This window comes from Ammospiza nelsoni, chromosome 7, assembly GCF_027579445.1.
Source record: "Ammospiza nelsoni isolate bAmmNel1 chromosome 7, bAmmNel1.pri, whole genome shotgun sequence".
NCBI classification, from domain to species: domain Eukaryota; kingdom Metazoa; phylum Chordata; class Aves; order Passeriformes; family Passerellidae; genus Ammospiza; species Ammospiza nelsoni.
In genome coordinates, this window is record NC_080639.1 from 14,616,039 (window position 1) to 14,737,934 (window position 121,896).

General features: G+C 48.4%; 1 protein-coding gene across 7 annotated transcripts; it reads right to left on the bottom strand.

Moving 5' to 3' along the window:
• Nucleotides 1-32,364: 32,364 nt before the first annotated feature.
• NRP2 (neuropilin 2) lies at nt 32,365-120,927 on the bottom strand. Of its 7 annotated transcripts, none has more exons than XR_009418768.1 (18): nt 120,578-120,926; nt 108,877-109,054; nt 92,239-92,420; nt 87,819-88,049; nt 87,131-87,286; nt 85,095-85,264; nt 83,905-84,060; nt 75,426-75,570; nt 74,783-75,132; nt 73,526-73,670; nt 69,747-69,863; nt 67,047-67,199; nt 57,414-57,676; nt 55,222-55,318; nt 52,748-52,789; nt 46,192-46,755; nt 36,416-36,484; nt 35,631-35,730 (listed from the first exon to the last, which is right to left on the bottom strand). XR_009418768.1 is itself a non-coding variant. In XM_059475697.1 (17 exons), the coding sequence occupies exons 1-17, from the start codon at nt 120,648-120,650 to the stop codon at nt 35,477-35,479; spliced, it is 2,832 nt and encodes a 943-aa protein (XP_059331680.1). In that variant the 5' UTR covers nt 120,651-120,927; the 3' UTR covers nt 32,365-35,476. The 7 variants fall into 7 exon arrangements, 5 of the variants coding, with proteins under 5 accessions (XP_059331680.1, XP_059331681.1, XP_059331682.1 ...); XR_009418769.1 differs by having other exon boundaries at nt 35,653-35,781; XM_059475697.1 differs by lacking the exon at nt 46,192-46,755 and having other exon boundaries at nt 32,365-35,781; nt 120,578-120,927.
• Nucleotides 120,928-121,896: the final 969 nt, after the last annotated feature.

Sequence of the window (121,896 nt, forward strand, 5' to 3'; positions counted from 1 at the left end):
GATCCTTCAAACTGCTCCATCTCAAGTAGCACTCAAGAGGGCAAGAGGAAGAATAGACAGTTATGGAGAAAATACTTGTTTAAAGTCTGCTTTTAAGAAAACAGCAACAGTGAGTTGCTGTTTGGTGTAAGATTTGAGGCTGTAATGAGGACTAAGAAGGTGGAAGTTAGGAAAATGGGGGCTCTTCCCTGGGGATGACTCCCTGGCAGAAGCAAATGTGTCCACTCTGGTCCTGAGCAGGACATTCCCCAGTGTGATGAGAGACTTGATGGGAGATGGATTGAGACTCCTCTGCTGACTAAGGCAGAGACTGACTGACCTGTGGCTTTTTTCCCCCCACTATTTTCATGAACAACACAGAAATGCTGCTGTTAGAAAATGATTGCATGACTCTCAGTCTGAAATACAAAAGCAACTGGTCATTGTTCTAGTGCCACATTTCAAAACAAAAATAGGTTTTGTTTGAAGTATCAATTCAGGAAGAATGTGGTACATTTCTCTTTGTATTTTAATAGTCCTCTCAAGCTCCAACAGTAGCTTTTTAATAGCTGGCAATTATTTTCTCAGGAAAGCTCATGTAGTTTGTTCTTGAAAAGCAAGTGACATTTTGTTACAAGAGCAAGTGTTGCTCTGGTATTCGGTGAAGCAATTGGAAGGAGAAACCTTGATTAAATTTGGGAGCTGGCTTACTACAGAGGTGAAGACAACCTGTCTCCCACCGTAGTTACAGGCAGGAAAGAATGGGGGCCATCTTCCACAGTATCCCCTGGACCCTACACCTCAAGCACGGGGTTGGTACTCTGCAGCTTTCAGGTCTGAACTAGAGATACAGGATGCTTTTTTAAGGGGCTAAGAGATCAGTATCATATTTGCTGGCATGAGGTTCAGCCCAGGAATGGCTGCCTTGTTTTATTGTTATTGCTAATTTATAAATTGTGGAAAGTGCCAGTGAATCTAAGGAAAAAATGGTACCACTGAATCTAAGGAAAAAATTAAAGTATTGTGCTAGACATGTCCCTGAAGGCAAAGTATCTTTGATATTGAGGTGAATTCTTGTATTTCTGTGGGGGAACAGTGGCACACGAGTTTTGTATCTACATCCAATACCTCCCTTGACAGATGTCATTAGGACCAAGAGTCTCAGGCCTTGTTCACTGCCCACATCTCATTTGTGACTTCTCCATGGTGTAGAGGAGAGGCAAACTTCTCCATGGTGTAGAGGAGAGGCAAACTTCTCCATGGTGTAGAGGAGAGTCCTGCAATGTAACTCAGTCTGGCTCTGTTTCTGCTCAGCTTGTGCACCAGTTTCAGGTTCCTGCCTGTTCAAAGTGTTTACTTTCATACTGTGCAACTCTGGCGGAAAAACCCCCTTGTAATCAGCCAGCCCCAGGGCACTCCTGCAAATCTGATTTGTGGGGCCCTGCTGTGGTGCCTGCCAGGCAGCTGATGCTGGCTGGGCAGCTGGTGCGGCCCTAAATGCTGCCACATTCAGCAGTGCCTCTCACAGCTCCCATGTGTTCAGCCAGCCCATGTTTCCTGGGAGGGTGTCGTGGGCTCCAAACACTTCCAGCTTCCCCATTGCAGCTGTGCTGGATGTGGTGCTGGCCTTTTGCAGCAGTAGAGAAAGAAAGTGCTCTGGTGACTGGGAGGGAAGGGTCTTCCCAGCTGCTGACCAGTGCCATGAGCCTGTGCTGTGAGCCAGGGAGGGCAAAGGCTTGTGTCAGGAGCACAGCTGGTATTTGATAGGGCACCCTCCTGTCTGTCTAGTCCTGTGTCAGAGCATCTACAACATAACAGCATACAGCTCATGCTAAAAAGAACTTCACAGATGAAAAAAATCCTGATTTTGAGTGTGTTGAAACCTTTCTTCTCAAGCTGCAGCTTTCTTGCACCAAGACTTTGCATGTGCTGAGAGTGGCAGCACTCAGGAAGGAATGCATTGGGTCCAAATTCCAGCTAAGGGGTAGCAACAACTCTTCCTCAGCCACCTTGTGCCAAAGCAGCAGCAAGAACTGAGAGGCTGATTTATGTCAGATCTGGGCCAGTACTCTGCCAAGGTTTGATTTCAAGCTGTGAGTCTCAGTTATAATACTGCCACTTTGGCAGAGCTGGCCCACATTTGTGCCAGTGGAAATTGTGCAGAACCAGACCCTGGAATTGTTCACAGAATTTCCCAAAGTGACTGTTGTTGCCATTTCCACGTGGGACATGTGGTACATGGTTACAGCTTCCCTGTATCTCTCCATGGTGGTGCCAGTCCCTTTCAGGGTTAGGAGAGCTGCCTGAGTTCCAGGGGTACTAAAAGTTCTTTCAACCAGTTTTGGGCAGGTGTTAAAAATAACCTTTGTTGGATTTTATTTGCTATTTGCCAGGGGAAAATGTTCTTTGCCATCATCTCATTAGGAAGAACCCAGCTGGATGGCCAGAGAAGTTTAAGGGGTGATTCTTTAAGTGCCCAGATGATGGTGAAATCCAAGACATATGGGGTTCTTCTCTGCATGTTCCTGTTGCCTGTGGCTGCAGACATTTAAACTTGCTGCCTGAATCAAGAGACAACTATTGGCATCAGGAGAGGATACCTCCTTAAATGTGCATTTTTCTGTAATGTGTGCTCTTAGCAATAGGCATACATTTGCTATGGTTGCTTTAGTAAAAGAGCTTTTTTAGTCCAGTTGAGTGTTTAAGTCAGTAAAACCACTTGACTTATTTCTGAGAGCATGTGATTATTGGGGTTTTGTTGGGTTTGGTTGGTTTTTCTTTTTTTTTCCCGACCAGTTTAATGCCTTGTTTAATCCTGCAGAATTTAATTTTTCTGTTTACCAATGTTTGCTCAGTGGAGCCAGCCAGCTTCCTCTGTTAATAATCTCATTTTTTTTCTGTTCTCCCTTGGGTCCTACTGTTTAATATAGCTTTTAGGTTGTTTTTTCTCCTACTTTTTTCCCCCAGTGTTTTTCTCATTCCGTACAATGTTTCTGTCTTGTCCTCTCCATCTCCTTTCCCCTCAGACTGCAACTAAAATTGTTGCTGAAGAGATTCTGGTAAGCAAAATTAGATTCCTAGAACTCAGAATTGTTCCCTGTCAAACCTTATCCTCATCACTCATTTCTTTTATCTCTACCATCTCTGCCCAGGTATGAGACCTTACTTGGCAGAGCTATTCCTAATATCCCTAATTACGAAATTAGAATCAGGCAAGGTCTCAGCTGGCCCTTTCAAAGGTGATGGGGATGAGGATGTTGACAAACAATCTTAGAAAAATTCAGTAAAGCTTCTGTGATATTTTGCTTGTCCTGGTAAGCTGGCTGCCTGTAGCAAATTTTCTGTGATGCCATGCCAAAAAGATGATGTCTTTATCAGACACCATTTCCCATTAGGAATGCTTTAAAGGCTACCAGTCCTGCTCATCCTGTGATGTCTGCTGTGATGTTGGCTGCTTTCACACAGCCCTGTGCTATGGGGAGCAAAGTGTTTCACCGAGGTCATGCTGTGTATCTTTGAGTATGTCCCTGGCTTTGGGCACACTTTGCCCACAGGCAGCACTGATGCCATCTGCCTTTGCTAGGTGACAGAGAACAAGGCTGCTGGGTGGCATCTTAAATCTCAATTAATTGAATACTTGCAGGCACTCTTTTCCTTTATTTCACCCCAGTAACACAGGATATTTATCCACATGCTTTCTATCTGTCTCTTCCTGCTTCTTGCTGGATTTTATGCTCTTAACCAATGCCAAAATCCCCATCAGGCTGGTCTAAGCTGAGTATGAATGAAACAAACAATGCATAGATGTTCTCATGACTCTAAATATAATCTAAACTACGCAGAAAATGATGGAGGATATAAGCAGAAAAGAGCCAGTGACTCAATGTAACTCAATCTGTTCAGAATCAGTGAGTGACACAAAAAGCCTCTCTTTCAGCTATCTTTCCATTCTGGTGTCTCCATGCACTTTGGAAGTCCATCTCAGAGGCTGCCTGTTGTCCCATGCACCTCAGCATCCCTGTGACACCCGGCAGCACAGCTGGCTTCACCATCACCTTGTGTACTCTCTGCTCCACATCTGCCTCCTTGTCTTTGTTCTGTCTTTGTGCTGCTCAGTGTCTGTCTCTGGTGGACACACTGCAGATTTTGCTGCCTTAGATCCCAACTTATCCCAGTGGATCCAGCCCTTGCTTGCAGATCTTTCTTGTCTAAAGCTCCAGTTTGCAGTCCATGCAGCTGTGACAGTTATTTTTAATTCTCTTGCTGCCTTATTAGACCCCAGCCCACATCACTTACCCTGTCCTATATGGGTGGCCATCCTGTTGTGAGACTTCCTGTCTGGAAAACTGAGGGGTTTTAAGCATCATATCCCATCTGCTGTTACACTCTGGTCCTGTAATTGAAATGTAGTCTGTGGTGCAAAATTCTTAAAATACATCAGAACTGCAAAAGAAACTCCTCTTTTTACTTTGTTCATCTCTAATGCCATAAGAAAAAGAAAAATCATCCATATACTTCACAATTCAGCTTTGTTTTCCTTCTGCCTCTTGTTTTTCCATCAACTGTTAGGGACTTGATTTGCAGTGGGAGATTGTGTTCAATAGAAGGGATACACAAATGACGGCAAACAGCTTCAACCTCTTGTACTTGGAGTATTAAGTTTTATGGCTTTTCCAATGCTGTAAAACCAACACAGGCCATTTTATTTTTCATTTTGGACATAATTCTGTTTATTTTTCTTGCAAGGTTTTATACTAAGATAAGCGTTCTCAGAGGTTTTTGTTTACTCTGGGAAAATGGCTTGGCAAAGGAAAATATTACTGTGCAAGGCCCACATGTGAAATTGCTTATTGGCTGTAATTGTAATGTGAAAGATGCCAGACTGTTAACAATCAAGAATTAAGTTTTCTCCATTTGTTTTCAAACAGGTAATTTGCTAATTATTTACCTAGGGATTGTTCCTTGCTAATGGCCTATCTGAGTGCATGGCATCCTTCTAATAATCCTACTGTCATGATCTGTGCAGGAGAGAAATGCTGTTCTTCAGGGTGGAGGTGCAGAATGAAGGCAGGGGCGCTCTCCTCTGCAGTCACCCCAGCAGTGTGTGATGGAGCAGGGCCCTGGTGTCCCACAGGATGTAATCTGATGTTAGCAGTGTTATCTGCAGAGGTGTTTGCCCCAGCTGCAGGGCAGGGCCTGGGCATCAGTGCCTGCTGAATTGCTCTCCAGGTGGGAGCAGCCTGCTTGTGCCCACAGAGAAGGGGCAGTGGTGGGAGAGTGCAGAGTGCTGCCAGCACAGACTCAGTACAGCTGAGGCAGGGCTGTAGGATATTCTTGTTTGAGATTCAGGCTGAATGAGCCTTGCTGGCAGGGGCTCTCCTGCTTAGTCCTTCCATGCCCTGAACTGCACCCAAATGGAGCTGTGTCGTCCAGACCAGACCTGTGCCAGCCCGACAGGGCTGTTTGAAGGGGCCTCAGAAGGGTAGTCCCAGCAAGTGTGTGGGTAGTGCTGCCCATGATGGTGGGCCCTGGAAGAAGCAAATAATGAGAACCCAGGAGGATGGCCATGGGCTGGGCCACAGAGGGGTACTAGACCTGCTTGGTCCATCATCTTGAGTTTTGCATTCCTGATTTCATTTCATTGCCCTAACTCTGTAAGGAGCATTGTAAGAGGTTTTTATAAATATAAGTATAGCCTGAGTTTTTAATAATCAACCCAAGGTAGATGCTGTCCTGTGCTGGGTTTATTCCAGAGTGGCCACGACAGAGCTGTCAGGAAGCACCTGGTGGCAATGACAGTGACAGTGTGTGTGTGACCTGTAGAGCTGGGGATGCTGACAAGCACGACAGTTCCAATTGTTCTTTTCAAACCAAGAAATTACATCCTGCAGTGTGTGGCATAGTGTGTGCAGAAGCTCACATGTGAGCAGAATCAATGCTCCCCAATGGTGTGAGATAAGGGAGAGCACAGGGAAGTAGAATATCTTTATTACTTTTTTCAAGGGGAGATTCTTTTTCACTTTTCATTTCCTCTTGCATTTCCTTTCTGTATTTGAGCTTTAACATTAGGTTTGATTCTGTCTTTATAGCATTCAGGTGAAGACAAACATATTTTGTTGGGATTGTCTCTCTGGTTTTCAGGACTGAAAGTCCCAAACAATATGAAGCAGTCACAGCCATGTACACATCTGGAGTCTTTGCATCTGCTCCAAAGAGGCACTTTCCTTTATTCCTATTCACTCTCATTACTTAATTTCCTAAAGAGGCTGCAGCTCTTCAATGCCTGCGTATGTATGTCAAAATGTCTCACTAGGCTCTTCCACTATGTGGAACAGTATATCCCCTTGCCAGAGCTGAGGAAATACATTTCCTTTATTTTAGCTCATTACTCTTTATGAACTTGTTTTTCTTCAATTATCCTGACAACCTGGATTTTGACAGCTCCAGAATCACTGAATGAAACTCATGCATCTCTGCAAACACCTTTTTTCCTTGAGACATCTCTATCATCTCTCATGTCCTTCCTAGGGAGGAATTTTATTTGGGACTTATGTCTGCCACTGGAGGCTGGGTGTCAGCACACAATTTACAACACCAATTGTGACGTTTTAAAATACACCTGGTTTACAGGCCCCTTTCTGAAAGGTAATGTGTGGCTTTGCAGGCTTATGGCAATCTCCACAGGTGAGCTTGTAGTACCTGTCCTGTGTTAATGTAACTTCTATGGCCAAGTTTTATAAAAGAAGTCATCACTTGCATTGTCTGGAATAGCATCTTAAAGGAAGCATTAGCCCTTTGCTGGTGACACTGGGTAAGATGCATTAATTTGCTGGAAATTTGCAGGCAATGTTGATGCTACTCCTTTCCTAACCACTGCTCTGAACATGTATCTCATTTTCAGGTGTAATGAACCTCTCTAAGCTTTTCCTTGTCTCATCTTCCAGTATGAACATTTTTGGCAGTTACCCATGACAGTCTGATGGGAAAGAAGAGTGTATCACTTGCTGATTATTTTTTTCCTCTTTTGTGGTGAAAAAGCACCTGTTGGGTATTTATCACCTCGTCTCTTCTTCAAGAAAGAGAACAGACTGGCTGCAGCAGCTTCAGCACTAACAGGCTGTCAGGTAAGTGGGTCTCATGGTACTTTTTAGGGACCTGCTTGGCTCCACAGGTGACAACAGCTGCCCTGTCCTGCTGGGAAGGCTCTTCTGCAGGTTTCATCAGCTTGCCTGAGTTTGATTCTGGGTTTAGTAGCTGTTTTGTCACTGATTTTAAGGCAGCCTCAAAACTGCAGGTGCGCTCTCCTGTTGACAACTCTCTTGCCTCCAGTTAACACCAGACACCAAACTGTGGGGAAAATTAATGGCACCTGCAAATTCTGTGCACTTAAATACTGAGATGCTTCATTTGCAAGTACAATGAGGTATTTTGGTGTCTGAGGCCTGTGCCTCATGTATCTGCATATCTTAAGCATGTAAACAGCTGGAATGTGCTCTGCAGAGCTGCTGGGCGGGCAGGCAGGCTGGTGTGGCTGTGCACAGCGTGGTGGGGATGGCTCCTCAGCATGTCCAGTGGTGTGCATGTGATATTGGTGATCCCTGCCAAAACAGCAGCCCCTGCTCTCCCCCTGTCCTCCAGTGCCTTTGGGAACAGCTCTCTATGGTTCTCTTCAGCTGAGGACTCAGAATCACCTTGAACCTCGCTTCAGGGTATCCTAGCCCAGTTCAGACCCTGTACCAGAGCCAGAAGGGGAACTTTAGGCCCAGGGGACCTGCCAGGCCCTTGCTGAGTCCAGAACAGCCTTGGTCACTTATGAAGAGGATCCATGTGCCCTCAGCCAAGGGTGCAATTTTCCAGAGCCCACAAGGCTGGGCTTTGGGCTGGGCTTGGCAGAAGGGCAGTGTGTGCGTGGTGTGCAAGCAGTTAAATCAAGCAGGGATGTGCTTTGCACTCCCTTTCTGTTGTTTCCTTCCAGCTAATCTCAAGTCATTTTGAAAGCTCATATTTTGGTCTCAGTGTATATAGAAAACATAGCAGCTTCAAACCCTCATCCCGACAGCACAAGGAAGGCCATTGCTGTGCTCTGTCAGCACACATGGCTTTCTGTCATGTCCTGGGGCTCGGGTCAGCAGGAGAGCTCTCCTACAATGCTCCCAGGCTGGCAGGAGCTCAGGCAACCCCAACGCCCTCACAGCCCACCCAGTGGGATGTCACACTGGGGGAATATGGATGGAGTTTGCTCCCTGGACCTTTGTGCCCCTCAGAGACAGGCAGTGACAACAGGAGCCTCAGCAGTGGGCTGGCCAAGGCAGTAGATTGCTGAAGCCTTGCCCACGGCATCCCCGAGATATTGTCAGTGGGGCTGCTGGGGTGAGGCCCAGGGAACCTTCCTGGGGAAATAGAAACTTTGTTCTTAGGAAACAAAAGTATATTGTAGGCACCTCAGCTGCCAGGTTGGTTTGTGGGTGGGTGGCGAGGCTCATGGTACTGGCCTGTCTCTTGGGCTCTCTGCTGCCCAGCCAGGAGCCAGAAGCCCCAGGGACACATGGAGTACAACACATGGCAAATCCTAATTTTAATTCTAACATCCTGTAGCAGGAGCAGCTGCCTGATCCCCAAGCTCCTCTGCCCTCCATACCACAGGCGTACAGCCGAAGAAGTGCCTGCAGTTCCTCCTGCATTGGAGGCTGGCTGGCCCCTGAGCAGATCAGCCCTGTGCCTGGCCAGGGATGCCAGCTGCCCTCACCTCCCAGAGAGGGCTGAGGCTGCCACCTCCTCACGGTCCAGCTGTGGGCAGTGCTGTGCAAGGCTGGCATGCACAGCTTCAGCTCGTCCCTTGCACTGCATGAGAAGGAAATGTGTTCTCAAAGCTGAGTTGCTGAGGAAACACCAGGCTGAGCACACAGGTGGGACAGGCAGAGCTGCCGAGGAGGCGGTTGCTCTGCAGGACAGATGGACGATGTGAAGACATTGGACAGGCAGGTGAGCTGTGTTAAATAGAGCAGAACTGCCTGCAAATGCAAAAAAACAAGGTTGTCAGGGAAAGCAGGAATACAGAAGGGATAAAGAATTTGGCATTAACCTCCTCTTGGGAAGAGTGTCAGGGCAATAATCACTTGCCAGGGCTTTGATTTCTGGTGAATGCCTATGATGTAAGTGATTTTTTCACTGCTGGTGGAAGATTTTGCTGGGGGTAAAGAGACCAGAGGAAGCAGCCCACACTCATTGGCTCTCTCCAGATAAGGAATTGTTTGATAATGTGGCATCTCTGCTTTCTGAGCGAGGAGTGCTCATGGACACTGCACAGGCAATTCAGTCCAGCTGGCAGCATGCAGGGTTCTTTATTACTGTTTCTTATGATTATTGTAATTTTTGTTATTATGATTACTGTTATTTGTTATGACAGACACCTGCCAAGACACACATGCCATTTTTTCTGCCTTCCTAAACCAGTACCTAGGTTGTTAGCTGTGAATCTGTGGGCACATATTTGAGCAAGCCACAGTTTCCCTGCCAGGGTGCCAGAGTGGGGCCTTCAGAGGGGATTTCTCAGAATGAACTGAGCCAGCTGTGTTGTGGGGTGTGTGTGTGCACATCCATAAATCAGACTGTCATTTTTTACCTGTCTTGCCCTTTCCTCCATAAGACAACGTCCAGACCACATAAAATTAAGCTTCAATACATGGAGAAATGTGTTTCTCCATACATTTTTATATGTCCAAGGCTTGGTGTCTCACTGGGCTGCAGGCTGTGTTCTTTTGAGTCAAGTTCTTGACACGTCCTGGGAAAGCCACAACACAAAAGACTTTAAACTGGTGATGTTTCCAGGTGCAGAAAAGCTGACTAAGACAATTTGGCGTCCTCTGTATGGACCTCTGCCCTGGAGTGCCGAATGCAATTTGGGAATCAGGTGCCCAATGTTATTCCTAGAGAGAGTCAGAGCCAACCCTGCTGCAACAGGTGGGCAGCCAGGGCACAGGCAGGAGCATTGCTGGCCAAACTTTCACAGCCCCTGATTTACAATTTATTCTGTTTTTTCTGGCAGAAGAGGTGGGTGATGTCTGGACTCATTTGGTTGGCCAGGTGGAAGGAGCCAGCCATGGTGTCGGCAGTGCCTGTGGTCTGTGTGCCAGCACAGCACAGCACAGCACAGCACAGCACAGCACAGCACCCTGCTGGCCTGGCCATCTGCCCTCCCTGATCCTTTCCAGGTGCAGGTGGCACCAGCTCTGAAACACAGCAGCACGAAGGCAGGGACACTGCGAGATCACGAAAGCCTGGGTCGTTGATGAGGCTGTTAGCACTCTTTCAGTCCTTTAACGTCCAAGTCCTAACGAGAAGACACTGGCTCAATCTCAGCTCAACTGGAAAAATGCCGATGACTGGAAATGTCATCAGCTGCCTGTGGGCCAGGCTGGCCCTGAGCTGTTAAGGAGCAACACAAAATAAAAATGTCAACACAAAACTGGAGAAACACAGAGGCTGGTTGCAGCTCTTCTCCATCCTGTAGGAAGTAGGGTCCCTCTGTTACCAGTCCTTCTAGGAGCTGAACTTTCCCTAAAGCCTCAGTGACCAACTCTGCTCTTCCTTACAAAAGGGAAAGGTGGCTGCTCTCAATGCTGCAGAGAAAAATTGAACTCTTGCCCCATTGACTTAAATAAAGAGGGTAAGTTAACTTCTGTTGCTTTCTTTATTATTTTTAGGGCAAATGTCACGATGTTCTGTGCTGCAAACTTATTTTCTTTAAGCACTGGTAAATGGTGGGGGAAGGAGACCCAGCCAAAAGGAGGGTTGATTCCCATCCCTCTCATCTGGAGTATGAGCTTCAACACCACCTGGACACTAGGTTTGGGCAGCAGCTTCTCTCACCCCATGCCAAGTGTGCTCTCAGGACTCCACAGGAACACTAAATACTGCAACCTTTGGGCAAAAGTAAAGCTAGAAGTGACTATCTAGCCCTCTTTCTTTGGTGGGAGGGACGTGGTAATTCCCTATGGAGAATGGGATGCAAAAGCTCAGACCTTGTGATTTCTGGAGCAGAGCAGTGTCTGAAAATGTCACCCAGGCCTTGAATCTGTCTGCATCCCTTCTCTAAGCTTACAGAGAAAATAAAATCTAAAAAGTCTAGGGGACTATACATGAACAGCCAGCAGATTATAAATAACTTACTCATAAAAGCAACCTGTGAACATTTCCGTGAGTGTTTTAGTGAGAAATCTTTGAGAGAAAGAGCCAGAGAGAAGAGCGATTTAGAAAGCCTGCAGCTGGTATCAGTGCTGGCTTTATGTCACTCAAGCACTGAGGTTTAGAAAGAAGGAGAAGATGCAAACATTCCTCACCCCACTGAACTCCTTGGCTAAACTCTGACCCTGGGATGTGCTTGCCCTGCAGCAGGTACAGCAGCCATCGGGGGTGATGTTATCACACCTCGCAACAGCAGCCCCGGTGCCAGCTCTGCCCGAAGGCCCAGGGGATGCAGTGTTGCATCATGTGCGTGTGCCCGGGGTGATGTTTGTGGATGGTCCTTTAGGAGCCATTCCTTCTGGGGCCGCCTGTGCGGGGACAGCCCCTTGCCACCGCAAACCACTCTGCCCAGCCAGCTGCCCGCTCATTCGGCACCACGGGCTCTCTTCTCCTGTCATTACGGGCTCATCTTAGAGAGTAACCCCCCGAAACATCTGCTGGCGCTGGTCTCCTCTGCACGGACACGGGCTCTGTGGGCAGCCGAGCGGCGGCGGGGGCTCTGGGCGAGGGCTGGCAGCCCCCGGGGGCAGCGGCGTCCCCGGCAGCGCGGGGCTCTACAGACGGGCCCGGCCCGGCCCTGCCGGCCCCGCTAGATGGAGCTCGGGGCTCACGCACCGAACGGGCCCCGCGCTGGGCCCGCCGTGCCCGGCCGTGCCAGCCCCAAAGCCCTCGGGGCCCCGCCGGTGGCAGCCCCAGAGCCCTCGGGGCCCCGCCGGTGGCAGCCCCAGAGCCCGAGGGGCCCTGCCGATGCCGGCCCCAGAGGCCGCCGGGCCCCCCCAGCCCCGCGGCCCGGCCGGAGCCGGGGCTGCGCCCTGCGCTCTCCGGCTGAGGCCGGACAGTCCCTGCGCTGGCGAGCTGGAAATGTCAGTGTGGGGCTCGGGGGAGGCAGCCATGGAGGCGTGGGCAGAAGACGGGTGTTGGGACAGCAGGGGGAAGGATGCGGCGCTGAAGGTCAGCGTGACAAATGTCATGCTCGCTGTCAGGCACCGCCACGTGCCTTTGAAGCGCTGTGGCTGTGATGGCTTTAAGCAGAGACGCGTCGGCGCAGGGAAAGGTGGCCTGGCAGGCACTGAGCTCCTGATGTGCAGATGTAGGAGAGAAGAAAAAAGCTTTGCTGAAAAGCTTGCTTTTTGAATGGATAATTTAATCAGTGACACTAAGTCCTTCCAATTATTTCTTTCCATGGGTACTTCCTATTTATTAATTTACTTCATATAAATCCATCAGGCAGTTGCCACACAGCAAGTAAACAAAAGCACCCCAGAGTTTTGCTGGGAAGGCATAAAAGTAATCGAAGAGGTTAATTACCACCGTTAATTAATTGCTTAACAGATTTGGCTGTGCACAGCATCTCTCGGTGCCCTCGGGAAGCCAGGGCCATGTGGCTGGGATGATGGCAGCAGCAGGGGCACCAGGCAGGGTGCCACCGGCAGGGCACTCATGGAGGGATGGTGGTTGGTATCAGCATATCCAGTCTGGGACAAGGAGGCTTTGTGGAAGCCTCAGGACTCCAAGGGTGTGTCCATCAGCATATTTCCTTACCTTCCAGAGTGATTTGCTTAATCAGCTTTGGCTTCCTGCTCAATTAAGCAGCTCCTTTGGTGGGGCAATGGGAATGGAGCGGTTGCCAGGGGTTGCCTTGGGAGAGAAGAAGGTTCAGAGGTTGGAAATCTCTTTCTGTAGGGAGCTATGAAGGAAGTTTAAAGTAATTTAGCATAACAAAGGAAAGGTTAAGAGGTGACTGGATCATCATCTCTAAGTACTTATTTAGAAATAAGCCTTCTGGGAGCAGAGTGCCTTTAATTTGGAGGACAAAAGCATAACAATATACAATGCCTGAAAGATAAAGACAGATGAAAACGGGGTGTCTCACTTTTTAATTCTTAAGATTCCCTACTAATGTATTTGGAAGGATGGAAGAATTTTCATCTTTCAATATCTTCAAATCCAGACTGAAGATCTCTCTAAGAGACAAGCCTGGGGTCAGACAGAAATTATGGGCTTGTGTTTCTGTGGCCTGTGTCTTGCAGGAGTTCACATGAAATGATTTTATCTGATCCTTTAGCCTTCAGATCTATATATCTCCCTGCAATAACTAACACAGCCACAAATGTGCTAATTCCATCTGGTTGTTTGCAGATGACCATAACGTGACACATTTTGTGTCTGCCTTTCCCCAATGTGGTTCTGATGGACATCCAGGCCCTCTGTGCCACTGCAGACTGCAAAGCCCCCTGTGAGCCCCCTTTCCCTGAAATGAATTTCAGTGATGCAGCATTTTGCTGTGCTGGTTTTCTGTCCAGGGATGGCTGAAAACTTGTTGCTGCACAGTCTGGTTAAAACATGTTTTGTTGTCCAGGCTCTGCTGTCTTCTGAGGACTACTGAGGTATGCAGTATCCCATCATCTGCAGAGGCCGTATGACTTCATTTCTGCTGAGCTCTGGCTACTCTGGAAAGTGACTGTCACTGAAATAGTGGCAACAAATACCTGCTTTTACAGAAAATGTTACAGCTGGGGAGGAGGAGCCCTCTTCCCCCGGAAAAGTTCAGGTTTCTGCTGCTTAAGTCTGAATTTGCCTGATGAGGACATGAAAAAGCTCTTGGCTTCCAAATCCACCTGATTTAAGACAGCTGGCTGCATGGTTTGAATTTCTTCTCCTCGGAGTCCTTGAGTTGCTCAGCTGAGCGTTGTGTTAATGCTGGGCTTTGAATTTGCTATTGCTCCCTGAGTGGCTATGCTCTGCTGCCCAACCGAGCGGTTGTTCCTCGGCTGATGTAAATCAGTTTAGCTCCACTGCCTTTGCACTCTGCCACATAGCCCAGCCTACAGCGTCTCCCACAGCCTGGCGCCCAAGGCAGCCACCGCAGCAACCTCACTTGCCTTGCCCCCTGGGGCCGTGCAAAGCAAGGTGAGGTTTAGCTGGAGCTCCAGTTAAAGCCCAGTTGGCTGAGGCAGAATTTCAGTGAAGCGGTGCTGTTGTAATCTTGGTCCCACTCTTTGGAACGAGCAGGTGCAGTGCTGCTCTCCGTGAGCCCCCCACCCGGTGCTGTGAGCAATACAAAGGAAGGCAGCGTCCCTGCACTAGGACCTTGACTTCAGCAGGCTTCCTGGTGGATTCAAACTTCCAGCATGACTCAGGGTATTGCAGTGAATCTTTAAGATAACATCTTTTGCTTGCCAACATGTAGGCTGGCTGCCAAAGGTGGGGGAGGAGATCTGTTATGAGTCTTTTGTATGTGCTCATAGTAAATAGATACATGCCAAATTGATTACACTTGCCTTTCTATTTCTCCACTAGGAATTGGAGGAAAGGAAGAAGTAGTCCCCTGTGGTCTGCCCCAAACCACTGCCTCACACACTTGGTTTCTCAGGTGCCTGTAGCTGCCCACTGCTGCTGCTGCACACACCCCAGAAACAATGACACTGGGATCCAGATTTTGCAGCATGGGTTGAGATCCCTGACCTGCTGGGCAGGATGCTCTCCCACTCCATGTTGGGATGCTCTCCCACTCCCCAGCGTGCTGCCAGGTAAGAGTGTGCTGGTGTCCCTGGTGACAGATGAGGGGAACCAGGACTCAGCAAGGCCAAGTGACACAGGGTGCTGCTGGCTGGGGTCTGAGCTGCCCATGGCAGGGACACCCTACCTGGCTCAGCCCCCATTCTGCAGAGCTGAGCAGCATGCTGGGCCAGCTCAGCCTCACCTCGTGCCCTTGGTCTTTGCCTACTTGCAAAACCCCAGGACAGCATCAGTTTTTGATCTAGTCCCTCACTGCCAAACCATTAATTTTTCCAGTTTAAATGCTTAATACAATGGCCCTGTTTTGAAGTCTGCCAGCTGAGCTGCCTCTGAGCTGCTTAGGACTATCATTTCCAACTGTTCCCTGGCAAGATGATTTCTCAAATGATTTAAAAAAAATAATCAAAGTTCTAAGCACATCTGTGGCTGCCTATATCTCTGGGAGCGGGGAAGATTAGCTCAGAGGCCATCAGGTGCTCTCTGAAATGGAAGTCTTCTCCTGCAGACGACACAGCTCCTGGCGGTGGAAAGACCAGACACTAATGTGGCTCTTCTGAGATTTCTGACACCAGTGTTTTGTGGCTGAGTGAAAAGAGCAGCCTAAAACCACCTGATTTGGGCTGCTATCCTAAATCAGCTGTGGGTTCTCTTCACACATACCATCCAGCTGTGCTGATGCATTGGCAGGCTGACCTGGTGAGGAGAGATCTATAGTGTGAGTGGTTTTACTTAAATGCTTCTCTATTCCTATTAGTTCTTCCTAGACTTCAATATTAGTCCTTCACCCTTCCCTAGCACAGCTGGCAGAGGAGGCAGCAACACAAACTTTTGCTTCCATGGCAGAGACCAGCTAAGACAGAGAGCACATTTGGAGACTTCTCTGTGGCATACCAATGAGGTTCTACTTGTGTACTGAAGCTGAAGCTCTGTTTCCATCATCTCTAGGAAAAGTTGATTAGGTCCAGTGGATTGCTGACTTCTTTTATGAAGAAGCTGTAAAAAGTTTTTTCTTCTGCTAGTGCTGTTCTCCAGGGAGTTGTTGGCAGAGAGAGAGAGGCGAGTGTCTCAGCAATAATACATTTCAAAGTTATTATGCCAGCAGAAAAGAAACACAAGGGTTTGAACTTGGTAATATATATTTTTTTATGACAGGACAGAACTCTGAAGGGGCCCTCCTGCTGTGCAGACCTCCCTGGGTTTGCAGGGCTCCTGGCTGGCTGCGCTGCAGGGTGACAGCGGCTGCAACTGGAATCCCATTTCAGGCCAAATCCTGGGGGAGGCTTCTGCCACTGAGCTGGCTCACACGCTGGCTGGGGAAGATGGGGATTTGGATGGAACTTGTCTGTCCCTTGGGCATGTCCCTTCTTCTGGCTGTGGACAGACAGGAGCCCTCCTACCTACACCCACCAGTCATGATGGCACATTCAGGTAGTGTGCAGTGCCACCGAGCCCAAACCTTTGTGCTGCTGTGCTAATGGTAGTGCTTTCACATAGGAAATGAGTGTTTTGTCATCTGAGACCTCTTCTTCTTGTAATGATTAACCTTTTGCTAATGATTTGATATAATATTGGGCGGCATTGAGTGCTGCGATATTGATGTTTAATGTGTTCCAAAGCAAGGGCTCAGGAAGCAATAAAGATTTACTGCAGCTAATGTGTGAGGGCTGGGTTCTCCCTGGGCCCTGCGCTCACTGATGGCCTGATATGTTTGCCGTGGTGTGGCAGCATCGTCTAACAGAAGATGAGTTTCTGGCTAATAATTTAATGAAGGCTTTGTTGTATTTCCAATTACTGGAAAAAGCCATATTCTATTCTGATATGTGTTATAAAATCAGCCCTTTGTACTGGAAGGAGCCAGGGGAGAGCGCCTAATTTCTCTCTTTTGGCTCTGATCAGTCCTACAACAAAGCCTGCCTGCCCCATAACAACCTGTTGGGCCATACAGAGGTGCTGCCCATGAGTCTGGGAGGCAGGTCCTAAATGGAGGAAAGTAGCAGAGGCAGACCACCTAACTGGGGCACCCACCCAGCCCCAGGACCCTCCATGCCCCACACATGGCTGAGATAGATGGAGCTGGCACAGGCTGACACCACAAATAAGATGGTGTGGGAGGAAAACTTGGAAGGACAAATTACTGTGAGTATTGATTCCCCTGACTGCTTGCAGAGGGATTTCATTTAGCAACACTGCCAATGACATTATGTGCAGCATCTTGTCCATGGCTGGTTCAGTGGCATTAAGAGAATTACTTTGGCCTAATGAATAGGAATAGGAATATTTCAACCTTCTCCCTGGAAAGTAATGGTGGATCATCAAGTGTGCAGCCAAGTTCAGGTCTAGTCACTTGCCAAGTGAATGCAAATGACAGGTTGTTTTACTTAATGGATGCCATGGTGTGTTGGCCAAAACCGTTGTCTCTTTTCTTTGTAGATTGGTTTTCCCCCTTCTCTTCCAAATCAGACTTTGTCTCTGCTCCTGATTGGCTTTTTTTTGTTCCAAGCAGAAGACATTTTTGCTGACTCTTGCACTGAAATCTGTCTGTAGATTGCACCAAAACTCCTCTATCAGCTGTATTTTATGCTGTGCTAAGGGAAGAGGCAGAAGCTGGTGTGCTGGTAGTGGTCACTGCCAGCCTACAGTGGGCCACAACTCCCTGTCTCCTTTCAGCTCAGAACCAGTAAGATGCTCCAATGTCACTGCTGCTGTCCCATCACTGGGACCACGGGGACATTGTGGAGTCCCACACTGTGGCATTGGGCCATTTGCTGGCATGGTAGCCTGGGAGTAGCTGGGCTGGGCGGCTGTTGGGTTTGTGCTGAGCACTTGCTCGTGCAGTGCTCCAGCACCTCTGCTGCCGGCTGCCATTCAGCCAGTGCCCCACAGCCACTCCCTTCCAAGGCCTTCCTCCTCTGGCATGGCTCATGGAAATGCTCCTGGCCTCAGCTGCTGTTGTTGGCAAGAGGTTTGCAGGGGTTAAAGTAGCTGTGAACGGCCAGCCTCTCATCTGCTGCAGGCTCACTCAGCCCAAGAGCAAGGTGGTTGCTCTGGGCTGCAGGATCTGGGTGGTGCTAAAGCACGGCTGCATCCTCAGCACAGAGTCCAGCCAAGGCCAGGGATCTGCAGATGGGGAGTCCCATTCCATCAGGGCCTGGATTTAGTCCTACACATACAGTGACTTTTTGAACAGGATGTGCCTCACCACAGCTCAGAAATTAGATCAGCATGAGACAAAATATCATCACAAACTAATATTTTCAGATGGGACGTAGTGTTTTGCTTCATACAACAGTGAGGATTTGCAATGGCCAAGGGTGTACCTACCGTGTAGGCACACAGTTTGTGGTAATTGGGAGTGGGGCTGTGCCCTCATCCCCAATGTGCTGCAGCTGTGAGCAGCAGGTGAACAGCATTGAAGGTAATGAGCCATGGAGTGCCCAGGTGCACTGACCAATCACCAAAGGGAACAGAGGGCACACACAATGCATCACCATGAGGGTATAAAAGGTTGGGCTAAAGAATAAGAAGGGCAGACACTTGCAGCCTTCTGAAGTGGTATGATGTTGCTCTCTATGAGCAGATGCCTGAAGCCTTCTGATGGGGTATGGTGTTACCCTGTATGGGCAAATGCTTAAAGCCTTCTGAAATTGTATGGTGATACTCTGTGTATTGTGGCAGTCTCAACTGTGACATATGCTGTGACAGGTGGGCTTTTCACCTCTTCTTTTGTAAAAAAAAAAAAAAAAACCAAAACAACAAAAAACCAGAAAAGTGTTTGTGAAGTAAACTCTGACATTTCAGCTACAGACTAGTCACCTTTCAAGTGAAATGGCTGTTACTGCTCACTGGCAGTTAATCCCTGCATGGAGATTTTTGTTTAAAGAGCTGGAGGGAGGTGGGGTTTTTACTTATTTGTTCAGAATCAGGGTTCTATCCTAATTAATTTTTTAGTTGACAGGTTTCTGCTTTGTTTCTCCAAGTGTTTTGATGTATGAGCAGAGATGTCACACGGGATGTGTGTTTGCAAAAGAGGCTGATGGGAAAGATCAAAACTGATTTGTTTTGTTTGCAGAGAAAGAGGCTCCAGGTCTGTGAAACAGAGCAGGGAGTGTCTGAAGGCCTTAGACACCAGCATTTTCAAGCTGAAAACGTGGCTGTAAGCTGGTGACCAAAGCCCTGCTGACCTTGCAGAAGCCACAATTTCATGTCAGATGTCTGTCACATCCTGCTGCCCCCTCCCAACCTGCTCTGGACAAAGTAACTCAGCACAGACTTGGGGATGAGCCCAAGGGCTTCTCCATCTCCAAGACTGAGCACAGCAGGGGCTGCTGAGCAGTTTAGGAATGATCTGGGCTGGGAGAAATGCTCAACAGGTCTCTGACCGTTTGCAAATAAGCTGCAAAATCGTGCTCACAATAGGGCTGCAGAGCTGCCTTTTGGCTGGAACCATGCCTGGAAAATGTATTTCCCAAGTGGGGACTTCAGCCATTACAAATCCCTGACTGATGTGGTTGAGGAACATGGCAAACACATGACCCATTACCATGATCCGCCAGGCTGTATCCTGCTAATGCGCTTGTTTAACCCTCTGCAGCACTACCCAGGAGCTTCTGCCTCTGAGTGTCTCCAGTGTCAGCCCTTCCTGGTGCAGACCCCCATCCCCACAGGCACAGATGGGAGCTCTCTGGAGGAGAGCTGGCCTGGCTGCTGGGAAAGCAGAGTGGAGAGCATGGGAACAGGCAGGGAGCTGGCTGCACTGCTCCCACGGAGCCTGGGAGTGAGCGCTTGCTGTGAGGGCTCACCACGGCAGTGGTTTCAATGCTGGGTGGGGTGGGTCAGGGGATTGTCACCTCTTTCCTGGTGCCTGACTTCTGAAAACTCAGTCTCCCTGGTGCTCTTTCTTCTTCCTGGTTTGCTTGCAGCCTTTGTCCTTCATGGCAAGCTGTTGCCAGGGTGGATGGCTGCACTGTGGGGTCTATGATGGGATGGATGGAGGTAGGATGGTAGTCCTGTTTGGGCTCCATAGCCAAACCATAAAGCATAGCGTTATGGACATGGTGTCATGCATTTGGGGATCCGTAAGGGCATGGGCACTATGTGAGGAGCTCCCTGTCCCACCCTGAGTTTTGCTAAGCATGTTCACCTACACAGGCAGACAGTGAGCTGCCATTGTCCTTCACAAGCTGTTCTAACTTGTCTCTAGCAGGGCTCCAGGAGCACAGTTTGCCTGGAATGATTGTCATCCACAGCAGCATTGTGGCTGGGCCTGAAGTTGGAGCCAGCTGAGGTGCTTGGCTGAGATGCACAGATGTGGAGCTGAGTGCTGTCACCTTTCCAAGGAGCTGTGGCACTGTGTCCTGATGTGGGCATAGGCGGGCATTATGCTTGGTGAATTCAGAGGATGTTTTTATACAGTGGTGTTTGGGAAGGACTGAAGAGGGTTTCTTCATCTTTTTAAACAATAGGTAACGGCAAAATCCATCCCCTGCCTCTTAAAGACAGCTCCTTTTCCTGATGGGTAGATAGATATAATGAGATTCTCAAACTCGTAAATCTGCTCTGACTTTATTGCCTGCATCTCTTGGAGATGATGTGAAGAGAACTTCATACAGAGAGGACTCTTGAAAGGTTACAAAGGGAACCAGCAGTCTTCAGAAAATCTTCATCTAGAGAAAACAGCCAAGAAAATCAATGTAGAAGAAAGCACTTGAGCTGGATGAATAGGTGTCAGGGATGAATGCAAGTGACACTGGCAATGAGGCACCTTGTTGTGAAAGCAATCTGAAGCTAGTCCCCCATGTGGGGCAGCTCTGGTACAGGAGCCAGTCTGTGGCTGCTGTGCCCAGCCCCCAGCCCAGCAAGGGGCTGGCCTACCCTACCCTCACACCTGACACCCCTGTGCTGACAAGGGGGGCATGAGTGGGGCAAAGTGGAAATGTGTTGTGGCTTTTTTTTTGTGCTCTGGTGAATGTTGCCCCCATTTCAGCCTCTACTCTGAGGCACTGATGAGAGGCATCCCTGTCACTTAGACCCTTCTCCAGGCTGCTGGGTCTGCCACAGTGGACAGCCCCATGGGTGGGGTGATGGCACACCATGGCCTCACCACATCCCAGTGCTGCTCCACCTTTCCTCTGGGCTCTCACAGGGTCACCCATGGGGCCAGGGATGTGGGAAGGGAAAGGGGTGCAGGAAATGGCCGTAGATATTAACTGCATGGTTAAACTGGTTGGTAGATCGGTGGGCATCTGATCAGCACCCAGGAGAGCTGGGGGCAGCTCTGTGTTTTTGAGGAGCCCTGGTCGAAGGACTGGCAAAACCCTGGAAAGATTCCAGTAGTTCCTATGCAGGTTGGCTATTTCTCAGCTGGGACAGCTTGCTCAGTGTGGCCATGGCCAAGAGAGTGGAAGGAAAATGAGATGTCCCAGCCTGTGCCTTGCCCCAGGACCAGTGGTCAGGGAGGTGTGATTGCCAGGCAGGGCACTGCACATAGTGAGAATGGGCTGGAGATGGTACCAGATGGTGTAGCCTGCTCCCAGAGCACAAGCTGTCGTGCAAGGTCATGTCTGTAGTGTGGTGCAGTGATGTCCTCATGATGTCATAATGCAAGCTGGCAGCTACTTTAGTGGTAGAGAGTTAGACTTAAACCTTCCTCCTCCCATTGCAAGGGGCAAGATGTGTTTTCTGGATTTCCTGCCCCAGGTAGCCTCTGCTCCTGCACCCTTGCTGAGACAGGAAAGCAATCCCGAAAGCAGAGCTGCAAGTGGGGAGAGAGCAGATGACATCTGTGATCATTGAAGAATATTAACTGCTCTTGGGCTTTCTGACTGCCAAAAAGTGATGCTTGAGCAATGTGGCGCCAGGAATCCTGAAGTCACTTTTGTAGCCTTGGAAAATGCAGCTGCTTTGGGATTTCAGCCCAAGACGGCTGTTATTATCCACTGTGCAGAATGAAGCTTCTGTTGGGAGCTTTTACAAAGGCCATCAGTCTTCCCAAATAGTGGTTGTTTTTATCACCTGGCAGTAATGATACTCTCTAGTCCCTTTAATATCTGAGTGTGCTCCCAAAGTGAGACCAGGAAGCTCATTTAGGGCTCGCCCCCTCCAAGGGAAACCGCTTACAATTTTCTGCCAGGTAGCCCTGCTGTTGTGAGAACGGGCACGACTCACCTAATAAAAACCTTGCTGACAGACACGACCTCCTGGAGGTTTATCTGAGTCGTTTGTTGCGGAGCACAGCAACATATATCAGGGCTGAAATAGGTGCCAAGCAGCAATCCTAATGCACGCCGTGGCTGCTGTAATTGATTCGCAGGCAGGACAAATACCCGGTGGAAAGCGCGAGGGGCCCTGCCTGCTCTCCCAGCTAAAATGTTATAACGCTGTGTGAAATCGTATTGCTGAAGCCTGTGGCTAAAATCCATCTTGTGGGCTGGCTGGCTGTAAAGCTGCATCATCCAAAATATCCCCGTCCCTGCACGCACTGGCTGGGGCACTTGGGCTCCAGTTCAGAAGGAAACATATTAAAAAATGGATCAAAAGTTATGACTGTTGCCAATAATGTGTGTGCAGCGTTGTGTGTGCGTTGGCTTCCATTTTTTGCCTATGCTGTTTTATTGTTCCGGTAAATGTTGAATGAGAAAAGGCTTAAAACTTGAGGAAGCCACTTGAAACCATGGAGAGTTGTGAATTTCAGCCATGGCTAATGTTGATGGGGAAGGCTTGGTGCGGTAGTGGCTCTAGGAACATCACAAATTCCTCACACTAGGAAACAGCCTTAAATTTTGTTGGTTGTCTGGCATCTACTATGTACATGTGGGGCCAGCTGTGGTACTGCCTTCCCATTGCTCAGCTGGGGAACTTGGTGGGAGGTGTCCCTGGAGGGATGTGAAATGTCACTGGACACCCCTAAGCAGTCTCCCCAAAAATATAGGCTGGCTGGGGGAGCAGGCAGCAGAGACAAGCTGCCATCTCCTGCAAGCTGCCTAATTTCATCAGCTGCACAGGGCTGCCTCACCACACATCCCCCCCAGCATGGGATCAGGAAGAATTAGAGATTTGATCCTTAGGAAGGGCTGGGGGAATGTCTTACAGTGCAAAACTGGAGGAGCTCAGCTTGTTTAGCTTATTAAAAAGATTAAGAGGTGACTTAATTGTGCTGTGTGAGGTACCTTCATGGGGAGAGAAAGGCAGGTATTAAAAGGCTGTTTAATCTAGAGGAGAAAGGCATCACACAAGCCCACACCTGGAAGCTGAAGCCAGACAAATTCAAATTGTGAATCAAACAGACCTTTTAAAAAGGGAATGTTAATAAAGATTAAACTACCCAGGAGAGCTGTGCATTCCTTTGCCTTTGATATATTTGGATGCAGACAGGACATGTTTCTGCCCCACACACTCAAGCCAAGCAGGAGTTACCAGGCTTGGTAAGAAGTAATTGAATGCCAGACCCAGCCCTGCATCAGGGAAGGTCAGGTGAGATGATCTAATGGTCCCTGCTGGTCATCAGTGCTCCCATGCCTGCAGGCTGTGATTTGTGTGCTTGTGTCCAGGCAGCTGGCAGGGACACGGCTCTACCAAGAAAAATCAGTGGAGAAACACGAGGAACGTGGCACTGTGTCAGAAGGGACAGGATGACAAGTGAAGACTGATGTGTATGTGCAGAGTTAGAATACTAGAAAGGAAAGGCTTTTAGCCAGAAAAAGACTTTTCATGAAAAAAAACCATATTATTTCTGGACAGTAGCAGGCATGTAAATTTTTTGTGCTTGGCTACCCCTAATTTTCCTCACAATTCATTCCAAATAAAACCAATCCTCAAGTTTTATGTTGACCAGGAAATCAAGGATTTGATATGAAAGCCTCATTTGGGGAAAGACAAAGACAAGTCATATCCAAATTTTATGTAAGTACACAAAATGATGTACAGTGAAACAATACCTGAAAACCTCAGAGAGGCCCAGGGGTGGCTCAGGAACCACTGCTCGCTTGGCAATGCTGGAATATGTTGTGAATTAATTTTTGTCTTTATTTTATGAGCCTCAGGGATGGCAGTTGAGTATGGATGCAGAAAGGAGCTGCTGTGGACTATCCCTCATAATTTTTAATAATACTGGGATTCAGAAGAGCTTATCTCCTACTCTGTGCCCTGAGTCCCTGTGCTGGCCCTGGGGATGGCCTGCCCAGAACAGGATTCTGAGATGCAGCACAGAAGTGTGGAGGGATGCACTGAGTCTCAGCTCCTCCCAGGCTGAGTGATGGGCTCCTGCAGCAAAGGATGGAGCCCAAGAGAGGATCTTGCTGAGAAGTTGTTGTTCAAGGTGCTTTTCATAATATTTAAAAAATGTGTTTGCTTCCTCTTGCAAATGTTCAGACATCTTTAAAGTGTCTGTGGTGCCAAGCTGCTTCTCGCCCTGTTTGAAGAGAAATAAGCTTTCTTTAAAGAAAGGGAGCCACAAAAAGCGCAGCGAGCCCGAAGTTAACAGTGAGCAGACCGAAACTAAATTAACACCAGCAAGATTTCAGCTGCCCCTCCGAAATATTGTGTCTCACGGCAAAGGGCCTGCGAAAAGATGGGAGAACAGATTGCTTTAGCGCATCTTCTTGGTGTCTCTGCGGCACAGATGAAGCTCAGGCTGGGTCCCCTTCCCCTTGCCAAGCCTGCAGTGGGGACTCACAGCCCCCAAAAGTGGACATTGGGAGGCGCAGGCTCCGCAGTGCCATGAGCACCCATGGGTCCAGCACCAAGAGGGGATGTGACTCGGGACACTGCAGGCAGAGAGCTTAGAGAAGCATCACCTGCAAAACCAGAGTGTGAGCCCAAAAAAGAAGCAGTGGAGAGAAGGCAAGGGACAGGGAAGGAGAGCCTGGCCCTTCTCCACCGCCATAAATTGGAGGAGAGAGAATGGGAGCATTGGTTGTTGGCCATGGTGTCTCAGCTCCGTGTGGATTACATTGGCCAGCTTCAGTGATGAAAATAGGCAGCCAGCAGTGAGTTCCTCTTTGTAACAGAAAATAGTCAAAACAGCTTGAAAACTATTCATAATGAGAGCTCTGAGAACAGCCAATGCTACACACACAGAGTGAATACTGTCATTAAGCACTCTTTGGATGACAGTCCCAGCAGTTCATTATCCCCCATCACTGCTTGGGGAGGGTGGTGGAGGAGAGAGAGGGGTGAGCTTTTTTTTAAATGATCCTTTTTTTCTTTTTTCTAAATTAATCTCCACTGTAAAGCAGAGCACCAAAGGAGCAGTACAAAGGCAGCATCCTGCCTTGCCAGTGACCTCTGAGGCTGGAGCGTGGGGCTCTTGCAAAAGCCAGTGCTACCAAAACACAATCCCAGCCTTGATTTTATTTAATTTGCTAATGGATTGTATTTATCTTTCTTTTTCTTTCTTTTTTTCTTTTTTTCCTTTTTTTTTTTTTTTTTTTAAGATACAACCAGAAATTGTATCTTCTTCCTCTGAAAGTGCAAACAAAAGTTTACTCTTAAGAGCCTAGCTAGCATTTCTGACTCAGATATTAGGCAGTGTGTCCAGGAGATGTGAGCTCCAGTCTCACCATCCATTCACCATGAATGATGCAGCAGCTGCTGGAAGCCTCCTTCCCCATGTGAGGATATTCACCTGCAGGCTGTGACTTCTTTGTGTGGATGCAGGTGGGTGTCCTGGGCTGTGTCTGTGGAGCCCCTCCACGTGGGGACTGTGGGGCAGGGGGACAGCCAGGAGGAACAGGTCTCCCTGCCCTTGTCCTGCAGTGGGCCACATCCTGTGGTTCCCTGTGTTTAGGGAAGGGGTGCAGGATGCCAGGCTGGGCACAGGCAAAGGACTGGCAGTGCTGTCCATGTTTGCAGGCCAAGCCAAAGTGTGTCCCCCTGGGCTAAATGGGGATGCCAGCTGGAGGTGGTTTATAATTAGTTTATAATTGGCAGCTTGTTTGAATAAGAAGTGTTTGTTTCTGTCACGATAGTGTCATAATGCACATTGCGTCTCCTAACCAGAGGTTTTTAGGATGTGAATATCCCTGTATGCCCAGAGGAGAACTCTGTGCCCTTGCCTGGTTAGAAGAGCCCAGTACCCTATTACTACCATCCAAATTCATCAGGGCATCCTTTGGTATCAGGAGGAACGCTTGTTAAAACTTGTGCTAATATTTCCCCAAACTGCAAAGTCACCTGGGCAGCTGTGATGAGTCACTGTGGCTGTGTGTGGCTCCCTGCACTTCATCAGCATTATCTTTCCTTCATCTCCAGTATCTGAGGAAAGCATCAAATCTTATTCCCAGAGTCAGAATCTCTTCAATTCCAGCAACATTGCTGTGCTCACAACCTTGTCATCATCCTGAGGCTGATAACCTCAGGCAGAGGTGTTAATTTTTTAAGTCATTGAGCAATGTCCTGTTTGTGATACTGGATATCCAGAAATGCAAGATACAGCAGCCCTTCCCATCCTCCCAAATCACCCACCAAACCCTCCACCATTCCAGCCAGCTTCACTGTCCTCCTTAGCCCTTGAAATAGATCCTGATTTAGAGCTGCTCAGCTGCAGGTCCCATTAGAGCCCCCTGCTCATGTTCCTAGGTCTGGCATCATTGCATAGCAGGGACTGCAGATCACTCTTGGAATTGTTTTATCCCAGAGCAGCACACTGCTGTTCCCAGGCGTGGCACTGTTCTGTTTTAATGAGCTTTGGCCATGGCACTGTCAGCAGAGCCCTGGCTGTTTGAAGATGGCCCCTGGGGATAATTAATCCAGTGTGTGCCCAGAGCCCGGTGCCTGCCTGTGGCCCCGGCTGGGGCAATGCCAGCAGCATGGATGGGCTGTGGCTGACATGTGAAACTGCCTTAAAGGGGCCTCTTACCCATCTCTTCCTCTGAAATTGAGGCTAACATTGTTTCTAAGCTCAGGGTCTAACTTCTTCCTTTGGAAAAAAAGAAAAAAAATATTATTTTTGAAAAACAATTCTAAGTGAGACTCTGTGACTCACTCCATAATGCTACCAGGCCCAGATTAGGATTCTCATTGCTGATACCTGTATCTACACCTGGCCTCCACAGAGCTGGTGAGGACAAGGGTGGGGCTCCTCATCCCAGGGAAGTGGGCTAATGTGCTTTGCACCATCCCCTTCCCTGAATCCCCAAGGCACACAGCTCCATGGAGAAGGGTTAACTGTGCAGCTGCCTTTGCCTTTGGCCACTTCAGCATGTTTCCTACATGTTTGTCCATCCCTTCGGAGTGTGCTGCTGCTGCAGCTGGAAGGAACTGCTTGAATGGCACTGAATACTTGTGTATTTGAAGTAGAGCAAAGCAAGAGTTACTGAGATGGCTTTCACTTTCCAGGAAGAAAGCCAGAACTGGAACTGGCTTTTTCTTCCCTCTTCTTTCCTCTAAACCACAACAAACAGAAGTTTTTAACTGCTTCAGCAGGTAATCACTGCCTGTGTGGGTGCAGGGAGGGACGTGGGGAGCACAGGGATGGGTGCCACATCTCCTTGGCTGGAACTGTGTGTGTCACCCATAGGGAGGGAGTGCCAGGCCTGGTTTTCTATGTGTTTGCAGAATGTCTCCTCATCCAACAAAATAAATAAATGGATAAATAAGAATTGCCGGGTGAGATGTGGTGGCAGGGTGCCAGTCCCAGCACAGCCAATTCATTTTCAGTTCTCATTAATTTGGACTGACCTTTGCTCACATTTCCACCATGAGCACGTTCAAAACAAGGCAGACATTTAACTCTGTTTTGGGCAACGCTACTCTAATGTGGCTTTTTTTTTGCATAGCTCTCTCTTTTATGGTAAGCAAATGTACTGCCAACTTTTCTCTTGCTATGTACACCAGCGAAGGGAACCAGATGCTTTGTGTTTTCCTCCGAAATGTATCTGAATGTTGTTTTTTGTTTAGTGTTTCGGAGGGAGGGCTGGCTTACAGACAGCATTGCATAAATCCAGTCCTCAGTGCACACTGTTTCCCAACTTACAGCGGGTCCTGGCTGCGGCTCCTGGCTGGGTTTGCGGTCTCTCCTCACACAGTGTGGCAGCAGCCCCTGAGGCGCTGAGGGGCTGATTCCCAGCTGTGCCACTCTCAGTGGGGCACGGCTGCCTCGGGGGGAGACCCCCGGGAGGGGTCCCCAGTGAGGTGTGGTGAAGGGTGTGGGGCCGGGCAGGCTCATCCCGCTGCCTGGCTTCTTGCACAATAGACCTTCCACAGCCTGGCCCGTGCAATGGCCGTGGCTCTTGAGATCAGCCTGGAGGCACATCCCAGGGGAAAACATCTCCAGTTCAGGAATGGGGTTTGCTGCTTGCGGGGGGCAGGATGTGGGGATTGGCCTGGTGAGTGCTGCTCTGCCTCTGGAAATGGAGGGGTTTCACTCCCGGAGACACTGGGGCCGCATGGGGCTGCCTGTGCCCACCCCTCTTTGCCGGGGGGCTCAGAGCTGCTGTTCTGCGTGGTGGGGGCTGCTCCTCCTCCTGCTGTCCGAGCAGACCTGAGCTGTTGAAGCCATCCCAAGAAATTCTTGCTGTGCAAGAAAATCATGCAGTATTGGGCAAGATTGTCAAAAATACCTATGCCACCAGGGCACTTCTGACCATTTTAAATAATTTCTCTCCTCTACTTCCCTCAGTACTTCTGCTACTATTTTTATAATCACTCTTCTGCTTTCAACTCCTTATCTTCTTTAGCTTTCCTTCTCCTTTGCACACTTCTTGCCCTAAAATCTTTTCATCACCTTTTTTTTTTTTTTTTGGGTCTGATTGGGCTTTATTTCTTCTCCTCCACCAGATTTATGTGACTTGTCAAGTCCAGCAGCCGTTTGTCTCTGCCTGATGACAGACTTGTGTCCCACCCCCCTCCGAAATCAGATTCATGGCTGTTCTTTAAGGCCCTTTAATATTTTAATGCTTTGACTATAAATTCCATTTTCTCTAAGCTTCAATCCTGGTGCGGGCCTTCCCGCGGAGGTTGGGGCGCCCCCCCGCTCCCGCCGTGATTTGCGGTGTGTCACAGGCGGCGTTTGCCGGGGCTTTGCACCGCGCGCGGCAGAGGAGGCCAGGGGAGGCGAGCAGAGCAGGAATTCGCTTTTCCTTAAGCTCAAACGATTCTTCAAACCTTGACAGGAATTGACTTTTTTTTTTTTTTTCTTTCAAGACATGATTTGTTGTGGGCTTGTTGTGCTTTTTATTAAAATGCTCTCGTGGAGCGCTTAGAAAGGTTGGCTTTGCACAGCCTCAGCTTCCTTCTTTAATAAATGCAGCCTCGGCTTACAGTTTTTCCCTCTGATGTGTCAGCTGGGGGACTCACTCTCCATCTCAAATGCACCCAGACTGCTTAAATCATCCTTATTTCTCTCAGAGGGAAGAGAGACTTTTGCTCTCCAAAACTTTTCACACTCTAAGTTAATGAAACTTCTCTGCTGAAAGGGATGGATGTGACACTGTGCTGAGGATTTCATGGCCGAGTGCTGGATTATTGCTGTGGTGTGAAAGGCTCCCCAGCCTTGGTAAGCACATTGAACGTCTTCTTAAAATATGAGGTTAAAATGCATTTGGCAACAGCTGTGTTGCTCAACACAGCCCATCACCGACGTGTCCTGTGCCTCTGCTGAAGGCACTCTGCTTCCAGGGCTGCACAGAGAGCTGGGCTGGGAGCCAGGACACAGCTACTCTGTATAAACCCCAGAGACCAGGAGGGCAAAAACAGCGCTAGAAATTTGGGCAGTTTTTGTAGAGAAATCAAGTCTGTTATTAAGCATGAGATTGGCAGCTGATCCAAAGGGTGACAAAGCAGCCCTGCACTGCGCCAGGAGGGATCTGATAGGAAATTATCAGCAACATCTGGGACAGCTATTTCCTCCAGGTTTGTAAACATTTAACCAAGGAAATGTTAGCAAAATCTATTGCAGCAAACAGTCGTGAGCCACCAGCATGGGCTGGCTCACCCTGCAGCCCTCCAGCCACTGCTGCAGCACAGGGAAGCAGAGCTGTATTTCTTCCCTTGATTTTTGGCACCCGGGCCGAGGCGGGGGCAGAGCTGCTGAGTGTTTAATGCAGTGCTTTCCATTTTGGATATTAGTAGTGCAGCTGAGTTATGACACAGGAGCGGGGAGAGGAGTCATTCCCTCTCAACACATTCAGGATTAGTTATTTTCCCATTAAACTGCTTTAGACACAGTGAGTTTGTTGCCTCAAATGGGTCACTGCATGTAACAGGAGTTGATAGGAAAGCCTAGTCCTACCTGATCGGTGTGAGCGACAACACAGACCTATTGAATTCAATGCAAATTTTGCTACAGATGCATTCAGAACAAAACTCAGTGTCACCCTCTGTATTTACACCACAGGGCTCTGCTGAGCAGCCACAGTAAGGCTGAAAGGACACAGCAGGGACGCAGCAGGGACGCAGCAGTGGTGGCACTGGGTGCAGTCAGGTTCCCAGTGCTCAGCTCACCAGGAGTCAGCACCTGGGGGTTTACCAATACTTCTCATGGCCAGGTGGGTTTGTTCATTTGGGGTGTAAAGGGGGAAGAAGTGAACTATTATTTCAGTGCAGCTATTGAACAGAGCCATCCAGCTTTCATGGGAAGAGGCCATTGGGAGCTTCCCAATAGAGAGAATGTGCCTTTATGGGTGTTTGTCATCAGGGTTCAGGGGGCCTGGAAATTATGGAGGCAATGGACAGGCTCCCTGTGGTCCCTTCAGGAAGGAGGTGAAGCACCAGTCAGCCTGCCAAAGTCATTGTCCACAGCAAAGCTGGCACCAGGTTTTGCTCAGTCCCGTTGGATGGCTGGTGATAGACAGAGGCGTTCTTCAGTGAGACAGAAGAGAGTGAGGCAACGGGAGGCTCTACTTGCACCTGCCTGCAATTAATTAATTACGAATCCACTCATTAGCTCAGCCCCATGGCTCCCCTTACTGCCAAGCCCCCAGCTGTCCAGAGAGCAAGTCATTATTTGAAAAGATTTCCCATTAAATCCAAAAGAAAAGGAATATTTGAAAGAAGAAGGGGCAAGAGAAACAGCAAGGGTGCACACACGATTGCAATCAGCTGTAGAGGATGTGCAGGAGTGCCTGGATCCCCATCTTGGAGCAGCCCAAGAATGATGGAATAGATTTCATTAGCCTGAATCAGCCCCTGATTACTCCTGTGCCATGTGAAACACCCCCCATGGCACCCCACAGTCTGGCCTCTGCTTGCAGTGGGTACCTTTGTGTGCATGGCAAATGCACCAGGGCGCTCCAGGTCCCACCCCATCCTGCCAGCTCCACAGCAGCCCCATCCACGTGCAATCCCAGCTTGTGCGGAAAAAAAAAACGCCAGAAGATTTAAATTTCCTGAAGTGGGTACCTGGCTCCCTTGGTGCCCAGGCAGCAGCTTCAGCCCAGCTCACAGGCGTCTAACCCCAGCCAGAGCACACATCTGCTTTGTGGGCCGTGTTTCTATTACCTGCTCTCTGCTGCCTGCGTTAGCTCCCCCTCACTGCAGTGATTTACAGGCGGTGTTACGGCAGGACAGCTCTGACACTGATTGAGTCGCTTATCTGCCGTCTCCGTCCTGCTCCCTGACAGCCTCTCCCCCAGGTATCAATCTGCACATCAGTTCTTTATTCCTAGGTGAGAGGAGAGCTGTCAAGGTTACAGCTACACTGTCATCTTCATCTAAGCTGCCAGCCACCCTTCATCGCTTAAAGACCCTCTTTAACACAAACGCTTTGGGAGGGGGTCACCGTCTTTGAGATGGCAGCAAAATTTCATTTGCTCTCAAGGTGCTCAGAGCTTGATGGATTGGCTCTCATTTGTCAGGGTACCCATAAATAAACAAGAGTTTCCAAGCTGTAGGTGCAGCCCCACAGCTTCTATTTTCTGCAGCCCTGCAGTGGCTCCTGGCTGCCTGCTACAGGGTACCAGGACCCCTGTGAGACAAGTTGAGACACGAGGTTCCCCTGGCCTGGGCTGCCACCAGGGCAGTGTGACAGAGCAGAGGGAGGGTGGAGAAGACAAGTATGTGGAGCCAGGCTTGGCACTGGGGTTTGCCAGGAGTCCCCACTGTCTTTGTGATGAACAGGGCTGAACTGCAGAACACCACCCCATCCCAGTCACTGCCCACTTTGGCAGGTTCATAGAATCAGGACAGGGACACGCTGGGATACCAGCACCTGTACCCTGAGATGGATAAACTGTGACAGGCTGGCCCCTACCAGTGCACTTTAGTTCTAAATATTTTTTCTAAATGAATTTTAGCCTAAAACTGCACTGGTGAGAGTGATCCTCTCTGGGATCACTGGCAGCATTAGGCCATGGTACAGGGTGACAGGAAAGGACCTGCATCCACTTTGGGGTTTGCTCTCAGATGCTGCTTTTGGGCCAGAGCAGCTTCCAGCCATCCCCAGCTCTGATAGGAGATGCTGTGTGTGTGCACTGGATCTGTGTTAAAACCGCATGTCACCTTGGTGTGCCACTCAGCCTGGGGTAATCCAAAGGGACAAGCTGTGCACAGCAAAGGAGAGCAGTGGGCATGGCCCTGCGTGCCTCAAGTTGCACCTCATTCTGCTGGGGCTTCTGCTACCCACAGCCCTCTTCAGTTTGGTTTCCTTGTTGCTGCTCTTTCATGAATAAAAAAGCCACTGAAACATAATCTCTACCATAATGTTTATTAAATAGTAATTTTAAAAGGTTTTTATACAAATCATATAAACACAGTTTTATTTTTTGTTTTGTTTTGTTTGTTACACCGAAGAATCACAGTAAAAGCTCTTTAAGTCCGTAAGTCCTGGCTCAGCCAGTAAATGGTCAAATACCTTGAACTGCAAACCTTAGAGAATTTCCATTTCTGCATATAATTTCTTAATGGTTTAATTCCCATGCTCACCTCCAGCACCTTCCCACAAAATGAAGTCACCCAGAACTACAGCCCTCCCATTAGCAACATGTCCTGCCATGGGAAGTGCGTGGAGGCAACAGCCCATTTAAGCAAAGGCATTAATGCCGATTTTCTTTTCCTTTTCTGAAGTTCACAGAGGGAATTGCAATCAGCAAACCTAATCTATTTGCAGAGGAGGATGCAATGAATTGAATGCACCAATGACCTTTCCCCCCCTCCCTGTTGAAGTTACAATCAAACACAGTTTTCCATAGAACAGTAAAGCACCCGGCAGAGGTAAGTGAGGTATTGGCTGTGCAGCATGATCGGCCTTCTCTCGCCTGGCGAGCTCACACGTGGGCCCTGCCCCAGCTGCCAGGGGCCAGCGGGACACACGGGCTGGGCCTGTGCCACCTTAGTGCCAAGGTCAGCAGTACTCCCCTGCCCCAGATCAAGAGATACATTAACACGAGTCAGTCCCACGGAATAAGTCACATACACGATACATACAGAGAATTCACGTGCGTGTGCAAACACACTATTTCTGAATATATCTATATATGAACTCTTCTCTCTGTACGCCTACTAGACACCATAACATCACCTTTTTAATTATATATTTTCACCTATTGTTTGCCTAAGTTGGCTTTTCTACTGTATGGTCCTTTTCCATTCATCCTTCCCCTCTCTGGTGATTTGAAGGGAATGAAATCATTGAGCAGCAGCAATCCAGCTTTGAAATGGTCTGGTACATTTCCTCTCACTGCCTCTGTTTCTTTTGTACAGTAAAATAACACCCCTGTGGAATTTGTCTGTGAAAAAGGCCAAAGGGAAAGGAGAATCAGAGACACATTTACTGCTGTTTTTGTCGGGTGCACAGTGTGAATTAGAGAAATGGAGGCTTTGTGTGCACATCTCTGCGTGTGTACACCGAGCGTGGAGGTGCTGGTGACGCAGCTGCTCTCTCTGCTCCCCCAGCACATGTGCACCTTTCTCACAGCAGAGAAGGGGTTTTTTCCCTAAAATCTTATTGTCTGAGGGAGCTCTTCATGAAACAGCAGTCAAATGTTCCTATTCCCACAGTGCCAAGGAGCAGCTGTGGCACTGCCCATGTGTCCATGCTCATCTCCTCTCCAGATGTTGCTCGTGTCCCCAAACACCTGGGCTCCTGCACGATGTGTTTGTGAGCCTGGGCAAACTGAGCTTCACAGCACATCACATCTTTGTCAATAGCAGTTGGCGAGGAAAATGATGCCATCCCCACCCCAAACTACTTGCCAGGTAAAATGTAAAAACCAGGACATGCCAGGTATTACCAAAGAGCCCCTGGAAAAGCATACCCAGTATGACAGAAAGGTTTCTAATTTATCTATGTGCAAGCTGATAGAGGTGATCCACCTGTACTGAACTGGAAATGAAGGCATTGCTTTGGGGTTCAGCATTTCAACTCTTTTTTTCTCTATTCAGTTATTTTCATAACACTCCTGTCCCACAGCACAGTGGTAAGTGGAGAGGTACCAGCCGCCACACGATGTAGCCAGACCATTTGAAAGTAGAAGGACCAGATTTCTGCTGGGCTCTAACCAGCAGAGAGTGGTGAAGAAGAGCATTCTGTGGGGAAGGATGAAGGCCTCACTTGCTATTTGCTACAGCACTGATCATCAGCTGGAGGAAAAATACTTCTAAGGCACTTGTTCAAAGTAAAAAAAACAAACGGCTCACAGATAGAACTTGGGGGTTTTGCTACTGATCAGGAGCAGCACAGCTGTGCTCCAAAGGGGATGTGGTGGCAGCTGTTTGGTCCAGCAGTGCTGGTGGCACCAGCTCACACCGCCCAGCTCCAGGGACAAGGAGAGCATCAGGAGGGTGAGGGGGTGCCAGTGGGCACCATGGCCAGGCTCCCCAGGGCTGTGGGCATGGCTCCAGCCTCCTTCCCTGTTCATTTTCCCTTCCTGGCACTTTGGAGAGGCCTCAGCACTGTACCTTAAGTCAAACCCCAAGTGAAGCCCCCTTCCCAAAGCCATTGCCTAAGCACCACCAACCCGACAGGCTCTATCTTTCCTTTGCTGCAATTTTCTCATTATAGCAAAAATTAAATGGCAGGCTCAAGAGGGGTGGGAGATTCAAATAAAGGCCTTCCTGATGAAGGCCTCTGCTGTTGCAATCAAAGATATGGATTTAATAAATGGCTCTTATTCACAAATCACTTTAAGGCTCTTCAGCTTTTCTCAAAGAGGTGCTTCTACACATAGGGTTTCCCTACTATTTTCTTCCTTAATGATTTCAGAAAGTGCTGTTGTTACTGTTGACAGTAAAGCCAGTATCCCACCTTTCCCCTGCTACCAGGAGAAGGAAAGTTGAAGGTAACAACACGCTTCCATTTTCAGGACCGCAAACTGCAGCTTCCTGTTCTTAGTGTGAAGTGCACAAATCCCTACAATGATATCTGGACGGAGACTAAAATGGACAGGGGCTCCGTGTGTGTGTGTGTGTGTTATTTCTAAAGAAATCCCTCAGCCTTCTCAGCAACTTACCAGAGAAAGGAGGTGGGAAATAACAATCAACATTTAGTTTCTCACATCCAAAAGGTAAACCAGGCTCCCTTACCACATCCCAGCCATTCACATCAGCAGAAAATGAAGATGAACCAACAAACAAAGGGCTCAGTCCCCCTCGCCTGGCACAGTCTGGTTTGCAGGAAAGCCACTCGGTCCTGGTGGAGTGTGACCCGGCAGCAAGAGCTGGTGGCAGGAGCAGTGCCTCTCCTCACTCCTGCTCCCCTCATTCCCTGTTATGGCATTCAGTTCCCATAGAAAACAGCAAAAAAGTACCCCCCTGCCAGCCCACCTCACCGGGCACAATGCCAAGGGTGATCCCCAGGCACCCATCAGGCCTCCGAGCAGCACTTCTGGTGGTTCATCTTCACCTTGTGCTTGATGCCGTCGTACAGTTCGAAGTTGTAGTTCTCCAGCGTGGTGGAGCTCCGCGAGGACAGCCCGGCGTACGAGCACGTGCAGTAGAGCAGCAGACCCGCGCAGATGGCCCCAAGGAGGACACCCAGGGAGCTCATGGCTATGATGGTCACCAGGATGGGATCCAGGGTGTATAGCCAGCTTTTCTCTTTGTCCAGCTTCCCGGTTCCTGGAGAGTTAGTAGAGAACAGTGTGTCGTTCCTATCCGATCCAAAGTAATCTGCAGTGGAACGGGCACTTATTATCCAGGGATCACTTTTTACTCCCCCCTCACCTTTTCACATTTCTTACTTGGAGTTGTGACGGCTTTACAAGAATTAAAGTATATATAGGGGACTATCTCAGCAGGATTCACTAACCCAGGTCTAGAAATCATGTGAAGCACCAAACTGCCAAGAAAGTTAGGCACCCTGATTCACTTTTAGACATCAGACTATTGACATAGTGTGCAAGCATTCTAACCCACCAAAACTCTGGCCCTTCCAGTGCCACTAGGTTCAAAACTATGGAATCAATCTGTCACAGGTCTCAGACTTAATTTTCTTCATTTACAAGTCAAAATGTCATGCAAGCAGCAATTAATGCTTAAAAGATCAGTTTCACTTGTCCTAACACAAATACAATACATTGACTTCGCAAGGTTGCTGGCTGTTGGAAAACAGCAAAAGAAAACCAATGCCTTTGAATGCTAAGCCATCACTTCAATGTTTGTTCTCAAGTGTGTTTTCTAGCTCCTAACAGCACTAAAGTTGAGATTTGTGAGTAATCTGAGCATTTGATACTGAAATACAAGCTGTCACAGCTGAATTGTCCACGTGTGTATGGACAATGTCCATGTCCATTTGCATACCAACCTAGATCGTCGTTGTCTTCAAAGTCTTGCTCAGAGCTTGGGAAGTCATCCTCCATTCTCGGGAAATTCACTAGAACAACAAAATGGGAAGCACTGTTTGTTAAAAGAGGCCTTCTGGCAGCATCATTGTCACTGGTAGCTGGACTGTGAGACCAGCCAGAAGAAAGTAATTGTTAAACTATTACAAGGCTCTTCCTTGTGAAAGGAGGAGGAACTCATTATCTTCCCTTGGCCAAAGTCAATGAAGACTCTTGCACACTTGAGAGAAGAGGATCTTCACACTATGTCACATTTCATAACCACCAGATCACCAGCTTTTAAGAAGAAAAGAGAGTGAGCAAAAAGCAAAGAAATCAGACACCTTGAATAGCACTAAAATATTGTCATTGGTGTCTCCAGTGGTGAATAATGGCCATAATTCACTATTAACATGCTCATGGGTATTACCCTTACACCTTTGAGTAGGATCTTAGTGCCTGTCATTACTTGCCCCTAATGCTGGATCCATTTAGCACACACTCTACTTTTCATATTTTCCCATATGTCTGACTGGATATAGACCTTCAATGACCCAGTTCCTCTTTGGGTTTCAGTTAAAGTCACAGTAATTTGAGGAATTTATGTGTCTTCATCATATGTTTTAATACAAAAGCTGATTGAAATGGAGAGAGAGGCAAATGGCCATATCTAGGCCCTTATGTTAACATTTCCCTGATCCAAATTCCTTTTAGTGGTGACATCTCTTTCTATTGTTTAGCACAGACCAAGGACTAGAAACCAAATGCACATATTATAATCTGAGCAGAAGTAAGTTATTTTCCTGTGCAGTCTTCCTATCATTTTCTCTGCGTACAGTTACCATGGCTCTTTTCCACTTTTCCAAAAGAAAATGTCTTTTCATTTCAATCTGTGAAGAGTTTTCAAAGCTGACTGTAACTTGGGGTACTCAACTGAGAAGGTGTCTTGAAGTGATCAGGAATGCAAAAAATCAGGGACTAGAAAGCGATAGAAGTCACACCTTGGAAGTAGTTGTGATTGGAACCAAGATTACTTTATGCCTTGTCCCAAAATGGCAAGAAGAGTTTAAAGAGGTTACTTACAAACAACCAAAATTAAAGACTGTAACTTGTACCTAAAAAGCCACATGCAAAGAAATTATTCAAAACCTTATAAAAGAACATTTCTGCATATTTGCATGGATGTTTAAGACTTGAAAAGGCCTCCTGAATTGTCAAATACACTATTTTGCTATCCCAGACAACTGTGTCAGGCAATGCATGCCAGGGACATTTCAAGGTTCGCTTCTAGAGTGGGTCTCTGCTGAAATCCACGCTGCCCCAACACCACCTGACCTCTGCTGGAATAATGACACCTTCTCATTCCTCAGGCAGAATTGTATCTGCACCCAGAGGATGAAGGGATTTCTTTGAATTTGCAAGTGAACCTGGCAACAGGAAGGCTCAGAGCCCAACGCCCGTCCCTCCTGCCGACGAGCTCTGCATCGAGTGAGTCAGTTAAGCTGACTCAAGGCTGCTGGTACCTTGCCGGAGAAACACAGGTGCACACTGCCTTCTGTAAATCCTCACTTTAGCGGTGAGGTCACATGATTTCTCAACAGTTCTCGAACTGACAGGCCCAGATGGCAACATCTTAGGGCTGGGAGAACTGCCTGAGGGCCTCTTGCAAACATTTAGATCCAAACAAGTGGAAAAATAACTTGCAAAGCATTTCACACGTGGAGATGTCTGAGCTGCTAGTCACCCATTGGAAGACAAGCAGTGAGATTTGCCATCCATGTCACCCACACAACCCTACAGAAACTGTATGTTGCTCAAAACTGTATGAGCAGAGGTCAAAATTAGATGACAGTCTGCCCGAGGAGTCCATGTGTGGAGAAAGGCTCTTGGAAGTCATTTGACATTCCATATTGTAGCTGCTCTAAATTTTGTGTGAGAACAAGTTAGCAATTTGATCCTTTTGTAATTTCCCAGGGTAGCCTTGAGGAAAAAGCCAGAAATAAAAAAGTATTGGTTAATCAACACTTTCAAAAGAACACCAGTTCTTCCAGCCTGAAAGGAAGGAGCACTGGGAAAACTTGAAAAGAGAGAACATTTATACAAAAAGCCCAGCCTAGAATCTGTTTACTCTTCTAGTGATTTGCTCAATTCCCCATGCTAATACAACTCTTAAGTCCTGCTTAAATGATATCTTCCTACTTGCCTATTTTCCTTCCTCCTCAGGCCCTCACTTTTCTGTTCCCCACATGCCATTTCATTGCTATTTGATTGTATGTTATCATGCAGGGCTCTACACCCTCCGGAAAGCTTTGGAAAAATGCAATTCAACGTTTCTTTTTCCATACTAGGGCTTCTCGAGTCATTAACTGAATCAGCTCAGGCTGTGTGGGTGTCTGTGGGAATTGAAGCTGGTGGTCTCAGTTCAGTTCCTGGTGGAGATGAGTTAGAATCTAGCCTGTCACAGAATCTAGCCTGCTGTTTGTCATCAGTTAGGCTCCTTTGGGACAAGTCCCAGCAATACATTCACAAGTGGAGCAGGCCACAGAAGGCAACTCCCTTAGAAAGTGGTCCCCAGAAAAGCCCTGCAAGCTGGTGGGCAGAATGGGAGAAACATACATCACTCTGTGTTGTGGAAAGCTGCTTCCTTAAAGGGCAGATTTCAGACACAGCTTACCTTGCATTTTAAAAGGCAAAAAGTATTCTGGAGAAAGGTAGACAAGAAAGTTAAGGGGAAACTGTAATTAAATATGAGGAATGATTTCTCCTGAGTGAAAGGCCATTTTTAAAGCCCGTGTGCCAAATGATAGCTGTGAGCACCTAGCCAGTCCTGGCCAAAAGATGATATTAGCAATGATTTTGGAAACAGCCAGATGCCAAGAAAGGCTGTTATCTGTTGGATCTGAGAGCACTGCCAGCTAAAAGGCTAATTTATGGGACCTGGAAAAAGAAAGATAAAATTCTAATCAGACAAGGGCTGATTTAATACCATGTTTGTATGAACTCACATGGAGGGAGAGCAGGAGAGAATTTGTATTTCCAGAGATTAAAGAGTTTCAGTGTACATCTGTTTGAAAATAGTAGCAGGGGTGGGAGGGATTGTGCCAGGGTGGAGGAGAGGGGCAGGAGAGCAGACAAGGCTCTCTGGTGTCCCACACAGACACACTCATGCCCCTTGCAGGAAAGCTCTCCAAACCTGCCCAAGGCAGCCCACCTCTCCAGAGCTGAGCTCAGCTGTCTCACCACCACGGTGCTCAATGCCACCCTTCCTGCATGGCCTTACCAGCAGCACCCCCACCTCTGGCACAGACCCCCACACCAAGCCAAGAACTATTGCTTTGGAGAGAACACCCAGCCCTGATTGCTGGAACCTGGACACATTCTTCCAAGGCAAATGACAACTGTCAAGAAAAAAATTGCTGTTTCTTTCCAGCCTGACTTTGTCTGGTTTATGTCCAGGCACCAGGTGCTGCCTCCTACCAGGTCTCTGAGGGGAGCTCAATCACCCTGGGGCAGAGCTCTATCACCTGGCATCTCTCTCTACACACAGGCATTTGCAGATTATCTGTGGTGTCTCTTGGAGTCTTTCTGGCTGAACAAAATGAGCCTCTCAGCAGGAGTGCCTTTCCCAAACAATATATCAAACTTGCAGTAATTTCCAGCTCTTTTTATTGCCGGCCTAGAGCCACTCTGGCACAGGATAGCCTGGCCTGGAGAGCACCCAGGATGCATTCCCACCATCCCTGTGCTCCTGCTCCCCACTTTCTGCAGGGGTCCACAAGCTCTGGGGCTGAAAGCTGTGCACCAGGCGATGGGTGCTTTATGTGCTCTGCTCCTTACAGTCTTTCATTCCCAGTAATATCTGTGGCTGTGCCTGCTGGGACAGAAAAAGCAGAGTGTGTAGGAGGAAGAAAAACAAATTGCTGGTTTTGGGGAAATAAGCAGCACATGGTTGTTTCCCCACTGTGGAAAGGACTCGAGGGCAGCCAGCTACATGCTCACCCCTCTCTTGGGCTGCTACAACATCCCTCTTGGCCAGTGCTGTCCTGCCCAGTGAAGGGAGCGTAGAAGGTACACTGTTGCTCTGCTGCCAAACAAGTGCCCGTGAGGGTCTGAAACATGAAATACAGCCAAAGCTAGGAAAACAGGGTCAGAAATTGACATTTCCCAGTCTTGGCATAACGAGACAGAGCCCCGGCTCTGCTCTCATCCTTGCTTTTCTCTCTTTGCTCATTCCCAGTCCTTTTCTCTCCACAGCAGTAGTGTGACTCCAACACACATCACTTTGTTTTGACATGGCGGAGCAGCCGCCGTGGCCTCGCCTTGACACCGCTCTGCTTGGCGCGGCGCAGCGCTGCTCCTCTGGCTGGGAGCCCCGGGCTGGGGGTGGCACCTCCCACCCGCGGCACATGGAGGGGCACTGCTCACAGCAGCAGCAGCACGGGCTCCAAGAAGAAACACTCCCTCTGAATCCCCCACTGCTCTATTTCCAGCTGAAAATCCACCTCACTTCTCTCTTTCCCACTCCTCCAGAAACACAGGACTACTTTAGTTTACAAAAGGGATAAATCCCTGCCAAATTTCAAATTAAAACAGTGCTTTGGCTACAGTTGAGCATTAAAGAAAGCAAACAAGCTGCCACTCCCTGGCCTGGTCTCCCTCTGCAGTGCAGGAACTGCTGGACCTTATTCTCAGATTGCCTTGGGGCTGCTCTGGTGATGGCCAACTGTGCACACCTCAGACCACCACAAAATCATTGTCAAACTAGGGGGCATGGATGACCTCTTGCAATCCTTGAGCTTCCCATATGAAGATAAGGTGGGAAAATATGGCTGGGCAGCTGAAGACCCCCCACCAAAAGCACTTGGAGACATGGAGCCAGGTTGGGTGTTTGGTGTGGAGGTGGCCCATGAGCAGGCAGCTATTTCCAGCCCTGGTGCTGCCCCTCCGTTTGTGGCACCTGGCCCTGCTGCACGCACCCAAAATGAGTACCCTGCCAACCCTCCCTGCAGCAGACACATCCCCCGTTGCAGCCTGACCCCTTCTCCAGCCCTGCTTTTGCACCTCTCCTCAGCAGCAGCACGGGGCCAAGGAAACAGTGGTGGTTGCGTGTGTGTATGGTGTGACTGTGGCATTACACAGTGTAATCCTCTCCCTCTCCCCCTCTCAGCTCTGGAGAGCCCAAGTAAGGAGCTGCCATGCAGGTTCTGCGCTCTGCACTACCCCAAACCAAGCATCTCCTCGGCGAAGGGCGGCACTGGGCCCTGCTGCCAGGGAGCTGGGGGAGAAGCTGGCAGCCCTGTGGCATCCTGGTATGTTTATCACCCTGCCCGTTGTTGCTGTTTGTTTTTACAGTGCAGTGGCTGCCTCAAACTGGCAGTCACGCCTGCAGTCTCTGCTGAGAGCCGCCAAAGCCTCTGATGGAGGAGCTGTGGCGGAAAGCCAAGCGGCTGTCCAAGCTCGCCTCGGGGCCTCGCCTGCTGTCTGCACGCCCCACTCTGCCCCTGACACGGGCTAAGTGGGGGCTGGCCCTGGTAAAGTCAGCAGGTTTTCACAGGGTTTCTAGAGGGACAAAAATCCAAACACAGCCCCACATACAGCCTGGTTTCTACCTTGTTCCCTTGCACGTGGCAGCAGAGGCGTTTCCACCAGGCCAGGAAAAGCCAACCTCACCCCCACAGCCTGGGGACAAGCAGCTCTGGGGTCCCTGTGCCACGTGCCATCCTGCAGGTGCCTGCCCCGACTGTGTGGCTGGTGACTGAGCTCTGCAGCATGCTCCTGCCCGATCAGCCGTCTCAGGCACGCTGACATTGCCAAGGCACAGCACCGCCTTTCCCACGGCACCCTTTGCTTTGCCAGGTCAGTGCTCCCTCTCTCACATCCCCCTTAGGCACTGGCTGTGCCCCAGTGCTTACAGAGAGCGCTCATGCACCCCCTTCTGCTCCTTCAGCACAACACCAACTGCAGAGATAAGATAAAAAGATTGACACCATCACAGCACATACCACCAGGGAGCCATGCCCAAAGCCTCCTATGATGCACAGGACACAATGCTGTCCCCTGAAAAACAGAGCCCCCACTGCTCCCCCAAAAAGTTTTCCTTTTTTTTTTAAGTAGACACTTAAATGCCTGAAGTTACTGGCAGAAGAGTTTGCATCAAAATCACACTAAACTGTATTTATTTCCTTAAACAAAGCATGCTAATTTTAGCTGCTTTCTTCCCTAGGATGTGCTGCAGCCTGAGCAGCACCCAACTCTCCGGCCAATCTGTCTGTGGCGCACATACGGAATAATTAATCCTGAACGATTTCTCCCTTTTCGTCTGTTTACTTAACAGAATTTTTTTCTTCCTTGTTGGGAAGCCATCAGTCAGTCTCTCCCTCCCTGTTTTTCACATGTGCATATTTGTTTTGAATTTTGCTTGAACAGTCGCTGAAGTGTACAAAATGCAAATTACAAGTGTAATTTGCTTTGCTGTACAATTACAGGGAAAAAAAGCCCTCTCCCAAAAAAGCAGCATGGGTACTCAGCTTTGCTTGTGTTTGAATAGCCAGTGTGAGGGATCACATATGAATTATTTTTTTGTTGATGGCCTGAATTCCTAGTAAAGTCAGGAAGTTTCATTGCAAAGCTGAGCTTTATGCCAGGGTAAAGAATATGAGAGAAGGAAAATAAAGAGGGAAGGAAAAAAACCTCTCAAACTTGCAGCAAAATATATTTCACATGAAATGTGATGCTGCTGACTCTGCTGAAGGGGTAAAGGGTGCACATAGGGAAGATGGGAAGCAGAACTGCTGCAGCAGAGGTCCCTGTAACAAGTTGGGAGGACTCAGGTGGAGGGAAAGCAGGGACCTACACCTGTCCAAACACTCGTGTACAGGTCCCCTGCACAGTCTGACACGTAGAAACAGGGACTGCACAGAAGAGGAAAGGAAAGCATTGCTGCTTTCATTATTAATTTTGCTAATGGCTTGCCCATTTTTTGCTGAGCTCAGGGACAGAGCATGTGGCTCAGCTGAGCTGGCAGCCAGGCCAGCCCCAGGGGCCCTGCAAAGTCGGATGTCCTGTCTCCAGGGGCCCCAGCTGGAGAAATTCTGTATAATCACACTGAGCAATTTAGCACTTAGGCAACGCTGGTGAAATCCCCAAACAATCCCAAGAGTCAGTCCAGCCTCCTGAAACTCCCATAAGGCCTGGTACAAATGTAATGGATCTAAAAGCTGCTATTAATGGCCCGATCCTGAGTGCAGCGAGGCAGGGAGCCCACAGCATCTGGGCTGCTGGGAGCTGGGTCTGCATGCAGCAGGAACTGGAGCTCCACTTGGCTGAAAGGAATAGCCCTGATGCTCCAGAGAGTTTTGGAACTCTGCTTTGCTTCAACCCACAGCATTCTCATTAGCAAAGAAAGAAGAAGAAAGAAAAACCCCAGATATTTGTATAAAAATATCATCATTTTATTACATTCCACACAATACATCTTCAAAGAATTTCAAATTTCCACAATATATTTTTCACACACAGGCAACTGGGCAATGCTGGGGATGTCAGGGCTCAAGGAGCAGGGGAGAACTGGAAGTAAAAATCTCGAAGTGACCTTCTGTTTTGTCTTTGGTGATTTTGGTTTAAAAGACAGGGTGCCACATTCTCCTCTCTGACACACCAATGTACACTTGCTAAGTCTGTGGGGGTGAACCTGGTCAAAGTGAAATCATCTGAACTAGGGAGACTGAGCTGATTTTGGAAACGGGACAATATCACCTGCTGACATGGCTTGGGCTGACCTGAAAGTAAGCACATGCCAGTATTTCACATCTGTTTTAATTTGCAGCTGACCAAGGGGGATAGGAATCCACATCCTAAACCAGATGCACTGTGACACCAGTGCTGTGTGATGAGGAGGCTCACACTGAAAGCACCCTTACCCTGGAGCCCCTCTCCAGGGACCTTTCAATGGCACTGCCTTCCAGGTGGCAGGAGCTCCCTGGGTCTGTTCTGGCCCTGTGGGACAGGCATGTCCCTGCTGCTCTCCAAAACCGTGTGGGAGCCAGGCCCAGGTGCCATGAGCACCCACCACGCCTAATGTGCTCACCATGGCACATCACCCTGGGCTTTTCTGCACTCCTTGCTTCAGCCACTTGCTGCTGCAGCTGAGAGGAACCCACTGAAATCTGCTGTGAAACCAGCATGGGGAACTGAAACTGGCTGCACAAAATTAAGGCAAGGATGGGGATAGAGTGACACCCCCATTGACAGAGATCCCCTTGGGATAGGGCTGTGCTGCAACAGGGGCCAATACCACTTCAGCACAGTTTGTATTTTTACTTTTTTTCCCAGACCAAAAGGCAGCTCAAGACTGCAGGGAAGTTAACAGAGCTGCTCATCTTGATTCATTTTATGCAATATTAATAGGAAAAGGAGGGATGGGCACTAGCAAGTTTAGAAGGGGGGAGGGAATCTGATCAGTCATCACAGATGGACACAAACAAGACGGAGAACCTTGCTCACTGGAGGTACTTTTTTTTTGCCTGCAAACAGATTAGGGTTAAAAATTCAAACCACTTTTGCATGTCATCATTCAGTAATTTATATAAGGCATTTCCACTACAATACACTGGGCCATTCAACAGTCAGAGGCGTGTGGAGGCTCCTCCTTGCCTCCCCAGTTAAAGCAGCAGCAATTGCTGGGCCCCCCAGGTGCACTGGCTGGGCTTGGCTTGCTAGATGTTACTGCTGCTCTAAGAAGCAGAACATTAACAAACGCAAAACTGACATTCTAGAAAGTCAACGGGCAATTTTTATGATTCAGCAGCTACGGATTAGGCAGAAGGAAAAAAACCAAACCCAGAAAAGGGAACTGTACTTCTCCCTTGAACATTTCTAGAAGAAAGACAAGGAGGAGCCTTCTCCCCCTTCCCTGTGTAAAAGCAAAACCATCAGCACCCAAAGTGAGGATACTTATTAAATAAATAAACCTTCAGTTCTCAAGAAACTACAGTATTTAGCATCCACTAAGACCTGCTGAAGTCTACGTGTTACCCTAAGGCTGGCTTTAACAGATACAAACAAAACATTCATTATGAGCTTCTCTGATATAAGGCAACTTTAAATAGATTCACTTGCAGGTGGGGGAAGAGGAGGGCTTCCCCTCCCGCTTCCAAACAATGGCTGTGTTTTCATGTTGGCTGCAGAAAGAATAAAATGGAGAGATCTCTTGCTTTTTGAATGTCTATGGACCTCTCTGGATTCTTCTAGCCACCTGAGGCGGACATTCCTACTGTCCAGCCTGGCTTTTCCTCAATTTGCACCCAAGACATTAACACTATCAAACAAGAAACCCAGCCAAAGCTAGATAAGGCAACAAAAAAGCATTGCTCTCTTCCCCAGGTAAACAAATCAGGGCATTCACCATAAACACGTCCCAGACCTTCCAGAGAGGAGGTGGGAAGGAGGGAAAATTAACAACAACAAAAACAAAAATAAAAGCATTCCCTGTGCAAGTAGAAGCAACAACAAGCAAATTAAAAAGGGGCTGTTTCTAAATATACATTCAGTCAGTCAGACACACACAGTCCCATGCACACTCACACACGCAGGTTTAGCACATGCACACGAGCCTCACACACAAGCTTCCAGGCTCACCATCAGGTTCCCTTGCAGGTTGCCTACGGGGAGGAGAAAAAAATCCCAGAACCCAAAGAAGCTGACCAGCAACAAAAAAAAACAACTCCCCAAACAAACACAACAAAACAAAACAAACCCCCACCTGACACCCCAAGTATCTTTGAAAAGTAACAGAAAGGGAGTGTTCACTTTTGAAGTGAAGGGGCGGTGTGTCTCTTCTGGCGATCCAAGATGCAGCATTAGTTTAGAGTTTGTAAAAGATCTGGGGAGGGTTGGGGGACGGAGAAGGGATGGAGATATCTAAGAGTTCACACGTATGCTAGGTAAGGAAAAAAGTGCAAAACTGAGGCAACGTATTTGAAGTCTTAGTTTCTGTCTGTCTGTCTGTTTTGTGTTTTGTTTGCTTTCTTGTTCCTGTTCGGCTCTCAGCAGCGTAAGTTGGGGTCTTGCTCTAGTTTTATGGTTAGAGTGGGCTCCACGGCCACAGGGGCCCCGTTGGCATAGTGGGAGGTTTTGTAGGTGATGGAGTGATCACTCTTCTTGGCCGCATAGCGGAACCGGTGGTAGTGGAGCACAAGGGCCAGCGCGACGGAGACCAGCACCACAACAGCACCTCCGGCGGCAATAACGTAATACCAGTAGGCTGGGATAGGCTGCACTGACACCGTGTCCACTGTGGGCTCGGTCCCTGGCAGGAGGGTTGCCCCTGGGGAGGAGACACAGAACAGGGTTTCTAGGTGGGAGGCATGCAGACGCACAAAAAGAAACACACATGCTTTCAAGAGTACAGCACGGAGCAACACGAGGTCCCACAGCCGCCTCCAGATACAGGGCGTGCTCCTAGGGGAGGGCACAGCCTGGCATTTGCTGAGCCCACATTTCCAAGGGCCTTTCCCTTCCCTTTTAATTAATCAGGCTGACTGGAATGCAATCCAAATTCCATATGGACTATTATTACTGTTAATTTTGGCATCAATTAATGTTTTTTTCCCCTTCTTTATTTTGGCCATCTCCAGATCAGCCACCTGGTTTTGTCTCCACATGGCAGATGTTGTCAAGCAGTGACAAAACACATCATGTTCGTAATTGGAAGTAAAGCATAATCTCAGATGGCCAAGGAAGTTACCACAGGAGATTGGGAAAGAGATTACAAGGAGAAGGATTTGTCATTCTTACTGCAAAGACAGAGAAGAAGTTCTCTGTCTGAAAGTGCTCTGCACACAGGTCTAGTCTCACTAGGTACCCCATTCACAGACCTAAACAGATTACCTTACTATTTCTTGAAGCAGGAAGGGATGGTAATAATTATTAACAGGGCATGGGCTGCAAAATTCAACCCAATATTCAGACAAGAAACTGATGCTCTCTGCAGCTTCAGCAAGCCAGGACTATGGATTCATGCTGATAAAGCACCACACCTCGGGAGGGCTGGAGAAGCACCTGGCTCCTCTGAACTCACGGGCAGGCAGTGCCCACACTCAGCCCAGCCACAGCCAGCCCTTCCTGCTCTTGCAGCTGTGGCGTGTTGCAGGGCAGGGCTGCCGGGCTGCTGTCCCTGGCTGGGTCACTCGGGGACATCCTGCCCTCATCTGTGGCTCAGGGGGCCCACACAGCCTGCGTGCACCGGCAGCGCCCACGGCAGGACCGCTCCGCGCTGCTGCTGCTCACGCTGCTGGCGGGGGCAGGAGCAGCAGTGCAGAGCTCTGCACCTCCCCGGCAGCGCTCCTGGGTGGGGGAGAGCTGCAAATAACTAGGGAGGGATGTATTTTTGCACCTTGTTTGTTTACTGGTTACTTCAAGGGGGCTGCAGTCCCCAGGGAAATTCTCAGGAGGGTTTGCTCTGCTGGCTGGACACACTGAGCCCCCCTTCCTGTGCTCACCCTCTGCTCCTGCCCCTGGCTGGCTAGTGGGGGGCAGCCCCCTGGCTCGGTGCTGGCCTGCAGAACTTTGGGGGCTCCTGGGTTTGGGGTCAGCACATTGTTGAGCTCTGTGCTAACCAAACTCCAGCTTGGTTTCCTGAGCAGGCTTGGAGGACGCCAAGGGGAAAATACAAAACAGTGCAGGATGCGCTCAGCTTTGCCAGCAGCAAGGGCATCTTGCAGCACAGCCTCTGCCCTCCCCTGCAAACACTGCCTAACAGCAGAGTCACTGGCTGGAAATTTGGGATGGTGACGGCTTTGCTGCTAGTGGCGCAAGAGATGAGGCAAAATGATCGTTCCTCTGCCACTCACAAGGCTTTTCTCCTGTCCCCATTCCTCAAAAACTGGACACAGGGACTAAAATCAAGAATGAATAGTGCAGCCAGATGAATAGCTACAACAACAACAACAACAACAAAAAAAACCCACCTCAAAAGCTAGAAAAAACCACACAAGCAAGACAAATCCTGCTTTTATAGAGCAGGAGGCTGGGAACCACCCACATATTTGTCATTGTAGGCAAGGAACTCGGATGTCTCAGGAGAAGCCTCACTGCAGATATGCTGCTCTCAACCTGTCTCACCCCAGCTGCCCCTCACCATCAGGAGTGGGGGTGGCCCTGTCCCTCCTGCCCCCCAATAGTGCCTGCAGAAGGGGCATACAGGCTGGGCTGTGTGTTGAGGATGGCAAAGGTAGGGAGCAGACAGCCCTCTGACCTCCTTCCCTAACTCCATTGGCCATACTGGTTTGGGGAATGAAAGCAGCACATCCCTGTGCCTCCCCAGCAGCTGCTGCCCCTCACCTGTCTGCATGGGGGTGGCAGTGTGGGACATGCCATGGGGGCTGCTGCCAGCTCCCTGGGAGGCTGAGCATGTTCAGTGCTGCCTTGAGCCTCACTGATAACCCCCCATTGTCTCTCTCCACAGATCCAGCTGGCTGAGCTGGCCCAGACCTGAACGTGACCCAGCACCATCCCCAATGGATCAGCAACACCTCTCCTGTGCCTGACAGCATGGGGGTGCTGGGCTGACCCCCAGGGAAACCCCCAGGGGCTGCTTGCTGCAGAGAGGCCACTTGTGTTTACACTTGGTGACAGTCTCTGCTTACATAGCACCTTGTTTCAGTGAGAGATTTACAAACAAACAGCCTCTCACAGCACTGATATGCACCAGGTCCCGCGGTGGGAGCTGGGATGGGGAGAGGGGCAGGTGTCAGGGGTGACAACAGCCCTTGAGTCTCAAGAGAGCGGGAGGAAGGCTTCCTCCTGATGGCTGTACATTGCCCAGTGGAAGGCTGAGTGTGCAAAGGGTGGGTCTGGCCAGAGAGGAGCATGTGCCACAGTGCCCAGCCTGCAGCCCTTGCCCTTCCCTGTGCATCTCTGCCTGCCTGGGGATGGAGGGAAGCAGTATGACGTACTGCAGATGGTCCTGCTTGTGGGAAAGATCCCTTGGGGAACTCAAGCTGGCTGCAGCTTCAGGACAGCCCCTGCTTGGCCCTGACCCACTCCAGATGTCCCAGCCAGGGCTTCAAGCATGAGGGTGGTGCAGAGCCCTTCCTCAACCCCCGTTTCCGCACCGCATGGTCCTGCTGAGGAGATAGCAGAAGTCTGGAGAGTTCATTTAGCAACTGAAGTCATTAAGGAATCACACTCAGTTGTATCTAAGCCCTAATGAAGCCAATTCCCAACATTAATGATTGTTCTTCCTTACATTGCCAGACACTAAATATAGCTGCCCATCCACTCAACACACAGAGCTGATGTTATCTGCTCTGTTTTTACTGGCTCTGCTGCTCTCTGGAAGTTTTCTGTTATATTAGTGGAAAAGTTCACTGCTCAGGGAGATGGAAAAAAAAATCCATCTTCTTAACTTCATAATTTTTCCACTCCCCTTTGCCTTCTGCCACACACACACTTGCCCTTCCTCATTTATTCACTAGTGCTCTCATCTTAATAAAGAACTGCCTCCTGCTGTTGCTGTCAAGTTTGTGGCTGTTGTGTTTATGGCACAGCTTGGAACACCAGTCAGTGGAAACCTGATTTAATCCCTAGAGGGTGGATATTTTATGTGGTTGTGCTGCTGGTCCTCACACCTCCAACCTGGCCAGGTACTGCCCCATTCTCTTTCCAGTAGGGAACACTCTATAGGGACTAGTTTTGGAGTTTTGCACTGACAATCAAAACCCAAAGAAGGAAAAGCAATAGTCATCTGGGAAAGAAAAAGGAGAAAATCCTTTCCAGAAAGCTGCCTGGAGGGCTGCCTGCCTTGCTCTGCCACAGCCGTGTCACAGCTCATATTCCTTCCTGAAGTCACTGACATTAACTGCTGTGGACAAGCAACACAGCTGGACTTTTCGTAGATGACACAGATGAAAACAAGTATTTCACTCATCTATTGTGAATGCCACAAAACCAGTGTCAGTCTCAACCCCATAACTGCTACCTGTCATTGCTCCAGGGAGATATCTCTATCTTGACTTTAGGATACTGGCAGGGAGAGAATCCACCAGTCCCAAAGGCAAATTCTCCCCGTGGTTTTTCTCCATGCATTATTTGGAATATATCTCTTATTTTTCACCTGGTATTTATCTAATTCCTTGCTTCCAGACATTTGTTTACCCTTTCTTTGAGGGTGGAACGCATCAATGCTCAAATGCAGTACAGTTGAAGCACACTTTCCTGGTCCTGTAAGATCCCAACCTAATGGGTGAAACATCTTCCACCTACACAAATTCTCTTATTATTTGCTTCGTGATCCTGGAGCCTGTAAGGTGCATATTTTCAGCTTTGCTCCCAGGCCAGGAGAGGAAGGATTTGCTATTATTTTTAATGGCATCTAACTTTTTCAGCTCATCATGTAATTGCAGGAGTGGGGGCTATAGAACATCTCAGTAATTTTTCTCTCCAGCTCCATTTTCTTCTCCAGCCAGGGACTTCTTTCCCTCATTTTACCCTCCCCTTCTGTTGGGCATGTCTGTCTCTCCCTCATTTTAATTATCATGTAATTGTCTCCAGTCTCCACTTCCCCATCTTTTCCCTCTGCACTTCACTTTTTCCCAGTCAGTCCATCCCTCTGTGCCATCTATTCCTGCCTGTCATCCAGGGGAATATTTTCAACCTTTTGCTGAAATTGCTGCCCTGTTACGACCAATGCTAGGATGTCCTTGAGGGAGCCAGGAATGGGCAGAAGCTGTTGGAACAAGCTGGCAAGTTCCAGGGGGAAGGGGAGGTGTGTTTGTAACAGCATCTGCCTGTAGTGCTCAGGGACCTCACTGTTTCTCCCCAGCCAGTGTGCCCTGGGGAATACGATGGGGAAGCGAAGGCACTCGGGCAGCAGGGCAGGGGCAAAGGGGAAGACAAGCAATACGAATTAGCAGGACTTTAGGATAGACTTTAGAATAGAATGTGAGGATCCAGAGAGGGGTTCACACTCTAACAAGTCTCAAAAGACAAGGATGGTGTTTGCAAAATAGATACCAGACCAGGCCTAGGAGAATACAGAGCAATGGTGGAAGTCATGAATGGTTGTGAGGCTTTAACTGCCACCTGAGAATATCACAGCAGCTTTTCAATAACACCACAAGCCTGAATATCAGATAAACAAGCCTATAAACAAGCAGAACTGAATTCCTAGTTGTTACAGTATGGGTGTGACTGTAAAACATGGTGTTAGACCCTGCACTTGTCCCTCACATTGGTAACACTCCACAGCCTGAATGTCCCTTCAGTCTCGGCACCTACTTTGCCATCTCTCCCAATGCACACACCCAGGAGAGACAGCTCTGCCCACATGGAAATGCAGCTGCTTCTAGGATACAGTCCAGCCACATCTTACAGTTCACCAGCACAGTACAGACATCATGTCCCAGTGAAAGCAAAGGGCATGTTGATTCAATTGACAAAACAACTCTCAAAATTAAGGGGAGCTCCAAGTTTGCTCTTCATCACAACACAACGCCCAGACATATTCCTGAAGAGGTAGGCAGGAAAACAAAATCCAAATTTAAAAAACATGTAAACCCCTCAGACTAAACTGATGTCTGCAAAAGTAGATAGTTTTTCCCACCCCAGAGCAAGACAAACAGCACCTCCCCCCCCCAAAAAGAGAGAGGCAGTTCCTTGGAGTTCCTCACCTTTTCTCCTACCCTGCAGGTTTGATCAGAGAAGTGTTGGTTTCTGTTCTCCAGGCTAGTATTAAGCTGTTAAATGTACCATTTTCACCTTGTTTTCCTTTTATTCACTGTCACCTTCAGAGCTTCTGACGGCAGTTTGCTCTATCACTTATACCTCCCAACTCCCTTCCCCTTCCAAGCAGACTCACCCCACCCTCCTTTGCCAGCACTGAACATGCCACTGCCAGAGCATCTGTGAACTGGAGAACCACCTTCCCTCACAACAATGTGAATTACTGCCACCAGATTTCACTTTTAACTGGCTACTCTTTTTTTTTTTTTTTCCATTTAAGTCAGTTGAAAACTACTCTTTACTCTGCAGCCTTCCCAGGCTTAGCTGCTCTTCAGGAGCTAAGTGCTTCTCATGATGGCAGGTTTCCTAAAGCTACTCAGTCCCAAGACGGGGGACTTGCCTGCTTGCCTGTGTTCTGTCACCTAGCAGAAGTCAGAGGATGCCATCTCCTGCTGCTGTGGTGGGGGAGGTTTAGTACACACTTGCCATTTCAGTGCTCAGAACATTTGCTGTTTGTACAAGCACACACATTGCTTTCCTTCGATGTAAAAGCCCATGCCAGCAGAACAAAACCACCGAGAGGAGTGCAGTTTTACCTGGAAAGTAGGAGTTCTCACCTGGGAAAGCTGTGATGGGTTCTGCAGAGGAAAAACAAAAGCTCGTGTTAGAGAGGGGAGTATTACACACCAAGCCCCCAGTTCACATCCCCATTGATTTGCAGCGGCTGAGTGAAGCAGGCTCCCACAGGAGCCACTCGCTGGGAGCAGCACAGGGAGCCAGCCAACCTCAGCCAGCACCATGAGAAACCTGGCCCCAGCTGGGGACCAAACAGACACAAAAAGCTTTGACTCAAAGACACTTGAGAGGAAAATATGTCTGAGATTGAGGGTCATTTGTATTCAGCCTGGCTGGCCTGAGTCATCCAATGACAAAGCCTCACCTGGCCCAGTGATGAAACCCTGAAACCCCCTAAATTTCCAAAAGTGGTTTTGGTTTCTGGCTCAGCTCTGGCACTGGTTCTCACATGGGAACTGTGTGAATTCTGGGCAGTGATGCCCTGCTCCTCTCTATCTCACAGTGACAAGAAACAAAGGCAAGTGATAGTTTTCCTTCTTTCAAGATACTTTGAAGATGTAATCTATTACAAATTACTGGATCTGAAAAGCAATAATCGGTACTTACTACTGATTACTTTCTTGCAGAAGTAATAGATTTCTGATTATTTTTAGATTACTTCTGCATTATGCCTGTGAGTCACAGAAGCAGACTCTGGCTCTACTGAGTGCTATGAAATCATCATTTGGGTTCAAAATGCAAATGACACATTTGTCAAAGGAAAAAATTATTGTGACTTATTAGCATTCTTTCATGCTAAAAAGGGATCAGATTACTTCCAAGGATTATATTTGCAAAAACAGTAGCCTGTGCTGGAGTCAGCTATTCTCATGGCTCTGAAAGAAAGAGAGCAGCATGGTATTGCTACCATTTCATAATTATTTTGGTGAAACTGGAAATGACCCCTAAGTTATGTTAAAGTTTGCAGTGGGAACCCTTTGCTGGAAATGATCTGAAACAATCCTTATGGGTTTTAAGATCCACATTCAACTTCCTAGACAGGGTAAAAATAATTTTGTGTAGCAGTTAGGTGTGTTTTTTGGGCTGAAAATGCTTGAAGCATCATAATTTATTAATGCTTTTGTTTTTGAAATATTAAGCTTTAGGTTCATGAGGCCCAAGATACAATAAGACTGGAGCTAGGTGAATTGCTGAGTTCCAAAGAAGTTAAATAGGAAATACTATTAGTGTTAATCATGGGTCTTGCTTCTCTTTAATGCCATAGAAGGCAAGAGATTAAAACACCACTGTCAAGCCTTAAATACCGGGAATTTGACATCTGAAGTATTAGCTCCTTTCACAGATGGGAGACCAGCAGAGTTCAAAGCATCAAAGAAACGGGGACTGACGGTGCTTAAGAGCCTCTCTGGGGCACTCCTAGTCCTCTGTTTTATTATCAGTGCTGGTTTCTGCACCATCTTTACCCTCACCTGCCCACATAGTGGGGGGCAAGCAATGTAAGCAGCTCTTCCCAAGCATGGTTTGTCTGGTGCTTCCTCCCCTGAGAAACACCCCTTGGGACAGAGTGTTTGTCCTGTTTGGGTTAGGAGGCACTAGGATCATCCCTTGGTGGGCTGAGGAGAGCAGCTTCACTGAATGGGGCCTTTCAAAGCCCAAAAGGGAGACAGGCTCTTCCCTGCTTTTTCCATTGCTTCAGGATGGGTCAGAGTTCCTAGTGAAACATGCTTCTCCCAGGACATGCACAAGAGCAGGGCCTCGCTGCTCTGGGCAGCTCTCAGCACAGATCCCACTATTTAGATATTGCTGGTCCCATGCTCAGCTGGGATACCTCTAAATACACACCCAAGCAGGATGTGGTGTGTACAGCCAGAGCCATCAGTGTGATTGCATGGATATGCCAGCTAGAGGAAAAGTGCAGGCAATAGCTCCACCTGCAAACTGCTGAAACACACTTTTTTGCTCCTTTTTTTCCCCCCAAGTCCTTTCTGTTTTTACCTGGCTTTTGGCCTGGTTTGGGAAATGGTGAATTCTAGGGCAAAAATTTCTTTTGTTATTCTGTTAACATTGCTGTAAAACCTCTCTGCAGTTTTGTTTTTTTTTTTCTTATTAGAGAAGACTCCTTTTGAACTCGTTGGCCCCTCTAAGTGTGTAATACTGACTGACAGCAGGCTTCTTTTGTTCAGCACTTTCCTTTTAAATTTGGTGTATGTCCTTATCACACAGAATAGTCCTCAGTAACCCTCAGCTGCTCTTTCAGCTTTGCGTGGCAGAGACATGTGCTTCCTTCTCCTCACACCAACGCAGGCAGAGCCCTGTCCCCCAGAGGCTGAGTCGCCCTCCTTTCTTTCATGGGCAATCAAAGTCCCAGCGGAGATCCAGAAGCTGCTGCTAACTCGGCCAGGGGAGGTGCGTCCCACTGACAGCGTGCAAGCCAAGGCTCTGCAGCCTGAGCTGCCCCCTCCCTGCCTGCCCCCGGGCGGGATGCAGCACGTACCCATGCAGTTCTCCAGCGGGATGTCGGTGCCCAGCCGGATGTCATCCAGGGCCAGCTCTCCCGAGTGGCCGTTGCGGATGAATCCCTCAAACACGATCTGTGGGAAATCACAACAGAAATGTCAGTGCTAAGTTGGGCGCTTCCCAGCTTAGAGCCACCTACGGAGAGTGGCTGCCGCTCCCAGAGGAAAGGGTGGGAAATTGCTCCAGGCTTTCCCCACAGACCTGTGGATCACCTGACACTAGTCCTGCTTTCTTGCCCTGCCTCTGCCAGCCTTTTCCCAGGGAAAGCTGCTGTGCCTGGACAGGTTCAACAGAGACATCTTTGCCTGGCCTGGCAGCTCTTGGCTTGCAATTTTTTCAGTTAAATGCCTCTCATAAGGAATAAAGACTCAGTGAACCCCCCTAGCCCTTGCACAGTGGCATAACTCTGAGTTACTGCAGCAGCAGCTTTGGCCCATGGTATTAACTGAGCTGAGATCACAAAAAGGAAGGGAAGGACACAATATGCACAGCTACATTAACTGTAAAGTGCTGTTCCCATCAACATTACATAAGAAGTATTGAAATGTCAGAGGAGAGGGGTCAGCTTATTCCTACTTAATCACAGGCAAAATATATTTACAAAAATAAGTAGAGTCGTTAGCTCTAAGAACTGCTGAGTGGAGACACTTGCAATATTTACATAATGACGCCATTATACACATGCTGGTATATTCATGTTTAGCACAAAAAGTAGTCAGCCAGTGCCCATCATTCTTATCTGTAGGCATATTTTGTTTTCTGGTATTTTATTAAAAAGCCAAACCCATACAAACAAACTAGTCAGACAGCTCCAGTGCAAAGCTTTAGCTTTATATCCCCCTGCCTACTCTGAAGGCATTGGAATAGGCTGCCAAGTGAAGTGCTGGAATCACCATCCCTGGAAGTGTTCAGAAGGCATGTGGATGTGGCACTTGTGGATATAATTTAGTGCTGCACATGATGATGCTGGGTTTAATGACTGGACTTGATGATCCTGGTGACCTTTTCCAACCCTAGTGATACTAGGATTCCAAGGGTCCAAATGATTTCCTACGGCTACGTACTTCACAAACCTCCTCTCCCAATATTAGGTGACCTCTTTCATCTAAGGTGCCTGGGATCCATGCCTGCCTTCAAGGACACCTCCCTGAAGGGCTGGGTATCTGACTGCACAGGCGATGGAATGTCTGGGCTGTGGGTCCCAAGCTCAGGCCATCAACCCATGCGGGAGGCAGCAGTTTGGAGGGGTCAGTGGCCAGACAGCAGCAGCTCCCTGGGTCAGGCTCAGGGCTGGGAGCTGGCTGGAGCAAGGCTCCCCACCAGGGTAGTCTAAATTGCTGCCTCAAGCCTGGGAGTCCATATTTCCTCTGCCTTGGAGGGTGCTGGACGCTGTGCTGATGCTCATTAACAAGTGACAAGAGTAGCACTGTCTCCCTGGCAAATGGCACGCTGCCCGGAAGGGACAACCGTGCCAAAGACACTCCTGGAAGCAGCAGCCTCTCCATGGGAGGCTGGTACAGCTGTGCCAGAGGGGCTCAGGTGGCCGTGGCAAAGCAGCACAGCTTCCTTCCTCCCTCCAGCTCATCCCTTCTCTTCCACTGATCTCTGAGAGTGGGACAGGGCCATGATCTTACAGCCCAGCACCGAGCCCTCTCTTCTAGGCTAAAGCATCAGAGAAGAGGATTCGCAAATGAGCCTGCATTCCCTCTTCCTTCTCCTATGTCAACACTTGCAGCTGGGGCTGGAGAATGGCTGTTTGCTGCCCACCCTTAAGAGCTGACTGTGTTCCCTCCCAGCTTCCCACTTCTCCTGGCTGCTGCATTTGCTCCCTGGAGCTGCACATCTGCCTCTGGTCAGACTATCTGATGACCTTCACTTGGAGGGGGAAGAAATGCACAAAACAAAATAAAAAAAAAAAAAGAAAAAGGGAGAATATTTGGGAGATCTGAGGAATATGAAAGGCAACAGGCTGAACAAAGGCCCAAGTCTGTGCAGAAGACAGGCACTCTCAGAATAACAAACAGTGTAGCTTAGTTACTATGGTAACTTGAGAAACACAATGAAAACAGCCACATTTCCCAGTGATGAATGGGCCTGGGCTCTGAAACACTGAGATCAAGATGCTGGAGAAGTCTACCTAGTTCAGCACACCTTCTGCAAACATCTTACCCGGTACTCCATGTCGTAGCTTGGCAAAATGATGCGGCCTTCCCTCCACTCCTCCCCTTGGTCCTCCGTGATGACCCACAGTGCCTTGTGCTCCTGGCTGGCTTCCCGCCAGACCCGCAGCATCACCCCATTGCTGCCCCAAGCCTGGTACTGGAAAACCATGCAGACAGCACTCTGGGGCAAATAGATGGTGGGGCTGATGAGCCGGGCTCGCTGGCCTTCCTGCCTTCCGCTGCTTTGCAGTTGCAGGTAATTCTTGACATCTGTTCAGAGAGAAAAACACCATTCTATTGTTTTCTGCAGCCACTGGCAATGAGTGTCTCACCTACTGCCAAGTGGCTTTGGCAGTGCTGCACGGCAGTGCAGCCCCATGCCTGCAAAAGTGGGGTCTCACCCAGCACCCTTTGTGTGCTCATCCAGCTGAGCCACTGCTGTGCCCTGTGCAGCCCAGGCAGGGCATCGAGTTGCACACTCCCTCACCAGGCACCACCCTCTCCCTGGGTAGGAGACCAACAACAGAAAGTGTTTAAGAAAAAGACTGACATAATTAGAAGAAGTTAAAAAGCTGGAGCAAGTTATTGTCAGAGGAAGTGATGCCATGATAATTGCATTGGCAGGGGGTATGTGTGTTTATTCTACTGGGAGCTTCCTCAGTGAACAAGCCTGAGGTGGGTTTTTCTAAATGCCAGTGCTGGAAACTCATCTTGTTTTGAGGATAAGCACAACAAAACGAAACTCTGGCTCTCAGTTTTTCTGTAATGCAGCAAAACAGCCTCTAAAGCACAGCACAGAGGAAGGACATGGACCCAATGCGTGAAGCGTGCATAGGTGACAACTGGGTGGTTGCAAACTTGAAGGTAGCTGAAATACACACAACAGAGGATTCACTTGCTCTAATATTACATTTAAAGTGTGCCACATTTTTTGTCAGTCCTCAGGGAGGAGAGATTTGATACACTTGATATCCCAGGAGAAGTTCAAGGCTGAGGCTGGAACTGGAGATATTTGATCTGAATACCAATAGCAGCAAAAGCACATGGATACAAATCCCGAGGCACATCTGACTTTAGCTGGAATCAGTGGTTTCCAGCCCTCTCTGATGAAAAGCCTCCTCAAGGAGTTTCCCATTTGCAGCTTGGATGTCTGAAGTCCCTTAGCACAGACTGAAAGCCCGGTGTGTAGCTGAAGTGATCTTTACCTGTCTCTCCGTCATGACCAATGTCAGGATGGAATCCCTTGGGTCGCTCCAGCTGCAGAGCAAGGTGAGGTGACCCAGACACCTATTGCTAGATTTTGCATTTTGCTCAAAAGAGGGATGTGCACACTTTCTTTTGCTACACAGTGGGCAAGTGCCACTGGTGCTTCATGCCAGCATATGCCAGCCCAGGCACAAGATGCTTATCTCTGCCCCAGAACTATACTGAAGGGTTTGTTAGCTCCTTCCCTCACATCTTAGCCTGCTGTGCCTGATGGGCCAAGCTCTGAGCAGCAGCTTGGCCCTGCCTCCCCTGCTCCCCGTGTGGCTTCAGTGCCCACAGCAGTGGCAAGAGCAGTGTCTGTACTCAGAATGTTTGCAGGGTGTGCTCAAAACACCTCCAAAACTTAAACCAGAGAGACCTGAACTAGGAATCCATGGAAAGATAGGTCCCAACAGAAAACAGCAGCTGACATCACTGCTGCTCAGCAGTCAGGTGACATCACAGCCCAAGGGAGATCTATCAACAGTGCTGGCCCTGCTGCAAGATTGTCAGTGCCAGAGAGCAGAAACCAACCACTGTGAGCTAGGCAGCCTTCTAAAATAAATTTAGGACAAGATAACAGGAATATTTGCCATCATTCTTCTCCTACCATGTGTGATCAAATGCTTCAAAAGCATATCCACTCCTATGAACTTTCACTGATTTTGCTGTATGAAGGACAAATCTGTTCCCAACTGGCCACATAAAGAAACAGCAACATTTTAGCAAAATTTTCCAGCACCTGTGAAATGTCCCTGTGCCACTTGGCACTTTATGCCAACAAACAGTAGCAGAAAAAAAGGATGAAAGAGTGTTTGCCCACTCCTGCTTGAGTGAATCACTTGAAAAAGTACCATGCCGTTTTCTAATGGAGGAGTGTTCTTGTGATTTACCTCAGAGTGCTAGTAGTGGAGGAGGAGATGTGGGAGATAAACAAGTGGAGGAATTAAAAAAAAAGAACAAGCTGTACTCCATGCCTAAGGAGTGATAAGGCATAATAAGTCATCAAGGTCTCCTGAATTAAAAACCTCTTTTTGTAATTCACTACAAGCCTCTTCAAATAAAAAAAAGCAGCAACGAGAAAAGAACAGCAGCAACAAACAAGGGAGCAAATCAGACTGAAGTCATACACTTATCTCACAGCTGAAATGGTCTCACAGGCAAATCTTAAGTAAAAGCACTAGCCAGGTTCAAGAATGATCAAATCCATATCCTCAAAGTTCAGGACCAACCTTTGGTGCCAGTACCTAAGCAGCCTGACTGAGTGCAGGGTTTTGAGTCATCCTTGGATCTGCCCATAGCCCAGAGCTGACTAGAGGGGACTGACAATTCTAATTGTGCAGCTGGAAACCACCCATTATCCTCACCCCAAAAGCCAGTGGTATCCAGTGTGGCTACCTTGCCACTTCAGCAGAAGAGCCTGTGTGCCTGAGTCACATCCCTCCTGCCAGGATTGACACTGACCTTCTGTTTGTTCCCATTCCTATCAAACTCTCAAACTGCAGCCAAAACTAATGCTCCCTTCAGCAACACAGGATCTTTCAGAGACTCGGGAACCCTCCATCTCCTGTGCTCCCTGCCCAACTCTTGCTGGGGCCCAGAGATCTCTCCAGGACCTACTGTCAGTCCCAAGGAGGCTCAGTCCTTGGGTGGTGATTCCAGTTGCTCCCCCTGCAAATAGCAGTGGGTTTGGGCACCATGCACTCTTGCTCCTGGTACCAGTACCAGTTTCTGGGTGGAAAGCCAAGTGCAGGCAGGCATTACTTTCTATGTCATTTGAAGATTAAATGGCTGGATCACTCTAATGGCTAGTTGGACCTTTGGAAAAGCCCTACAAATTTGCTGAGACTGACTGAATAAGGGCATTGTGGAGATAATTGTTGGAACAGCATGTGGAAGCCTGGTGGCTCCAGTAGTCACTCTGATACAGTAAATGGAAGCCTTTGGCACAGAAAGCATCTGAAAGGCTGATTTCCCCTGTTAAAACACTTGAAGGGAGCTTTGCAATGATGAGCTGATCAATTCTTCCAGGATCAGAAATGCATTTTAATCTCTTTCCCAGAACTTTGCTTTGCAGTCTCTGTTCCTAACACGATAGCTACATCCTCCACAGAACTGGCACTGCTAGTTCAAAGCACCAGCTCAAAAAAGGCAGGAAAACCCACTCAGGCATTTTACCTGTTTTGCAACTGATGCTATGGAATAAATCTCATGGACAATTTATGGCATCATCTGGATGTAAGGGAGCCAGTAATGTGAACATGAAACCACCCCAGCCAGATGATGGCAGAGCCCCTCCTGTGTGCATGGCAGTGAGTCCTGGATAAATCACCAGCTGGGCTCTGCAAACCAACCATCTGGGCAACGTGGTTTTCTCTTGGCACACCTGCCCCCTCCTGCTAGGAAGCCATCTGAGAGGACATTAGGGGCAATGGGGGATGAAGCCTCACAGTTTGGGTCAGACTGCAAGCACAAGCCACAGCAGCATCCCCTCTGCAAGGTCAGGCTGCCTTGTGCTTGGGTCCTGCACATCTCACACCCTCTCTCAAGGAAAGCACCTTCCCTCATGGATCTCAGCAGCACATCTGGAGGTGTTCCAGCAAAACATGTCGGGCAGCATGTACACAAGCAATTATTGAGATTTCAGACTCCCTCTGCATTTGCCTCTCACTGGATATTGTTGAGTTACAGCTGCTGCTCCTGTGGAGGAACCACATGAAGTGCCCTCACATCCCTCCAAAGGTCGCTGCACTCTCCTTTGCTGCACGGTGTGCTTTAGCTGGCAGCACGGCAGCCCAGCTGCAGCCACCTCTTGTCTGTCAAATTCCAGAGGTGACCACACTGCTGTGGGCACTGTCTGCACAGCCCCAAACGCCACCCCAACCACACTGTGTCATGGCCAAGTGGACATCCCAGTGAGGCATGATCCTGCTGTTCTTCTGGGGCATGTGAAGTGGAAGCTGCATCAGCTCTTGCCACTCCTGGGGAGCAGATCAGCTCAGATGCTCTCATGACTGCCGGGTGGTCTGATAGCAAGGGAATGGCAGCTGCATGAATATGCAGATTGAAATTGGATAGTTACCACATTTTAAAATTTTTTGGCAAATCATGCAAATTCACCTCAAAAGGCTGCCACTATAATTTCATGACAGGCCTCTCCTCAATGACAGACTTTCATTTAGGATGGGAAGTCAATCCTCCATAAAACTAATATTTATATTAACTAGATCACTGCATCTACTGGAAAATCCCCTCAATTTTGATTATGTGTTAATTAGCCTGCCAAGTCCTTGCCATTTCAGTCTCTAAATCAGCCCATCAAAAGGCATAAAATCCCACAGTTACCCAGAACCAGGCTCTCAGCCTGCTCTCCGGAGCCCTTCTAATGGACCCCCCATTACATCCTCTCAATTAAGCCTCCTGCCCTCAACAGCACAGTGCAACTGTGAGCCCTGTCACCTTCCCCAGGGAGTGCAGGCAGGGCACGGCGTCCCTGACAAATCAAATCCCAATTAGAGCCTGACATTTATGCTACGTGAGCTGCCAGCCACCAAAACTTGTCCTTTGGCAGCGTGGTGGGCACCCTGCCTGCCCCTGCATGAAAGGTGTGCACAGCCCCACCAGCCCAGCATCTGTGCCTGCACAGCTGCAGAGCTGAGCAGGCTGGGGCTGCACAGCTGCAGAGCTGAGCAGGCTGGTGCTGCACACACTCTTGCTTTCCCCAGCCCTGCTCTGTGACCCACTGCTGCGAAGCCATGGGGTGGTACACAGCTAAGGTTTGAGAGATGGTGTCTTGCTTTGCAGAGAGCATTCCAGCCTGCTTTTTTAAGCAGGAATGTCACGGGTGTTTGGGTCCAAAAAGTGACTGAGGCAAGCAGTGAGCCCCAGAGAAATGGTTTCTTTTCCTCTGCCTCCAGCCCAGCCCAAGCAAGCAGGAGCTTTGCTGGAACAGACCATGGCCATACCTCCTTCTATCATGCATGACAGTATGGGCACATGGACAGCCAGAGCCTGGCCCTAGCCTGCAGCCAGGGAACTCACACAGAGCAGCTGATGCTCAGCAAACCTCTTGTGACTGGGGTGCTGGGGTGTCCCAGCTCTGCCGTGCTGTGGGCAGCCAGGGCATGAAGGCTTTCTAACATTTGCTGCCCTCACTGTGGAAATGAGAGTCAGGAGAGACATGTACAGCTTTGCTGACAGGCAATCTGCACCACACGAGGGGAGCAAAGAAAGACAGAGATGGATATATGGTCTCCTTCCCACAGTGTGCAGCTGCTCACTCATTGCATAGAAATGCTTGACTTTCATACCACCCCACATGTAAAACTCCTTCCTACTTCAAAGGACACAGGATTGACCCTTGAGGTCAAACTGTGTCCCCAAGGCACAAGCCCTGAGACTTGCATGAGAGTAAGTGCAGACCCACTTCAGTTCAGCCCTGCCCTGTTAACACCATGAAAACCTTTCTACTACTTTGGACACAGTAGAATCAAGGCCTTCCGACAGCAGTTCTCATGGATTGCAAGAAAAATATGAAACTTTCCCTTTTAAAGATCCCATGGGAAAAACACAGGAATGGTAGGGGGTCACCATCAGCTTAAAAACAGCTTAACATTTGTTTCTCTTAAAAAATAAGCTCTTACGAAACTTCAGAGCACTATAAATACTCCTCTGCTGAAAACACTTTGAAACAAATAAACCTTTCCCTGAAGTGCCTGCAACCCAAGTGAGCAGCATTCCTGACCCTCCAAGCCAGCAAGGCCATGGCCCACAAGAGAAGCTCTCAGTGGGTTTTTGCAGCCCAGCCCAAGAGCTGTGTGGTCAGGAGTGATGCAAGGTTAAAAAGTGCTTCCTTTTCTGTGCACACATACAGCTGCCAGCATCCGAACAACACGGGGTTCATGATGACCCTGATGCTGTGCTCACCCAAAAGGGAAGGGGGAAAAAATGGGCAAAACATGGAGATTTCATCTCTTCAGTACTGGCTTATTAGTGTAGCATCACTGAGAGCAATACAATCACATCGACCGGCTAAGGATACAACCCAGGATCTTTAGACCCTTCAGGATCAAGACCCCAGTGAAATTCAAAGATGGTGAAAAGTTGAGGTGCCCAAGTTATTAACCCAGATTTATTTTCAGGTCTTAAGACCTTTATCTTGACACCAATGGCATGCTGCCATTGCGTGCAGCAGGAGGAGGGATGAAATCTCATTGAAACCTGAACTTGTTGCTCCATGAAGCTTGCTAGGTGCAGCTAAGGGGAATCTTTCTACAGATGGGGAGCATAGAGGGAAAAATCCTGACAATCTCTTATGGGGGCATGGAAAAGGGAGCCAATGGTATTTTCTAGGCTTGCGAAAGGCAGGTAGCAGTTGGAATCATGCTGGTCTTCTGCTGAGCTGGGCACTTTGGGTCCACTTTCACCAATGAGGTCCCCAGACATGTAATGGGAGCCTGCAGGAGAGGACGTGGAGTTAATCCATGGTGCAAAGAGCCCAAGGAACACAGGGCTAAAAAAAGAAATGCAGAGCTGCCTGAAAGAGTATCTTGGAAATAAAAATAGTGGAATGAGAGCAGTGGGTGTCTTGTCAGTCTTGAGAAGTTCTCCGTGCCAAAGACAAGGAGGAATTGCATGCAGCACATAAAATGAAATTGGGAGATATCTGAGGAATTCAGGCCTGTCTCTCAGCAGACTTTTCTAATCAAGTGCTTCACAGAGGATATTTCACCATGGTCATTTCCTTTCCTCTCTCTTATGCAGACTGAGCCAGGGCTCTTCCCTTCATTATTATTTTTTCCTTTTTAATTTTAATTTTTGTTTTGCCATTTTCAAAAGAAGTTAAACCACATTCCACATAGCTCTTAAATGCACAGCACACTTTCTTGCTACTGTGGAGCAGCCACGGCCTCTAGCCTGGGCCAGCACCTTTAAATCAGAGCAAATTGGGCTCCAGAAGCCTTGAATTCTCCTTAACTTTTGCCCTGCCTCTAACCAAGCACAGCTGCTCTCCTTCACCCAACTGCTCACCCCAGGGTGGGGAATTCACAAGCAAAGACCACCCTGAACAACAGCTTTTCATTCCTTGCTCCCTGGAGTCTGAGCGTGAATTTTCTAACTAGAAACAAAGTGCTGGAGGGAGCATGAGGGAAGGGCAGGGGAAGAATAGGGGAGTGTGAACCAAACAATGCTTTGATTCTGTCCCCACCAAGGAGCTGGCATTGCCTCTTTTTCATGTTTCTCCAGTTGCCCTTAAAAGCTCCTTGGGGAGAAAAAAAACAAATAGTTGCTTCTTTTTGTGTCATATCTTCTTAATTTCTAAGAGCAGGACCAAAGTGAGGCACAGCAGTGATGCCTTTGAATTCCAGCTCCTCTGCAGCCCTGTGGGGGCAAGGCAGAGATGCCCACAGATGCCAGGATGGCACACCCTTGCCTGAACCAGACAGGAGGCCAGTGCCAGTGGTGACCCCTCAGCCTGTGCTGGTGTTTGCTGCTGGCTTCCCCTGCTACTATGGGTAAGTCACTCCAGCCCCCTGGAGCCACCCCCTCCTCCCCCTCCCCTGCCCACACAGCCCATGAGTTGCAGGGCAGTGCTGGAGCTCCTGCCTGCTCCCCCTCAGTGCTTCAGTGCCTGACTGCACAGCACCCTAAGGGAGAGCTCTCCACACTGGCACAAAAACAGACCACTGAACTCAGCAGGACAACATTCCCCAGCCCCAACTGTGAAACTGTGCGACTCATAACTGAGAAAAAGGAGAAAGAGGAGAAGAGGGGAAAAACAAGGACTGCATGCTGCTGTCTAAGGCAGTACCAGCCTCTCCTGGGCTACAACAGGATCTTCTAAGAAACTATGACCAACTAATTGTACAGAGACTCAGGGGAGAGGAAATGAAATGAAAAATTGAGTCTGAGTTATAAAAATAAGTAATTTTTATCCTACTTGCAGGAGACTTATATTAATTAAACATTATTACAGTGAATGAGATGGGGAGGGTTATTAAGTCTGGGGCTGGCTGTAAGTGTTCTCTCCTGTTGCCTGAGGCTCCACTGAGCTCCAGATATTAATCTTCTGAAGCACTCAAATGCTGAAGAGATAAACACTTGAAATATGAAAATATTTTTCTCCCTAGCAGACACTGTATCCCTATGTCACGCCAAAGAATTTTTCAGATGTCCATATGGGCTGCACTTACAGCATTACCGTGTCTCTTAGAAAAAAGCTAAGCACCTCAGGAGCTGAAGAGAGAAATGATGTGTGCATTTGTGTGGGGGTGATTTGTGTGTGGAGATGTAGCAGATTCTCCTCTTCCCATATGTTTCTGGAATACATATTTTCCTCTTTAGCACTGCCTACCAGGTGTTGGCTGCACGGCTTTCCAACTGGCTGGCGGCACTGCCAATCTGGCCAGCGACTCTGCCAGGTGGCTAACAGGTTTGCCTGCATGTTTGCATTCTGAGACTCAACCTTACCCAGGGGAGGGCGAGGAAGGACTCACAGACATTCACGGGGATGGGACTCACAGACACTGGAATCACCAGGCATCAGGGCAGAGCCCAGGACAGGTAAGATCAGCCAGCTTTCCTGCAGGAGCCTTGACTTTCACAAGCAATGACTGAGAGTGAAGCGGTGCTACAGTGACACAGCCTACTGTTATAAGGAAATTGGCAAATGTTCTTCGTGCCAGCCATGCCACAAAGTCAATGAGGGATAAGGAAAGCACACTAGTCCTGGCGTGAGTTCCAAGATGTGAAGCTGAAGAACTTGATCTATCAACCACATTGCCAGAGGCAGGCTCCCTTGCAAGCCATGCCAGCACATCTCAGTGAGGTCCTCCATAAATTAGGCTCTGTCACACTCATGCAAATCTTCTGCTTCCAAAGAACGAAGAGAAAAAGAGCAAAAGTCAAACAGCAAGAAGCTGGCATTTCCAGCACTCTTAGGGCTTAGCTCATCCTTCACTTGGAGGAGACTGAAATCCAGCCTCTGCAAGCCCAGAGTGCAGAATAGCTGAAGAGTATAGGCAATCTGAGTAACATATGGGAGAGGAAGAAATGCACTCTGGGGAAAAAGCACTGGATTCTACAGAGGACATTTGGATCAGGATGTGGAACAAAGCCTGGGCTAGCCTTCACAGTCCCACAGGATTCAAAGCTCAGTGTCTGATTCAAGTCCACCTCAAGAGGACAGTTAGTATAATTCAGTGCCAGTGGTCACAGTCCTATAAATAAGTCATGAACCATGCAGTAAAGCATCTGAAAGTTTCCATAAAAGAAGTTCAGCTCTGCATAGCCCCTGCAACTCATGATAGCTATGCAATCATCATTCATACTGTTCACATGGACAAAGACCCATCAGCACTCTCTTCCCTGCTTTGGTTGGTATTAATCATCTTACCAGGCACAGTGTCAGAGCTTTGTTCAGAGTTGCCAATCCAGGTGCCTGAAGGCTGAAAAGACCACGTATAGCCAGTTGCCAAGTCGTGTGACCAACCACAAAGGTCTTCAGGAAGATCAAAGTTGCAGTTGAAGTTCGCAGGGACTTGGAAATCTTACAAAAAGAAATAGAAGCAAAATAAAGTCAGATTAAAAAATGACTTACCCATGAAGGGTTGCTATTAAAAAACAACCCAAAACTAAACTAGCTGGCAAGCCATCAAAACTGAAGAAAGCATCAAATCTCATTCACACTGATGCTTTTAACCTATCTCACATTTCCTCAGCTCCAAGGATCAGCCTTAAGTTCTGCATCATCAAAATGTTCACACCACGTCCTGTGGCTAATCCACCAAACTAAGCAAATATAAAAGCATGAACCAAATGTGTCCAAACTCTAATCAGCACCTTCTCTTCCTCCCCTAGAGTGGTAAAAATTAAATGCCTTTTTAAATGTCAGTGAAGAGTCCTTCCTGAGTGCCCCATGCTCAGAAGTTCCTGCCTGGCTCCAAAAGGAGAATCTCAAGTGCTCCAGAAACCCAGCTCCTGAGTGACAGACCCAGCCACTTGCACCAGACGGGAGCTGTCTGTCATCCTGGAGAGCTGTCACTCACTGCTTCCTACTTTCTCATGGAAATGTTACCAGGGAAAATGTGGGGCCACCATAAGCTCAAGCTTTTGGATTCTGAGTGAAAGAAGCCAGCCTCTATTTCTAGCTCTGCTATGGACTCACCACATGGTCGTTGGGCGAGTCCTTTAACTTTCCATCTTGAAACAGGAGCAGAGTTAATTCCCCTGTGACAACAGCTTTGAAAGCTCTGGAGAGCTTTTCTGCAGGCTGTGGGCAGGCAGGCACATGCCAGGGGCTGCATGTGGCACTGAGGCAGCTGCTGGCTCCTTCAGCAGAGGGAATCAGTCATGTGCAGGGAGGCTGCAGAAATGGGCTGAGTCCATACCAGGCACTCAGCGGACATGCATGTCTGAGCCTAATTATAGGCCAGGATTTTCCTGAGCAAAGAGGAAGTTTTAAATCACAGTGCCCACAAAGTGAGCCATAGCCAGAAGGAGGTGAGTGACTCAAGTGATAGGCATCAGCAGAACTTCACTGCAAGGGGCAGTGGGCTTTTTTTTACATGCTCCCACTCCAAAACAAAACAATGTAGATCATGGATCCTTTTAATCCAATCTAATCTCATACCCTGGAGAGCAGCATTGTTTCTGTTTGGCTGTCATAAATCTGATTGTCCAGAGAAACACACTCATTGTTTTATGGAGTATGAGAATGAAAATTGTTGCTAAATCTGAGGGAAGCTGACAGGGAGGCTGGTTCCACGCTCCACAGCATACTCTGCTTGCTCTCTTGCCCTGGATTGCACCCGGGAATTGTGTTCTTGCAGAGACTGTTACTGGCCTAAATTTCCCTCCATCACTTTCCCAAGTGCCTCAATGGTTGCAGGGTTGCACAGGCTTACCACTAAGGCAAAGCAATGAGAATCAGGCCCTTTGAGCTACTTCTGTGACTTACATTTCTAGAACTAAAGTACAGCAGAATCCCCATGGGAGGTGTGAAAAAGCCAATTAATATTCTTTTATAAATTTATTTATTTTAAAACCCATTAATTTTTTTTTTTTTATCTGGGACTGAAAGCTGAAGTGACAGAAGTCCTAGGAGATATCTCAGAGGATAGTTTTTCCTTGTGAGATTCTTGTTGAAGTCCTCGTGTACATTGTCCAGTGCTGAGGCCCAGGCTCTGCTGTTGCACCCAGGGGAATGCATTTCCTGAACAACTGTACAACTAACCTTGCACAGCTCTGTCAAGCCCTCTCCTCTTCATCTGGACATTTCACAACCTTTAGATGCTCACATCCCCCTTGCAAGAAGCAGAAGAATTTGATGTCTGCTTTTACAGATAGGGATTTGAGGCAGAGAAGATTAGCCCTCCCCCAGCACTGAACCTTAAAAAGCACAGCATGGAGTCTAAGCTAACATTCAGCTTCTTCCACCCTCAGAAGAAGTAGCCAAGTGCTACAGTTACCAAACCATTTCACGTATGTCTGACAGCCATCTAAGACTGGGTAGATGAAATTCTGCATTGAGTTAGTGTTCCCTTCTATCTAGTGCCCACACAAGGAGCCCAGACTGTCCTCCTAAATTTTAAGCTGATATTAGGAAAGATGATCCTTAAGCAGATAAGTGTTCAGGACATCAGTCTTCAATACATGCTGTGATTTACTTCCACAGTTGTGACTTCTGCAAAAGGAGCCCTGCATACCAGGCAGTCTGAATCACCTTCTGAAATTATGATTTACAGCCAAGAGGTGATCTGGAATTGAGATGGTTCCAAACAGGGCACTAAATGAGTTTCTTCAGGTCATGTAAGGAAGCTGGGAGACCAGCTCTTCATCTCTTGTACGCCAGGGACTGAATTAGCTGCTATCTCTTGCTCTTCCATCCTTCCTTGATAGAACTTATCAGATTTTGGCAGATTTGTTTATGGGTTGGTTTCTTTTTTTTTTTTAATCCTGGCCCATCACTAATAATATTACTCTAAGCTTTCCAGGAATCAGCCCCATGTATTGGCGCTAATGGGAAGATAAGAGTATTTTCCTAGCTCTTAACCCATCAGTTATTGAGATAGAGATGTGCTGCTCTGATACATACCCTCGTCTTCTCCACAGCTGTCACCACAGTCTGTTGCTTCTGCATCAGTTGGGTAGGGAGTGGTGGTCTCTTCACTCTTCAAAGTGGGCACCAGTGTCTCTGCAGTGGGCCTGACATCTGAAAAAAATGGAGTAGAGAAGCTGTTTGCAACAGACAGAACAAGAAGCCCAGGTAGTAGAAACAAGGCAAAAATATCTTTCTTCATGTTCTTATAATGGCAGGAAGAGATAGAACAAGTATGCCATGAGATTTCCACATGCTACAAATGTCAGCATGGTTTGAACTTCAAGTGAACTGTCTTTCCATATGGGAGTTCTATGGATTTGGAGTTCCCACTGAATGAGCCTCTTCTCTAGACATGCACACTACTTTTTCTCTTAATTTTTTAATCTACAATCTACATGGGTAGTTGGAAATCCACTTAGCTGTCATTACTGGATAAGTGAGATCACAGGCAGAACATCTTTTTCTTTCATAAAGCCATATGACACATTGAAAAAACACACACAACATTCCCACCAATTGTGCCAATTTATAAAACAAGTCACTCAAACCCACAAATGATGTAACCGCAAACGGACCCAGAGGATCCCCTAGTGAGCTCTGGCTCACTGCAGAAAGCATCTGGTTTCACACTCCAGGCTCCTGACTACGCTTTCAAAGGGTCTCTGTCCAATTTCCCTTTCTCTAACGTGGCCCATGTGTAACAACCTCCAAGCAGGTGTCAGGGGAAATTTAAGCAAGAAAGTGAAAGATATTAAGATCAACAGTAAATGACATTAGGTTCCAGCAAACTCTCCTTTTATGGGTGCATTAAGTGGAGTACAGCAGACTTGATTCTTTCCACTTTTAGAAAGAGGCAGCTTTGCTCAGTTATGTGTGATTGCGTTTCTTTGTTGGCACTCTTCAGGATATCATTTAATAAAGCCAGAAGCAGGAGGAAATGGCTAAATACATTGAATATTTTCCATAGGCTCCTTTATGCCCTTTTATTTTCCTGTTATTAAACATGTTGTACATAAACTCTCTGGGTTTTTTTTGGTTTGTTTTTTTTTTTTTTTCCAATGGCTGTCTTTTGTTCAAGATAAAATACCAAATAGCCTCAAAGTCTTTTAATTTGTAAGTTCAAATTTGTTACAACCCCATAAAATTCCAAATGCAACCAAGAAGCAAATTGCAAGCAGCCAGCCACAGAAAAATGTCATAAAAAAGAAAAAAAAAAGCAGCAGGTGAAAGCAACATATTGAAAGCTGGAACTTATTTAGAGTGGGTACATTTTTTTAGGTTGTTGTTCCTGTATATCAAGATTTATAGCTGAAATGTGACAGTGTGGAAGGACCTTGAAAGCAAGTCCCATATGGGACACAGATGCTGAGCGGATGTAAATCAACAGTGTTGCATTGCCCTGGACTAGCCGCAGAAATATATCTTGAAAAATCAGTTACCATGGTAGAGCTGCAACACGATGGTTACAAGAGATAATGAAAATAACAGGCAGGACAGCGTCATGTGTGAAATGGAAAGTGAAAAAGAGAGGTCTTGCTTGCTCGCTTTCTCACTTCTCCCTGGCCCTGCAAGTGTCTGTTCAACTGGTGGTAACTGCTAATCAAAATGCAAAGTCACTGAGCAATTGAAACCAGATGTTTGGAACTTCAAAGGATAAAAACCCAGCTGCTAGTGAACATTCATCATTCTCCACTCTTCAGAGGAAAAATTTTGGCAGGTCTTTGAAAGAAGCCAATTGCTGACTGCCTGCTTCCCAATTTTTGAGTTAGTAGCCAGCTAGTTTGTAAGCCCAGTTCAGGCTATTATGTGTTTAACTCAGTAATTAAGATGCTTGCTGCTGATAAGAAGTAGAAACACCTGGGCAGGATGAACATGGGCTTAGACCCTCTCTTGAAAATATTTTTAATCATCTTGTTTTAATCCATTTCTTAATCTTGTTCCCAAGCAAGTGCAATTACCTGCGTTTTCGCAGCCACTTTTGTAACATGCCTGGGTCCTCCCAGCAAAGGAGGGCCCTTTCTGGGGATTGTCAAGCCTGCTGCATATAGCCAGCCTGGATTATGCATGCAGATAATGCCATGGGCTATCTCTGCTCCGCAGGTTGCATCAGGGATATAAATGCTCTTTATAACATGGTGAATCCACAAGATTACAAGCCCTGCTCTGATTACAAAGCTGAATGCCTGTAGATTAATAAAGCTAGGGATATTTATGACCTGGCAGTTGAGTTTTAAACATTACAATGTGCAAATTATTACCCAGGCTGGGAAATGACCATAAAGAACCTTGCCTGGAGAAAACATGTGCTGTTGCTACTGATATTGAAAATGAGCATGGACACACATGTAAAAGAAAATTTGGGCCAAAAATAGCACAAGGCAATAAAGACAACAAACCCCTCATTCTCTAAGCTGGAGGAGTGCGTGGAAGGGCTGGCATGCACATGGCTGGAGGTCCTGACTCCCCTTATGGCAGCGATGCAGTGCTGTGATGCACCATCCAGCAACAGTCTACAGAGATCTGGCAGCTGGAGACTCCTGGGAGCTGCAGGAAGCAGCAAGGTGGGAGCTGCCTGACCATGTCTGCACAAATCCTCAGCTCCTGCTTCTTGCACCTGCTTCTCCCACAATATCCTAAGATGTCGTAAAATTTAAATTAAGATCGAATCCGATTTAAAGTTTAGATAATTTACAATGGATTGCCAGTCCAGGGGGATATTTACTATTGACTTCAAATGTGAAAAATTATCATTATTAATAGTGTGTACATGTTGTGTGATTTGCTGTTAAGTGTTTGCAATGCATCTTGCAGCACGTCACAGGAGGAAATGGTACTAAAGACTGCACAAGAGGGTAAAAAAAGATCTGTGTCTTTCAAGCTTTCTAGAATGGGAATTCTTACAAAAAATGCTTTCTACAGATGTGTTTATAAAATGGAAATCATACCTCTTTATCACTGACATCTGGACTCCAGATTCATATGTAAGCAGATTATTAAAAATAAAAGATTAAAAAAGAGGATAACTAGCCGCTGGCACTGCAAAGTTAGCATCAGACCAAATGACCCTTTGGGTACATTTTTTGCTTTTGGGGCTGAAACTGTGGAGAAATCAATCACCACTAAACCTCAGAGGGTCAGAGGCACAACCTCTACTGATCCCAGTAAGTGTGTGAAGTTAGTTTTCATCTCTGTATTAAAAATGGTGGCTGAAAGGCATACTACGTGTGAAAAACAGGTGGGTAAAAGTGACCAAGTTTCCTGGGTCCTAGGGATGTAGAGTTGACTTCCCAGCCTTGTCTGCAAAAAGGTTTCCACGTTGGGTTCAGTGAGAGAGGGACTGCTGTTTTTACAGCAAAGCCTTGTTGTGGCAGCTCAGTGTACGAAGTATTGGTCACTGCAACTCTGCTCCTCCTCCTACTTTTTGTCTTATTATTTGCACTAAAAAGCCCAAATGTCCTCTAACATAAGAGGCTGTGAAAGACTGCACAATGTCCAGGCAAAAGATCTGAAAGGAGGACAAATTCTGCATGGGGCCCTGTGTGAAAGCTTGGAGTCCAAACATTGCTGCTATATCCTGCATCAAGGCCAGTTTTTTTCAAGGTGGAAATAAAAAGTGAGGCCAAGCCACCATACAGGCACTGCCTTCATGGCTGCAGCCTCCCTGCCACAGCATGGACAAGGCAGGACAGCAGGAAATAACTTGAAGTTTGCTCCTTGCTGGTGTAGTGCCTGGCCCCAGAGCAGGCAGTGGGCAGAGGTGTAGGGGTTCCTACCTGTCCAGTCACAGCCCAGCACCTCCAGGCGCATTCCTATTCCCGCTGGGGACCACCTCTCCGGGTGCACTCGGATGTACTGGGCAGGAACAGGGTCAAACCTCCGGACTTCGGGGATGTCGTAGTGAATGTTGCCTTCAAAAAGCTAGAGAGAGAAAGAGAGAGAGAGAAAAGGCAAGAGATGTGTGCATTGTGAGCATTTCACATGCTCTCAACTAGACTTGATATTTTGGGTCTGGCAGAATGTGGCCACAGTCTGAGTGACCCCAGGCCATTGAGCCCAGCTGAGCATAAATTGGGCGGTTCCTTCTCGGTTTCAAGGGGACCAGGCAGGCTATTTCTGAGAAACTTGCACAATCTCTCCTGGCCTCTGCTCAGAATCCAGGGGTTAGATTCTGATCCAAGCCATGCACGGGAAGCCTAGGGAATATCCACTAAATTGACATATAAGTGAGATCAGATTTATCCTTGGATAATAAAGCTACTGCATGTTCTAGGATGGTGTAAATGGTTGGTTTTCCTCACAGTCCAAGTACTGCTGTTTTTCAGCTTACATGAACAAACTAAAGTCTGTGGGGAATAAACAGAGGGCTATAGATAGCATCAGCCCTCATCTGAAGGATCAGGAAAAATTAAAACTTACCCAAATTTTAGGCAGAGGAGTATGCATAAAAACAGAACAGGCAGTAGCAGAGAATTTATTTGTTCCTCAAGCCCCCTGCCATCCCATAGCACTAAGCAGAAAGATTATGGGGAACTCCAATGATAAAGAAAAAATATGGGAATTTCAGGGTCACACCAGTGTGACAAAGGGACTTTAGATATAGAAAATTTCCAAAAGAGAATTTGTGATTCATCTTCCTCTTTCAGAGGTGCACACAACAACAGCCACAACTTTCCCCTTAAAATATGTAATTAGTTCATGTAAAACATAATTGTTTTACACAAAACAAAATAAAACACACCATCTTTTGGACTCTGACCTGCAGGAGCTGGGAGAAGCAGCAGGTGATGTCCATGCCTGATCCACAATAGAAAATGGAAAGAAATTGCTATCCCTGGGGAAAGGTGGAACTTATGGCCACCAGTACAGGTTTGGAGTAGCACCAAGAGACAAAACCTGGGATTTCATGGTGACAACCCCAAGCTCCCAAGGTCTCTGTGGGAGTGGACAGCCAACTTCCCAAGACCCCATCAGGCAGACTGAAGCTAGTCAGAAAAATATCCTGTTTTGCAGCTGCTCCAGGCAGTGCCTACCTTGGCTTGCATTGTTTTGGGGTCCTGGATGAAGTCCCAGTCCTTTCCATTCATGCTGTAGGCCACCTTAAACTTCTTCACAAAGGATCGGGACTCAGTGGTGGTCACGCTGTCCCCTCCACGAGCCCCCTGGATAATGACGCCTTTGATGTTCTTGGGGACACCAAGGTCCACCTGCAGCCACTCCTCCCCAGGCTGGGCCTGGGGCACTCGGGGAAACCAGCCCGAGCGGCTGCTCACCAGGCGGGCCATGCTGGGAGACCAGTCATAGCCTCTGATGGAAGAGGCAGAGATCTGTGAGTCAGGAATGAGGCCAGAAAGCATTCCCAGCAGGTTGGAGCAGGGTGAATCTGCAGGGAAGGAAAGGCCATTAACAGTCAGGGTCATTGAAGGGAAGTGCTCCTGGTTCTCCTCACAGCATTAAGCTCTGGACACTAAACCAACACCAAAGGGCGTTTCCCCCTCCCTGCAGGAGCTGCAGTCCTGCCCCTCCAAGTGCATCCCTTGTGATGAATGCCTCCATGCTAGTCAGTGTCACCATTGCCACCCCAAGCAGCCATGAAGTGGCAAGGGTCAGCCCCCTGGGACAGGCTGTTGTGGGGACAGAGGAGCACTGAAGCCAGGGAGAGGAGAGGACCCTCACCTGTGATGCGGCAGCCATACAGCTCCAGCCTCAGGGCGATGCCATTGTGCCAGGTCTGGGGACGGATGCGCACGAAGCGTGTGAGCACCGGGCTGTGGATCTTGTTGAGAACCACCTCTGTGGCATCCTCATTGGCCTGAAATGTCTGCAAGGGAAGGGAGGCACAAATATACATTTGCACACACTGTTACATCCTCACCAGATAAGCAGTCAAAATTATCTCAGCAGGGAAAACCAAGGAAAGGCTTTCTGGTCAGGGCCGGCCTCCAAGCACCAGAGGACAGGAGGGACATGTGAGCTGCTCATATATCACAGGACAGCATGGTGGATGGACTCACCTACCAGGCAGGAGGGCCAGGAGCTTTCTGCCTGACTGCCTCTCACAGCACTTCGAGAACCATGAGCACCTCAGACTATCCGGCCCCAGCTGCTTCAAGCTTGCCTCCAGACCTAGATCTGCTCCAGCACAAGTGACAAGATGCCCCCAAACAGGCTGACCCCCTGATGCATCCTTACACTGAGCTCCACCTGGGAACATCACAAGCAAGCAGTGGTGTGAGCAGGAAGGGTGCACCTCTGCCTGGGGTGACAAGCTCTGCCTCACTCAGCCCCTTGCCTTTGCCTCTCCTGTGCACATGCAGCCTGCCACATGGAGACAGCTTTTCGGGAGTTTATGATCCCACATGGTACCAAAAGGCTGCTGCCTTACCAGATGGCCATAATCAATAACTACCAGATGGATGTTAGATCCACCTCTTCTGCCCATTTTTTTAATAGGCCGGACAAGGACTGGATACATGTGTTTCTATTTTAGGCTGCAAAGCCATAGTGGGAAAGAAAAGGGAGGGAAAGAGGAAATACCCAAGGGGAGGATAATTTTCAACCCTTTCTCTGCCCCAGCATAAAGCACTAGAGATCACTGACCAAGGCTGCAGGCATTGCCTGCTTTCACTCCAAGCACTTCAGGACAGGGCTAGACTATTCTCCCATCTCAGCTAGGAACCACATCCACACTGAGATGCTGGCTGGGTTCTTCTGCAAGTTCCCACCCTGTGTATGTGTACTAAGCACAAGAGTTCCCAGTAAGTTTATCTCAGGAAAGCAGGAGAGTGTAATCTCTGGCACCAGCCTCCTGTGGGAGGCAAGAGTCAAACAACTGAGGACAGAAGAAGGGGTGAGGCAGTATCCTGGCCCCTTGCCTTGAATAGCAGCTAGGAAGCATTTTGTGAGCCTCCTGTGGCTCTAGGCTTGCAGATGGCACATGTTACTTCCCGTCTCCCAGGATCCAGCACGGCAGGGTGTGCAGAGGGTGTTTACAGGGCTGTTCATGGCACCCCAGCTAGCTCTGGGCTGCCCCATCACCATCCACTCCTTCAGCAGTGGATGGAGCAGCCACTGCACAGAGGGAATCACTTGCAAATCTGTCTGGTAATTGGGATGAGGGGTTGATGTGAACTTGAGCAGAAATGCTAATCTAGAGAATATATATCATGCTGCTACCGTTTAACAACACAGCATGGTTTATGTGTTTTTAATATCCTATTTTATCCTGTCTGACCTCACTTCCCATCTTTTTCCTTGCTCAGCAGACACCAAATACCCTTTTTTTCCAGCAGGAGGGCTATAAGAAGAGTGGTTACTGTGAAACACTCTCCAGGCATATGTGCGTGTGTGCCTTGTAAACCCGCGGGCACAGACACACACACAAACAATTTTAAAGGATATATTTCCACACCACAGCAGAGCCTTCAGCTTTATGCCAACACAGAAGCTGACACACAACACCTTATTTCTGAACCTAACACCGGAGGACAGGAAATGTTTATCTGAGCCAGTGCAACTATTTTAGCATAAGGGGCAGCGTGTCAGGTCAGACCAAAGGTCTCTCTGTCCCAGAGGATGGCGCCTAATGCTGGCCCCAGCAGATGTCCAAGGGCACCAAATCCAGTCTTCTCCTGGCAACCTCTATTTGCTTCCCACCGTCAGCAGTGTGAAGACTCCAGGAGCCAAAGGTTGCATATGGACCAGCATGTTTAACAGTCACTGACGAAGTTTGCTGCTCTTTTTGATTTAACATGTTTCAAGTTTTGTTCTTTTTTAGCTCACTTCACACATACAAGCATCAGGGGCCAGAATCCAAATTTACACCAGCATAATTTGTTGCTGACTTCTGCACAGTCAAGCTTGACAGAAAGCAGAAGCAGGACTGAGCCCAAAAACTTTATCACTGCTATAGCATCACTGAAAACATCTCTTAGACGACCTTGGTCTCAATTACTTGCTTCCAAGAAGAGCAATTTCAATTCTGCTTTAGATTAAGAAATCAGCAACTCACTCAAGCTAGATCACATTCAACAAGCTATGTACTCTGAATCTGGGCCATGACACTCCAGACTGCCAGCTTGTGAGGGCAGAATTGGCACCTGACTTCCAGCTGTGCTATCAGCTGCACTGGTAGGATCATCTGTTCCATTGAACCTCGCTTCCAAACAGCCCCAACTGATCATGGCAAGTCATTGCTTTGCACTCTGTTCAGCATAACACAGAGGGGCCACTTCCAGAGGGCATGTGCTTGCTGCTGCTAGAGACCTGAGGTACTCCCACATGCCTGCTCTTTCAGCCTCTTTCCCAAGGGGAAATGCATTGTGAGCCTGCAGGTCCTGATGCTGCTGACCAGGGTCTGACCCTGACCGTCTGGTTTCCCTGTACTGAAAATCCTGACCCCAGAGCCCCAGCACACTGTGGAGAGAGGCCCATTGACTTCAACAGGCTCCACATCCTGCCTCAAATTAGCACTCACAGCATAGGAAGAACTAGCAAGAAAATGTGTGAAACTGGGAGTGCCAAGAAAGCAAAGATTTCTTCCCTCTCTACCAAAATAGAACATTGCTATTCCTCCCGTCCTATCTGCTTTCCATCCCACTCAGCACATATTTTGAGCCAAGTCTTCGAATGGTGTAAATCAACATATCACCATCGAAGTATAAGAAGTCACAGTAATTTACACCAGCAGAAAAAAAAATACCTGGCTGTGATCTAGGGAGATAGATAGATAAATAGATATACACTCAGTGGAGAGCACACATGCCTATGCACATGAACACACACTGAAGGGTGGTGGAGCCAGAAGACGAATGGGAAAACCATTAACAAATTAAAAGCACCTTCCAAGAAACAGTAAAGGGAACTCCCTTTCACTGCTGCATCAAAGAGCTGCCCATCTTCTCCTCATACACTGTATGTTTACCTACATTTTAGTCCAGACAGCAGGTCTGCATGTGAAATTAAATTGATAATCAATGAGAGCTGACCTGCTTAATTAATTTGCTGCAGAAACCAAGTGGTTAGGGAGAGGCTGTAAAAGTAGGGGACATGATGTCTAGGCTAGAGGAGGACTGCAAAAGTTTTCTGTGTGCATACACATGCAAGATCCACGGCAGCATTTGCAAGTTGCATTTCTGACATGTTGGAACCATCATAGGGTGATGGGGGGGATTGCTGAAGCTACATTAGTTCCAGTGGATATGGGAATTGTGCCATTGGCAGCTTGGAGTGAAGGAGATGAAGGACAGGGAGACAAAAAGTGCCATGAAGTTGAAGAGGCAGAGAGTCAGGGAGGGGGTAAGAGGTAACCTTTCTCCTGCTTTATTTATTATGCTGCTTGGCCACTATGTAATTTCTTGGGGTGCTGAAGAAAGTGGCTGAGGGAGGAAGAGGAGAAGGCCAAGGACAGCAGCAGCCCTGCCTTCATCCATACGTATGTGTCTCTTTGGACCCACTAGATTTACTGCAGGATTATGTTACTCCTGTGGAGACAGAGCTCTGGAACAGAGCATGCTAACAGGATTAGGGCTTCAGGATTTAGACAGAGAAGCATGAAGGAGAAAAGTAGGGGAGATTATTTTCCTTGTCAGATAGGGAAGGAATAAAATGGGGCATGTTTGATGGTGGGAGGATTCTGGCTCAAGTGGAGGGTGGATAGTTCTGGATTTATTAAATCCAGGAACAAGGAGTTAAAAGAAAAATGATACTTGGCAACACTTAACAAAGCACTGTGTCTGGGCAAGGCACACTGTGCTGGGCTGGGCTTGCCAGCTCTGTGTCTTTGAGAGGCTCCACTCAGATTTGGGAGTCATCAGGGACACGAGGAGTGGTGCTATGCTAGCCTGCAAAGGAGATAGAGGGCCCAGAAATACAAAGCTGCAGCCTTGCTAGGAAATCCAGGGCTGTAATTCTCCCCAGGTACTGCACCAAGGGTGAATGCACAAGTCTGCCTTTGGCAAAGTCTGATGTCTTTGTCCTGCCTGCGAAAGCAGCAGAAGCAGGCTGGGACCTGGATGTTTCTGGGCAAATCCTCTGCACCATGATGTCTCTGCGCAGAAACACTTGTGGCCCTCTGGCTCATTGTGCCAGCTTTTCCTTAGTTTTCCAGATAAAAAAGCCACAGGACTAAAAGCTTTTCTCTCCTTCCTCAGGTGAGTAAATACAGGAGACCTAAGAACTGAAAAGACAGAGGAACATTCCTAAGGGAAGGCACAAAGAGTCATCCTCAATATTCACTGCCAGCACCAAAAACCTCTGATGTTCCCAGCTGCAGTGTACAGCTGAGACACTGCTCCTTGCAGCAATTCAATCTTTGTGCAGCTACCACCTGAAATGCCACTCAGGAAAGTTAACTAATAACAAGCACAAAGCCATCTAAATAAGGAAGAAATGAAAAATACACATCAGCTGGATCTTGCTGCCATTTCTCATCCATTGACTTCTACAGATTCTGAAAATTTTACACACAGAGCAATGGAGCAGCACTCATCATGGCCCAAACCCACTCCAAATCCTGAAATCCATCCTATCCCCAGTCCCTTGCCACACTAGATGATTCCTATGAGCTCATCTCCACAGTTACTAAGATGGAGCGGCTCACACCACATGGGAGCTGGAACCCAAGATGCTACAAAGAAGGAAGAGGATCAAAATGGATGGGAGCTTAGTTTTCTGATAAAATCCTCATAGTTGAGCCTGTCCAAAGAAAATGGACAAAAATAAAAGGTCAAATCCTGCCAGGTGAAGAAAACGGCCAAAAACAAAAGGTCAAATCCTGCCAGGTGCTCTTTTCCTTCCTTGGGTTCAAGAAGAGTTGTTGTTTTCTAAAGACATTTGCAAGCAATTAGATAAGATCTCCGCACGAACACCAGGGCTGATGCCTGGAAGATAACCTCAAACCTCAGAGACCATCAGCCAGGTCCCAGGTCCCAGGTCACAGGAGGTAGAGGAAAACAGAGTGGGCAAGAGCCAGAACAGCTTTTCTGTGGCAGGGTTGGTTTGGCCCTGTCCCCTGGTAGGGGCATGCTGGTAAGGATGGCACATTGTGGTGGCCATTCTCCTCCCTGTCTCCCCTCTCAGGGACACACAAGAAGACAGCACAGAACCTCTGGCCAGGTTGCTGGGTTAGCCTCCCACCCTGGCCCCATGTCTGAGAGAAAGATGGAGCACCAGCCCCTGGACAGGGGGATGTCTGGGCCAGGCTTTGTGGGGACTGGGCTGCCAGGAAGGAGGAAAACCTAGCAGGGATGGGGTGGGAAGGGGAGGGAATGTGTGGAGCTCCACTCCTGCCAGCTGCCCTTCTACTGCCTCCCCATCCCAGAAACACAGCAGTGCTCGGCACGGAAACAGCCCAGCCAGCCCTGTCTGCTGTGAGCACATATTAATCACATTTTCCGCTGCTCCATCCTGCCTTTCCCGTTTCCCTTGCTGCTGAGTGCCAGCAGCTGGGGACTCAAAGGTGAGCCATCACATTTGCAGGGAAACACCCTGGCCCCACTGTCATCCGAAACACCAGAGGGAGGGGAAGTAGGGGGCAAAAGAGAGGCAGTGAGAGCTTCCCATCCTCTGCAGGGAGCATCATCCCCTCCCCACCCCCCTGCACTTGCTGGTTTTCTCTTGCATTAGCTCCCTGATGAAGATGTGAATGTTAGCTGACCCACCTACACGTGGCAGAGCACTGCTTTTGGCCCACAGAGCTGGCAGAAATTCTGAGCAGTGTTTGGTACACCCCATATGTCTATGTGTGCATGTGCATATATACGTGTGCATATATGTATGTTTATATATATATATCTGCATGTATATAGAGAGTGCCTGTCTGGCCACACCTTCCCCTCCCTCCCTGCTCCTCATGGCACCAAATCAAGCTGCGGCAGACTTGATGAATCCCTTTGGCATGGTTTGCTCCAGCAGCCTGGGCTGCACCGAGCTCCGCACTGATGCAGGGAGGGAGCTGCACCCCGAGCACAGACATCACAGACATCTGGGAGCTTGCTTAGCACAGGAACAGCAGGATTAGCGTGGGCACGGAATGTGGGACCAGCGCCCCCCGGCACCAGGTCTGTGAGCAAGTGGCCTTGGCCTGGCCCTGCTGAAGCTCAGCAGCTGGCAGCCAGTTGTTTGGCAGGGCAGGAAAGCAGTCACCCGGATGCAAGGGGTAGGCGAGCCACCAAAAAGCAATTACTTATCCTCCAGCCTTGGGAGGTGTCTGCTACATGAAGGCCAGAATGTGGGAATGAATAGATACTGGAACAGAGGAGTAAAAAAGAAGATGTTTGATTTTTTCCACTTTTTTAATGAAAAGAGGAAACAGAGTAGAAAAAAGCTGACAGAAATCAAGGGCCAAGTCCTGAAATGGTGACAATTCAGATGGTTGTAAGATTATTTTGGATTGACACCAGCCAGGCTTTAGGGTCTTGCTGGAGCAACGTAAATTGGCTGAGCAGCACTGAAACCAGACATGCTGTCCTGCTCCACCCTGGCTGAGGATGCAGCATCCAACACCCAGGACTGCAAAAATGGGATATTTATTCTCCTCTGCAACTAAAACCACCCCCCAGGCCCAATTTCTGCTCCAGCTAAGACTTTAAAAGGCAAATTTATTGCCCGTGGTTATTTGGAACACTGAACTGTGTATATAGCTCATCTCTCTGTCCAGCATGATGAGTATGTCCTGCCTGACTCAGCTTACAGAAAAGGTCCCAATGAGACCCAAACTCACCTGGGGTGAGAGATGGCCCTGGTTCACAGAAAGGTCTGCTGTGACCAGTGGGTCCTGGGAGAGCACAGAGGCTCCACACCACTGCATGGGCACCGTGTCAGGGCTGTACATGATCTCTGCCATGAGCTACTGTCCTGGAGCCAGCGCACCTGGGGTCTGGGGGAGCCCAGCTGAGGACTCCCCTATGTGAGGCCGGACTGCCCTGTGCCTCCATTTCCCTGCTTCTAAAATAGGACTAACACTCCCCCACTGGCACATGAGGAGCTTAAATACTCCAAATATTGCAGGTATGAGACCCTGATAGGTACCCCTGCACAGTGAGGACTCATTCTGGGAAGCAGAGGGAATTTGAACCTAAGACACACTTGTGGGGAAGGGGAAATCGCAGAAGCCCGGAAGGGAAGGAAATGTCTGGATGAATCCTGGACAAGGCAGGCTACTGCATTTCGTGCCAGCAAAGGGAAGGGACAGCTAATTTAATAGAAGTGCTGAGCAATCAAAAATGACTGGGACATGTGTGTGGGGGGAGGTGTGTGGGACCCAGCCAGAGTTCACACAGACACACTATGGCACATCAGCAGGGAGCACCTAAACACAGCAGCAGTGCTGGAGGGTGCCACAGAAGAGCAGAGAAGCACTTTCTTGAGGCACCCTTAACCAAGGAACAACCACATGACCAAAGCAATAGACAGAAAAGCCAGCCTGGCACCATGGCTACCTTAACCCTCCTCTCCATATACTTCCCATGCAGACCACTCCAAGTTTATCTTTCCTGGCCACACACCAGCATCCATATGGTGTGAAACAGATGAACACTCATATTTACCCTCCTTCCTCCTTGCTCCCACCTCTGTGGGTGTCCCAGAAACACAGCAAGAGCATGCACAGCTCCCAGGGCTCAATGCACCCATTCTCACCATGCCTGCTTAGCGCAGATCTTACAGCTCTGGCAGCCTGAATTATTTCTCATTATTTATTGCTCATTTTGTTCTCTGGGATGGTGCAATTGCCTCTTAGGATTTGTGCCCTTTCATTTCCAGGCCTCAGTAACTCCTGAACTACAGTTTCATGTGGTTTTGTGATTGTTAACCCAGCATGCAGACAGGTCTACGACCACAAAAGCTCAATGAATCTTATATGGCAAAACACAGGCTGTGAAAACATTTTCTCCTTCATTTGCAGTCAAAGAACATACTCTCACCACCACGAAATATGAAGCAGCAGCCAGGTTTTCCAAGGAATAGTGTTTCCTCATTGCTGTGCAGAGGAGAAAGGACTATTTCTGCTCAGAGCATCATCAGTCTTTTAGCCATTATCAGAAAAAGGGTCCCTCACAGATTAAACCCTCTGGACCTGCAAAATCTCTGTTCTCTTCCCTCTTGTTGGCTGCAAGACTCACCAAGGTGCAGGAAGAAGAGACAAAAAGGACATTACCTTGTGGTTTTTCCCGTGTCTGTACATCATCCAGTCCTCCCCATTGGTGCTGACCTCCAGCTTGTAGGTACGCACATAGTAGCCCTTCTGGGTTTCTCTTGAGATGGCACCCTGTGTGGCAATGGCTGTGAGCACAGTCAGGAATTGGAGGTCCACCTTGCCAAGGGGAAAAAGGGATGAGAAAGAGACTGGTGATCACCTGAGAGTCCAGAGTGGCTAATTAGTTCCTCTCTCTGTCTCCGAAAAATTAAAAGTGCAAATTCAGCCTGTCTCACTCTCTGTGGGTGCACAGTTCAACATCCACAACCCTTGCCAGGGCTGACTGCAGCAGGATAGAACCCTGGGACAAGAGTAGCTAAGGATCTTGATGTCTGTTTATATGGGACCATCACAAAGCCGCCTTCCTGCCTCAGACCAAGCAATAGGATCTGCACAGAAGCGCACATCCATTAAAGCAGGACAGAGACTGACTTTTTCCATGTAAAATAAAAGCATAATATCCAATTAGCAAGTGCTGCAGCTCTTGGTTTTGCCCTGCTGGTTTTTTTTCCTGTTTGTTTTACAACATGGGTTGAGAAAGGTCAGCAGAGCTGGCTTAGTAGCCCTGCCATGAATGAAGAATGAGACGTCTGCTAGAGGCAATGACATTCAGCACCTCCTGCTCGTAGTGCCCTTTAGCAAGCAGTGTCCCCCAGCGATGTGACACAGCCAGAAGCTGTGTGTGGACACACTGTGGCTCTAACCAGCTCCCAGGGAAAGCCTTTGCTCTGTCAGCCCCCCGCCTGACATCAGCCCGCTCACGCTCCCTGCATCGCTGATGAGATAAACATTATTCTAGTTGTTTTTCTATTCACCCCCTGGAGACTTTGGTCCTCAGGCCAGTGGTGGAGTCAGTGGCCCTTGTAAGTGGCAGAGGTCTCTCAGTCTCTGTCAGACTGATGGAAAGTCCATCAAGGTTTGGGCAGAAAGGAGGGGCTGGGAGAGAGACAGCGGATGGAGTCAGTCCTTGTGCGGGCAAGCTAATGGGAGAGCCAGCCTGCTGCATTTCACCAGGCACTGCAGCTCCCCTGCTGCTTGCTCCCCGTGAGCCAGAGGCAATAAAAAATTCAACAGCCCTTATGGTCACGGGTCAGTTTAGGAGCGTGACACTCCATTTGGTGGGGGAAGAGGCAAGGGGGCTGGAAAGGTACCTGGAGGTACTCTTTGTTGCTGTCTACATTGGGGGTCCAGCCGTTGTCATCACTGTTGAGCCGGCTCTGCTGAGGGGTCCATCGCCCATCTGAGTAGGTGGAGGAGGCACTGATCTGCATGTTGGAGATCCTGCCAGACTCCATCCCCAGAGGCACATTGCACTGAAAGTCTAGAGCAGACACACACATACACAAGAGATTGGCTTACACTCTCAGTACTTCATCCCCGAGTGAAAGGCAGCCCTGAACTAATCTCATCAGCTAACCCTGAGCAAAGCTGCCTGTCTGGAAAGATGAACAGATCTGCACCATCTTGCAGGTTGTGTGTGTTCACAGACGGCACTGAAAAATTATAGATAGGGCAGCTTTGTGTTTGCATGGCCCTCTGAACACTAATACAGTCTGGATCTTTGTCCCTTTCTCCATCTTCTTCACCTTTGTTCAGTTTTGACACAATTATGTCCCTTGCCTCCCTCCATCTCCACCAAGATGTTCCAAGTACCCTTGCCACAAAGCTCCTATTTTGAAGGCTGTAGGTGAAATGTAAGCACTGACAAAGCAAGGAATACAGACAGACACATTAGGAGGGTGCTTACTGTTGCCAGCAGGAACATCAAGGATTGGAATGGGCATCTCTAAAGGTTTTGTGAGCATGTGAGAGCAGGGATGCAGGTGTGTTTGTGTCTGTGTCTATCTGCATGCACTGTATGTGGTATCAGGCCCATAGGGATTAACCAGACAAGATTATGAAAGACACTGCTATGCTTTTGTTTGGATCTCCTCACTTCTAAGGCTTTAGAAGTCAAAATTAGCTCATCTTTATGGCACAGCTCATCTATTTTATAGCAGCTGTCCTGTAAAAACAATACCAAAGAAAGCAGTGATAGAAAATACTGCATGGGTCCAAGCATGCTTCTGCTGTAAACCAACAGGGCTCCACCAAACTGCCTGTGTTTTTTAATGTGGTCAAATCAGCCTTGGATGGAAATGATGGGCCAAGTTAGGATGTCAGTGCTATTACTAAACTTTCATTTTACACCACCATAAAGGAAAACAGGTCTGGCACTTTCACAAAGGCTCTGGTGCTTGATTTCTCAAGCTTTGTGTTCAACATTTTATTTACAAATCCAGATCAGAAAAGGGATTAAGGAACAGATCAACGGAGTGTGGCAATAGGTAATGGTGAAGAGCTCATGCTTATCTGTAACTCTCACAGCCTCAGCAGAACAATCCTTACTCAATCATAGAGTAAGAGATTGTAACCCTGCTGCCCTGGTGCTGCACAACCCCTACTCTACCCTGCTCTCTGTCACAGGCTTTCAGCGGCAGGTCAGGGACTCCCTGTCTTTCTCTGGGACTGAGGGTTGTCCTGAAGGCTTCTTCTGTTGTATCAAAGGTTCACTGTGAACAGAGGTCAAGAACAGTAGTTCTGAGGCAAAAATATAATGGGAAAACAAATGGAATCTTTCCTTGCCTGCATTATCATAAAAAATCAAAATGCTCTTCATTCTCAAAACACACAACTTATTTCCTCGCTCCATATCAATTTACCTCCCTTATTAAGGGTTATAAAACAAAATTTGGCTTGAAATTCTTAGAGCTTTAAGCAATCTTTAATTAGACAGCCAAGAAATTCCAATTTGTGGTTTGGGACTGTGAATTTCTGGAAAACTAGAGAGAGAGAGAGCGCGCATATTTTTCCCCATGCTTTAATGAATCTGCTGCACATGCTGGGCTGAAGTCTTCCCCTAAATCTTTTGGGCTCAGTACATACATGAAGGATGCTAACCCAAAAGGTATTGAGAAGACTTCACAAGCAAGTGAAAAGTCAAGAAAAGGTCAGAAAGTTAAATTCTTACTTGAAATCTTATTTCTATCAAAATAGAGAAGAGACCTAAGTGAAACTGCTGTCTGCACTGCTGGTGGAGAACCAGTCCCTGGACACACTTCTGCCTGCTTTACTCTCACATATGCCAAATGAAAGATGGGAAACACAGGGGACACAACTAAGTCTTACACACACATTTCCAACTTACTTTCTGGGACTTCCTGGTGGATCAAGTAGTACTGAGCAGAGAAACCATCCTTAGCCACTGCCAGGTCCGTGTGGAAGGTGAGAGAGAGGACGCCGGTGGTCGAGCGGATGTCCGATGGCATATTAACGCCACAGTACCTGCCTATCAAGGGGCCAACTGAAAAGAAAGAGCAGCAAAGGTAATGCCTGCTTTTCCGCTGGCCTCCTGGGTCACCAGCTCATTGCTGATCAGGATAAAAAAGATAGGCTTCAGAGATGGGCTATTTTTTATATCTATTGGCCTGGTGCCATGCAGTGCAGAAATATCCACTGCAGCAGGCATTGCTCTGCAATTGCTGGGAAATGCTCCAAAATGCTCTGTTTCTCGGTTTTGCTATAAGGTAGGGAAGTCCTCCCATCATTGCATGAACCCACTGCCCTTCCCTGAGGGAGACCTGCTGGTGTTTGGAGTGTCCCATGGGGCTTTTCAGATCAGTGGTTACAACAGAGCAGTAGTTTGTGGTTTAATGAAGGAAGCCTTCAGCAGGCACACTGTCCCCAAGCTGGCCATGGTGTGCCCTAAAGGCAGGTTGCAGGCTGCAGCCACCTCTGAGGTTAGGCACCCTTGGTGTTCAGACATACTGCACAGTTTTGGAGCTTTGTGACACCAGGAAGGGCCAAGGAAAGCAGTGCAGCACCCCGTGGCTTACCCTGAGGGATGCCATCCCAGATGTCTAGCCAGTCATACTTGCAGTCTCCTTCCCCCGACTGCAGTGGGTCATGCTCGAGGTCAAAAAGCAGAAAGTGGAGGAGTATTTCTGTCTTTGGCTTGGCTATGATGGTGAAGATGCAGTCCAGGTTGTGTGGATACTTGTCAGGAAAACCTGGAGACTCAATAGTGCCGTTGGAGGCAGTGAAGTTTCTGGAGCAGTCCTCGGAGCCTGTAGCAGCAGGAAAAACCCAGAGCCTTAGCAACAACGAAGCTTAATGCCAACAACTTGGCACTGTGAAAACCCCATTCTGAGTTTAGGGTTGTGTATTCACTTCTGGAAATGTCCTGCAGCTCAAGAGCTGTGGGAATTACTGCAAGAAGTGAGAAGGTGATTTTCAAAGCTTTCCACAGGTGGAAAGACAAGATCCATGAGGTACTGTAGTGGACAACATGGTTCAAAATCCCTTAGCTTTGCAGACATAATCTGTAAACCACTGCTGATCCTCCTGACAATTACCTCAAAACCAGGACTAGAAGAGTGATTTTATCCAAAGCCATTGCTGTGATTTGGCAGGCCAGCATCATGCCATGTCCCTCACACCCATGGTGGTGGACAGGGAGGCCACACCAAGTTGGCCTGTCTTCCTCAGCTGGCACTTTCCACTGTAACCCACCCCCAAACTGACCTGGCAGGCCTGTGTGCTGCTCCAGAGCCTGCAGAGAGGCTGGCTGGCACACAGGGAGCCTCCATCCACAGCAGTCATGACACAGCTGCTACCTGCAGCCATGCAGGCAAAGGTGCCACAGCGACCCCAGCCTGGTGGAGGAGCCCCATTTGGGGAAGGAGCTGCCTGGGATAGGGCAGAGAGGAGTATTGGGATGTACTCATTTTGGAAAGGCTGTTCCCATGGGCCAGTCTCCTGCAAACTCCAGCCTTCCAGCACAGATATGTGTGCCTCAGTTTCCTCTTGGGAAAATCCGTAAGCACAAATATTTACACAGCGTGAGGGCCTGTGGGAGGGTGCCAATGTCTCCACTGTTTGCTGCAAACCCTTGGGAAGTGCACAGTTAGCCTGCAGCCCCCACTCCTGCCCCAAAGACCCACACAAGGGACAGGGGCCAGCTCCAGCATACATCTCCACAACGTGGCCACATTAATAGTGGGGATAACAGAGGCCATGGCAGGGGGGGTCTCTGCTGAGAGCAGGAACAGAGCCCTCTTTTTCACAGAATGAGCCATCCACACCAGAAATGCAAGTTATTTCTATCCTTAAGGAAGACCTTTGCGTGGTGGGGAGGACAGACAATGTTGCCTCTTATTTATTGCTGACCTCAGCACTGGCCTCGGCTGCAGCCGGGCCAGCTCGGTGCCCCCTCTCATACAGCCAAGGTGCCTCGGGCTGCTTGGGGAAGGGGGAATTTGTGTCATATTCATACCACGGTGACTTTGAAAGCCTTGCCAGGACAATAGGCAACAGAAATCTGCAGCCTGGAGCTATCAGAGGAGAAAGGGGGTGTTAGAGAGGCTGCTGGCCACTGCTGCAACCTGGCACTAGCATTCACAAAGGCTTCTGCTTCACTTTCACTGGGACACTCTCCTTCTCCTCTACAAACCCTCTTGCTCCAGCTCTCCCAGGCAGCACCAGCCTTCCCAGGACTAATGGCAGACTTGTTATTCAATTCAGCATTAACCTACAGAGTCAGGCCAGCAGCCTGCAGTAATAGCAGGATCTTGCACTGCATTATGCAGTGCCTGGCTGGAGAGCTACTCAGGAGAGGCTCTTAATTGACTACCTAATGAACCAGCCAGCTTTTCTGGTGTGAACCTGTGGGGTAAAATGCAGACACAAAAAAAAAAAAAAAAAAAAAAGCCAACACAAATCACAGCATAATGCCATGAGCAGGGATAAGGGTGTACTTCGCTCCAAACAACCTCAAAGACTAACAGATAAATAGTGAAAATAACACGAGCTCTGAGCTCGCGGGAAAATGAAGGGCTAAACCCAGAGTCAGGGACTGTCCTCTAGCAACAGGCAAGACCACATTAGACAACAGTTTCCTCCCGTGGCGTTCTTATCACATTCGGCATCTTTGTCTACATTTTGGCTAATAGCAGCAAACACAATGATCAGCTTTTTATAAGGAAGCTGCAGATAATCAACGGGAGTCATGCTGACTTCTGCAGCACAGGCCAGCCTGAGAGGAGACGGCGCTGGAGAGCTCAGGCCGGCCCTGCGAAACTAACTCACAAAGGGAGCAGCAGGGAGGCTGGACCAGCCGGGGCAGGCAGCTCTTGTCAGCCCACAGACTGCTGGCTGATACCCATCAGGGCATTCAAAGACTGGTATGTGGTTGTTTGTATGCAGATTGCTTCCCTCTCACACTGTGATAAGGGAAATTTAGCACAAGGTGGGGAAAGAAATGCTCTATTGAAAAGAGTTGTTTTTTTAGGTCACCTTTAAGACAGAAGGAATCTGCAGCCACTGCTGCTTTTACTGATGTGGACAATGACGATCCGATGACCTTTAAAGCTGGTGACACCCTTGCTGGTTACCCTGACAGCTCAGATGGAAACTTGGCCCGTGCCTGCCTGCCTGCCAACAAAAGGCAGGGTTTGCTTGTACTGCAGGAGCGCTGCAGCCAGCACTGCCCACGGCCCCCTCTGGAGCCCCGGCAGGGACTGGGGCCGGGCAGATGTGGGCTGGGAGTGCTCCCGGATCACGGGCTCACCCACACTCCTGTGTCAGAACCTGCCTTGCCAGGCTTGATTTCATGGGCTGTGGCTGTAAGAAAGCGTGGCTGTATCTGGAGAGGATGGCTGCCTGCAGGGGTGGGGGTGGCAAAATGAGCCAGCACCACTTCAGCTCCAGCCTCCATCCAATACCTGCTCTCCTCCAGATCAGCTCTTGACTCCTCTACCTCCCAGTAACAACTTCTCCTTTCCTCACAGATTTGGTCCCTTACTGGCTCCCAGCCAGACCAACAGGGTTCCTGTCTGCCATCCCTTCCCACTGCATGGCCAGGCCACCTCAGCCAGCTGGATCAGCCCACAGTGCTTTGTGCTCTAAGTCAGGGCATGGATGGAGTGTGAGGTCAGGCACAACCCAGCAAGCCTGCTGGGCTCACAGGAGGTGTGAGCAGGGTGAGAGAGGCAGGGGGGCTGAGGTGGGTCTTCTCACCTGTGTTCTTTGCCATCTTTATTGATGGCAACTGGCCTTAGCAAACCGCAATGTCTGGCTGAATCACTAAACTTTCAGGACTAATCTGCATCCTAACCATAAACAGTGGTGGTGAGCTGGCTGCTCAGCATCTCAATGGCCAGTTATGCAGTCCAGGCAACCACCAGCAACAGCACTTTCCTCATCCATCTGAACCTTCACACAAGTCCTGTCCTCATTGATTCACAATGAATTTAGGGAGTTTCATTCTCTTGCAGCAAAGTCTCAACATTCACATCTACCTCCAGCCAGGCTGTGGGCTGTCTGTGCAACTCTGCCTGCTGCACAGCTGGCCTAGGGCCCCTGGGCACTGCTGCCTGTGCTCCCCATCTTTTCTTTAGAGATGCTGGACCAGCAACCTTGTGCTCCTTTTTGGTTCTTCCCATGGCACAGACACCTCTTTTTTGGCACTGGATGCAATGACTGAAAGCCACGTGTGTTGTCTTCTAACACATCACCAAAGGAATGTGGGCACATGGCAGGTGCCTGTGTGCCCACACAAAACACTCTCCTGATCCCTCAGCATGCAGGCACACCTCTCTCACATGCACACAGAGCAGAGGCTATTTTTTCAAGCCTTTCTTCCCAGGCACAAAATTCTGGCAAATATTTAGATAGAGAGACTACTAAAAGGGCTTTAAGCAGATTTTTCTTTCCTCTATAGTAATTTAAGTATTAAATAGAATTATGAACACTTTGTCTTATATCAGCCTGGAAGGATGCTGCCTCAGACTTTGACAGCATTGCTGACAGCAATCACTTGAAGACTAGAGCTCCCCAGTTACAAACCCCACATCCGTGGAGAGAAAACACAGCATCACTGATCAACCCTGAATCACAGCTCCACAGGAGGGGGAGCTCCATGCACTTCTATCAGAGGGACAATCCCTTTTTAGCCCTAACAAGCTCCACACATGCCAGAGAGTAAAGATATATGTTTCTAGTCCTCGAATACAAGAGAGTATTTAAGGAGGAACCCTGCTTTAATTGCACCCTGTGATCCAAAAATTCACTGTCATGTGCCACTAACATTACCTTCTTGGAAATGTGCTGCACAGACTTGCTTCACTTAAAAGAAAAAAGTCCTTTATCTCTGGAAAATATGCTAGAAATCACATTGAAAAGGTGGTCAAAGGCATCTCCAGACAAAGATAATTGTGTCAAACAGCTTGGGAGACAGGCACTGACTCAGACACTCACCTGTCTTGTAGATCTCATAGCGCAGAGAGAAGCCGGCACCTTGCCGTGCGTAGTCTGAGGTGAACTTGATATAGAGAGAGGGGCCGGAAGAGATGATGGTAGGAGGTGCAATGTTCCCACAGTGCTTGCCCAGCAGGTCTGCCGCCTCGCTGTCCCCATCGCGGATCTCGATGTAGTCGTACCTGCGGAGGCAGGTGAAATGGCAGGGAAACCATCTGTCAGGGACATGCTTCAGGATGCCAGGCACAAACAGAAACCACTCTCAGTATCTGCATACTTCACAGAACGTCTTCCAGACAGGTACCTGGGACTCTTATTCACAGCACACCACACCACAGATCCCAAAACACTTTTTCTCTTTTGTCTGACTACATTTAGGTCCTTTCCTCTGCTGTCATTCACGTCATTAATTTGTTGTACATACATCCGCTCACCTTCACAGCCAACATGCAAAATTTAGAACACACATTACCTCCACTTCCACAAAACTCCTTTGGCATGGGAGAAGCTCAGACACAACTCTCCTGAGGCTGCTCTCCTCCCTTGAGCTCTCTTCTGGAGTGCCATTGTGCTGTTTGGCAGAGCTTGCTTTATTCCAGTATCCATGTGGGATTTGGGCAAGTATGTACCAAGTGAGACTGTGAGTGTTCAATCCATGTGAGCAGGTAGCTCTTTTGTGCACTGATATCACATTGGTCCTTTAGCAAGCATGGCAAGTAAACTCACTTAGTGCTTGGACATTAATATTAATCCTCTTCTATTAAGTGCTAATGAAGATTTTCCATGGATAAGAAGTTTTGTGTAAGAGCTGGGTACCTACACTCATTATTGCTGATCCTGTACACCCTGCAAATGCAACCTGCCTTTGCTAAACCCTACTTGAAGATGTTCCTACTGGCCTGGGTGTCTGACTGGTCTGGGGGAGGAATGCGTAGGGTTAGAAAAATTGCCTCTTGCTGCAGAGACAAAAGCTTGTTGCAAAGCTTGGCTGGAAGGTGAAACTGCCACAGATCCCTCCATATTTTCTAGGCCATGAGTAGGCAAGGTAGTAGTATCAGGCTCTGTGTGCTGTGAAGAAACAAACAGCTTTTACGTGTACATCTTGTTCTTCAGCTGCTTTCTAACACCCACGTTCTCCCCGCCCCTCTCCTGTGTGGCCAGCACGCTGCTATTTACAGAAACTGACCATCTCTCTAGGACTGTTTATTTGCTTTGTATCAACCTGTTTGAACAACATACTACAGCTCTTCTTAAGGGGCCAGGGAGGAAAAAAGCATTTCCAGGCTGTCAGGAATCTGCCTTTCTTCTTTGTCACAAGATCTTCTGTTTGAGAATGGAGAGTTGAAAGGAGAAGTAGCTTGCTGGATACAGAATGATCCTCATGTGACTCATTCCCGTTCTGCAAAGCACATATCGGCGAGCAACAGCCTCAAAACAAACTTACAGGGACTTAGTGTGCTCCTCCACAAAGAAAGATGGCCCAGACAGCTTTGGTTTCACTCCTTTCTGGGATTAAATCAGGCTGAGAGCCAGAAGGAAAATGCCTGCAGATAAAATCCTGTCTACGCTGGACTGAACACTCAACTAGCTGCAATTGCCCAGCCTTTAACTTCATTACAGACTCAATTGGCTTGGCCAAGGTGAAATCCAAGCGGTCTTGAGAAGTGGCACTGGAAGAGGAAGAGCATTTGGCTTAGCTGGTGTGTGGACACACAGCAATGCAAATGAAGATTGCTCCCCCTGCTCTCTCCTCAGCTCGGCCTAGCCCCTTATCACCTTGTGACCCCTTGTTACCCTGACACCAGTCAGCAGCACCCTGCGTGACCCCACTAATGTCCATCATGTGGAGTTCATCCTACCATCTCTCCAGGGAGGAGGAACAGAGAAGGCAGTGTTAGTGCTTCTTTTAAGTAGAACTTTTTCCTCCTTGTTTGTCTATTTGTTTAAAGTAGTATTGAGCAAACAGTGGGGACATTTTGTTTTCTAAATAACTACTTGCTTTCAGCATGCTTGCAGCCCTTCCACATCTGAAGTGCACATCTGTGCTGCAGAACTACTGGTTACTAGTGAAATTTGAGTATGTGGCAAAAAATTAATTTGGCAAAAACGTGAATGTTGGCAAAACACAGTTAATGGAGTGGATTGTAGAAGCTGCCATTTTCATGCACAGGCAGAGGTTAGCTGCATCCCAGGGAACCACATCTGTTTGTGCCCTTGTGGGGTTGTACCTTGCCAACACAGTACATGGCTTCAGCTGCTTGACTGCAATGATCACAGCTTCTGCTGTGGCCAGCACAACAAATATCGTAGTGCTGTCCACATGGCTCCTCAAGCCACCCAGTTCTGTAGGAGCCTGGAATTTCAGAAGCAGGTTCTGGACCAAGAAATTTTTGCTTATTGAATGGGTGACAGACTTCCAGTAATACATACAATTAGGGAATATTGCAATCTGCTCTTGGGCAATCTGCAAATGGAAAATTAAAAGAATGAATCAAGTAAGTAAATCATCAGGAAATATTTGCCTCTTTAAATTAAGCCCTATTTGGCTTCATTCAAGCATCTAACTTAGCTTTCTCACACTGGAGCTAATCCTGAATAAATCAAATGTTAAAAACAACTGAAAAAAAGCCCTTTAAGAGAAGGTCAGGAAATTTTTTGCCAAATGTAAAATTAATAGAAATGTGTAAGAATTTTCTTCCCTAGTCAAAAAATCTTGGCCCAAGTCCTCTGCTCTGCATGAGGCAAAACCTTTTCTTTGGGCCATGTAAACAGAGTGTGAATTGAGGAAGTACTACACTTGGGAGAAAGCACCAGCCCAGATGAGCAGGAGCCCCTACTTCCTCTCCATCACAGCAATTAAGCTTTAGGCTTTCAAAATGAAACACTAAAGACAGCCAATCAAAACTGTTAAACTTCCAAACTTCAGCAAGAATGCTAGCTAATCCCCACCACAGATTGTTTTGGATCCATGAGCTTTAGGCATGTCCATGCCTTGGCCCTCCATCAAACAGATAAACTCCATTCTCCTCATTCTGGGTCAAGTTACAATCCAGTTTGGCCAAATCTTCGCTCCTGTTAAGCTTAAATATGGTTTCTAGACTTTCTTCTTCCCTTGTGAAAAACAAGAAGAAAAATTGGAAGAAAACCCAACCATGCTTTCTACTCTAACCATTTCATTTTCAGATAACTATGGCCTAGGGCACAGCTGAGTGGGACACATTTATGCTGCAGTGGTGTTCAAACTGTCTCATACAGTGCCCAGCAATTTGCATTTCACTCATATAACCAAATCTGTTGTTTCAGTCAACATGCACCAACATTCTTGTGGGCTGACCTCTCTGGCATTACCTCCACTGGGAAAGCTGCCACCTCCCCAGCACATTTCATGGCCACCTCTCCACACCTAGGCATCGCTCCAACGAGCCAGGCATAAACATGTGAGGGCAGGGTGCAACCTCTGTAACCCATGGTATAACAGATTGATTAACCAACTATTCTTTTGCAGGGAAGGTGAGCACACTTGGCTGCTCCTCCAATGGCACAATGGCAAGATATTCTGAGCTGCCACTTGAGTGACAATGCCAGTGAGTTGGTTTGAAACCACCTCAAACTGCTTTTCACCAGGGACTTTTGAGGCTGGGAGGCAATGATGAAGTGCTTTTAACTGCCCAGACTATGGAGGCTGAGAAAAGGGAAACACAAGGCTTAGATGGTCTTCTTGAAGTTGTTTAACAGAATTAAATGAAAAATGTACAATGCTTACAAATATTGCTGCATTTTTATTACAGATTTTTTAGTAGAAAGTGCTTTGCTGATGTTAAGAGAGCTTTTATAAACTAATTGTAAAGCACTTCTACAGCCTGTATTATTCATGCTTGTTTGCTTGCTTTTTCCTCCAGTCAACCTCTCTGCTTCCCAGGCTTTCCTTTCTCTTTTTCCCATGTCACTTTGCTGCTGGCTTCCAAAATGAGGTGCAACAAAGGCAGCAAGCCCCAGCTGTAGCAATTATGAGAAGACCTCCAGCTTTTCAATCCTTTTCTGCTGCAAAATAGGCAATCTGCTCCCTGATCTTTGAGCTGTGCTCCATGATCCCCTAGGGCCAGGGCAGACCTCCCAGGTGCCCACTCAGGCACTGCTGAGCTCCATAAATGCTACAACCCATGTGGGGAGCAGCACCAGAAAGCCTGTGACATTCGTCTGGGTGCTCCTCTCCAGAGGGACACCCAGCACAAACAGTTTAGAGACCCATACTGCTGAACACAAAATCATCAACCCCACTGACCTTCACCCCCAGGTCCCAAGAGATGCTGAGTCCTTCCCCCTGAAACATACTTCAAGGGCATTACAGGGACACCAGCTTAGCATAGGAGGAAACATAACAAATTATTCACATGTTCACAGCCATATCACTCGACCTCTGAATGCATAAACTTGTGCAAGCCTTGCTTCAAAGCCTAAGGAGGACTGGCCAAGCTCTGACCTAGCTGGCAGCTTTCTCTGTCTCTCTCTAGAGCTATGATTTGAAGTAGGTGAGGACTTGCACTCAGCAAAGCCCTGTTTCCAGTGCTTGCCAGGACTGGAGAGAGAGGCAAGGCTCTAACCTGAACCTCCCCAATGTTTAATTTGGAGCTATTATTTATAGGCGTTTCCATGGGGCTCATGACTGCAGCTGGCAAACAGTAATGATGGGATTCTCACGAGACCCTGGGAGGTAGGAAGGCAGAGAGGAGCCTTCTGCCCTGAAAGGTCACACAGGAAGTTTGCAGCAGGGCCAAGAATAGAAGCCAGTCTTGACTGGAGAGATTATATTCTATTGGAGAAATCTGGCCTAGATAGACAGGGAGACAAATAGGTACAGACTGCATGCCAACAACCCTAAATTTGGGAATGCCCAGGGCTGACTTGAGCCTTCAAGACCTCTGATCTGCTTGAACCATATGTCATTGTGTCTTGAATGCATTTGCTGAGGAGAGGAAGAGAAACTGCAATTCTAGTGAAATTCAGCAGGTGTTAATATTCTGCAGGTAGCTGGGCAAGGCCTGTGCTTAGCCACAAAGGCAGCTAGTAAATAGAATTGTTACCCCTTTGAAAAGGTGGTGGGAGGCTTATTTCTCAGAAATTCTTATAAAAAGCATGAGGCTTTTTGATCATTCTCTAAGAACAGACAGTTTCTTAGAAACTAAATAGCAGTAGTAGTATAGTAATAGTTAAGAAATGGTGAACCAGCATCTCTGTGCTTGTTGTGCAATCAAGAGGTGGCTAGAATTAATGTCCATTATATGCTAGCTGGCTTAGTAGATTTTTCTGTGTCACCACTCATCTTCATGCTCTTTTGTACGCCACCTTCCAACCAAATCCTTATTTCATGGGTGGTTACATTGCAAAAGACAAAAAAAACTTCTCTGTGATGTTTGCACAATCTTGAGCAACTGCAGGACATGCCCTTCAAAGGTTAAATTGTTCCAGAAGCTACTGAGGACTTCTAAATGATTTTTTTTACAGCCATGATAGCAGAGGCAAGCGCCTCTGTTGTCTGATGAAACAAGAGCAATGGAGTTTGATCTTAGCTGCCAGCCCTTAATCAGAGTAATTAATTATAAATACAGCAGATTAATTGGATTCTCCTTTGACTTGAACTGGTTTTACACATGTGTAACTCATCATTTTAAGGGTAATCACTCCTAATTTATCCTGGTGTGAGAAGAGAATCAGTCCTCATAGACACAGGCTCTGATACGGATTTGTGCACAGAACTAAAAAGCCTGTACCACATCTAGGTTTAGCCAACGAAACGTCCTCTACTCTCAGTGGAAGCAGATTTCTCACATCCAGCTTGGATTGGGATTAATTGTTCTTCTGCACTGACAACAGAAATACTTTAAATCACTCTTACTGACTAGACCTGGGCTTTGGGTGTCTGAACAATGCAGAGATGAATCTGATCTCAGTCTGAACCTTTTGGGGTCATTTTTGCCTATGCTAAGTCAAAAGATGCTCACAGAGCCTGCCCTTGTTTTGCCCTTATGGAAATAACTGACTCTGGCAACAACAGAGAGAAATGGGCTATAATTGCTCTGAATCTGAAGGGATTTCACTGGATTTCAGTGACTAAAATGACAAAAATCCAAGCAGGGGGAGAGGTAGGCTGGTGTGGGGGGTGATGGCACAGGCAAAACTGCTTAGGATTTCTCAGAAGTTTGTTTTGAATTTGTTGTATCCAATTACGTCTTGTGTAATCACATTATTGTGGGGGTTTGTAATCATTCTACTGTGCTTTGGATTATTTTCTTATCTCCTCAAAAAATCTGACCAGAATTTCTGAGAAATGAAAATAATCCAGTTAAAGGGAAAGAAAAAAAAAGTTTAAAAAAGGAAAGAGGGAGAGAAAAAGAAAAATAGAGAAGGAGAAAAAATAACCCTATTCGATTGGAAAACTTCTTCAAAAATGCCTTGAAGACAAAAAATGGAAACTATGAAAAGGCTCTATTTTTTACCCTTTAGGTTGTTGTTTTCACCCCCTATAAGCACTATGGATGGGAAGAGCCTTTCAGCAGTTATTGCTAACTTATGCGGAGGGCCAGGGGGGAAGGCAGCCAAAACACTTCGTGCAAAGGGAGGAATAAACCCTAACTGCAAAGTGCTCCTGAGGCAAGCTGTGATTCAGGAGGGAATTTCAGCTCCTGGCATGCTGCTGCCCTCCCCTGAGACAGGAGAGCAAAGGCTCCCCGCGCTGTGCCGCTCATCCATGCCAGGCTGCTCCCGCAAGCTGCGGAAAGGCGCCTCGGGGCGGAGAGCTGCTCTCATCTGGGGCATCTCTGGAAAACCGACTGTTACATAAGAAAAGAGATGTGCTAATGTGCACTTAGGGGGTTTTCTGCAGGCTGTTGTTCAGGAGTTACACATGGCTGTTTAATTTTATTTCTGTCTCCAAAACCATCTCTATAAATTCCTCACTCTATTTTTAGCTACAGGGGTCTTTTGTTGCAAGATGTCTTTGGTGTTCATTGGTGAGGGGAGAATCATGGTGAAATCAGGAATAAAATATATAAAGCATGCTCAGAATAAGCCTCCTTTCCATGGCATTCTGCCTTCTGTTGCTGCTCTAAGGGAACTGAAGCAACTCACAACCCTTTCATACCCCAAAACGCAGGACACTTGAGAAAATGCATTTGCACTTTTCTCCTTCTGCTACAATCCATCTGTGGAAAAAATTGGACTTTGGTTTCTATGTCATTTTACTGTCACCACTCACAGGCACTCAATCACTAACAGAAAGAAAAAAATAAATATAATAAAAGATAACAACCACAAAAGGAAAATTTACTGCCAAAAAGCAGCAGAGCAGGCAGAAGGCAAGGGTAAATGCTCACTTTGATCTCTTTGCAGTGGGGGTAGTGGGGGTACAGATTTCCCTTTTCTGATGTCAGTGCCTGACAGCCCGAGCAATAGGTGGGGACTGTCCAATTAGGTCAGGCTGTCCAAGGTCTAGGGTGCTGATGAGGATTAGGGAACACTAACGTGGCCTGCTGTGCCAGCCCTAGTCCCAGAGGAGGGAGTGATGCCCCATCACACCTTGCTGGTGCAGTGTCATCATGGCCTTAGACACAACATGCAGTGAAAAGCAAAAGGAAAGAGTAAAAACTGGGATCAGATGAGGATCAGAACTTGGTAGCTGGACTTTCCACTATCACTCATTTGCACTGGCTTTTTTTCAGAACAAAAGTGAAATAAACACCTCGTTAAGCACCAATTGTATAAAGGAGGTTGTAAGAACAGAGCCCTGACCAGCCCACCCTCACCCTCCTGGCTGTCTACATCCCTCATTAATGATGGATGGTCACCCTGGGACTGCCCCACCATAGCATGACTTTCTGACCCTGCATTTTCTCAGACACAGCCTGTTCACAGCCCAGATCCCGCCTTAGCTGCTGCACAAGTGAGTAAAGCTTTGCTGCCAAGACTGGCCTGCAGCCTCCACTATTTGGGCATTCCCACAATTTGGCTGTGCCAGCTTGTAGTAAGAGCTGTTTCTGAAGCAAACAGTGCACCAATCCTGCTTGATCCCTCCTTGCTTACTGCACAGCACAACATCTCCTACTCCCTTCTCTCCTCACAATATGGGCATTGCAGCTCAATAGCCATCTGAACCAAACAGTGCCAAGTCTGAGCACATCAATGCCTGAATGAGGGTGAGTGCTGTGCCACACACGTGCCACACCTTGCTGTGCACTGGCAGCAGCAGTGGCCTCCCACATGGCTCTCTTTGACAGCAGTGACTATCTGGGGATGTGGGAGGAATTAGCTGCTGGCAGGGGCTGGTTGGTACCCCTGAGGTGAGCTCAGCCCAGCCCAGGACAGCAGGTCAGAGAGGCAGCCACATCAAGATAGAAGAGGGAGACAGAGATGAGGGAATGGGAAGCTGCATGAGGCTGGTAGGTACCTTTTCTCATTAAGGTGCTCTGGGAGCAGGGGGATGGGGCTGTCCCTGTTTCTCCCACGAACAAGGACCCTGACACTGCTTTGTTCAGAAAGATTTTCTTTCAAGCAACCCTTGTGTCACCCTCCTGTTCAGCCGTGGCAGTGTGTCTGCTTTGTCCTGCCAGCTCAGCCATGGAGTGTTTACAAGCCTCCCTTACCCTTCCAGGCTCTGGTTCAGCTCCATTGACACTGAAGGCAACAGACTCCTCTCTTGGCGTGTGATGAATCAATTACTTCCTTGGACACTCTATTACTATAGCCCTTACATCTCCAGATTGCAGATGAAAAGACAGGCTGAGACGGGGGACAGGGAAGGGGAGAGGTCTCCTGAGGTCTCCTTCAATTGAGTTGTTGGACATCTGAAGAAATCCCCATCTGCCATATTTAAAGACAGAGAGATCTTTTGCTCTGGAATGGCAGAAAAATCAGAGGGTTTTCACAAAAGAAAACCTAAGAAATCAAATGGGTCAAAAAAAAAACTACAACAAGATGCAGTGAGCTTAGATCAATGGTGAGTAGGTCCCCTCTGGTGATGGAGATCCCAGACTGTATTCCCACCCACGATTAACAGCCAAATATTGGTATTACCAAAGAGGCTGTCATTACACCTTCCTTCTCACTGCAAAATAACAATGTAAATGAAACCTCACACAACACTCACAGAAGAGGAAGGAAGCTGAGCACATGCCTCAAACTCTCGTGCTGCTGGTGGAGGGCGGGGAGGGGGGGCACTTCTCCTTGTTGGACATCCATCAACAATCCCAGCTCTGAGGTTTCCCTGGAGGTTTCTAACACGTGGAGCACTTCCCATGCAAACACCCTACATGCAGCATGGCCTCAGCAGGAACGGGGCTGAGAACAGGCACTCTCCCATCACCAGTGGATGAGTACTGCCTGTCTCAGGAAAGCACAACTCTGCCTCAAAAGATTCCTCACACAGTATCTTCTGTACTGCTGCAAGAAGGTGGGGGCAGTCACATAACACGAGTAGCCACCCTGCTAGTTTCCCTGCCCTTTGTAACAGAATGAAGTCTTTGGCAGAGGATTTCTGCTGTCAGACCTCACTGCTTCATGCTCTGCTTCTAGGAATTCATTAAACAATAATATCTCCATGTCTGACCCAGTGTTACTTTAAAACTGCACCATACCACTGTACTGTGGTTGCTCACTAAGGCTTCATGTAGATCTCAAGAATTCCTTGGGATTAGCAGTGGGGTGGGGTGAGAAATCAACAGAAAATCCCTAGGTTATTCACTCTTTCTAATGACCTACTGATCTACTCACTAAACCAGCATAAGGAAGGCTTTCTATGGTGTATTTGAACTAATATATCAAAGACAGTTGCTTAAAACGTCCTAGCTGTGATTAGTGGACCATGACTGCTATTAACTTATAAGGAATTCCAGGATCACCAGACTGTGGTTTGCAACATATTATTACCATGCCATTCAGTGGTGGTGTGCAGCTGCTTGATTTAAAGGAAACTGAGAACTTGCCTCAGACTAAAACCTAACCTCCCCCAATTCCTTCAAATATGTTCTATGCTGAGTTGTGGCCAAAAGCAACCACAAATTTCTTGTGTTTTTCAGTCTGCTCTTTGCAGTCTGTTCTTTTTATTTTGCATTCATATTTAATTGCAGAATTCACACCCAGCCAGAAAAGACTGAGAATAAAACTGGTCGTCTTCTGCTGCACTCTGACCTACTCCTGTGTGATGCTGCTGCTCAGCAGCCTTTGGAAGGGAGTGTGCTTTGCACTGCTGCTATCTAGACTGGGTTTTATGCCTGCAGATGCCCAGATCTTCTTTTCTTTATAACACAGGGAATTTTAAGTGATTCACCAAGGCAGGAAAAATAAATCAATAGCAGGAAAGGGGAAGAACCCAAATCTCACAACTCTCAGAACTGATATTTGCTGGGGAGTCTGCCAGTCCCTTGTTACAGCCTGACAACAGGGATTATATCCATTAAAAAGGCTGCCAGTAGCTAAATCAAACAGTTGCTCACTAAAAGGCTAAACTAGCTCCTATGTAAATCAAGGTAAAATCTCACGTTTCCTTTACAGAGCTTTGCATCTAGTCCTTAACAAAAATATCAGTCTAGAACTCCCCTTACATTCACTAAACCTTCAAACTCCTGCATCCAGACAACAAACCCATGATGTAGAAGAGCATTGCTAAGCCCTCTGTACCACACAAAAAAAGTGACCAAGACTCACAGTCCAACAGACATTTATTTAGGCTTCTGAGACCTGTTTGGGATGAGCCTCTGTGAAGGGTGTCACCTGGTGTCACCTTGTGGGCTGGAGCACTGTTGCAAAGATTGTCAAAGGCCTCAGGCTCTGCTGAAACAGCAGGAGCACCTCAACACTGTGGTTATCAGGCATTCCAGTGGGATTGCCCTGCTCCTATCCTACTGCCTCTGCGCTGAGCAGGGTCTGCAAAGATGCAGAGGATTCAGAGCTGGAGCTTGCTCAAAAAAGGCACATGTTTCTGACACTTTTAGCTGAATTCTGAACCCACTCAGGAGTCACCACAGCCAGCCCTGTGCTGGCTCCCTCTCCAGATGCTGTGAGGTCTTGTTCCTTCCCTTGCTGGACAGAGAGGCTGACTAAGAAGCAAGTACACCACCACGACTACCAGTTCCTCCTCAACAGCAGGAAGGAGGGGGAGAGGTCTCTGTCTCTAATCCTATTGTTCCCAGTGTCACCAGCTGGCCCTCAATTTGTCATCATGCCAAGAGGAAGCAAGGTGCAAAACAAGATTTGACTCCTATGCGCCGGATGTTAGTGAGCTGGCGGGTCATAGGAGACCCCATGAGAGTGTATTTGGGGTCACCACTTTCTGCAGAGCCTGGACCAGGCCTGTCCCTCCAGGAAGAGGCTCTGGGGCACAGAGGAGCACAGCCACAGAGAAAGCAGAGATGGGAAGCAGAGAAGAGGGATGTGAACAACCTTGAGCTGTTAACTCACGTGGCTGGTCTCATCATCACAGTTAACCCATTCACTGATGTTCCATTCTGGAAAATGACCCGGGCTTGATGGGAATTATGAACCATACAGCGGATGCTGGATGGAGTTAAAAAACAGTAGAAGCCCATTTGAAGACAAGTTGAGCTGCAGTGTCATGTTACCCAGACTGAATAATTTCCTGTACGTTAGAAATGTTGCTTCTGGCTACCCATGCCACAGATGTATGAGCAAGCAAATGCCTTCCTTAACACCTCATCTTTGACTTCCCCTCACTGCAAAGTTAAAGCTCGACTCCCCCAGTACTTCAGGAGATGCAGTCATTTCCCCTTGCATCCTAGCAAAGAACCCCTCCAACCCCTGGCATTCTCCAGTGCTCCAAATGTATTTCTCTTTTCTAAGCATTTTGCTAATCACTAGATGAACTGCATTGTTTCTAAAATGTTTGCTAATAAGCTACTTATGCATACTTTTCAAAGCATTTACTAATTAGCTGTCCATGATTGCTGCCTTGTCTACTCTTAACCCTCACTGATGGAAGGATGGCTTCTCCCAATATTACACTCTTGTTTGAAGGAGATGGCAAGAGAGGCAGGCTGAAAGCGGCAGCCCCAGCTGCCTGCCTGGCTGTGGCTACTGGCTCTGGATGCAGCTCTGCCTGCCACATCAGCTCAAAGGAATTTGAGCCAGTGGCTCTGTGGCTCTCTGGGAGGAATGCAGAGCTGTTTTGTTCCAGTGCCCAGCTTTTTGGCTGCTCAGGAGATGGCCATGCTGCCATAAGAGGCCTTCAGTGGCTGTCCAAGCTGCATGTGTCACCCTTTGTGCTGTGGCATGTTGCTGCCGGTGTCCCCTGGCCAGCGGTGCTCTGTGACATGGGTGCTAGGAACAGTGCTGTCTCCCCAGCCAAACCTTGGCTCACTCTGGCCTTCAAGCTGGGAGCAGACGTGTCTCCTCCTGCCATGCCTGCCCTGTACCCTGCACACATCAGGATGATTCAACTCTCTTGGCACCATTAGGGCACTTAGGGAGTCACAGTGACCACTGCATAAATTTCCTCATGATAGTGGTCTCAATTCCTGTTTCTTGAAACTTTCTGGGCTTGACAGTGGGACCCAAAGTCAGGAGGAAGAGCCTGACTGCAGTTCAATTTCCAGTTTGCCATCTCCAGCCCATTTGGGAGTCCCAGCCCCTGTCTCCAGAACTTTAGCCAGCGTTTGGCATGTGCCACCAGAGGGGGCTGCGAGCCGCGGCTGCCGTCCCCTAACTCCTTCCCAGGCAGGGATCTCACCGACTGCTACCCAGTTGCAGCATGTGCTGGAAATGGCCGCAGAAAAATCCACTGGCCGTGGTCTGACTACCAGTCGGGATTTTTTAAAACACTGTTCCTCTGGAGCAGATGTTATGACTCAGCTGGAAGGTCTTGTGCTGGCAGAGGAAGCACGAGCACGTCCACTGCAGCCTGGAGGGAGCGTGCTTCTGCTGCGTGTGCATGGCCCAGCCCAACTCTCTGGTAGGGTCAGCTGAGTGTGGCTGGGGGTGGCAGAGAAAGTAGCCAAACACAGGCGGGAGCTTTTGGTGCTCCAAAGAGAAGACCAGCAGTGGGAGGGTGGCACGAACAGAAAAGGTGGTTGGTCATAAACACAATGACTCATGCATAGCTGAGGTTTTGGACTTGGATTTTCCAAGCAAGCAGAGCAGACAGAACAGCACAATGGCAATTAAGGAGTGGACAGCTTAGCTACATGACTGATAAAGCTGTCCCTGTTGCCCATCTATTGCAAATGGTTCAGGTCACTCCTGGGATCCCAAGTAAACTCCAGCATGCATGAGAGTGCCCAGCAACCCCCATATCACACAGAAGCGGAAACATTTCACCACAGCAGCAGCCTGCTCTTTCCCACTGGATGCCACTTCCCTGTTCATTGAACCAATACCAGTGATGTGGGGTGCAGTACCTGAGCTCCAGCTGCACTCGCAGCACAGAGGGAAACAAACAGCCAGGCACTAGAATTATCATTTCTGAATAGCTCGGCAGATCTTTTATCAGAGCATCAAACTTTCCTTTTGGCTCTGGCATTACTGCTGTGGCCCCACAGCTGCAGGACAGCACAAACAATGGCCCTGGCCCCTACTCCGTGTCATAGCATGCCCACCCTCCCTGCCACAGGGATCCCTGCTGGTGCACAACAGCCACAACAGCAGGAGGAGGCCAATTTTCTTAACCTAGCATGCTCCTAAAGCAAGACACTTCCTCAGAGCACAGACACAGCACTCAGAGAGAGATGTTCTGGGGCTTCAATTACATCAAATTACTCCTTTCATGATGCAGGTGATAGAGTGCAGTTACTTAATGCAGCTGGACACAGCTGAAAAATAAAAGCCCAGGTGTGCCTTCAGAAAACAATAGTAACAGGCAGCACTGAGCAGCCACCTCTGTCTGCCACCTTGGGCATCCATCCCTGCCTGATGCTTCCACCCTCCAGGCTGCCAAAGCTGTTCTCTGAAGGCAGCTCTTGCTCTGGCATCCAGGCAGCACCACTTTCACAGGCCCCTTCCAGCCAGCTGCTGGCCGAGGGGAAATCACTGACCTTTCCTCGGAGATCCCCAGGGTGTCAGGTACAGCACAAAACACAGGAGGAAGTACCTCCTGTCCCAAAGGGAAATCCACAGCAGATACAAGGAAGGCCAGAAGGGACACAGCAAAACTAAAAAGACTTTGGAAACATTTTTGTAGGCTTTCAAATGGGTTTTAGGAATGTAAATGTTATGCTTTATGAGGGAGAAACTTTAGCCTAATAAGGTAAAATGAAATGTTGAAAGAAGAGGCAACAGAGGAAAGGGTTATGGTGTTTACCTCTGGCAGCTGGAAGCACAGACTAGCCCCATTGTTGCTCCAATAGCTGCCAGGTGTCAACACCAGAGCAGGGGACCTTGTCTGCCCAGAGAGTGAGTGCCTCCATGAAGTCCATCTGCCTGGCACCTTGATGTGAATGTGCTCTATATTAATGATGAGATGTCAAAAGGAGGGCTCTGCCCTGAGACTGTGTCTTTGATGCTGATCTCCTGTTCCTGTTAAGGTTCACACCTGCAGCTGCAATCAGGTCCTTGCTTCTTAATAAAAAACCCTCTGACACTCAGATGAGATTTATCACTAGATGGTGACCTATTATTAATGTAATGTATTAATGCCCAAGCTTTACACAGTGTCCATATTTGCCTCCTCCTGGTTGGTCACTTAAAATAATCTCACTCCTATCCATTTCTTTCAGGCCATGTTTATCATGCACTGTTTTCATTGTTCTGTTATGCTTCCCATCAAGCACTGTCCATGAAGCTCTTTCAAACCCACTCCTCTTCAGTGCTGGCTTGAGAGAGCAGGCACCCTAAGTCAGCTTGGCTCTCAGCTCACAGCTGTGGCCAGCAGAAGCTCAAGTGCAAGTGGATAAATCCTATTTCCCTTTAAGAAAAGCTTCCTTGTGCACATACACGCAAAAAGGGAAATAGTGAGACCACACAGCAGCCACTCAGAAGATTGCCACAGTAAAGCAAAAAGCAGCAAAGGCATAACCAACACCCCCAAAACTGAGCAGTCCTGAGCACACTACTGAACACACCACCTGCAGCTTGGGACCAGATAATGCTCCCTCACAGGCAGCAAAGCATGGCAAAAGTTGCACAAGATGATCAGAGCTAAAACTGGCACGTTCCTACAGGTGGAGGAAAAGCCTGGTGCCCATGGGGATTTCCAGCTCTCTGACCAACCTGTTTTTGCTTGCCTGAAGCCTTGAAGAGGCAGAAGCTGGAGTCCCTCTGGCCCAGTTTGATCCCTGCCCTGCATGCAACACTGTCCTGTTGCATATGGCACACTCTTCAGACGGCAAATATGGGCCTATACAGCTTTTATCACTGTGAATTTGGGGCAACTGCATTAGCTATGAGGAGGCTGTGCAGTTCAGCCTATGCAAGCAGCAATAAAATCTGATAGCATCTATCATTCTCATCTCCACTGCAAGGCCTTGTTGTGTTCATCTATGCCCACTTTAAGCCTTTCTGTACCTTCTCCCTTCTTTATACACAGGCCTGATCCTGCAAAGCACTACACACCTTGCACACACAGTGACTTCAGGGAGAGTTCATGGTGTTCAAAGCCTTATTAGCCCAGACTTTATCTGTAGGGGGTGACAAGATCCCCAATGACATCAATCAGCACACCTTCATTAGAGTTAGAGGAGCTATGCTGATTTATGATAGCTGAGGATCCAGCTCTGCACTTCATAACCTTCAGTACATCATCAAACCCATGCTGAATTCTTTGTTCTCCGCAGGACTGATTCTGCAGCCCCATAAATGCTTCCCCTGTTCCTTTGTCCTTTTTTACAAACAGAATTTCCCTCTCCATACGCAACCCCCTTTTAATCAACAGGACCAGTGTATTGAGCAGGACTGCTATGTCAGGCCTGTTTTAGGAGACCCCAAGCTCCTTCACACTCAGGCATCCCTGTAGCTGGCTATGGATTCCAGATGAAACCCACAGGTTTCAATGTCTGCTGAGACCATGTTATTAACTCAGCCTTTTATGGCGCCCTTTGATGCCTTTAATTATTCTTTACTAGTTGTTAATTGTTTTTCCCAGACATCTAGTTTCTGGGTCCTTTCTTAGAAGAAAAAGGGAATAAAAGGTAAAAAAACCTCATCTCCTCAGTTTACCAAACATAGCAGAAAAAGCACTATGGGAAGTCAGATGCAGCCCAAACAGCTTAGACCACCATGCCTCCAGCCTCACATGGCCTAAATCTGGGTCTCCAGATGGCACTCTGCCATACCTCTGCCTAGTTACACAGCAGGAAATTGCTCTGCTCTCCCAGTATGGTTTAAAAGAAGAGTGAGGCTATTTCAATACAGAAAAAACAGTGGCCTTTTAACCTTTTAACCAGTTGGATCTTACTTTCAGGTGGTATCAGGCCAAGTTAAGAACTACAGGTTTATTGCAGAGTAGGCTCATCCTATGTGTCCAAAGCAGCATCTTACAACCTCACAGGCAACCCTTGCTATGGAAAGGCAAAGAGATGCAGCCCTGTGGGGGCTCAGAGTGATGCTTGATTTCAAGCAGAAGTACAAGACCCATACCCAAGACTAGGCAAAAGCAGGAAGAGGAGGAAACTATGTACTAGAGAGGTAGAGGAAGGCTCTTACTTGCAGTCGTGTTTTTCAATTTCAAAGTGAGGGTTGAAGTTGAGGATAATCTTCTGGTTGGATTCAGGGGTGTAGATGACCCATTCACAGTTCTGGTGGGAGGGGTAGTCATTGGGGTACCCTGGTGAGGTGATGTACCCGGCATCCTTGGAGTTCAGGCGGCCCCCACATGGCTGAGCTGCAGAGACACAGAAGAGAACAAGGCATTGAGAGATGTTCTGGGCATCAGGTGTGCACAGCAGGCCTCCCGGGGCCACTGATAGGAGTGGTCTGATAAAGACCATTCTCCAGGCCATTGACATCCTTTTGGTACTCTAATAATGATATTAATCTCTGGCCAAGGAGAATTATTCTGCAGAACAAACACACTCCTTTCCCCTCCACCTCCTGCCACACTTACATACCGCATTTCACACAGACCAGAAAAGAGAAATGAATGCTCTTGCCAAGGCAATTACAGAGCCATAAAGTAAGAGACAGATTGATATCAGATCATCTGTAGCTGCCTCATTTTATCCCTTCTTTTGCCTCCTTTGCAAGCTGTTCTGTGTCAGTCTCCCACAGCTGCCTCAAGAGACACCAGAATTTAGACACTACAAATTCAATCCAGCTGCAGGAGGGCAGAAAGCTGTGCTGTTTCCAGGGAAGGAAACTGAGGCATGTCAGGGATGCTGGTGAGCCCAGACCCAGCCACACTGTGTGGCAGAGCTAAGGACAGTTCCTGTCCTTCCTGGCCCCAGCCTGCAACCCCATGAAAGCCCCTCTCCCTTTGCTGTGTCTTCCACCCAACCTGCCTGCCCCAGCAAACACGTCTCAGCAGACTTGCAAGCTAACCCATGCACTGGAGCTGCAGACACAGATAATCAGCAGTGGTGGTTTTGTGGGACTAGCCCACAAATGGCTGGCAATGGCTGCGTGGTAAGCAGAGGAAGCTCTCTCAGCTTTGGGCTAGAACAGGCCCTAGAGGGTGATTTTGTAATCAAAAAAACATTTAATCTCATGAATGCTGCAAATCAAATTTATTATAGCATAACGTGCTGGGAGGACAATCTGCATCACGGGGTCACTTGATAATGCACTACAAATCTCAAAGTCCCTTTCTCCATGGGCCCCCATTGTGTGTCCTGCTTTCCCCACTCCCCTGCCACCCCCTTGTATCTGCACCCAGGCCCACAAGCTGCAACAGCTGCCCCCAGAAAATAATATTCCCTCTTCATACCCGGAAAAATACACAAACCCCACCAAAATGGGCAAAACCCAACAAAGCCCTAAGTCCCTCCATAGGGCGGGCTGGCAGGCATATGGGATTGCCCTGGTCCCACATTGTGGAAAGTTCTCCTCCCTGACAATAAGCAGTGGGGTACAATGTGGGGTACAAACCCTTGTGGCATGTTCCCACTGTCAGCTTAACCCCACAGCCCCAGAGGACCCTGGACATGCAGGAGGGTGCAACTGGGTTTTCCCAAGACCCACATTTGCATACCCTGAGATGGAGGCTGCAGCACAACCCACACCCCCAAGGGAGCCAAGGCACAGAGAAGGATCACCCTTGATATAGGAGGGTAACCACACATCCCAGCAGCTCCATGAGCGAAGGGTGTGTTCCACAGTGTTCCCCACTGCCATGGTCCTGAGGGATGTTCCTCTCCCTCCACAGCAGCACTCACTGCAAAGCCCCAGGCCCACCCAGGAGAAGCAAAGCAGTGTAGATTGTGTGGCCTCAGCCTCTTGCTGTGGGTCTGGCTCTGCTCCTCTGCCACAGGGTTTGCCAGGTCCCAGGGGTGTCCCCTGCCAGGCTGTCACAAGTCTACCAGCTCTCGGTAGGGACATCCCAGCCTGCTCAAACTGCCCTCTTGCCAGCGCCAAGGCGAGCAGCAGGAGTCAGGCAGGACCCTCAGCAAAAATGCTTCCTGGAAAAAAAGCACTTTGAATAAACAACCTGCTGCCTGCACGCTGCCTGCAGAAAATGCACGTGTCCTGTGCAAAAACACGGGCAACAGGAGGGCCCTTCATGGGCCAGCGAGGCTTCCTTTGCCGTGAAAAAACACTCAGTTTCCCCCATGTTTTTCATGCCCTCTAACACATTCATTCTTCAAAATAACTTTCTTCACACACACCCAAAGGCAGATCTGCAGCCTTCCCTTTTTTCTTAAAATAATCCTGTAAGTATCCTGAAAAATACGAGGGGAAAAAATGCAGCACTGCCATGAAGAGCTGAGAATACCAAAAAACATCTGGTTTTGTTCCACAGGAGAGATTGCTCAACACACAAACATTTACAAACCTACATTCTTGTACAAATATCTTCTCTCAGGAAGGCATATTTGCCCACACATGTGTTTATGTGGGTTTGGAGGGAGGGAGGGAGAGAAAGAGACATTCACGTGGAAAGAAGAAATTCATGGACTTGTTGACATCAATGTACAAATAGCCGTGTAATTCACACTTCGCTCATGTACGCACTTTCACACCTTCTCATAAAAATTCACACCTCGTTTGCACACATGTCCACCCCCTCCAGCAAAGAAAAATATTCAAGCTGCAGATTATTTTTCTTGGAAAGGGCAAAGTCTCCAAACAATGAAAACACAGTCAATCCTTCCACACCTCGTGATTCCCTCCCGTCTCTCCAGCTTTCACACACATGCTACCCGCTAGGCTGATACCACCAACATCACCCACCACTCAGAAGCTGCTAGCCCCTTACTCATGCCAGATACCGTGAGCACCCTGTGAGCCCTTGCAGCTCAACCCCTTGGAGGGGAACTGTCATGTGAACAGGGATGACAGCTCTTCCCCAACTAATGAACTCAGGAGCGGAAACACAGTTCTACTCTGACCTTGAAACTTCTCCTTTGCCCTGCAACATCGCAGTTCAGTAGGACTGAGCTAAAGAAAATCCTAGTCTTGATCCTAACTTCAGGTCATCTTAGTGCCCAAATTAGACTGTTGGTGCCAGTGAGGACAGCCTGAGTGAGAGGGGCTGGAGCCCAGCTCTCTGCAGCTAAGACCTCTCCAGCAAAACAGGGCAAGCAGGTGAACCTCCCAAGTCAACGAGCACCAGCCACATCCCTCAGGTGTTCAGATTTCAGCAGGAAAATGTCACCATCTTCCTGGAGCAGTGAAAGCCTGCCGACCTGCAGGACAGCTTATCTATGTCTCTCAGAGAAACATTTTGTCCTTTCATTCATTCCTACCCAAGAAGTCTGCAGAAATGAAGGGGGCTACTTCAGTATAGCACTGCCTTGCCCACATGGTGGGCAATAGCATACCAGGAACTCAAGGCTTCTTAGAGTTATCTGAAGAGGCAAAATTACTTTAATATATATGTAAATGTTCTGTTGGGCTTTTTCTCTTTTGAGTCACAGGTATCTAGCAGGTACCAGCTATGAGAACAAAAAAATCTGTCACCATGCCCACTGATGGGCATAGGGCTTGACTCAGCAGTTGTGCCAACCACTGTCTTTCTGTATAAAATATGGCCTTGCTTTGTATACAGTAGAGGCTCAAGCTTCTATGTAAATAGATTCTTACAAACTGATGCATGCAAAAGAAAAAAAAGAAAAGGTTAGGGGCATGGCTACTGCTCAGTCTGCACGCGTTGGAAGCAAGATGTGTTCCATAGCTAATGGGCTTCAGCAGCTTTTGCCAGCCCTGAATTCACTTAATAAAATTAAAATTAAATTCTGAAGTACAAGCCAAGTCTTCCAGGTGCATGGGACATCCCCATGCACATTTTGCTCAGTAAGCAAAATGCAGGCATTCAAAGCAAACTGCTGGGGCCCCTGCCAGTCCACATAGTAGAGGGGCCAGTGGAGTGCTGTGCCAACAACAAGGCCACAGGAGAGCAGCAGGGCTCCTCAAGGGAGGTTAGAGAGGTCAATACTCCTTGGCAGTGTTGGAGTAGACTATGGTAGGTTGGGAAATCTGCAGACCCCTCTTTTCATTAAGGCTCACCATAACACAAATTATCCCTGCAACTTCCTCCACGCAGGGCCACCCCAACAGGGGAACTACACCTCTTTCTGTGCCCTGACCTGCTGGAGACACCCAGCCTGATGAAGTCTCCTCCTGGCTCTCCCAGGCCACAACACACAATCATCACTCAGAGGACCCAAAAATAACAGCCAGCCTCCAAGAACCTTCACCTACACTTGGGGTTTTTCAGCTCTGCAGCTCATCAGGCACATGCTGAAACCATAGGCTGGGAGCAGAGCATTCTCCTACTTGAATTTCCTGCAGATTAAACCCCTCTAGATTTCCCTCACCCCAGGAGAGCAGGGCTCACTGTTATTGTTGGACCTTCCACACAGAAACTAAAGCCAACTCTGTCTGTAACAAAAATAATCATCACCAGAGAGGCCCGTTTCACAACAAACATACATACTACAGCCTCTCAGAGCTTGTAGTGTCCAGCACAACACTACCATGTGTTTTGACCTGCTGAGGTCAGTTTACTATTGGGATAGCTTTCAGGGCTGCACACAAAATTTAGGGTGTTCTGGATGCCTTACAAGCAGCAGCAGCATCACTGACTGTGCTGCTTGAAAAGAGCAGCCTTTGAGGACAGCAAAGGAACAAGGGAGAGAGATGTGGGCGTTCCACAGCAGGCAGATGCACTGCCTAGCCTTGTCATTTCTCTTCTTGGCATGAGGCCCTCCAGCCCAACTTCACACTCTCGTTCAACCACTGCAGAAGATTTCCATGTCCCAGGATTCAGCACTGATTCAGCACTGTCCCAGGATTCAGCACTGAGCAGAGGAGATTTGCCCTGTCAACCCCCTGACAGCACAGCAAAATACAGGTGCTGGCATACATGACCAACTTCTCTTAGAGCTGCTGAACTTGGCTCAAGCCCTTGTGCAGGAAACCCATGTTTCAGTTCTGTTCATCACACAGCTCTTCCGAATTTTTCAAGGTCCATGCGTGTCCAAGCACTTTGCCAAACCCTGGTATGGAGGAGACAAACAGCTCTCTTCTGCCAGGGACTCATTACCATTAACGCTCATCCTGCCTCCTTTCCTGAGCTCTGACCCTGGCTGGGCACGGCTAACGTGGCAGGGGATCTCACCCCAAACCACAGAGCACAACTTTCACAGGAGGCAGAAACACAACATATGAACTCTCAGACTTAAATCATGCAGTTTAACCATTGGCCAAGCAGAGAGACAAAGTGCAGAGGAAGCTAATAAGATTAGATGTTTTATCCCCAGTAGCATAGATCATTTTAGCAGAAGTGTGTTTGCTTTGGATTGCAAGATAAAACTTCAAAGGCTTCCTGAACAAATTAATGGACAAACACACCCAAACAACACCAGGCTCTTACATGCACATTTCATTCCAGAGCACTACCCACATCCACATCTTCAGACTTCACACAATCAGGGAGAGTCCCCAGAACATTTAATTTAAAAAAAGAAATGTTACCAGTTTAAGTAAAATTTCACTTAAAAGTAGAGACACAGCAAAGTAGAATTTAAAGACTGCTTTTGTGATTTGGACTAGGATTGTGTTCAATTCAAAGTGTCTCAAGCCTGTCATGAGACAGGCTCATAAAACACTGTCTGGGCTTAAGCAAGAAAGGAACGCACCAATCCATCAGTTGAGGAATGCAGCCATTTGACTGCTTCCTAAGGCAACTGGGAAGGGATGCAATATATTCATTTTATAGCACTGGACAGCAGTGAAAGGGGAACACTAGAAAGCTCAGCAAATGGAAGATTTTAGCTCCAAGCCTTTGCAAAAAAAAGAGATAATTTCAAATTATTTTTAAATAAGAAGGGAATGTTGGAGGGAGGAAGAGAGAGAAGATTTGGAGACTTCTGATAATCGCACTTCTTTCCCCCATGTTAATCCACAAAAGAATTAAATAGAAACCTTGAAATAGAGACCTACTCAAGCTTCACCATGGAAAATGAGAGGGCCAAATCCTGCATGCAGGTAATTTGCTTTGAAGTCACTGGAGTTCAGCTGATTTCTACCCCTGGGGTTCTGGATAGCTGCCTTCCAGGGGCTGACATCGCTCTGTACCACTTCAGCCAGTGACAACCCTGACCTTTAAATGTCCATCCTATCCAACCCCTCTCTTATATCTTTGATGAGATTTTATATCCTGTTTATCCACCTTCACTAACTATTATTTTTCATCTTATATCAGAGGCAAATGCGATTCGAACAGGGTAACCAACTTAATAGCGATAGTCTCCCTATAGAGATGTGTACACACAATTTTCCCAGATTGCCTGCAAATATAATCTGTGGGTCTGGAATTACAACTCCTGGCTGCTCCAGTAATCATCCTGGGGAGCATGCCAGTGTGTGTGTGTACACATGCAAGGGAGGCAAATAACTGCATTTTGAACTTGGAGAAATCATGCCTGCCTCTCTGTTAGGCTCCCAGGGGCTTGAAATCTCATGGAAACACACTGCCATCTCCCAGGAACAGGTGGCAGCTTTAGGAGACCCTCAAGCTGCAGGTAAGGCAGTTTCTGAGTAAAACTCCCCAGTACTGCAGGCAGAGAAACAGAAGCTTGAACCTTCCTGCATGGCAGCCTGCCACCCTACCTGTAGGCTACATGAGGAAAAAATATGATGGTGAAAATTTGCTGAGCCACCCCTATTAATGCTGTCAATAACAAACTCGTTCAAGGGCCGTGGAGACAAGAGACATTTCTAGTTGTACACATGGAAAAAAGATTCCCCTAGGATTCCTCTCTGAAGAGCTTCAGGCTTGATGAAAGGTGTTCAATGCCTCTGAAATACTAATTAGTATTATTATTACAAAAATTCCAACAAGAAAAAAAAAAGCTTATCTCATCTCTCATCTCCCCCATACCCTCCCAGCTTCCTCACACCTTTTGAACTCATCTGTCAGAATCCATTCTGAAACTGAATCCTTTTTTCCCCATCAGGCAGTGGCAGTTTACCCCTGACTCTTTCCCACAGCAGCTGGCAGAGCCTCTCAATCTCACAACACCCCTGGCTTGGCCCTCCCTCCCAGAGGGCCTGCTGGAGCCTCAGAGCACAATGCAGAGCATTAGCTGCAAAGAGCCCCATGGATGGGAGAGGAGGGGAGCAGCTCCTCCTGAGACACTCACAGAGTCCTGCCATGGGTTCCCCCATGCACGCTGCTGAGCAGCAGTGCTTCAGCCTTTGATGCTGGTGGTGAGGCTCAGCAGCAGCTGGATTTGAGCACGCTGTCAAAGTTATTGCACATTCTGCTGAGCGTCTTAAACACATTGTTACCTGCTGAGCACATATTCAGCAGTCAAACAGAAAGGGAGGAAAGCTGCAGTGAGCTTGGGGTGTGCACGAGGGTGAAAGTTGTCAAGGGCCTCTGGGTTTGTGAGGGACGGCACAGAGAAGGGATGGGCGCAGAAGTGTGCATGTGTGGCAGCAGCAGGGCTGGTGTGGCTCTGTGTGTAAGAGGAAAGGTAGAGATCTGTGTGCTTGTGAAGAGAGAGGAGGAATCAGGGAGATTATAAGTGTATGTGTCTATGTACAGAAGGGGTTTTCCTCCTTCCTCTTTCTGCATGCGTTCCTTTAAAAAAGGGGGGTTCAAAGAAGCCTTTCAATAAAACATAAGCAGAATAAAAGGAGGGCATCCTTTTGGCTTCACCATCTTCCTAGAAGGGACATAGAAAAGGACAAGCATTCAAGCCTTACACAGACAGCATTTCACAGCGACCGGGTGACCCTCCAGAACAGCTGGGCAGATGTCTTGCCTTTGTCTCAAGTGCACAGGAAGAAATGAGGGTAGGTTTCAAAGACATGGAGCCCAGTACTTTATCTCTGGAACCCATTTTCTTTGATTCATCAAGTATGAAGACAGGGGAAGACACAGTCAGACAGAAAATCCTTACAGCTATCCACCCCTGCAAGTTATACTTCAGGCTATTTTGCATGCCAACCTGTTGCTTATACCCCTTTTCCCAAACTGCTTGGGAAGAGGTCACCTCACCAAAGCTGTAGCTGGAGCCCAGCCTCCCAGCATTACTCTAGCTGTCCTCCCTGATTCACGGGCACCACTTGCACATAGAAAGGGTTACACATCCAAGTTGGGATTTTGAGTGTTTGGCCCCGTGCCTGATGACCTCGTGCTGACAAACCTCTCCTCCGTGTCTGAGTTTGTGTCTTTTCACTGCACAGGCATCAAGCCTGGCTCAGGATCCGGCCTTCTGAGCTTGCGCTTTGGCTCAGGCAGGGAGCAGGCTGACCCTTTGATTCTGAATGTGATTAAACCCATGCTACTGTAGCGCTAAGCCGTGTGCAACACTGTTAGCAACAGCCCTGATTTATGTTGTTGCTAGTATTGCGGTTTCCACCAGGGTGTAGACAGGGATTTCGAAAATAGCCCAGCTACCTCTTTGTCTGTGTGTGTGTGTATTATAATTAGAAATGTGTCAAAGGGCTGTTACAGAGTGAGGATGGAGCTGGAAACGTTCACACCCCACTTCTGCCCCCACCCCTGTGCTGACACCATCGGCCCCAGTTTGGGTGTGTGCAGGCACATCAGCTCTCCGCACTTCCCGGATTAGACAACCGTATTCCCAAGGCTCCATGGGGGCACGGTGGTGGTGACTTCACTACACAATGGAGAACAAGTTTAACAGCTTCCAGTTTGCTCTCAGGTTGCTGCAATCTGCCCCCACCACTGTGGCTAAATGACAACTTTTTTCTATTTTGATTTCAGATAGGATCACGGGTCTCAGATGTAGACAATTTATTTTCCTAGCACAGCTGGTCTGTCAGAGGTCATATAATTTGGCAGCAATCCCAGTGCTTAAAAATTAATTTTTCCTTATTAATACAACTGGGGGTCCCACAGGATAGGATCCCAGCCTTATCTGAACCTGACAGCTTCCTAAACCCCATGAAGGATGCTTTCTCCTCTCAAGCTATCTGCAGTACAAGGCCACCATGTCCTGGTGCCTGGCAGCACTGGAGGTTTCTGCTAGTAAACCAACCACCCGCCTGCCAGGACGGGAAGTGCTGCCTTCTCCAGCCCAGCAAAGTGGGGGCTCTCTCTTTTTAATCTTCTAAAGCCACACACAAAGTACCAAACACAGAGAAGATACTGGGAAGGAGGATGGGGACAGCGGGGCAGAAAGAGCAAGGCAGGGATATGGGAAGCACCTCCATAGAGCCTTCTGGGACCAATATGCATACCTGTCACTCCAGACACCACACATCATGATTTTCTGTAGCAGTAAAACTAGGAAAACAAAATGCAGCATCCCAACCGGGATCAGAGCCCCCCACCGAGCTTGTATCAGTGGTTTTCAGTGATGCTCCGACAAGAATCTGATTCCTAGTCTAAAAAAGCTTTTGTTTCCAGTATGAGCCGAGTTAACAGCACACAGGCATAAGGCACTACACTCAGTGTTGTGTGGGTGTGTGTGTGCATGTTTGTATGTGTGGCCGTGCGCTTGCTTGGCAGCAATTTGTTTTGGTCCCTCTCCCCACCTTGCTACATCTTCTAAGTCACTACTAAAAATAATAGCTTTTAAGTAAACTATTTTGAAGGCTTCAGAGTGAGCTTTGCTCAGAGCTGCATAAACATCATCTGAACGGCTCAGTACTTGGGTCACTCAAATCTGTTACTTTCTTACTTCATTGCTTTTTACGGGAAGATGAAAAACACACAGCCATCCAACCTTCAGATTTATCTTCACGGGTCTCCCACCCACTCTCCTCCATGGTTATCTCAGGGTTCGCTTGGCTACATACAAATTGGCAGCTGCACTGTTTATCTCTTACTGTAGAAATATTGCATGAGGGTTTTTTTCCATGTGGATTATCATATTATTGTCTATTAAAAACGTCTCCCCTCTCTACTAACCTCCCTTAGGGAACCTAAAGAGGGACTTCCATAATGGGGGAAGGCTTTCAGATATACCAGACTGAAACATAAATCCATCTACCTCTGGCATGTTTCCCTTACTAGGCTGGCTAATTTACTGAAGCTGAGTGTAGCCTGATCGAGGTTTGCATCCCATTACCCCGTACCTTTGCTCACTGTGCTGGCAATAAAGTCATTTGACCGGACTTGCAGCCACACATCATCATCTCGGCAAACCACCGCTGGTGTCGGCCACAGAGAGACAACTTCCTTGCTGGTTCAAACACCATGTGATGCTCTGCTTAGCCGGGAAAACCCCGCATTCAAATAAACACCGCTTACAGCGCCTGAATGGCCTGAGAGACACGGTTTGCTCAAACCTCCTCCTAGCTAACAGTCCTGATGCCGAGCTCACTCCAGATAGAAGGAGGTGAGCACATGGACACAGGCACACACTCGGGCTCAGCGGCCACAGGGATCACAAGCAGACTGGCCAGTGCACCCTCAGGAGCCAGCCTCAGGGTACAGCCCGATCTGCCACAGCACAAAACCTGCTCCAGGGGATCAGACACTGCTTCTGCAACGGGGTTCATCTGAAAAGACTGTTGCACTCAGCAAGGGCCTCCCAGGACACTGCCCTTTCTCATCCCATCAAGTGCCTATTCGCTTTCCTGCTTGAACAAAAGATGGGATATTTTTTTTCCTTTCCTTTATAACCCATAAGGAAGGAGGTGATGCCAACCAGCAGCTGAATGTTTACCGGCAGTGTCTGTGCTTCGCGCTGCAAAAGACAGGGATTTTCTCAGGGATCAGAGACTCTCTCACTTCCCCTTTTCAAGGGGAAGCTGGATGGCCACACCGCTCCGGGGCAGGAGAACGGAGAATGCACTCTGCCATCATCTAACGCTGCCCGGGTCAGACCGCAGCTCAGGGCCCTGAGCCATGTCCCGAGGCCCCGACTAACGGGAAGGCAAAGCCACAGCGCAGCAGCTGCCGGCTTGGCACTACCGTTCTGCCAGGCAGCTTCTGAGCACAGAAGGAGCCCCGAGAGAGCTCTGGACGGGAGATCCTTTTCCTTCAGAGACTATTCCAGATAGGGACCCTGTTGACCCCACTAGCGAGATTCAAACCCAGTGGCCGGGGAGCCTAGGGCCCAGCGTCAGCCTGCCCCACTCCTGTCTCCACGCCGAAGCACCGCAAAGACGGGTTTCATCCCGCCACCTCCTGACAGTCCAGCCTAGCCCGTCAGCGAGGAGCAGAAAAAGACACTCGCGTCCCGATACATGAACCCGCCTTGTCCCGGGACAGCCCAGCGTTTGCGAAGTGCGTACAGGTCCCGCACGTACCGCGGGCAGCCTTTCCTGAGGCTGCCGCCGCCACCGCAGCGCTTCGTCCGCTCCCAGCTCTGCACGGCCCCGGCTGCCTGCTCCCGCCAGACTATTTTAATTTCTCACCTAAAGTTTCCCGAGGTTGCAACCGGCGCGGGGCCGCGGACATTCGGATGCGGGTGTTCGACATGTGGCAGGCCCCTACCGCTTGCCCTCCCTTCCCCGCAGCTTCCCAAAAAACCAGCACGCAACTTTCCAGTGCGGCTCCATCCCCTCGCCCCTCCACGCCGGGCGCTGGGAGCCGCGCGGCTGCAAGCGCTGCGCTCCTTGCCGGGGGTGCGCCATCCCCGCCCCGACACACGCATGAGCCCCTCCAAAACCCGTGCTGCGAAAGCTGCGTGGCGCGGCCGATCGCTCATGCATTCCCTAAATTTATTCCCACGCAAAGCATCTATGAGTGAGACCGGGACCGCGCCCGGGAACCCGAAAGTTGGGCGGACGGGGACATCCCCTGTTCCTGAGGGCGCCTTACCTGTCTCCGCTGTGCCTCCGGAGCCGGGCAAGCACAGCCCTAGAAATCCCCAGGCGAGAAGAAACGTATCCATCCTCCGGAACAAATTATAAAAAAACCCGAAACCCACAACGCAAGACCCGAGGCTGCGGGGCCGGGCTTCGCCTCCCTACCCCGGGCGCGCCGCGCCCCGTGTGGGCGCCCCACTCGCGACCAGCTCCGGCGGGGCTCAGTGAGGGGCGGCGGCGTTCCCCGCACCGGGGCTGCGGGGCGGGCGGTGCCGGCGGAGCGCCTCTCCCTTAGGGCGACCCGCGGGGCCGGCGCCTCGGCATCCCCCGGGGCGCGGCGGCTGTGGTGCGGGCTGGGGCGCCGTCTGCGCCTCCTCTCCCTCCCCGCCGGCGCCTCGCAGCCTTTTCAGGCAGGGCGGCATGTGGCTGTCAGCGCCGAGCGCCGGCGCCGCCCCCCGCGCCCCCCCGCCCGCCCGCGCACCGCCCCGCGCACCGCGCCGCCCGCCGCCCCGCGCCCCGCCCCGCCCGCCCCGCCCGTGGGCTGCGCGGGGGCCGGGGCTGCGCGGGGGCCGGGGCAGCGCGGGCGCGGAGTGGCCCCGCGGAGCCGCCCCGCGGAGCCGGGCGCGCCCCAGCCGCGCTGCCGTGCCGCGGGTCCGGCCGGCCTCCGCCCGGGCGCTGACGGCCCCGCAGCGCGGGCAGGAACCAAACCCGATGGAAATAACGGCAAAAGAGTCGGCTGTGCGAAGGGAGACACCCAGAAATTGTCGGATGGGGGAGCATCAGGACAAGGATTGTCCCTGCTCGTGGGCTTCCGCCGCTGCCGGCCGAGACCCAGAAGCGCCGAGGCTCGACCAGAGCCGCCTGCGAGAGCGGAGCGAGGCAGCGGGAAGCGCACGCTGCCTCGCTCCTGGCACCCTCGGTGCGGTGCAGAGGTTTCTACGAGGGACAAATGCAAACCCCCTCCAGGACTGCACCGCAGTTGACTTCCACGCTCCAAACCCGTTTTCTCCGAGATGCTCTTTAAAAATACAAACTGAGAGCAGCGTTCACAGTCATCCTAGCAGTGCTCCTAAAGTTTCGCCTTTGCCTTGTGAGGGTGGGGAGTCTCTGCCCAGGCTGGAACTGCTGGGACCATGCGTTTACTTGTTGCTTATATTCACAGACCACAACAGGCTTAAAAGCTGGTATCTGGCAAACTGGGGCTAACTCACACCTCCATCCTCTTTGAGAGGTGAAATTTCAAAGCGAGTGAAAAGAGCCCTAAAACCCTGAACCAAAAAGCTATTTAAAAACAATTCCTTTATGTTGTTGATGAGTCCCTAGATTTTAGAT

What these genes read in the sequence shown, in the direction of transcription:
- NRP2 (XM_059475697.1), bottom strand. Translation starts at nt 120,650, where the DNA reads ATGGATACGTTTCTTCTCGCCTGGGGATTTCTAGGGCTGTGCTTGCCC. An exon ending in CTGGGATGGCATCCCTCAGG is followed by an intron (nt 87,287 to 87,818) that starts GTAAGCCACGGG and finishes CTTTCTTTTCAG; the next exon opens with TTGGCCCCTTGATAGGCAGG. An exon ending in TGAAGACAACGACGATCTAG is followed by an intron (nt 35,782 to 36,415) that starts GTTGGTATGCAA and finishes GTTCCACTGCAG; the next exon opens with ATTACTTTGGATCGGATAGG.